A 144,179-nucleotide genomic window follows, 5' to 3' on the forward strand; every position below is an offset into this window, starting at 1 on the left:
GTATACATTTACAAACACACGTGTGTCCAGGCACTCGAACGCATAATCATGTATATTCATAATTACATACAGAAAATTCGGTCATCCTGTCAATATGCACAACTATCCTCTCATTTACGCAGACTCTCGCTCGTCCATAAACGCCGTGGAGTCACGCTGCCCATGCACACACACACACACACACACACAAACGCGTGAGTATAAGCATACACATAGAGACATAATCACACTTGTACATGCGCACATAAAGACATAAATATATATACATATAGCTATATATATATATATACGCATATATATATATGAGGGGGGGCACACAGGCAAACATAAAATCACACGCGCTCACTTCAACACGCACACATACATATAGTACATGTGAGCCCTCACTCATATACGCTCACATATGCATATATATAAACACACTTTTAAACCTCTCTAAAAGGCAGAGATATAACCTTAAAATTTCCAACATAGAGTTCAACAGAAATTTAAGGATCTTTCATCTGAACAGGATTTGCACTCTTTCAGCCAAATAGTCTACATTTATTCAGTACATTCACATAAGGCTGTGATGTCTCAGTTACATTCTATTTTATCACATGCGCTATTTCGTTAATTTTCATTGTCGAAGCGTTGCTGACAAACTTCGTAGCTTCACATTTAGCCGTATGTCGTAAGGGGACAAATTGATTGACAGAGCGATATTTATATTCACTATCACATAATCCAATATAGGCCTTCGTATCAGTCGTATTTCTTGTTAGGAATGCAGTAACGTTTGCCTTATATTTGATAGATTTAGTCATACATCGTTGGTCAATGAAGATGGTCCTGGGGCGCGATATTTGGAACTGGATTTAAGCTCATGCAATTGACCACGCGTAATTATACTCTCTATATAGTGGCACACTATTATCAATTAGATTAACACTAAGAAGAAATCTACAACTAAGCAAAACCTAACACAAATTGCCCAAAATGGTAAAACGAACTTCAGTAAAAGATTATTGGCTCTCTTAGACAAACACGTTCAATCATCTCCAAGTGCGAGGAAAATATTTAAGACGATTCAGTTGCATTAACGGAAAATTTGGAAATTCGGAACTATATTTGACATTGCTATACAAACATTATAATTTTGTATGTGAATATGTTCACGCGTAGAAACTTGTTTCTTACTATGTATATTCACACTTCTGGTTATATATATAATATATATATATATATATATATATATATATATATATATATACATATATATATGTATATATATATATATATATATATATATATATATATATATATATATTTATATATATATGTGCATACGGTACACAATTATACATACATGTATACACACATAAGCACGTACAAGCACACACGCACACATACACTAAGTAAAGCACAGTTCTTCGCAACACACCCAAACTCTATGCATACACACATGAACACACACACACTACAAACAAAACGCACACACGATACATATACATACACGCACACACATACACATACTTCAAAGTTACAGTACTGACCTGTGGTAGGGACAAAAAGACACCACTCCATATTCTACTAGCCCTACAAACTTGCCCACTAGCCCTTTGTTTACAGCCACAGCCTCACACACATACACACATACACACACACACACACACACACATGTGTCATCATTGCACACATACACACACACGCACACGCAGACCTCCGCGCACGCACATATCCACACTTACACACACATTCCCCTCTACCATTCTGCTGTCTTTGACAATAATACTCTCCTGTCTTTGAAAACATCTTTCTTCACCCTTTTCCTTCCGGTCTTTCAAAATATGACCTCGTGTGTACCGTTGACAATTCTTTTTCCTCTGTCTTCCCTTCTCTGGATCTTTCCTACTCCTATGTTCCCGACGAAGAGCTCCGCTCGAAACGTTAAGTCCTCCTTCTTCCCTTCTTTCCTGAGCGTCCAATAATATTATACTTGTTCCACGTCCTCGCGTTGTTGTGTTTTTTTATGCTTTCTTTTTTGGACTATCTCTCTCTCTCTTTCTATAAATATATATATATATATATATATATATATATATATATATATATATATATATATATATATATATATATATATATATATATATATATATATATATATATATATATATATATATGAGACGGACCTCCTTCAGCTACCGTCTGCCAAATTCACAAACAAGGCATTCGTCGGCCAGAGTCCATAGATTTGACATGCACATGCTTAAACTGAACTTGTGTTAGAAGCGCTTTAATAAAGGCATTGTAGTACTTCAGATAAAGCGAACTTTATGTTACACATAGGTCCCATTTATACGTGGGAACCTCTTTGTACAAGCATTCAGTTGCAATAACTGACAACCCAAACTTCATCAATATATCAAAGAACAATGAAAGATGATTCTACCACAATACTTCGCCAAACATAAATTCAAACTGCAAGCATGCAGGAGATTCAATGCAAGGTGAGACGTCATCCACGAAGACGAAGCGAACATCCATGTACCAAATTCCCCCACCCCCAACTGATGGCGATAACACTATCGTAATTATTGCATGGGATGTGTAGCTAAAGCATGTTTAGTAATACATCTTACCCGTTAATTATTAGAAAAATGATAAAAAGAAGCAAAATTGTTATGAATTCCTTCGTTAGATATTTGTTACAAGGAATCGGAAAAAAAACTGCTACTTTAGCTGACAATATTAGCCATTAGAATTCTGGAATAGAAATAACATCTATGGTCACCAAGCTTTATACATTTAAGAAAAGGTGAGCCCCATGAAACTTCCCGATTTCCAATACCTCAAATTGTATGCAAGCGAAGAAAGCGAGAAAAATATGCATGCATAAACTTAGGATAATCTGCGCCAAACGCCCAGAAATTGTGTTCTATAGGAAACCCGAAAATCATCTTCCCGTCATTTGCCTGAAGCTCTCATCTTGAAATTTCACGTCTACATCCTGTCACAGACATGGAAATCATAGTAAATTATTCTAAGATTCTTATAGTGCCGCCTGCTGTGGCGAGGACAGCAGATCAATTTCCCTTCAACATTAAATGTCCTGAAGAAACGGTATCTATAGCGTAATTTGTCACAAACATAAAATAAATACTTGTAAATTACTTGAAAGGAAGTAACGTCTTGATTATGTCTTCTTGTCGTGCATTGGATTGATTTATCACGAAATTAATGCCATCTGGGCAGCACCTTTTTTTAAAATCTCATACATATGATAGCAGAGAGGCTCATAAAAATGTTTCTTCTTAAACTCATAAATTCTAAATAACTGACGTGCAAACACAATATCTCATCATGAACAATAAACCTTTAAAGAGTTTATAGTCATAAATATACGGAGTGTAACGTATTTTAATTCATATTCATATATAAAAAAGACATCTTGAAGACAGCTTTATCATAAAAAACCGGTGGTGAATAAGTGAAATTATGATGAAAATTGCAGCTTTTATTTTTGTTCTCTTAATTAGTAAGTATTTTTATTACTATCATGCTAATTGATCTGACAATAATTACCAGTATATCTCTGAGTTTCAATCATTGTAATAATAAAAAAATAGAGCAGTAAATATTTATCATAATTCCTCTTTGTAAATATATTTCTGTATCGACTTAAACAATTACACTGTACGATAGAAAAAAAACGGTTTCCTTTCTATTTAATAATTTTCAGCTGATTTAGGTTAATTTTGGGTTGCCGAATCAGAATCTGACATCAGTTGTCAGAGAGCATGTGCAGTTGTTTAGTTATTCACAGCATATTCCAAGTGATTGATCATATTAAAACTTTATTAGACTATTTGACATATATATATATATATATATATATATATATATATAATATATATATATATTATAATATAATAAAAAAAAATACCTTCTGCTCTTAGACCGACAGTTTAAATTAAAGATGAATGTAATTTCATGCATTAAAACTTCTCTTTCAAATGCTAGGTCAATCAACTTCCAGGTGTCCATATTTCCCGCGCGATTATTGGTGCAACAATTACCATGGTGGCGCAGTCTCTGTCCACCGGTAGGTAAGAAAAAAATAGCCGCTTGTATTAATATTCAGAATGAAACTTTGCAAAACGTAAGAAATTACCTGTATTTTTGTTTGTGTCACCGTCTATTTTCAAATCGTGTTATATTGAAATTTCATATCCGACAAAATATATGTTTATACATATATTTTATATATACACTGTGTTTCTATATATATTATTATATACACTGTGTTTATATATAAATTTTATATATTCACTGTGATTATATATAAATTTTATATATACACTGTGTTTATATATATATTTTTGTATATACATTAATGGAGAAAATTAGAGGAGGGAATATAATTTATAGACAGTTGTATTTCTATCTCATTATTTTACGAATGGTATTTTGACTGTTTATTCTATAAACTGTGTTCATTATTTACAATATCGTTCGTAGGTTGTGATTAATTTGAAAAATTCATCATGTACAAAATTACAGAGAGTTTGAAGTAAAACTTTTAACGTAATACCTTACAACACTTTGACCTTGGTAAACTGATTTGACCTAACAATACAAAGATTAATATTGTTTAGAAGTGAATATGTAATCATGAAAATACAACAAAATTTTGAAAGACTGAGGATGCGATTAGTTACATAGGAAAAAAAAGAAGGATTGGAATTGTCTGCTATTATTAGTAACATTAAAGTATCACGCTTGTTCTCCCATACTCAAGCATCTAAATATGAGAAACCGAAATTCGAGGTTAATCGTTGCCAATGAGCACGTATTTGGACGGATGACAATCTTTATGAAGAAGCATGCTTGATTGTGTCCTTAGAAAAACGGGAAAAACCACGGAAAACATGTTTTGCCAGACGGTGTGAAAGAGTTTTAAAACTACTCCAGGAAGATATGTGGTTCACGGCTACAGGGAAGTCGGTTTTAATGCTTGTCCCACCGTCACTCAGGCTTCACATTAGTATGAAGAATGGAAAACCAAGTTTAAGCTTTGCCATTGTGCTAATAATTTGGACGCATGATAATTGATTCTTTTTTATTTCTGCCATGACAAATGCAATTTTCGTGTGTTTGCCTCCGGTCATAGGTAGGACGTGAGATGTCTGATAATTGCAGGATTGCTACCTTCATGCCTGAAGAAGGGAGTGAAACTTCGATTTAGGCATTTAATTGTATAGTGAATGGCTCCTTCGCCAATTTAGGTATATCTACTTTCCAGCATTCATCATCAGGTGTTCTGGTGGAATTTCGAACCGTTCTAATTACCTAGGTAATAATATTATTATTTCTGTTGTCCCTTTTTTAGTCGCGTGCGCTTTAATCTACTGCGCTATATGTTTTAAATATCATACCCGACATGTGGACCAGCCTTATTGTGATGGAGGAATAACTCTCGTCAAGGAACCAAACATCGTCTATTTTCTTCCAACGCTGAATTAAGCCGAACGAGTTTCTTGAAGTAGATCTCTTTTGTTATCGTTAGGTTTGGGTTTAAATCTTCATGTGGGCACAAGCCTTGCAAACAGTGGGTGAAGTCCTATTTTAACGTCTGTTGTTTCTGTTCCTCCTTTACTTGTCCACCCTCTTCGGCGCATGACATTTCCAATGTTAACACATTGTTAGACACTAGTCACTATTTGGTCCACAAACCGTTGATTCGTGAGACATGGCAGCAAATAAGAGAGCACACACACTCTCTGCACGCGATTTGATATGGACATTGTGTCAGTAACCCATCGACCTAATTTACTCACTTTTACAATGGCACGCTGTTGTCAATGAATGGTTGAACGACGAAGTCTAATCTTCTCTCCTTGTTCCTCAACATTTATGATGGGATTTCGTCCCACCAGATTTTGTGACACGTGGTGGTTGAACTCTACAGAACTTTTAAATCGAGGCTTGTCTACTGGTCTGTAGTTTCCGTCTCGCAATTTCTTGAACCGTCGTTGACACTGGTTTACGCTAATTGTCGATCCCAAAATACTACATTTATGTTCCACAAACATTCCATTGCCTTCTTGCCTTTATTGAAATTATAAAACAAAATACGCCGGATATGTTCTTTCATCACTTCCATTACAGCTGTGAAAATAACTGTTAAAATCTAAGTGCACTCTTCAAATAGCTTCCTAGAATGAGTACAAACTAAAATTACTGCCTACTTTTATAGCAAGTTGTTACAGGCAGTTTACCGGGTTACTCTCCGAATTTAGTTCATGCAATTGAAACATCTTCATTATTTATGGGATAGCCCAATGTAAAATCACAATTCTGAAGTAAGCCGTAATTGTTTTAGCGTCGTCTCAAACTGGTTAGCCGATATTTCTGCTGGATAATAAATGCTAAAATATGACAGTGCTAACATAGATATGAAGGTGATTGAAGTTGGAAATAATTTAGTAATGCTTTGGACGACACTGTTCTTCAGTCCACTGAATATTTATGGAGGGTATTTGGTGAAAGATCAAACAGTACCGACCTGCGAATGTCATGATATTGTGGGAAATACATGAGGAAGAATGAAATACAATTACCTCAAAACAATATGAAAATTTAACCAAATACTCTGGTTGGAAATGTGTTGACACCCTTAAAGATAAAGGAATATAGATATCTTATTAATATAGTGATGCGGATTGGAAAAATATCTGGCATATTTGTTTTTGTTTAAATTTGTATTAGACGTGCTATAATTTGGACCGGCTTGTATTTTCCAAATAAATATGTTTCGTTTCATAAATTATTTAGTTATTAATCAGTTCCTACAAATTTTATTATAATTAATAAACATACTTTTATGTTAGGATCCCTTATTAGGTTCATAATATAGAATTTGCAATAAGGAATTAACCAGTTATTTTTAAGTTGTGGAATCTATTTCACATGTCGCCCACAGACATTGTGAAGAGAAATTATGAGTGAAAAAATGGCTTTATTTATAGCGGTTTTTACCTGTCATTTCTAAACATTTCAGGGTTTTGAATCTCCCTTAGTCATAATGGTGACTCGTTCATAATTATAAAGATTCTTCGTCTTTGTATTTTATAATAACATGTTTGGCCATTCATATAAATATATATATATATATATATATATATATATATATATATATATATATATATATATATATATATATATATATATATATATATATATATATATGTATATATATATATACATATATATATAATACATTTTTTACATTAACTTTTTTAATTATCAAACTTTCCCAACTCATGTCCGTTGAATTTGGGGTGTCTTAAATTCACGGGTCTTTTCTCATAAACGCTGTGTATGGCATTTGAACACAAAACTTGAATGTGTAGGTAAAGGTTGAAAAATTTCTGGTGCCGGTCGGGATAAATGTTAGCCCTAATGTAATACCTTATTTTCATTTCTATCCATCGGAATACTTCATTGACGAGACGAATGGGTCTCTTAATAGTATCCCTAACTACAGAATTGCAAAAGCCAATGGGCCAGTTATTTTTAAGTTGCTGATTCTATTTTTATTATCTCCTGCCTACAGTTCCTATCGGAAAAGAAATAATATGTATGATTAAAATAGCTTTTTATTATAAAGGTTTTGACTGTTAGTTCTAAATTTTATTAAGTATAATTGTGACTTTTACACACACACACATGTTACGCAGACACACATACACACATACAGACATATATATATATATATATATATATATATACACATATAAATACATATATATATATACACGGTGTATATTTTCAAATATATATGTACGTATGCATATATGGTATATATGTATATATATATATATATATATATATATATATATATATATATATATATATATATATATATATATATATATATATATATATATATATATATATATATATACATACACTTGCGTCGGAAATTAATTAGCACTTCTCAAATTTCTACATTTTGTAACAATTTCTTAATTTAATTAACTTATCAGAAACGAACTCGTTTTTAATCAAAAATGTATTAAAACATATCCCAGCACACCACATAATTCTTATTAATCGTGAAATTTAGTCAAAATCTTGTTGCTCCTCCTTTGGCAGCAATGACAGCTGCTACGCGGGTCGGCATGCTGTCTATGAGTGCCTGCAGGTACTTTGCAGGGATGGCCCCTCATGCAGCAAGAAGTGCCCCAAACAGCTCGTGTTGGTTCCTGTATTGCTGCACATTCAAATCCCTACCCAATCGACTCCAGCGGTTCTCAATAGGGTTCAGGTCAGCTGACTGGCCAGCACGTACTCCTCGCCACCAAAGCGGTATCCCGTACTATCTCAACGTACTTTGCTGCGTTGATGTTGCCTTCGACGGCATAGAGCCGCCCAACACCACTGTAGCTGAACGCCCCTCACACCATGAGACCACACCCACCATGCTTCATGGTGAGCAAATCAAGGGTGCTAATTAATTTCTGACGGGAGTGTATATACCATATATACCATGTATATTTTCAAATATATATGTACGTATGCATATATGGTACATATGTATATATATATATATATATATATATATATATATATATATATATATATATATATATATATATATATATATATATATATATATATATATATACATGTATATATTTATATATACATCTATACCATATATGCATACGTACATATATATATATGAAAATATACAGCGTGTGAAGGGTAAATTGTCACTTGATATGTCTAATTTTGCATGTATGCATTATTTGTTGTTTTCGTCGCCTCGTTGACTATGCATCATAGAATCATCGGTTGGTCTCCATCTTTGAGAGTTACATCACCATGATGCAATTTATCCTGACAGAAATGGAGAAACTACATGCCGTACTGCTTGGCATTCGCCGTCGAATCTCCAATGCACAAAATGCAATGTATGGTGTGTGGATCTGAGGCCAGCGCAGGTATTCAATGTGACAAAATCAAACGTCATCCTGTTTGAAGTAATCACTAATAATTGTAGCGTTATGCTTACTTTGCCCTTCTCACTCGGTCTTGGACTCAAATAGAACGCCTGTATCACGTGCCTGGCGGGATTAGTGCAAACGTGGGACAACAGGGTGGGTACTGACTCCACACCCAGACACATAATCCGGAGAAACCATCCTCACTGCGATAACATCAACCCCAACATCAGCCTACGCAACTCTCCAGATTGCAGCCCACCTGATTATCACGTGTCCTGACCATTTCATTGACAGACCAAAAGATAGAAATCCTTATAAAACCAAAGATTGGCTCAATGAAGGGATTATGGCAGCATTCAACAAATTAAACAAGGATTCCGAGGTCGCCAACGGCGATTATTATATGCGGAAAACGTACACTTTGGCTTTTGAAGATATTTTTGTATAAATTTGGGAAATATATCTCCTAAAATGAGGCATCAGACTTAATTCCATTTGGGGATAATTTAGAGGCCATTTATTCACCACACAATGTATATATACGTAAATACCAAATGCCTGAAATAAGTAGACACCCCATCATATATCGTTTTATTCTTATTTTCTTCTTTTTCTGTTTTCTAAGATTATTTGCCTACGCTACATTAATAGCAATTCTAAAGAGACAAAATATTTTAGGATAAAGTCCTATACGAGAAGACTATTAGGATGGAACCTTGCAAATAATATCTTCTGTGGCTTCAAGAATGAAAAAGAGGTAATAATATGAGGAAGGCGAAATATGAATGTACTAGAAAAAGATACATAATATTATTTGAACTCAAATGAAACGGTATAACGACACGACTATATTTGGATAAATCTCTTTTTAAAATATTAAACAGTAATGTAATATGAATTTTTTTTTGCAAATTACTATAAATATTTCTTATTCTCTTTAATTTATACTTAACAAAACAGCTACATATTAAACCTCTATTAAACTAATAAAAATAACACTCATTAAAAAAAATGTTATCATTTACAATTTTCTTTTATAAACATTGTATAAATATATATATATTTATTAGTTTTATATATACTGCTATTTATCCTCTATAAGTTTTGGATGGATACAATTTCTAACATTCAACAAAACATTCAGAAACTATCTATAATAGAAAGGGAATTTTTCAATCATAAAGATAAATATATTTAAGTATAATATTAGTAGTGTTATATACAATACAAGTGATTAGTCTAAAAATAAATTGCGGGAGCAGTATTATAGCGTAGTCATAAGTATTGAACCTGGATAAGTACAGAAAAGTATTTAATCCTGGAAACCAACAAGATAAATGTACAGATCTATTTAAGTACATTATTTACATTATTCATATTTGAAGTTTATTTGTTCTCATGTTGTGTGTTGTTAACACAACTTTTCGAAAGAAATACACTCCAGCCTTCATTAGGAAACTTAGGGAAACGTCGAGGCTTGTTTATCACACCTAAGGAATTTTTATGCTATTATTATTATTATTATTACTTTTTTTTTCTTCTTTCAAATTTTCTTCCATTTCTTGCCGAGTGTCTTCCCGACACCTAGGGCAAAGAAACTCATAGTGTATATTGGTAGGCCATTAAACCAAACTCAGTAGTTCGTTCATTTAAAAAAAATTTTTTTTAAAGTTAAATTAAAATACATGAGCAGCAACAGTTCTCACATCGACAATGCTCTTCTCAATACGTGTGATGTACCAGTTAAGACAATCTTTTGCATTTCTTGCAGGGATGGTAAGCCAGGAATCATTCTCATATAATTTTCGGTTCCCTTCTTGATCATTCCTAGTGCTCCTACGATCACTGGTATTGTAACCGCCTTGAGATGCCACATTTTCTCAATTTCAATGAGTAGGTCTTTATATTTTCTGAGCTTGTCAAACTCTTTCGCTGAGATATTATGATCACAGGGGATGCTCATGTCGATCAATAAGCAAACTTTATTGTTTTGGTCTTTCACAACAATATCTGGTTTATTGGCCTTGATGGTTCGGTCTGTATGTACTGGAAAGTCCCACAGAATGGTTACATTTTCTCCTTCAGTTACAGCCTCAGGGTGGTGATTATACCACTTGTCGGCAGTTTTGATATTGTAATGCCGACTTATTAGCCAGTGGAGATATTGGCCAACTCTGTCATGTCTTAATTTATACTCCACTGGTGCTAAGACTTTGCATCCAGAGATTAGGTGGTCCACTGTTTCAATCATGTCGTTGCAGAATCGGCATTTTGGGTCTGCTCCATTTTTCATCACATTGGCCTGGTAGTTCCGGGTTGATAGGCTTTGGTCTTGAGCAGCCAGGATGAAACCTTCGCTCTCTGCTTTTAGCCCTGAGCTCCGCAGCCACTGATGGCTTGGCTTCTGGTCAACATCAGCTTGTTTGCTGCGGGTCACATATTTGCCGTGCAGAGGTTTCTCCTCCCACCTATCAGCCAATTGCTCGTGCAATTTTTTCATTACCATCATTTTCACCTTCTTTGCAACAATAGTTGCCGAACTTCCCTCGGGTTGTTCAGTTTGGGTATCCTGCACGAGATCAATAGCAAATTTTTTGCTTTCCTTGATGATAGAATGAAGCTTCTTTTGTCTCTCGTGATTTTCCATGAGCTTTAGCATCCAGTCATTCGATATTTCGAGATATTTGGCCAGTCCAATTGTGGTTGTTTTGTAAGCTAGTTCAAATTGGATCAGGCCTCGACCTCCTTGGGCTCTGGGAAGGTAAAGGCGATCTACGTCTGCCTTTGGGTGGTGCATCCTATTACAACTCAGCAGCTTGCGTATTTTTCTATCTATATTCTTTACTTCACTCATATTCCAGTTCAACACATTGTAGCTATAAGTAACAACTGGAACTGCTAGGGAATTTATAGCTAACACCTTGTTACGTGCATTTAGTTCAGATTTCAGGACTGCACGAACTCTCCTATAACATTCCTTCCTGATTTTCTCTTTCATGCTTGCATGCTGAATACCAGAGCCTTCATTTATCCCTAAATATTTGTACGTTTGTTCTTGCTCAAGCTCTCTTATGACTGTGTCAACATCTAACACGACTGAATTTGTGGTCTTCACTTTCCCTTTCTGGAAAGTGGCCTTGGCACACTTCCCAAGTCCAAACTCCATCCCGATGTCATCGCTGAATGATTTCACGGTGCGCAATAGGCCTTCAAGTTCATTATTGTCTTTACCATAAAGTTTTAAGTCATCCATATAAAATAGATGGCTTATTTTTTTATTGGCAATTTTATACCCATACCCTGTTCTGTTTAATTCACTTGTAAGGGGTATTAGGGCTATGCAGAATATTAAAGGTGAAAGTGAGTCACCTTGAAAAATTCCACAGTTGATGTTTATATTTTCTGAGGCAAGTACTCCATTAGAGTGGTATAATTGGAGATTCGTATTCCACAACGACATATTGTGCTTCAGGAAGTTTGAAATCACAGGAGAAATTTTGAAGATGTCCAGCGATCTCAAGATCCATGGATGCGGTATACTGTCGAAGGCCTTTTTATAGTCGATCCATGTGGTGCTGAGATTTCTGCGCTTGTTGTGACAGTTCTCAAGGATCATACGATTGATTAGCAGTTGATCTTTGCATTCGTAAGAGCCTCGGCGGCACCCTTTTTGTTCAATGGGGAAAATATCGTTCTTCTCCATGAATGCATATGTTTTCTCCGCCAGGATAGATGTTAGGACTTTATACGTGGTGGATAGACAGGTTATAGGCCGATAGTTTTTTGGAAGGTTGGTTTCGTTATTCTTTGGGAGTAGGTAAGTAATGCCACTTGCTAACCATTCAGGTGTTTTCTTTGGGTCTCTCATAATTCCATTGAGCAACTGAACTAGCTTACCGTGTGCGCATGGGAGCGATGCGAGCCAGAAATTCGGCACCCTATCTTTACCGGGGGATTTCCAATTATGGGCCTTCGTGAGTGCCTTTCTTAGGTCTGCTATTGTGATGTCCTCCCATGCTTGTTGTTGTAAATTTTCGTAGGATCCTTCAGTTTGTATAATCCAGTCTGCATTTATGTTGTACGTCTTCTTGTCACTCCAAATCCTTTTCCAAAAGTTTTGAACTTCTTCCATGGGAGGGGGGTCTTTAACGGTTACTTTCTCCTTCCCTATTTCTCTGTAGAATTTTTTGGCATTGGATGTGAACAGCTTATTTTGCTTGTAAAACTTGTTTCTCTTCTCAAATCTTCGTATTCTTTGGGCTTTTGCTTGGACTTTTTGTTTCAGCGTTTCTTTTATTGATATCAGTTCTTCTCTTGGTGAGGATCCAAATTTTCTCTTCATCTTTCTTCCTGTTCTGGATCTTACATCATTTCCACATATTAGTTCATTTAATATTGATATTTCCCCTCTCATAAATTCAATCTCTTTTTCAATTTTACTTCTCCAGGTTTGATTTCTTCCCATGTTTTGTTTTCTTTGTTTTTTCGGGGGCATACAGCTGGTTTCAATTGCCCTAGCAGAAGCGTAAATAATTTCATTTAACTCAGTAAAATCAGGTTTTAATTCTCGTATTATTTCATTTGTTACATAGTTGCCAATTTTGATTTGTTTTTTATTTTGGTTTGTATTTGAGAGTTTATGAAGTGGTTCTCTATCATTCATACTTGTATGTCTTACAACTTCAAGCGTATTCAGGATTTTCTGCCTCATTTCTGCTATAGACTCTCTGTGTTCTTCAGCAAATGCGAGATCTTCAGTTACTGTTGTTTTTTTCGTTTTCCTGGCCATCTTTAACAGGTACAATAGAATTTCTTGTATCTTCAGGCCTTTGCGTACTTTGGTTAGATGGCAGTCTTTCAATTAAGCCTCGTGGCGGGCTGTACTGTTCATCTGATTCTTCATTTCCTTTGTGTCTTATATTTATGTCATTTTCCGTTGCGTGCTTGATCGCGCTTATTTCACTGTCTGTGAGTCTGTTATTTCTAAAGATATCCCTCCTCACATTTGCTAATTTGTTCTCGTCCAAATAGGGCCTACTGTCTTGATTCCGTGTTCTCCATATACTGTAAGAGTTTGCGGTGTGTCTCTCTTGAGATGGCCTACCTAATGCATAGTAATAAGCGTATATTACTTCTTTATACTCTTCTCGGGTCCATTTGTTCCGCTTACAGTTTTCTTTCTGTGGTGGTTGTGGTGGTGAACTTGGAGGGCTCGAGTTGGGGGATTTCCCGTTCAAGTGACCATCCATGTCCCTATTCGGAGAAGAGTTTGTGCCAGTTGATGACTTTTCGATCCCAGGCTGGCTCTTCCCTGGGGGACGCGCTTCCAGATTAACCATAGGACAAGCGATTAGGTATACTGATTTAGTTTTCCTTTTAGTTTCCAAAAACATTTTGGTGCTACGATAATGTTATCATTTTTTAGCTTTGATTGGCTCGTGGGGAGACGGCCATCATTGCCGTTACAATTATAATCGTACCATTATAGCAGCCGTAGTCGGCTTATTATTGTTATTATTATCACCATTACCATCACTATCATCATTATCACCACCATTACCATCATCATTATCATCATCACCATCACCATCACCACCATCATCATCAATTATATTGTTTTATGTGTAGTCATAGCAGTATCTTGTTATTGTTATTTTTGTTTTTTTATCATTATCAGTAGTGTCTGTCTGTCTCGTTGGCTGGCTTGGTGGTTGGCTGGCTGACTGTCTTTTTTTTTTTTATCTAGGTGCGGTCCTATCGGTCAAAAAAAAGTTCAGATGTTTACTACTATTAGGCTTAAGAAAAATTTAGGAAGGGCTGTTCTGTATTGTTTGTGAATAGAGAAGCTGTGATCGACCAGAGAGAATCTTAGCATCATTATTTTTTCCATGTGCGTTTGTGTTATTGCAATAAAAAGTGTTTGCATATTTTGTGCAAGGTAATATTGTGGAGGTTGAAGTTGACCCCTCTAGAGATGTTTGTATGTCCAGTTAGAGGAACAGGTGTGTTTTTGCAATAAAGAGTATATGTTTACATTTATATTTGAATATTCTGGGAGGAAGCAAAGAAAAGTCAGATTTTCATAGAAAGTTTTAGGGTTTTGTAAGTCCACAAAAAGAAAAAAAAGAAAAGCGTGATGTTTGTAGAGAGAAGAAAAAAAAGTATGTTTACAGAGGCAATTGTGGGTATCAAAATTTTTAAAGCTGGTCGAATGTATGATTGAAAACTGTAGATATGTAAATTTGTAAATTTTCTTAACTTATTTTGAAGGGCTATTCTGTATTATTTGTGAATAGAGAAGCTTATTATTATTATTATTATTATTATTATTATTATTATTATTATTATTATTATTATTATTATTATTATTATTATTATTATTATTATTATTAGTAGGTTTATTTTTAGAGCGCGCTTTCACTTCACTACCGAGCGCAGCTCTGTGTGCTTTGGGTATGTGCTGTGATTTGTTGTGATGCTCTGATGGATATTGTATGGAAAGTGTTCTGCGTAGGATGTGTGCAGTGCCTAGTAGTGCAATTTTCTGTATGTTATATGTGTTTGTAAGTCCTGGTGTTTTTGTAATGTATTTGTCTGAATATTTCTTTATCATGCCTAATGCACCTACTATGATAAGAATTGTTTCTGTTTTTAGATTCCGCATTCTGGTTACCTCTATTTCCAGGTCTTTGTATTTTGAGAGTTTCTCCATTTCTTTTAGAGACACGTTGTCATCTGCCGGTATTGATACATCAATTAGAAAGCATTTTTTTTCTTCATGATCTCTGACAACTATATCTGGTCTGTTGGCCTTAATTTCTCTATCTGTGTGTATCGGCATATCCCAGAGTATGGTTGCTTTCTCGTTTTCTGTGATCTTTTCTGGTGTGTACCTCTACTATCTTTTTTCTGTTGTTATTCCATAATGTTGGCATAGATTCCAATGTATGTAGGTTCCAACACTGTCATGTCTGTGAATATATTCCTTCTTAGCCAGGACTGGGCAGCTAGAGATAATATGATTTATTGTTTCTTGTCCATCTCCACATATTCTGCAGTTACTTGTTATATTTCTTTTCATTACATGTTTTTGGTAATTTCTGGCGGGGTGGCTTTGGTCTTGTGCTGCAATTAAAAATCCCTCTGTTTCTGCTTTGAGTCCTGAGCTTCTCAACCATTGCTGGGATTGTTTTGTCTATTTCTTTTGCGTTTAGTTTAGTGCAGTATTTACCATGAAGGGGCTTTTCTTGCCATCGTTTTATCATGGTTCGTTGCTGTTCTATTTTTAGTTTGGATTTCATTTGTTTTATAGCTTTTGTTGTTTCTTTTTGTTCTTCTTGTTCTTCTTGTTCTTCTTGTTCTTCTTGTTCTTCATCTTCTTCTTCTTCTTCTTCTTCTTCTTCTTCTTCTTCTTCTTCTTCTTCTTCTTCTTCTTCTTCTTCTTCTTTATATTTGTTAGGTGGTATGATTTCTTGTTTGTATTTGTCAGCTTCCTTAAATACTGAGAACGGTTTTTTGTTTTGCTCGTGTTTTGCTGCTATCTGGATCAGTTTTCCTTCCTTTTGAAGTAGGTATTTTTGTAGTCCTATGGTGGTTATTTTATAGTGGTTTTCCAGCTGTATAAGGCCTCTACCACCTTCTATACGTTGTATATATAGTCTTTCTATGTCAGATTTTGGGTGATGCATCCTAGATCCTGTCATTATTTTTCTTGTTTTCCTGTCTATTTTGGTCAGTTCATTTCGTGTCCAGTTAAGGATACTGTAGCTGTAACTTATAACTGGGACAGCTAAAGTGTTGATACCTATTATCTTGTTTTTAGCATTGCGCTCTGTGTTTAGTATTGATCTAACTCGTCTATAATATTCTTTTTTTAATTTTCTCTTTCATTTGTTTGTGTCTTAACTAGTTCATGGATTCCTAAGTATTTGTAAGTTTGGCTTGGGTCTAATTCTTTTATTTTATTGGTTTTATCTAGTGTGATGTTGCTATTCGTAACTAGTTTTCCTCTTTTCAGGGTTACTTTGGCGCATTTTTCTAATCCAAATTCATATCTATTTCTTTGGTAAATCCATGAACTGTCTTTAATAGTGTTTCCAGCTGTTTGTCATTTGCAGCGTATAGTTGTAAGTCATCCATATATAAAAGGTGGCTGATCGTTTTGCCGTAACATTTAAATCCGCATCCAGTACTATTTAGCATATCAGATAGAGGTGACAGTGCGAAGCAGAAAAGGAGTGGAGAGAGCGTGTCTCCCTGGAATATATATCTTCATATGGGGATGGCTTTGGTTTTCATGAGTCCCTCTTTTATTTGGAGCTGTAGCACTGTTTGCCATTTATTCATAGAATGTCGTATGAATTTTATAATTTTTCGTGCTACTTTGTTAATGGCTAGTGTTTCGAGGATCCATGTGTGGGGGAAGCTATCAAACGCCTTTTTGTAGTCGATCCAGGCCATACTGAGGCCTTTCTTCTTTCTGTGGCTGTCTTCAGTTATGGCTTTTTTGATCACTAGTTGATCTTTACAGCGATATAAGCATTTGCGGCATGATCTTTGCTCTTTTGGAAACAGGTTGTTTTCGTCCAAGTGCTAGTTCAACCTTTGCGATATCACTGCAGTAAATGCCTTGTACCTCGTAGAGAGACATGTTATTGTTCTGTAGTCTTCTGGTTTTACTGCCTCATTTGATTTGCAAATTAAGATAGTTTTCCCCTTCGTGAGCCATTCAGGCATTGTCTCTGGCTCTGCTAGTATGTTGTTACAATTTTCAGCCAGCTTTTTGCGCATTCCTCTTAGATATTTCAACCAGAAGTTGGGGATCTTGTCATGCCCAGGGGCCTTCAAGTTGCTTCGTCTTTGCAGTGCCTGGGTGAACTCTACAGTTGTTTTGGAGGTCCAAAATTTTTACATTCGCCGACAATATTTCTCTCCCGAATTCTTCCACTTCTTCTGCCGTTGGTGCTGCAGTGATTTCTATTTTATTTTTGCCAAGTTCTTGGTAGAAATTTTTGGGGTTGGATTTGAACTTTTTGTTTTGTTCAAAGAAACGCTGGCGTTTCTCGTACCGGCGGATCCTTTGTGCTTTGGCAAGGATATCTTGCTTTAGCTTTTCTTTTATCTCAGGTAAATCTCTTTCTGTGATGTTGTATTTGCGTTTGAGTATTTTTGTTTTCTTTTTGTTGCTTAGTAGCGTTGATTGTGTACTGATTTCGTTAAGAATCGACAGATCTTTTCTTATTTTTTGTATTTTGTTTTGGATGTTATTTATCCACAGGGTTTGTTTGGGTGGTGGTACTCCTGTTTGGATGGGTTTGAGTGACTATCCAGCTTCTTTTGTGGCTGCAGTGGCTGCTGCGTTTACTAAGTCATTTAGCTCAGTGATATCGCTTTTTGTTCCAATGGCTATTAGTTCAGTGACGGCTAGGTTTATGCTGTTTATAATTGGTGTTGTTGTTTCGTCTATTTTGATTTTTGGGAGGTATGGTCGGTGGTCCATTTTGAGCTCTGTTGTTTTCAGTTCTTTGATTATTCTACTTTTTATATTATCATATTTATTAGGCTCCCCTTCATTGTTTCCAGGTTTTAGATTTGTGTCGTTTTCTTTATTATTTGTATGTTTGTTTGTCGAGTTTGGAGTGTTACATTCGTCTTCGTATTTTACTGTTTCAGTTTTTATAACATTGGGCATTGTTGTGTGGCTTCTATCTACATTTTCCTTATGTATCTTTTCTTTTAGACGTTGTAATTCTATTTCTGATATTTGTTTGCGTTGACAATGTATCTTCGTACGTTAGCTAATTTATTAGGTTTCATTGCTGTATCCAAGTCTATATCTCTATTATTTTCCTCCCATATTTTATATGTATGTTTTGTTGTATTTTCATTTTTTGGGTAGAGTACTGCTGTAAAATATGCATATAGGATAGAAATGTATTCCTCGCGTGTCCATTTATGCCTTTTGGGATTTATTTGCGGGACATGAGGAGCAATATCCGGCCCATTATTTTGACGGTCGTCATTTTCGTAGGGTAGCGAATGTAGTACTTCCCGATTGCTATTCTTGGGTTGAATAATATCGGTGTTATTTAATTTCTTCGCAGTTTTTTTTACATTGTGTTTGGGGTCAGAGATGATCTGGTGTTGATGGGTCGTAATGGACCGCGCATGTTTACATGTGTTGTGTTCGAGGTGGAGATGATATCGAGTTAAAATACATCATTTCGATGCGAAGATATTAATAAATTTCAATGGGTATTACTTACTCAGATATAGTTCAATCCTTTGTCAGTAAAGTTTTGGCTCCATACGATGTCTTTGTATTCGATGTTTGTGGATAGATTTCGGAGCGCTGTTTTATCGTTCTCACATGTTTAACGTCCCCGGTGTTATTATATTATTATTATTATTATTATTATTATTATTATTATTATTATTATTATTATTATTATTATTATTATATTATTAATATTATTATTATTATTATTCAGTAGTTTTATTTTTATTTTTATAGCGTGCTTTCACTTCACTACCGAGCGCAGCTCTGTGTGCCTTGGGTATGTGCTGTGATTTGTTGTGATACTCTGATGGTTATTGTATGGAAAGTGTTCTGCGTAGTATGTGTGCAGTGCCTAGTAGTGCAATTTTCTGTATGTTATATGTGTTTGTAAGTCCTGGTGTTTTTGTTATGTATTTGTCTGAATATTTTTTATCATGCCTAATTATTATTATTATTATTATTATTATTATTATTATTATTATTATTATTATTGTTATTATTATTATTATTATTGTTATTATTATTATTAATATTATTATTATTATTGTTATCATTATTATTATTATTATTATTATTATTATTTAATATTATTATTATTGTTATCATTATTATTATTATTATTATTATTATTATTATTATTATTATTATTATCATTATTATTTTTATTATTATTATTGTTATTTTTATTAACTGCACAACCTGTAATCGAACTCGGAAACTTGGGCATATGTGCGTAGTGGTTTAAAACGAGGGACACCAACCCCGAAATTCCGAGTTCGATACCAGGCAATGACCTTAATAATAGTAATAATAACAACATCGAAAGTAACAGTAATGAGAACCCAGGTTACAAATTACTCAAATAAACCCGATGACGCTTGGAGGGTATATCAGCCGAAAAGTTGTGCTATCAACAAACAAGATAAGGACAAAAATTCGTCAAATATAAATAATGTAAAAGCATCCTGCTGAAATTAAAGTTTGTGCAATGAATATTTCTAAATATATATTTTCCTTTGTATTGCAAATTTTAAAAAAATTGATTCGGATAACATATTTAATATAAACATGTCTTTGTATTGGGCTGAAATTTTCTGGTTTTCAAAGAGTCGAAAATAATTCGCCAGAATACATTTAAATGTTGAACTGAATCGAACTGTTTTTGATTGTGTTTTTTAAAGGGTTTAGAAATACATCCGACGTTGCAATTGTTTTTGTTTTGAGAACATGATCTCAGGTCACCATACGTTTTGGTTTAGATTTAGTATTAAATAAATATTTGTTATAATTATAATTTAATGTTTTGAGATACCACATTCTATCGATTTCAATCCACAAACTTTTGCTTTTTATAAGCTTCCCTAATTCCTTGCCAGGAATATTACGTTCACAATATACGCTCAACTCAATCAATAAAGACATATTATTTTGGGTTTCACTACAATATACGGTTTTAAAGCGTTGATAGTCCGCTCTCTATGAACAGAAATGTCACAATGTATCGTTACATTTTCTCTCTCAGTTACAGACTCTAGATGATGCTTGTAACATTTGTCAGCAATTTCATTTTATAATAGTGACATATCGTTGCATTATTATCACTTTGATTCTTCTTCATTTCTAATACATTGGCCTGGCATTTCCCTGTTAATCATCTCTGAATTTGATCAACCTAGATAAAGCCTTCACTTTCTACCTTTAGCCCCGATCTCGGGAGCTACTGATGGTTGTATTTCTTCTGTACATCATTGTATTTGCTACGGGCCACATTTTTTCCATGCCTATATTTTTGCTCCCACCTATCACTCATATGCACTAACTCTTTTTTGCTTACCATTGATTTAAACTTCTTTGCATCAATTGTGGTTGCACTCCCATCATGCTCTAAGGTCTGGATTTTATGCATAAACTCAGTGAAGGTTTTGCTCACTCTTCGATGGCAGAGTGAAACTTCTTACGTCTGAAGTGGATTTTAAGAATTCTATCATCACGCTGTTAATATTTCCAAGATATTATTCAGTCCAATTGTTGGGCTTTTGTAAGAGATTTCAAACTGGATCAATCCTAGACTTGCTTGGGCTCTCAGAAAGTAAAAACGATGTTCGTCTGCCTTTGATAGTTGCATCTTATTGCAAGTCAGCAGATTACAGATTTCCCTATGAATCTTCCTTCTTTCGCGGGTATATTTTGAGGTTATATCAGCCGAAAGGTTTTTTTAACAATAAAAAAGTTGCGGGCAAATATCCGTCTAATGTGAATAATGTAAATGATGTAATAAAATCTCATATTACGAATTTTGTTTAGAAATTTATATGCATGTAATAGATGAGCTGATATGTACACTCAATTAGACTTTGGGAAGATACAATTAGCAAGGTTGAGCAAAAACAATTGTAAAATATATAGATATATTGAAGGTGTTTTTATTCAATTTTCTAATTAAAAAGGTAAATATAGTTAATTATAATAATAGGAGTTTTGCATGGGAAAAATAGACTGGAATGAAAGATGCGGGTTCTGTATCGTAGTATATTCTTAAGTATTCAACCTGGATAATTAGAAACCAGCATTTAACCCTGGAAAATTAAACCAAAAGAAGAAAGTAAACTGATGATATTTCTGCTGTATTTAGATTTGCGAAACAAATTCCTGAAATTGTTCTGTGAATACTATGTGTATTGTGGAGGGTGTTACTGTTCCAGTCGTGTTCTCTATTGAGGCTCGCCTCTCTACAGATAAGTGTATAGCCTCTATAATCTGCCGAGGTGTCGTGTCTGTTCTGTGCGTCGAAAGTACTTAAACCACATTTTCTTTCGGGACTTTGGACAGCCGCAGCGCCATAGGCTGAGAGGATGCGAATGAGTGGAATGTCCACAGTGCTGTTAAAATTTAGAACACGTACACAATCAGACACTGATGTACACACACAAGCACAGACACACACACACACACACAGAAGAAAACACAATTGCAGATGAACATAAGTATACACCTCTAAGAAGAACACAATAGTATAATAGGAGAAAGAAGACACACCTAAGTGAAAAGTGGCGACAGATGTGTGACGAAAACCAAGCGGTCACACATGTATGAGGAAAAATACCAGGACAGTAGAGAGGAGTTAAAATTAAAAGAATAATAACAGCAAGAAACGAGTGATGAAACATATATATAGTAAGTGTTTTTTATTTGGGAAAAGAATATAATAGCAGAACAATCGTTTCGGCTTCGGACTGTGTGTGTGGTATGATGTTATAACAGCAGATGCAACTCAAAGTGCTGTAGGCCTTATTCAGGCTATATAACATGCGTTAAAGTTTTATATTTCAGTTTCTCTGCCAGCAATACACACACATATATATATATATATATATATATATAGCAGTGCAGATCCATTTGTTACTGTAAGAAAAATTAGGGTCAGGGACAAAATTTAAAAAAATAAATATACAAACTATCAAGCATGCATCAGGGTGTGGCTGTTTAAATTTGTAATGAAGAACCATTTGATAGTTAAATAAAAAGTAAATATTTCTAAGTATAGGGTGTATATGGAGGGACAAGAGAATGAAAGGCTACAGCGCGTGTAAGCTTTTGAAATATGACTGGGGCTATCAAAGAGAACACTGTGGTTAGAGTCATGTAATTAGAAGTTGTGGAGTCGTAGATTTACGCCCATACACAGACAGACACACAAAGACATTCATATGTATATGTGAACGCGAGGCATCACTCTTATACGCTCATATATAGACACATATAAACACACTTTTACACACTTCTAATAGGCAAACAAACAACCTTAGAATTTCCAACTTAGATTTCAAAAGAAATTTTGGGATATTACATCTGAACTGGATTTGCACTCTTTCAGCCAAAAAGTCTAATTTATTCAGTACGTTCACATAAGTTTTGGAATTCTCAGTTATTTTCTATTTTATCACATGCGCTATTTCGTTAATTTTCATTGTGGAAGCGTTGCTGACAAACTTCGTAGCTTTACATTTAGCCGTATGCCGTAAGGGGGCAAATTGATTGACAGAGCGATATTTATACTCACTATCACATAATCCAATATAGGCCTTCGTATCAGTCGTAATATTTGTTAGGAATGCAGTAACGTTTGCCTCATATATGATAGATTTAGTCATGCATCGTTGGTCAATAAAGACGGTCCTGGGCTGCGACATTTGCAACTAGATGTAAGCTATTGCAATTGACAACGTTTAACTATACTCTCTATATTGGGGCACTCTATTATAAATGTTATTATTACTAAGAAGAATCTTAAATATCGGCAAAATCAATTTATTTGGTTCACCACACATAATGCTGTCTTAGACAAACACTTTCCAGCAACTCCCAGTGAGAGAAAATATTCAATTGGTGTTCGGTAACATTATCTGCTGCCACAATATGAAGTCTATCATTACAGGTGGTCAATACCAAGAGCCTGCATCCAGTAGTAATTGTCGCCACGAATAATCCGGTTCACTTAAACAACAATGTATGATGAAATCTATCGTTTAAGTGGCAGAGGTTAGTGCAACCGTAAATAATAATAATAAAATTGATAAAAATGCGAAATAAGTATAACGCGTTAATTCAATTCGAAACTGAGGCGACATATTTATCAAATAAATCCTGAAGATGTTTCTGTCATGCTGTTTATTAACTGTTATTACATATAATGTATGTCGAAATGTTCAAGAAGGGGAATAAAGGATTAATAAAAAAGAAAATACAGGATGAGACATTATGTACAATAAGATGAATAAGTTGGAATAACCGAAAGTTTGGAAATTGGAAAATGCAGTGAACATTGCTATAGAAAAGGCCCCGCACTTAATTTGCATATATAACTGCGTGTATATGTGCACGTGTAGAAACGTGTTTCTATCTATGTATATTCACACTTGGGCAAGTGTCTTCTACTATAGCCCCGGGCCGACCAATGCCTTGTGAGTGGATTTGGTAGACGGAAACTGAAAGAAGCCTGTCGTATATATGTATATATATATATGTATGTATGTATGTGTGTGTTTGTGTGTCTGCTGTGTTTGTCCCCCTAGCATTGCTTGACAACCGATGCTGGTGTGTTTACGTCCCCGTAACTTAGCGGTTCGGCAAAAGAGACCGATATATTAAGTACTGGGCTTACAAAGAATAAGTCCCGGGGTCGAGTTGCTCGACTAAAGGCGGTACTCCAGCATGGCCGCAGTCAAAATGACTGAAACAAGTAAAAGAAAGAAAGAAATATATATATATATATATATATATATATATATATATATATATATATATATATATATATATATATCTTTTATTCGTTTACTTGCTTCAGTCATATTGCTCCAGCCATGCTAGAGGACGGTCATAATGTTTTTAAGGCGCAGAAATAGACCCAGCCCTTATTTTTTTTTAAACTAGTACTTACTCTTTTACTTACTTTTTCGCAAGCCGGCCAATTAACGTGACATAACCAAATCAGAATCGGTTGACAAGCGATGGTGGAATGACAAAGACAGGCACACACACACACACACACACACACACACACACACACACAGCGAAATATATATATATATATATATATATATATATATATATATATATATATATATATAGATAATAGAAATATTATCTATATATATATAGATAATAGAAATATTAAAATTACTAAGTCTCTATGTTCCCGGAAAATAATAGTTATCGCCATACTAATATGGCATTCTTATAAAAATAAGAATAAAGCTGTCCGCTTATTAGAATGGAGTTAACAAGCGGACAGCTTTATTCTTATTTTTATAAGAATGCCATATTAGTATGGCGATAACTATTATATATAGATATATATATGTATATACATATATACATACATACATAATCACAAAAACATATATATATATATATATATATATATATATATATATATATAGATATATATATGTATATACATATATACATACATACATACTTAATCACAAAAACATATATATATATATATATATATATATATATATATATAGTCCTACTTATATATATAAGCATCCGTCTGCCAAATACCCTCACAAGGCATTCGCCGGCCAGAGACCATAGTTGTCACTTGCACATGGTGAGACTAAACTTCTGTTAGTAGCGCTTTAATAAAGGCGTTGTACTGATTCAGGTAAAGCGAACTTTGTATTGCACGGAGGATTATCTTGCGGTCAAAGTTATACAATTGTAATAACTGACAACCTGAATTTCAAAAATATATCGAAGAACAAGTAAAGCTGATGGTGCTTCAATACGTCGCCAGACAGAAATTACGAGTTCAAGCGTGCGGGAGATTCAATCACAGGTGAGACGTCACTAACGCAGAACCAGGGAACATCGAGGTACCGAAGTTCCCCACTCCAAACTGATGGCGATTAACTATGGCAAATATTGTACGGGATGTGGACGTAAAATATTTCTAGTACTGCATATTTTCCCGTTAATAATTAGCAAGATGATAAAAAGAACCAAAACATTTATGTATTATTTTCGTTAGATATTTGTTGCAAGGAATCAGGTAAACATGCTGCTTTAGTGTACAACTTTAGACTTTAGATTTCTGGAGAAATAATACCATCGAAGAATGAAAATTCTATGCAAGCCAAGACAGAGGGAAAGTATATATGCATAAACTTACAATAATCTGCCCCAAACGCTCAGAAATTGTGTTCTATAGGAAACCCGAAAATCATCTTCCCGTCAGATCCCTGAAACTCTCATTGTGAAATTTCACGTCCACATGCTGTCACAGACTAACCGTTTCTGTCAGATTTTCATAAAAAAATATATATTGAGTATATTTAAGGGAGTTTAAAAAAACCTCACAATATCTATTTCCTATGATTTTATGAACATGGAAATCATAGTAAATTATTCTAAGATTCTTATAGTGCCGCCTGCTGTGGCGAGGACAGCAGATCAATTTCCCTTCAACATTAAATGTTCTGAAAAAACGGTATCTATAGCGTAATTTGTCACAAACATAAAATAAATACTTGTAAATTATTTGAAAGGAAGTAACGTCTTGATTATGTCTTCTTGTCGTGCATTGGATTGATTTATCACGAAATTAATGCCATCTGGGCAGCACATTTTTTTAAAATCTCATACATATGATAGCAGAGAGGCTCATAAAAATGTTTCTTCTTAAACTCATAAATTCTAAATAACTGACGTGCAAACACAATATTTCATCATGAACAATAAACATTTAAAGAGTTTATAGTCATAAATATACGGAGTGTAACGTATTTTAATTCATATTCATATATAAAAAAGCTATCTTGAAGACAGCTTTATAAAAAAAAACCGGTGGTGAATAAGTGAAATTATGATGAAAATTGCAGCTTTTATTTTTGTTCTCTTAATTAGTAAGTATTTTTATTACTATCTTGCTAATTGATCTGACAATAATTATCAGTATATCTCTGAGTTTCAATCAGTGTAATTAAAAAAGAAAAAAAATAGAGCAGTAAATATTTATCATAATTCCTCTTTGTAAATATATTTCTGTATCGACTTAAACAATTACACTGTACGATAGAAAAAAAACGGTTTCCTTGCTATTTAATAATTTTCAGCTGATTTAAGTTAATTTTGGGTTGCCGAATCAGAATCTGACATCAGTTGACAGAGAGCATGTGTAGTTGTTTAGTTATTCACAGCATATTCCACGCGGTTGATCATATTGACAATATATTAGACTATTTGATTTCGATTTACACTCATAAACTCATCACGGAAACAAAAAACAAGTGCTGATAGAAGAGAATATAGGCTGCGTGTTAAATTGCCACACAAGATGAGAATTCATTTTTCATTGACATCGCTGTGGTTGTAGTATTGAATGCGCGCCGAGTGATACAATGGATCACTGTGAATGACCAGGATCTTTAAAAAAGATTTCTCATTTATTAATTCAACCTGAGTGGAATGATTTAGTTAGACACTCGGATTTATCAAAACAAAAACGATCCAAAATACTGGAAACCAATTTGAAACAATGTTTTTTCCGCACAATGGCAATGAATATCATTCTATACCACAAGTACTAGCTGTAGGACTAAAGGATACTTATGAATCAATGGATAGAATTTCGCTCTTGATTATATATTGTGAACACAAGTGTAATATATGCGGGGTCTTGAAAGTTATTGGTTTGTTTCTTGGGTTGCAAATGGGCTATAAAAATCACCCGTGCATTAAGTGCCTTTGGAAAAGCCGAGATGACAATCATCACTTTGTTCAAAAAAATTGGCCAACGTGAAGTGATTTCAATCAGGGAGATACAACGTTAAATAAATCCCTTTAGTTGACCCTCATAAAATTTGCCTTCCTCCCTTACACATTTAAGTTGGCTTGTTTAAGAATTTTGTTAAAGCTTTGAATGAAGATCGTCACGTGATTAGAACCACAAGCTTTAATATGAAAAATGCCGCTAAGATTACTTATACTCCATTCTCCGTTTCGCACGTTATTACAGGAGGCACTTTGTTATTCAGTAGAGAGTCCCATTTGTAAGGTATATTGCAATCACCACACAATGTCGGGAAAAAGAGGGTAAGTAATGATGTAGAAAAATCTACTAGATAGGTAAAATCGGTGTCTCCTTTAAGAAATACCGATGATGTTGAAGAAGCATTTTGGAAACACCAGTCCAAGGGGAATATATATATATATATATTGGGAATATGCAATAAGAACAAAAGACGTAGACGAGTGACAAAACGAGAAACAAATGTATCATTTTAAGGCACCGGAATTGAGAGTATTTAAAGGAACAAAGAAAAAAAAAGGGAGAGAAAATATAAAAGGTTTAATAGCTAGGGATTTATGATAGCGAATGCCGAACAAAGGGGCACGCCCTCCGTCTTCCCTTTCTCTTGGCCTTTCCACTGTTCTCTGATTCAGAAGAACAGTTTTGCTCGAATGTAGTGCTATCTTCCTTTCCTTCACTGAGTGTCTGCTAATGCGTTTCATGTACCACGTCGTTGCCTTTTGTTTTTTCTTCGTTTTTTAGGGTGGAACTAATTATGTGTTTTTACATTAATATATATATATATATACATGTATGTATATGTATATGTATGTATGTTTATATGTATATATATATATATATACATTTCCTCATCCAGGGAGCAAGAACGGCTGAGTGTGCTGCCCAGTTAGACAAACTTGTCTAGTACCTTCAGAATCGTTCCTTCAACCAATATAGCTGGTTCTATATATGGATTTCCTGGTGCAAGCTGGAACATTACAACAGTCTTGTCCAGGCTAATGCTGAGTCCAAATGCCCTGCAAGAAGCAGAAATGCATGTCTCGTGTCTGGTCCCAACATGGCATCGCAAGGAGAACAAAGGTTGCTGTGTACCGTACTTGTGTACTGACATCGCTTCTCTACTTTTGTGAGACATGGACTCTGTACAAACGTCAGCTCAAGATCCGTGAACGTTTTCATCAGAGATTCCTCAGGCACATTCTCAATGTTGGCTGGACCTCAAAAATTCCAGACACACAGATTCTGACGACAGCAGATATCTTGAGTATTGAGGCGATGTCACAAAGGCACCGGTTGCGTTGGACTGGACACATTAGAATGAAGGATAGAAGGATTCCTAAGCAGATGCTCTATGGAGAACTTGTGAATGGAAGGAGACTCCGGCAGAAACCAAGGCTGTGATATAAGGACTGTGTCAAGTCCTCGTTAAAGGCCTTTGATATGCAGGACGCTGACTGGGAGAACAATGCCAGTCATCGCCACAGATGGAGGAAGCAGGTTAAGGAGAGGATCGACACTTTTGAGAGAGCACGTATCCAGCATGAAGAACTTAAGCAAGCGGTGCAAAAGCGCACGGCTCGTATAGTGAATGGGAAAAGCTTGGTCTGCAATGTTTGCAGTCGTGTACGCTTGTAAAGAGCAGGGCTCATTAGCCAGCAACGGAGCCGCAAATGCAAAATATAAGATAGTCCTAGAGCGCACAATTTTCCTGAACGTCGACATTGGTCTTGCTCGGTCACGAGTGGACGGTCATCATGTATATATATATATACATATATGTATATGTATGTGTATATGTACTATATATATATACACATATATATTACATATATATAATGTCTATCTATCTATTTATATATACAAGTTGTGACCGCGTGCGCATATATAAATATAAAAATATTTATATATGTGTATATATATATATATATATATATATATATATGTATGTATATAAATATATATGTATGTATGTGTATATATGTATAATAAGAGATTTTCTGCTCTTCTTTCTGCTACCGATTTAAGTTAGTTCGACAGTTTAAATCAAAGATGAATGTAACTTCATGATTAAAAATTTTCCTTCAAATCCTAGGTGTATCAACGTCTTTCTTTATTCCCATGTGTACTGGTTACTCGGACATTCGTTGTGCCTACACCTATAGAAACAATGCAGCCGCACGCCCTGTCCATCGGTAGGTATGAATAAAATAACAGATTACATTATTAATCTGAATGAAAGTTTGCAAACATAAAATACTTAAAATGTTGTTGTTCTTATGTCACCTTTTATCGTCAAATTGTGTCTATGTAAAATTCATATTTGACAAAATATAATTTATATATATTTTTGTTATATATAATCTATTGGAGAATATTAGAGAAGGAAATATAATTTATGGACATTTGTATTTCTAACTCATTTTTTCCGAATATAATTTTTACTGTTCATTCTAAAATCTGTGTTCATTAATTAAAACATTGTTTGTACGATGTGATTAATAACTAAATATTTTATAATGGAGAAAATATCAATTTGAAAAATTCATCATGTACAAAATTACAGAGAGTTTGAAGTAAAATTCATAATGTAATATCTGACAACACTCCGACCTTGGTAAACTGATTGACCTAACAATACAAAGATTAATATGGTTTAGAAGTGAATATGTAATCATGAAAATACAAGGTAATTTTGAAAGTCTGAGGATGCGATTGGTTACATAGGAAAACAAAGAAGGATTGGCATTTTTCTGATATTAGTATTAACATTAAAGGACCATGCCTGTTTCCCCATCATCATGCATGTTAGTATGAGGAACCGAATATCGAGCTTAATCTTTGCCAATGAACCCGTACTTGGACGGATGACAAACTTTATGAAGAAACATGCTTGATTGTTTCATTAGAAAAACGGCAGAAACCACGGAAAACAGGTTTTTGCAAGACGATATGAAACAGAGGCTGCCATTAAGAGACAGTTTTAGAACTGCTACAGGATGTTGTGTGGTTCAACGTTTGAAAACAGTCGGTTGTCATGATTGTTCCCCCGTCACTCATTAGTATGACGGACGAAAAAGCGAGGTTAAGCTTTGCTAAAATTATCGTAGTTTGGATGGATGACAATTGATTCTGTCTGTTCTTCAATGACAAATGCAAGTTCAGTTTGGTTGCCTTCGGTAATAGGCAGGACATGAGACGTCTGAAAATTGCAGGATTGCTACCTTAATGCCTGAAGATATGATGGAAACTTTGAGCTAGGCGTGTAATGGTATAGTGAAGGGCTTCTTCAATAATTTAGGCAGAATTACTTTCAGGTATTCATCAAGTGTTCTGGTGGAATTTCGAACCGTATTAATTCCGAAGGTATTATTGTTTCCGTTCTCACATTTTTAGTAGCTTGCGCTCTTATCCACTGCGCTATATGTCCATAGGCATTTATAAAGCGAGTTGTGGGGCTTACAGGCCTAAACATTTTTGGTTTTCTTGATACCGTTTTCCATATTACACTCAAATCAGTATTAGGTCTGCTTAACAGTTTACAGCGTCCTGACGCAATTGCCGCCAGTTTTAATTTTCCTATTTTCTAATGGTTTTCTCTGCCTATTAATTTAACTTCATCCCAGAGCGAAAGGTGGCCTCCGCTTTTCCATACAGGAACGGCTATGACCGCTTGTCAGAGCCTACCCCATTGATCAAATTCTGGATCAGGTAGGAAATTCCACCATGAAACCTGATAAAAGCTGTAGAGTAAATCAGCCGAAACGTTGACAACAAACACTATGCAGACAAATAATGTGTGAGAATCAAAGTTCTTTGTTTGTCTAAAATATAACATCCTCCATTTTCTACACTGCTCTTCCACCCCTCTGGTAGACTTGTACGTCCCCTTTTTCAAACTTTAATTCACCCTGAAGAAATACACATTTCCAGTCTTTTTGTGGCCACGTCTACAGTATTCATTTTTTTCTGTCCAAATGATTTTGAACATTGCGGAATAATTAATGATGGAATGGGGCAATGTCGGCGAATATGTTCGGGGGGGCATCGTGTCGCATTAAAACACGGCCAACATCCGAACCAGCCTTATTATTATCGTCATGGAACCAATGATCGTCGATTTACTTCCAACGCTAACGTAAGACGCGCAAGTTGCTTGTAAATCTTCACAGTGGACACAAGCTTTTCAAACAGTGGGTAAAGTCCTTGTTTAATGTCTGTGGTTGGTGTTTCACCTTTCCCTACACACTCACTTCGACGCTTGATATTTCCAATGTGAACCCATTTTTAGACACCAGTCAGTATTTGGTCCAAAAATGGTTCATTCGTGAGACATGTCAGCAAAGAAGAAGGCACACACACTCTCTGCGCGCGATTTGATATGGACATTGTGTCAGTAACCCATCGACCTAATTTACTCACTTTTACAATGGTACGCTGTTGTCAATGAATGGTTGAACGACGAAGTCTAATTTTCTCTCCTTGTTCCTCAACATTTACGATCGGATATCGTTCCACCAGCTTTTGCGGCACGTGGTGATTGATCGAACTTTTAGATCGAGGCTTGTCTACTAGTCTGTAGTTTCCGTCTCGCAATTTCTTGAACCGTCGTTGACACTGGTTTAAGCTAATTGTCGATGCCAAAATACTACATTTATATTCCACAAACATTCCGTTGCCTTGTTGCTTTGTCACTTTCTTTATACCTTTGAAAATAACTGTTAAAATATTCACTCTTCAAATGTCTTACTGAGAAGTACAAACTAAAATTACTATAAATTACTTTTATAGCAAGTTGTTACAGGCGGTTTACCGGGTTACTCTCCGAATTTAGTTCATGCAATTGAAACATCTTCATTATTTATGGGATAGCCAAATGTAAAATCAATATTCTGAAGTAAGCCGTAATTGTTTTAGCGTCGTCTCAAACTGGTCAGCCGATATTTCTGCTGGATAATAAGTGCTAAAATATGACAGTGCTAACATAGATATGAAGGTGATTGAAGTTGGAAATAATTTAGTAATGCTTTGGACGACACTGTTCTTCAGTCCACTGAATATTTATGGAGGGTATTTGGTGAAAGATCAAACAGTACCGACCTGCGAATGTCATGATATTGTGGGAAATACATGAGGAAGAATGAAATACAATTACCTCAAAACAATATGAAAATTTAACCAAATACTCTGGCTGGAAATGTGTTGACACCCTTAAAGATAAAGGAATATAGATATCTTATTAATATAGTGATGCGGATTGGAAAAATATCTGGCATATTTGTTTTTGTTTAAATTTGTATTAGACGTGCTATAATTTGGACCGGCTTGTATTTTCCAAATAAATATGTTTCGTTTCATAAATTATTTAGTTATTAATCAGTTCCTACAAATTTTATTATAATTAATAAACATACTTTTATGTTAGGATCCCTTATTAGGTTCATAATATAGAATTTGCAATAAGGAATTAACCAGTTATTTTTAAGTTGTGGAATCTATTTCACATGTCGTCCACAGACACCTGCCATTGTGAAGAGAAATTATGAGTGAAAAAATGGCTTTATTTATAGCGGCTGTTACCTGTCATTTCTAAACATTTCAGGGTTTTGAATCTCCCTTAGTCATAATGGTGACTCGTTCATAATTATAAAGATTCTTCGTCTCTGTATTTTATAGTAACATGTTTGGCCATTCATGTTTATATATATATACATATATATATATATATATATATATATATATATATATATATATATATATATATATATATATAATATGAATGTATTATATATATATATATATATATATATATATATATATATATATATATATATATATATATATATAATAATAATAATAAATATTAGGGAATAAATCCAAATTTACAGGGAAAAAAATCAGATATAGGATTAAATCCAATTTTATAGTAAAATATTATATAATATTAATTAGAGACAAAACCACTATTTTGCAAACAAACAAGGAAAGACTTAATCAATACATAAAATTTTAATAAAAAGTAAAAAAAAAGTAAAAAAATTTATGTATTGATTAAGTCTTTCCTTGTTTGTTTTGCAAAATAGTGGTTTTGTCTCTAATTAATATTATATATATATATATATATATATATATATATAATACATTTTTTACATTACGTTTCTAATTATCTAACTTTCACTACTCATTTTCGGTGATTTTGTTGTGGCTCAAATTCACTGCTCTCTTCTCATAAACGCTGTGCATGGCATTTGAATGCAAAACTTGAATGTGTAGGAAGTGTTGATACATTTCTCGTTATAATCGAGTCACCATTATTAGTAAGAGAAATTCAAAACCCTGACATGTTTAGAAATGACTGGTAAAAACCGCTATACATAAGGCCATTTTGATCACTCATTATTTCTCTTTGCAATAGAAGTTGTCTGTATGCGACATGTGAAATAGAATCCACAACTTAAAGATAACTGTTTAATTCCTTATTGCAAATTCGATATATATATATATATATATATATATATATATATATATATATATATATATATATATATATATATATATATATATATATATATATATATATATATATATATATAATTGAAAATATACAGCTTGCGATGGGTAAATTGTCACTATTTGATATTTCTAATTTTGCGTATATGCATTATTTGTTTTGCTTTCGTCGACTCGTCCTCTATTCACCAAAGAATCATCGGTTAGGCTCCATTTTTGAGAATTACATCACGATATTGCAATTCACTATGACAAGAAGTGGAACATATGTTGTACTGGAATGGACAAGGCACAGAATTCTGTATATGGGGGTGTGTATCTGAGGACAGCGCGTGTAATCAGTGTGACGAAATCAACCGTCATCGTGTTTGAAGTAATCACTAATAGTTGCAGCGTTGTGCCTGCTTTCCCCTTCCCACTCGGCCTCAAACTGAACTCGAAAGCCTGTATCACATGTCTGACGGAGGTAGTGAACAGTGGGAGAAAAGGGTGTCTACTGGAAGGCTGTATGTCTAGAGACAGGACTCCACACCCTGCCACATAAGCAGGAGAAAACAATCATGGCTGCCTGAAAATTTCTATGAGAACATCAACCCAACATCAGCCCACGAACCTCCCCAGATTGCAGCCCATATGATTATCACGTGTCTGGAGCTCTTCATCGACAGAGCAAAAGATAGAAATCCTTATAACACAAAAGATGGACTGAATGAAGGGATTATGGCAGCATTGAACAACTTAACCAAGGACACATTCTAGAAAAGTTGTACGTGATTCCAAGGTCGCCAATGGCAATTATTATATTCAAGGAATGTACCCTTTGGCTTTTCAAGATATTTTCGTGTCAAGTTGGGAAATATATCTTCTAAAATGAGGGATCAGAATTAATTCCCGTTGGGTATGATTTAGATGTCCATTTATTCACCCCGCATTGTATATATACCTAGATACAGAACTGACTGCAGTCAATAGACATCCCATAATATATCGTTTTATTTTTTATTTTCTTCTTTTCGTCTTTTCTCAGGTTATTTGGCTACGCTATATTAACAACTATTCTACAGACACAAATTATTTTAGAATGAAGTGCTATATGAGAAGAATATTATGATGAAATCATGCCGATAAAAACTTGCTGTGGCTTGGAGAAATGAAAAAGAGGCAATTATTTGAAGAAGGTGAAATATTATTTTACTAGAAAAAGAAAACTAATATTATTTGAACTCAAATGAATCGGCAAAACGACACGAATATTTTCGGAGAAACATTCGTCGAAAAATATTGAACAGAAATGTATTATGATTTTTGTTTGCAGATTCCTATGAATTTTTATTATTCTCTTTGTAATTATCAAACTATGTACATATTATTACTGTATTAAATTAATATGTACATATAAAATCTGTATTAAACTAATAAAAATATTACGCATTAAAAAAATTATTATTAATTATTTAATAAGATATATTAGCATTTTCTATACTAAAAATGATATAAAAATAATTATGTTTATGGTATATATACTGGTAGTTATCTTCTATCAATCTTTTGATGGATACAATTTCTATGATTCAAATAAACATTCGAAAATATATATAAAATAATGGATTTTTCTTCAGTTGTATAGATAAATACTTTTAATTATAATATTACATTATAATATTACGTTATAATATTACGTTAGATGCATTAAAAATGACTTGTCTAAAAATAAATTACGGGAGCAGTATCATAGCATAGTCTTAAGTATTGAAACTGGATAAGTAGATTTAATCCTGGAAAAGAGCTAGATGAAAGTACAGTTCTATATTTAAGAAATGGGGAAATATGTACGTTATTTTCATTATTTATATTTGACGAATATTTTTCCTCACGGTGTGTGTTGTTGACACAACTTTTCAGCTGATATACTCTCCAGCTTTCATCATGGGAAAACTTCGAGCCTGGGTTTTCATTCCTAAGATATGTTTTTGTTATTATTATTATTATTATTATTATTATTATTATTATTCCCGATTCCTAGCAAAGAAACTCATTGTATACATTGGTAGGCAATTAAACTAAACTCACTTGTTCGTTCATTTTTATTTCATAGAAATAAAGTTAAATTAAAATACATGGGTAGTAATAGATCTCACAACGACAATGCTCTTCTCAATACGTGTGATGTACCAGTTAAGACAATCTTTTGCAGGGATCATTCTCATATAATTTCCGGTTCCCTTCTTGATCCTTCCTAGTGCTCCTACAATCACTGGTATTGTAAACGCCTTGAGATGCCACATTTTCTCAATTTCAATGAGAAGGTTTTTATATTTTCTGAGCTTGTCAAGAACTTTCGCCGAGATATTATGATCACATGGGATGCTCATGTCGATCGATATGCAAATTATACTGTTTAGGTCTTTCAAAACAATATCCGGTTTCTTGGCTTTGATGGGTCGGTCTGTATGTACTGGAGAGTCCAACAGAATCGTTACATTTTCTCCTTCAGTTACAGCTTCAGGGTGGTGATTATACCACTTGTCGGCAGTTTTGATTTTGTAATGTCGACCTATTAGCCAGTGTAGATATTGGCCAACTCTGTCACGTCTTAATTTATACTCCACTGGTGCTAAGACTTTACATCCAGAGATTAGGTGGTCTACTGATTCAATCATGTCATTGTAGAATCGGCATTTTGGGTCTGCTCCATTTTTCAACACATTAGCCTGGTAGTTCCGGGTTAATATGCTTTGATCTTGAGCAGCCAGGATGAAACCTTCACTCTCTGCTTTTAGCCCTGAGCTCCGTAGCCACTAATGGGTTTGCTTCTGGTCAACATCAGCTTGTTTGCTACGGGCCACATAATTGCCGTGCAGAGGTTTCTCCTCCCACCTATCAGTCAATTGCTCGTGTGTTTTTTCGTTGCCATTATTTTCACCTTTTTGCAACAATAGTTGCCGTACTTCCATCGGGTTGTTCAGTTTGGGTATCCTGCACGAGATCAATAGCAAGATTTTTGCTTTCCTCTATGATAGAAAGGAGCTTCTTTCGTCTCTCGTGATTTTCCACGAGCTTTAGCATCCAGTCATTCGTTATTTCAAGATATTTGGCCAGTCCAATTGTGGTTGTTTTGTAAGTTGGTTCAAATTGGATCAGACCTACACCTCCCTGGGCTCTGGGGAGGTAAAGGCGATCTACGTCTGCCTTTGGGTGGTGCATCCTATTACAACTCAGCAGCTTGCGTAATTTCAAGATCCATGAATGCGGTATACTGTCGAAGGCGTTTTTATAGTTAATCCATGCGGAGCTAAGTTTTCTGCGCTTGTTGTGCCAGTTCTCAAGGATCATACGATTAATTAGCAGTTGATCTTTGCCTCCACATGAGCCTCGGCGGCACCCTTTTTCTTCAGTGGGGAAAATATCGTTCTTCTCTATGAATGCATGTTTTCTCCGCCAGGATAGATGTAAGGATTTTATACGTGGTGGATAAACAGGTTATATGGCGATAGATTTTTGGAAGCTTAGTTTCGTTATTCTTTGGGAGTAGGTAAGTAATGCCACTTGCTAACCATTCAGGTGTTTTCTTTGGGTCTCTCGTAATTCCATTGAGCAGCTGAACTAGCTTACCGTGTGCTCATGAGTGCGAGAAATTCGGCACCCTATATTCAACGGGGAATTTCCAATTATGGGCCTTCGCGAGTGCCTTTCTTGGGTCTGCTATTGTGATGTCTTCCCATGCTTGTTGTTGTAAATTTTGGTACGATCCTTCTGTTTGTATAATCCAGTGTACATTTATGTTGTACGTCTTCTTGTCACTCCTAATCCTTTTCCAAATGTTTTGAACTTCTTCCATTGGAGGGGGGTCTTTAACGGTTACTTTCTCCTTCCCTATTTCTTAGTAGAATGTTTTGGCATTGGATGTGAACAGCGTATTTTGCTTGTAAAAGTTGTTTCTCTTCTCAAATCTTCGTATTCTTTGTGCTTTTGTTTGGACTTTTTGTTTCAGCGTTTCTTTTATGGATATCGTATTATTGTTATTATTATATTTATTATTATTATTATTATTTTTATTATTATTATATTTATTATTATTATTATTATTATTTTTATTATTATTATTATTATTATTATTATTATTATTATTATTATTATTATTATTATTATTATTATTATTATTGAGTGAGAGAGCAGTTCATGCCATCAAAGTGACACTGGGGTAAAATATACGAAGCCCAATATACCCATCATGACTACCCGTCTGATAAGGGTACACCAGGCACATGCATCACAACCATATGTGCGCGACATGGTGATCTCATATCAAGATAAACAGCACATGACCTTGCAGGTGGGGCCCAGTTAGAATTTTCTTCAGGTTGAGTAGCCCATCCCGCTCAAAAGGTCCCTGAATAAGGGTTGTTTAAGGATGTTGAAAGAACCACCCATGTTTCCAGAGGTGAATTATTCAAACCCCAAAGAATCCCTCTCAACACATGGCTATGATGCTCCCCCACTTATTGTTATTATTATTATTATTATTATTATTATTATTATTATTATTATTATTATTATTATTATTATTATTATTATTATTATTATTATTATTATTATTATTATTATTATTATTATTATTATTATTATTATTCAATGTTTGACTTTTGCTTTATATTTTTACAAGTTTGCTCCATGTCTCACCCAAAGATTTCAAGAGACAACAGGTTGGAAGTTCACGTCGTTGTTATGCCTAGTGCGCCATATATTTGAGGGTTATTTTGGTGTTGTACTAGTGAATGTCTAAAAAATAAATTAAAAAAAAATAATTAAAAATCTGTTTGTTTTAAACCTTGAGATTACATAGAAAGAATTTTGCGTAGGATACGAGCTGTTACCATGAGCACTAACTTTTGAATTTTTGCCATTTTGGGGTTTCCTGGTATCTGAGTTAGGTGGCAATCAGCCCCTTTTGCTATCATTCCCAGGGCACCTATGACAACAGGTGTTTTTCTAGTCTTCAGGTTCCACATTTTGGTGATTTCTATTTCATGATCTTTATATTTGCTCAGTTTTTGGTAGGTCTTGACAGATACGTTTATATCGATTGGGACAGTTTTATCAATGAGGAGGCATGTTCTTTGTCTGAAGTATTTCAATATGATGACTGGCCTATTTGCATCTATCTTTCTGTCAGTTTGAATGGTGAAGTTCCGGAGGAGTGAGATGTGGTCATTTTCAAGCACTGGAGGTGGATTGTGTTCTCACCAGTTTTTTTCATGTGGCAAATGTAGGTTTTTGCATATTATCCAGTGAATATATTGTGCATCTCTATCATGCCTGTTGAGATAATTTGTAGGCGCATGAAGACTGCACTTGGAGACAACATGATCAATGGTTTCATTTTGATGTTGACGTTCACGACATGTTGAGCTACTGCCGCTCTTTAATATGTTGGCCTGGTGGTTTCTTGTTGGTAGGCATTGATCTTGAACTGCTATGATAAACCCCTCTGTTTCAGATTTTAAGTCAGAGGCCATTAGCCATTGATGGGTCAGGGATTTCTCAATATGTGCATTATTCGCTCTCTTTGGGTATTTGCCATAGAGAGGTTTTTCTTGCCATTTATTATTCAGAATATCAAAGGCCGCAGTTTTAGCACGGGTTTTCATGCGCCTAGCTTTTTATGTGCTTGCTTCTTGTATGTCTATCTCTAATTCCGAGATTTGTTGTATTCGGAATTCACTTAGATATTCCTTTGCCTGTTTTGTTACTGAGTATGATGCTTTCTTGTTTTCATGTTTTGAGACAAGTTTTAACATCCAGTCCTCAGACTTTTTCAGGTAGGTGTCTAGGCCAATTGTAGCAATCTTCATTGTTATTGCCAGTTGTAAAAGACCACGGCCTCCCTCTTTTCTTGGCAGATAAATTCGTTCTGTATCTGCCTTAGGGTGGTGCATTCTATGCATTGTCAACAGTTTTCGTATTTTTCTGCGAAGATTACATATTTCAGTAATCGACCAGTTAACGATATTGAAACTGTAAGTCACGACTGGTATGGCTAATACATTGATCGCTTCGATCCTGTTTCTTGCATTCAGCTCTGTCTTGAGTATTGCTCTCACTCTTCGATAACATTCTCTCCTGATCCTTTCCTTCATCTCTGAAAGCCTTATTCCGTTCCCTTCAATTACCACTGGGTACTTGTAGCTCTCCGCTTGATCTAGTTCTTTTATTACATTCTGCTGGTCAAGGTTAACGTTAGATGTTTCTGTCATTTTTCCTTTGATAAAGGTAGCTTTTGCACATTCATCGAGGCTAAATTGCATTCTGATGTCGTTACTGAATTGTTTGACAATCGCTAGTAAGCCCTTGAGTTGTTGATCATTTTTTGCAAAGAGCTTTAAATCATCCATGTAATTGAAATGATTTATATTTTTATCAAACATTTTATATCCGTACTGAGCGTCATTGAGCAGTTTTGAGAGAGGTATTAAGGCTAAACAAAAGAGGAGTTGTGATAGTGAGTCACCCTGGAAAATGCCACATGAAATTTTTACATCACCAGCATTTAGAGATTCATTGTCGCTGTTCACAGTTAGTGTGGTTCTCCATGATCTCAAATTTATAGTCAAAACGTTTCGCAGAGTAGGTGCTATCTTATACATATCCAGGCATTTCTTAACCCAGCTATGTGGTAGGCGAGCAAAAGCCTTTTTATAGTCTATCCAAGCTATTTATAAGTTTTTGTGACGTTTGTGACAATTTTCTAAGATTATTATCATTATTATTATCATTATTATATTATCATTATTATCATTATTATCATTATTACTATTATTATTATTATCATTATTATTATTATTATTATTATTATTATTATTATTATTATTATTATTATTATTATTATTATTATTATTATTATTATTATCATTATTATTATTATTATTCAGTAGTTTTATTTTTATTTTTATAGTGTGCTTTCACTTCACTACCGAGCGTAGATCTGTGTGCCTTGGGTATGTGCTGTGATTTGTTGTGATGCTCTGATGGTTATTGTATGGAAAGTGTTCTGCGTAGGATGTGTGCAGTGCCTAGTAGTGCAATTTTCTGTATGTTATATGTGTTTGTAAGTCCTGGTGTTTTTGTTATGTATTTGTCTGAATATTTTTTTATCATGCCTAATGCACCTACTATGATAGGAATTGTTTCTGTTTTCAGATTCCGCATTCTAGTTACCTCTATTTCCAGGTCTTTGTATTTTGAGAGTTTCTCCATTTCTTTTAGAGACACGTTGTCATCTGCCGGTACTGATACATCAATTAGAAAGCATTGTTTTTCTTCATGGTCTCTGACAACTATATCTGGTATGTTGGCCTTAATTTCTCTATCTGTGTGTATCGGCATATCCCAGAGTATGGTTGCTTTCTCGTTTTCTGTGACCTTTTCTGGTGTGTGCCTATACCATCTTTTTTCTGTTGTTATTCCATAATGTTGGCATAGCTTCCAATGTATGTAAGTTCCAACTCTGTCGTGTCTGTGAATATATTCCTTCTTAGCCAGGACTGGGCAGCTAGAGATAATATGATTTATTGTTTCTTGTCCATCTCCACATATTCTGCAGTTACTTGTAATATTTCTTTTCATTACATGTTTTTGGTAATTTCTGGTGGGGAGGCTTTGGTCTTGTGCTGCAATTAAAAATCCCTCTGTTTCTGCTTTGAGTCCTGAGCTTCTCAACCATTGCTGGGATTTTTCTTTGTCTATTTCTTTTGCGTTTAGTGTAGTCCAGTATTTAGCATGAAGGGGCTTTTCTTGCCATCGTTTTATCATGGTTCGTTGCTGTTCTATTTTTAGTTTGGATTTCATTTTTTTTATAGCTTTTGTTGTTTCTTCATCTTCTTCTTCTTCTTCTTCATGTTTATTAGGTGGTATGATTTCTTGTTTGTATTTGTCAGCTTCCTTAAATACTGAGAACAGTTTTTTGTTTTGCTCGTGTTTTGCCGCTATCTGGATCAGTTTTCCTTCCTTCTGAAGTAGATATTTTTGCAGTCCTATGATGGTTATTTTATAGTAGTTTTCCAGCTGTATAAGGCCTCTACCACCTTCTATACGTTGTATATATAGTCTTTCTATTATTATTATTATCATTATTATTATTATTATTATTATTATTATTATTATTATTAATATTATTATTATTATTATTATTATTATTTTTTTTTTTTTATTTTTTAATTCACTGTCTTTAATCTAACTCGGAGACTAGGTGTTTGTAGCTCGTGCTCTATGGGCATATGGCTTAGTGATTAATAGCGGGTGGTACCAACGATGAAATTCCGCGTTCGATTCCAGACAGTGACCTTAATAATAATAATAATGATAATAATAATAATAATAATATTGATAATAATAATAATAGTAAAAATAATAATAATAACAATAATAATAATAATAATGATAATAATATTAATAATAATAATAGTAATAATAATAATAATAATAATATTAAGTATAATAATAATAATAATAATCACACGTATTGAGAAGAGCATTGTCGATGTGAGAACTGTTGCTGCTCATGTATTTTAATTTAACTTTAAAAAATAAAAAAAATTAACGAACTACTGAGTTTGGTTTAATGACCTACCAATATACACTATGAGTTTCTTTGCCCTAGGAGTCGGGAAGACACTCGGCAAGAAATGGAAGAAAATTTGAAAGAAGAAAAAAAAGTAATAAAAATAATAATAATAATAATAATAATATCGAACATTAACTTATTAATAAGAACCCAGGTTCCAAATTACCCCCAAGATATCCGATGAAGTCTGTAGGGTATATCAACTGAAACGTTGTCTTAACAACAAGCAAGATGAGACCAAATGTCCGTCAAATACAAATAATGTAAACATAATTTATGCTTAAAAACTTTCTGTTGAAGTTAAAAGTTGTGAATTAACAGTCTAAATTTAATTTTTTAGTGAGTGCGATGAGTTCTAAGCATATTTGTTGTTTTGTTTTGCAAATTTAAAAAAAGGTTCGGATAAAATATTCGATATAAACGTGTATCTGTATTGAGCTGAAAGATTTCTGGTTTTGTCAAGCAACGTGGATTGAGGACATACGTCAATGTAATGTTCGAATTTGAAAATATTGGATTGGGAAGAATGTAATTTTGTTGGGTTTTTTTTAGTGTGAAATAAAAGTCAATTTATTCATAGAAAGTTTGAACTGAAATAAATTCTATATTTTCCATTTTGTTCAATGACCTTTTGCCATATTTGGGGCATCGGTTTCAGGGCATCATCGATATTCAAAGTTTTATCATTTCAAAAATTTGCAATCTTCGAAATAAATGGTCACATGATGATGAAGGTTATGTGGGGAACGGAAGAGAACTTCCAATCCTAGCCCCAATAAAGTTTCTTGTATGAGCAAAGATGTGTGTTGTCTAGTGTTGTCAAGGAAGAACGCGATTCCTTTAAGATACGCCAATTCTGAAATTTTTGTTTGATTCCTGCATCCAGCCTCATTAGTAGTTGAGAGTAAACAGCTGAATTGGTCGTTTGGTTCCTGGGAAGCAGATCAAAGTACACAATACTCTTGCGAACCCACCAAACTGACAGCATGACCAATTTTGGATGCAAATCAGCTCCCGATGTTGCTAGTGCTGGTTCATTACGCTTGACCCATGATCCATTTAGATTGTTCTTTTTGCAGACTATCCTTGTTTCATCAGCAGAGATGATGTTTCAAAACAAATTTCAATTCATTGCGTTCGAGAAGCATATTGAAAACACTGATTCCTTTTGTAAAATGAACCGCTTAATTAATTTTGAATTCCTGTGTTTCATACATTGAACCTCTCTCCATATCACTCGCACAATTATATGACAATCAGATTCAAATATTGCTTTGAATCTGTCATCATCATCGTTAGTAGGTTAACCAAAGCGTTGTTCAACTTTCAGTGAAAAATCTCCAGAACGGACATTTTAAATACATTTTGCGCATGTGCCAATTCTATTAAGCAAACAACACCATATAATCTTCACATATACCTTTGTGGACCTAGGCAACAGTCTTGCCTTTACAGAAATAAAAATGCAAAATAAGACGAAAACGCCATATGTCCTAACGCTTGTTGCCACCTCCGCCCGATTTTGTTAGAGCTGTGCAAAGATGTAAAGGGATTATTATTAGAAGTAGAAGTAGTAGTAAACCTATGCTGATAATTATTATGATTTCTGTTATTAGTATTAATTTTATTTTCTTTCAATTAGTTTCCATGCCTTGAAGAGTGTCTTCTAAACACCTAGACACTCACATTCGTAGACAAAGTCACTCACATTCGTAGGCCATTGGAATAAGCACAACAAACTTTTCAGTTACAAAGCCATGCGATAAAATAAAATAAAATAAAATGACAGAGGGGAGACGTTAAAAAGGAAAGATGACTACAGAAAGCAAATACGGGAGAAAAGGAAAGAAACATTGACAGCAGGAATGCTCTCGTCCGTACGTATGACGTTCCATAAGAAAAGGTTTTGCAGCATTTATGGCAAACCAGGTGTCGTCTTCAAATAATTCCGTGTTGTCTGCTTCATCATTCAAAGTGCTCCTACAATTACGTGAAATGTACCCGTTTTGAGATACCACATTCTATAGATTATAATCAGTAAACTTTTGTATTTTCTAAGCTTCTCTAATTCCTTGCTTGGGATATTACGTTCACAATATACGCTCAACGCAATCAATAAAGATATTATATTATTTTGGGTTTCACTACAATATACGGTTTTAAAGCGTTGATAGTCCGCTCTGTATGTACAGGAATGTCACAATGTATCGTTACATTTTCTCTTTCAGTAACATACTCTAGATGATGCTTGTAACATTTGTCAGCATTTTCATTTCATAATAGTGACACATCATCCAATGTATAAATGGCCAAACCTATCGTGCCAAATCTATCATTGCATATATAGTTTTGTGTTAGTGTGTGTGTGAATATGTTTACGTGTAGAAACCTGTTTCTGTCCACGTATATTCACACTTCTGGTTTTCTCTCTCTTTATATATCTCTCTCTCTCTCACTCTCTCTCTCTCTCTCTCTCTCTCTATATATATATATATATATATATATATATATATATATATATATATATAAACGGACATATGTATATATATATACGTTGTACTAGTTTAGATAAAGCGAACTTTATCTTGCACGTAGGACTATCTAGCTGTCCCAGTTATACATGGGAAGCCCATTTGTACAGGCATTCAGTTGTAATAACTAACAACCTGAACTACAAAAATATATCGAAGAACAACGAATGATGAAGCTACCGCAATACTTCGCCAAACATAATTTCAAACTGCAAGCATGCTTGAGATTCAATGACAGGTGAGACGTCACCAAAGCAGAAGAAGGGAACATTCAGGTGCTGAATTCCCCCTCACCTTATTGATACATTATCGCAATTATTGTAGGGGATGTTGTGGTAAAGCAAGTGTAGTAATGAATCTTTCCCCGTGACATAATAGCAAGATGGTAAAAATTAAAAACAAGAAGAATGATTATGCATTGTTTTCGTTAGATATTTGTTACGAAGAAGCAGGTAAATATGGTGCTTTATTGTACAAAATTAGGCTTTTGATTTCTGGAGAAATACTACCATTTATCGTCACCAAGCTTTATACAATTAAGAAAAGGTGAGCCCCATGAAACTTCCTGATTTCCAATACCTCAAGTTGGATAGGTAAATATTCGAAATATTAAAATTGTATGCAAGCGAAGAAAGCGAGAAAAATATGCATGCATAAACTTAGAATAATCTGCCCCAAACGCCCAGAAATTGTGTTCTTTAGGAAACCCGAAAATCAGCTCCCCTCCAGTTGCCTGAAACTCTCATCTTGAAATTTCACGTCCACATCCTGTCACAAACTAACCGTTTCTGTCAGATTCTTATCAAAAAATATATATTGAGTGTATTTAAGGGCGGTAAAAAATAAACCACAATATCTATTTCCTATGATTTTACGAACATGGAAATCATAGTAAATTATTCTAAGATTCTTATAGTGCCGCCTGCAGTGGCGAGGACAGCAGATCAATTTCCCTTCAACATGAAATGTCCTGAAGAAACGGTATCTATAGCGTAATTTGTCACAAACCTAAAATAAGTACTTGTAAATTATTTGAAAGGAAGTAAGTTTAAACGTCTTGATTATGTCGGCTTCTCTTTCATTGGAGTGATTTATCACGAAATTAATGCCATCTGGGCAGCACCGTGTATTTTAATCCCATATATATGATAGCAGAAAAGCTCAATAAAAAATGTTGCTTCTTAAACTCATAAATTCTAAATAACTGATGTGCAAACACAATATTTCATCATGAACAATAAACATTTAAAGAGTTTATAGTTATAGATATACGTAGTGTAACGTATTTTAATTCATATTCATATATAAAAAAGCCATCTTGAAGACAGCTTTATAAAAAAAAACCGGTGGTGAATAAGTGAAATTATGATGAAGATTGCAGCTTTTATTTTTGTTCTCTTAATTAGTAAGTATTTTTGTTACTATCTTGCTAATTGATCTGACAATAATTATCAGTATATTTCTGTGTTTCAATCAGTGTAAATAACAAAAATCTAAAGCAGCGTCTATTTATCATAATTCCTCTTTGTAAATATATTTCTCTATCGACTTAAACAATTACACTGTGCGATAAAAAAAGGTTTTCTTGCTATTTAATCATTTTCAAAAGATTTGGGGTAATGTTTGTGTGCCGACTTCGAATCTGGCATCTGTTATCAGACAACATGTGCAGTTGTTTAGTTATTCACAGCATATTCGATGCGATTGACAATATTCACAAAGTATTAGACTATTTGCTTTCGATTTACATCCATATGCTCATCGCTGGAACAAAAAATAAGTTCTGATAGAAGAAAATATAGGCTGCGTGTTAAATTGCCCCAGAAGATGAGATTTAATTCATTTTTCTTCGTCATCGATGTCATTATAGTATTGAATGCGTGCCGAGTGATACAACAGATTGCTGTGATGAACCAGGATATTCAAAAAAGGTTTCTCATTTATTAATTCAAATTGAGTTGAAAAGTTTAGTTAGAGACTTGGGTGTAGCAAAAGAAAAACTGTCAAAAATACTGGAATCAAGTTTGAAACAATCAAACCTGTTACAGGATCGTATATAATGCTAGGCTTTTAGAAATTGACACACCTAATTGCATAATTGTTTTTTTTACGGAGAAAGACGATACTTGCTTTTGTTGTGATAAAGATATTTATGTGAGATTGGTTATAGCTATTATCCTGAAGAATGGTGACGCTCCATAGATTCTAGCAAAGTAAGCCTACGGCCCGTTTTCCTGAATAATGGCAATCAAAATCATTCAATACCACTAGTACTTGCTGAAGGACTATAAGATACTTATGAATCAATGGATAGAATTTCGCACTTGATTGTGCACACTTGAATGTGCACCTAAGTGTAATAAATGCAGGTTCTTGAAAGTTATTGGTTTGCTACTTTGGTTCTTCAGCAGGGAGTCCCACCTGTAAGGTATATTGCAATCACCACACAATTTTGCAAAACAGATGGTAAGGAATGATGTCGAAAAATCTATTAGTTAGATAAAATCGGAGCCTCCTTTAAGAACTACCGATGTTTTGGAAGAAGAATTTTGGAAACACCAGTCCCAGAGTAACTCTGCAGGAGGTAGCATAGAAACGTGGCTTTGATCACTCAATTATTCATAGACAACTGCGTATCATCGGAGAAAATTTTTTTAAATTGTGTCAATGGGTTCCTCACATAATTTCCCTGTAGAATCGCACGCAGATTGTGAATGTGTCCTCTTCTCTGCTGTCAAGAATAAAGAGTATTTTGGACCGAATAACGACTTGTGACTACAAATGGGTTCTCTATAAAAAATGTGAAGCGACGAGGTTAATTGGTAGTAAAGAGTGACACATCGGATCCGGCGAACAGATCGACGGCGAACAGTATCAGTGGCTTAAGTCAGCGATAGTCGAACAGCAACCAACATTGTTGGTCGATTAAATGAACCTCAGTACGCACCTGGTACTTCATTTATCGATCCCGAATGGATGAAAGACAAAGTCCACCTCAGCATAAAATTATACTTCTATTATTGCTGGGCGTATAGTTAACGGTGCTGATTTACATTACTATTGTTTTATTTTAATTATTCTTATGAAGCATGCATTTATTTTTGTGCAGGAAACAAAATCTCCCATCTCTCTTACTTATGATCAATTTATCCTTGGATGGAATGATCTGGCAAATTTCCTCCTCCTATAGATCACACCTCTTATATCAATGCTATAAGACTTTCCTCTACTAATTACTTCCAAGATTTGCTTATAGTTTCTAAAGGTAGTGTTAGCTATTTTTCCCGTTGTCTCTAAATGAGTTTTCCTTGTTGTTGCTGCTTCATTTTTTTATTTTGATTTCGGTGACGTCTCAGTATTCCTCTTCATATTATATCACCCTCATATGTAAAATCGCTTTCTTTACGAAAATTTCCTAAAGTTCATCACAATATCCGTTAGGTATTTTGCAATCACATTTTTTAAATTTTCAATATCTTGTGCTGTTTCCTTATTAACGATTCTTTCCCTATAACGAACACTCCACCTATTAACGTGTAAAGGAATATACCGATTCTAGACAGCTTTCAGACAAGAATTTGATTTTACTGCAATGAAAATCTCAAAATTCTTTATATTATACAGCTAAGATTACTTTAGAATATATAGAATCAGATGAAAACACCTGTACGGAATACTGAAACTGTCTAATGTGTATATTATTCGCGCCTAAGAAACACTAATATTAACACAGAGAAACAAAATCCTAGTAATTTCACCGTTATATATTTTAATCGCTCGACGCTTGGGTATAAGATATCCCTAGAAGGTGTAATGTCTTTCTTTGCAAAACCTAATCAACACTCTTTATAAACGTAGATTAAATAAAAGCTCTTACCTGTAAGATGAGGTAAATTGAAAATAGAAATATCAACGAAAGCCATTCCGATACCATCCAAAAACGAAGGGCCTAATTGAAAAGACAACAGAGTTCGTTCATTATGTTAGGTGGAGAGCATATTGTTATGATAGGGAAAGAGAAGCATCAGTGAATACCGCCAAGGATTGGGCAAAATTATTACAGAGGAACTATATTTCTAGGAAATAACCGCAACGAAGTAATAATTGACAGCTTTCGGAGAAGAATCATGGACCATTAATATCCCCATGAAGGAGGGCATGAACAATTGAAAAATAGGAGAAAAACTAAAATATATTACTAGTAACTTTACGGCAGGAGAAGGAATTATTGCGCATGCGGTTAAGTCTGGTGTCATTTACAATCTTAGTAACCACCACTATCACAAATTACTTCGAGAAGAAATTTAAAAAATCTACAACATAACGTATAACAATACTTTAAGAATAATTGATGAACAGACCAAGGAAATAATGGCTGATTATAAAATAGATGAAAAGAACAGAAGCTTTTGTACCGCGAAACCAGAAATAGGCTAAAAAGAGCCCACACTGAATTTCAACATTAACCCAAGCATTAGATTAATGTGTTCAAGTTGAGAGTTCGGAAAAATAAGCAAACAAATAATTGAATGATGTATCGCAACGCTCAGTAAACAGCTAAGGTTATAAGTAAGGTTTAACTCAGAACAAGTAAGATGCTGGTTAAATAAATATGACAACAAGAAAAGCGGATACAAATTCATATATAACCAAATACTTCATCAAATACACCATTACTTCAAAATGATTTCCTACTGATTGCGTGAAAGAGTACTAAACTACACATTAGGAAATCGATAAAATATTAGCGGATACGAAAGCACTTAAAATCAGTATATTCAACACAGATCACTGATTTTGGGAGATCGCACATAGTATTGAAATTGGGTAGGGAATTTCAAGACTTTGGAGGTGGTCTTTACATGGATGACGCGCATTTTTAACTTGATAACCCATCTAATAGGAGTTTAGCAATATATATAATAAAACAATTTATAAATTCTTCAAGAACACATGAATATGAATATCTTTCGAAAACGAACACAGTTCCGTGAACAAATTTGACTTTATCCATAAACTAGAAACAGGTAAACATATGTCGTACTCTGAGCAGAATTCTAACCTCAGATGCATCTCTATGGAACGTAACCATCGAAATAGCATCACACATAGTTTAGTAGAAAATATATAATTTTTGCTATATCTAATGTCTGATCCATACACAAAACGCTAAAACCGGCCAAATTATGCACAGCAAGATCGTTAAAGAAGCAACTGAATATATTGAAAATAGAATTTGGGATTGCATAATTAATAACCGGAGTCCATAAAGAAATTTTAAAGAAAAAGTGTAGATTAATGGTGTGAAATAATATTTATTATCGTATCGGCGCCTTTGAAATTATATAAGAAGAATATTAGGCAACCATGCAACACATTTAGAAATCAGAAGAAAAGAGCTAACACTAAGCCTTAGTAGAGGGATAAACAATACAAAGAAGGACTATAAGGATTAAAATGGAAAGTAATTAGCAGAGAAAAATCTTGGAGAGTTTCTCATCTAAGAGTAAATTAAGAAAAAACGATAATATTTGAGACAAAAAATAAATCAAATGTTTGAAGATATTTTCATAGTCTTTGAAGGGCGATGATATTTGGGTACCACATGTGTTGAGTGAGAAGAACCTTTTGGATCTCATTTGAACCTGTGAATCGTTTTATAAACGGTTTGAAAACGCGCCATTTAAAAAAAAACTGTATGAGGTGATGAGATATGGATTATCTATCGCAATGTTCAGAGAAAGCGTTCCTGGATTAAGCGGCTTTAGCCCCACCCCCTAGCAAAACCAGAAGAGGGTCGTCACTCTAAAAATGTCTTGCTTTATGTCTGGTGGGATTCGAAATGAATTCTGTACGATGAGCTTCTCCCAAGTAAGCGGCCAATTAATTCTGAGAAATACTGCACATTCCTGGACGAGTTAAAAGCAGCATTCGAAGAGAAATATCCAGAATTGATCAACACGAAGGGTGTTGTGTTCCTACATGATAATGCAAGACTGTATGTTTCTTTAATAACCACACTAAAATTGCTCCAGCTAGCCTGGGATGTGTTACCCAACCTCCATATTCACCAGATATTGCCCCTTCGGATTTCAACTTATTCAGGACTCTGTAGAATAATCTTTAAATTAAAGACCGATGTAATGAAATGATTTTAAAATGTTCTTTCAAATGCTAGGTTTACCAACATGTTCGAACATGTGTGCAACACGCGCGGCCTACTATCATTGCAATAATGCAGATGTACGCGTTGCCCCAGGGTACGTATGAAAACATCGCTTACATTAATATGAAAGTTTGCAAAATGTAAAATATTTTCCAGCATTGTTGTTGTTGTGTCACCGCCTATCGTTAAATTGTGTTATATTATAATTTCATATTCGACAAAATATATGTTTACATATATATATATATATATTTTATATATAGCCTATGTTTATATATATATTTTTATAGATACGCTAATGGAGAAACTTAGAGAAGTAGATATAATTTATAGACATGTGTATTTCTACATCATTATTTTCCGAATGGCCTTTTTACTGTTTATTCTATAAACTGTGTTCATTAATTAAAACATTGTTTGTACCATGTGATTAATAACTAAATATTTTATAATGGAGAAAATATCAATTTGAGAAATTCATGATGTACAAAATTACAGAGTGTTTGAAGTAAAACTTTTAACGTAATACCTTACAACACTTTGACCTTGGTAAACTGATTGACCTAACAATACAAAGATTAATATGGTTTAGAAGTGAATATGTAATCATGAAAATACAACAAAATTTTGAAAGCCTGAGGATGCGATTGGTTACATAGGAAAAAAAAGAAAGATTGGAATTGTCTGCTATTATTAGTAACATTAAAGGATCACGCTTGTTCTCCCATACTCAAGCATCTAAATATGAGAAACCGAAAATCGACGTTAACCGTTGCCAATGAGCACTAATTTGGACGGATGACAATCTTTATGAAGAATCATGCTTGATTGGGTCCTTAGAAAAACGGCAAAACCACGGAAAACATGTTTTGCAGGAAGGTATGAAACGGAGGCTGCCGTTAAGAGACCGTTTTAGAACTGCTGCAGGATGTTCTGTGGTTGTCCATTTGAAAGATGTCGGTTTTCATGCCTGTTCCCCGTCACTCATTAATATGAAGAACCGAAAAGTGAGGTTAAGCTTTGCCAAAGAGATCGTAATTTAGATGGATGACAATTGATTCTGTCTGTTCCTCAATGACAAATGCAAGATCAGTTTGTTTACCCCCGGTAATAGGGAGGACATGAGACGGCTGAAAAATGAAGGATTGCTCCCTAAATGCCTGAAGATATGAGTGAAACATTCAGTTAGGCTTATAATGATATGGTGAATGGGTTCTACGGCAGGTGCTGGGCAATTTACCAGGGTCCATACTAATGTGAATGAATCATATATTGAATCATCCAACAAATTACGATAACAAATACTATTCTATATTTTCGGCATAACGTGTTACGTACATTATGTACATTGAACGGATAGCTGTCCTCACCTCGTCTCTTCTTACTATAACGTCTTAGCAGATGTACTTCCCAATATTCATCAGGGTTCTGGTGGAATCTCGAACCGTACTAATTCCGAAGCTATTATTAAGTAGCGTGCGATCTTATCCACTGTGCTATGTCCATAGGCATTTATAGAGCGAGTTTGGGGGGTTATAAGCCTAAATGTTTGTTTGTTTTCTTGATACCGTTTTCCATATTACTCTCATATCAGCATTAGGTCTGCTTAAGAGTTTACAGCGTCCTATTTTTTAGTGGTTTCTCTGTCTATTATTTTAACTCCATCCCAGGTGGGAAAGGTGGTCTCCGTTTTTCCATACAAGAACGGCTATGACCGTGGGTCAGCGGCTACCCCATTGATCAAATGCTGGATCAGGTTGGAAATTCCACAATGACACCTGATGAAGGCTGGAGAGTAAATCAGCCGAAAAGTGACTACAAACACTATGCAGACAAATAATGTGTGAGAATCAAATTTCTTTTTTCATCTAAAATATAACATCCTGCATTTTCTCCATTGCTCTTCCATCCCTCTGGTAGATTTGTACGTCCCCTCTTTCAAAATGTACTTGTCCGTGAAGAAATATACATTTCCTGTCTTTTTGTGGCCACGTCTACAGTATTCCTTTTTTGTCTCAAAATTCTTTTGAATACTGCGGAATAATTCATGATCAGATGGGGTAATGTGCGGCGAATATGTTGGGTGGGGCTTCGTTTCCCATTCCAACGGGTCAAACATGTGGAATGTCATACTCGAAATGTGCACCAGCCTTATTCCGATGGAGGAATACCTCTCGTTACGCAACCAAAGATCGTCGGTTTTCTTCCAACTCTGACTTAAGCCGAACGAGTTGCTTTCAGTTGTTCTCATTTGTTATTAGGTTTGGTTTTAACACTTCAAAGTGGACAGAAACCTATCAAACAGTGGCTAAAGTCATTGTTTACTGTGAGTTGTTGTTTCTCCTTTGCCTACCTACTCTCTTCGGCGCTTGACATTTCCAATGTGAACCCATTTTTAGACTATTTGGTCCACAAATGGTTTATTCGCGAGATATAGCAGCAAAGAAGAGGGCACACACGCTCTCTGTGTGCGATTTGACACCGATCTTTTGTGAGGAACACATCGTCTAAATTTGTTGACTTATTCACTGTCGATGAATGGTTGAATGTTTCTCAAGATTTACGTTGGGATTTCGTTCCACCAGCTTTCGCTGGTTGAGTTCTACAGACGTTTTAGATCGAGACTCGTCTACTAGACTGTAGTTTCCGTCCCGCAATTTCTGGAACCGCCGTTGACACAGGCTTACGCCAATTGTCTGATCCCAATATACTACATTTTTATTCCACAAATATTATATTGAATTCTTGCATTTATTGAAGTTATATAGCAAAATATTCCGGATATGTTCCTTCATCACATCCATTATAGCTTCGAAAATAAACTGTTAAAATCTAATTGCATTCTTCAAATAGCTTACTGAGAAGTACAAACTAAAATTACTATAAATTACTTTTATAGCAAGTTGTTACAGGCGGTTTGTCGGGTCCCTCTCCGAATTTAGTTCATACAATAGAAACATCTTCACTATTTATGCGATAGCCAAATGCGAAATCACAATTCTGAAGTAAACCGTAATTGTTTTAGCGTCGTCTCAAACTGGTCAGCCAATATTTCTGATGGATAATAAGTAATATGACCGTGCTAAAATAGCTATGGAGATGTTTGAATCTGAAAATTATTTAGTAATGTGTTGCACAGCTTTGGGCCCTGTCTATAAACCCACTGAACATTTCTGGAAGCTACTTGGTGATAAGATCAAACAGCACTGACCTGTGAAGGTCATGATATTGTGGGAAATACATGAGGAAGAATGGAATACAATTACCTCAAAACAATATGAAAATTTAACCAAATTCTCTGGTTGGAAATGTGTTGACACCCTTAAAGATAAAGGAATATAGATATCTTATTAATATAGTGATGCGGATTGGAAAACTATCTGGCAAAATTTGTTTTCGCTGAATTTTAGATTATATGTACTATAAACTGGACCGTCTTGTATTTTCCAAATAAATGTTTCGTTTTATGAATTATTAATCAGTTCCTATTCATTTTTATAACAAGTAATAAACATACTGTAATGACAGGGTCCCTTATTAGGTTCACAACATCGAATTTGTTATAAGGAATTAACCAGTTATTTTTAAGTTGTGGAATCTATGTCGCATGTCGCCCACAGACACCTTCCATTGCAAAGAGAAATAATGAGTGATAAAAATGGCTTTATTTATAGCGGTTTTTACCTGGTATTTCGAAACATTTAAGGTTTTTGAAACTGTCTTAGTCATAATGGTGACTCGTTTATAATTAAATCGATTTTTCGTCTGTTTTTATAATAACATGTTAGGACATACATATATTCATAAATAATTTTTTACATTACTTTTGAATTATCTAACTCTCCCAACTCATTTCCGGTGGTTTTGCAGTGGCTCAAATTCGCCCGTCTTTTCTTGTAAACGCTGTGCACGGCATTTGAATGCAAAACTTGAATGTGTAGGTAGAGGACGATACAGTTCACTTGTCAGTCGGGATAAATGTTAGTCCCAATATAAGGTCTTGTTTTGATTTCCCTCTAGCGAAGTATTCAAGAGACGAATGCGTCCCGTAATAGGTTCCTAGCTACGAAATTGCAAACGCCAATCAAACAGCGATTTTAAAGTTTTTGATTCTATTTGTAATGTCTCCTGCCGACAGTTCCTATCGTGAAAAGAAATAATATGAATGATTAAAATGGCTTCAGTTATAACGGTTTTGACTGTTAGTTCTAAACATGTAAGTATTTTGATATTTTATTGATTATAATTATTCAATGTTCATTGTTATAAACATTCTTCTTACGTATATATATATATATATATATGTATGTATGTATGTGTGTGTGTGAGTGCGTATGTGTGTATTTATATATACATATGTACCATATATACATACGTACATATATATTTGAAAATATACAGCGTGCGATGCGTAAATATTTATTATTTCTAATTTTGCATGTATGCATTATTCACTGGTTTTCGTCGATTCGTTGACTATGCATCATAGAATCATCGGTTGGGCTCCATCTTTGAGAGTTACATCACCATGATGCAATTTATCCTGACAGAAATGGAGAAACTACATGCCGTACTGTTTGGCATTCGCCGTCGGATCTCCAATGCACAAAATGCAATGTATGGTGGTGTGGATCTGAGGCCAGCGCTTGTAATCAATGTGACAAAATCAAACGTCATCCTGTTTGAAGTAATCACTAATAATCGCAGCGTTATCCCTGCTTTTCGCTTTCCACTCGGCCTCAGACACAACTCGAAGGCCTGTATCACATGCCGTGTGGTGGTAGTGCGACCGTGGGATAACAGGGTGGCTACTGACCCCATCATATGTCACACAGGGCGAACAAAACAAAGCTCGCTGCGACAACATCAACCCCCAACATCAACCCACGGAACTCCCCAAATTGCAGCCCACCTGATTATCACGTGTCTGGAGTTCTCCAAAATATAGAAATCCTTATAACACCAAAGATGGACTGAAGGAAGGGATTATGGCAGCATTGAACATCTTAAACAAGGACGAGTTCTAGAAAAGCGGCAGGTGATTCCAAGGTCGCCAATGGCAATTATAATATTCAAGGAATGTACTTTTGGCTTTTCAAGATATCTTCGTGTCAATTTGGGAACAATATCTTCTAAAATGTGAGATGAGAATTTATTCCATTTGGTTATAATTTAGATGTCCATTTATTCACCCCACACTGTATATATACATAGATACAGAACTGACTGCAATCCATTTTTTTATTTTCTTCTTTTCTTCTTTTCTCAGGTTATTTGGCTACGCCATATTAACAACTATTCTACAGACACAAATTATTCTAAAATGAAGTGCTATATAAGAAGAATATTATGAACTAATATTAGTTCAAGTCAAATGAATCGGCATCACGAGACAAATATTTTTGGAGAAACATTTGTCGAAAAATATTAAACAGAGAAATATATTTTTTGCCAAATCATATTAATTTTCATTATACTCTTTAATTTGTACTTATCAAAACATGTACATAGTAAAACTAATAAACTAAAAAAAACATTAAAACATTATTAGTATTATTTAGCATTTTCTATAATAAACATGATATAACAAATATATATGTTTATGGTATATATATATATATATATATATTACTATTTAAATTCTATGAATGATTGGATGGATACAACTTCTAAGATTCAACAAAACATTCATAAAATATATATAATAACATAAAATATATAATAACAGTCATATATATAAATACATCTAATTATAATATTAGTAGTGTTACATGGAATAAAAATGACTTGCCTAAAAACAAATTGATGGAGCAGTATCATAGCATAGTCCTAAGTATTCAACCTGGATAAGTACAGAATAGTACTTAATCCTGGAAAAGAGCAAGATGAAATATAGTTCTATATTTAAGTAATAGGGGATTATGTACATTATTTATATTTTGACGGATATTTGTCCTAATCTTCTTTGTTGTTAACACAAAGCTTCGGCTGGTATACCCTCCAGCCTACATCAGGTGTCTATATATAAATATATATATATATATATATATATAGAGAGAGAGAGAGAGAGATATAGATAGATAGATAGATAGATAGATAGATAGATAGATAGATAGATAGATAGATAGATAGATAGATAGATAGATAGATAGATAGATAGATAGATGCAGGCATACATATATTTATGTGTATGAGAATTTGTGTCTGTTTGTTCTCGAACCATCACTTGACAACCGCTGTTGCTTAGTTTATGCCGTCGTAACTTAATGGTCGGCAAAAGAAACGGGTATACAATGTACTATGCTTATAAAGAGTATGTCCTATGATCGATTTTGAGACTAAATTTACGCTATGTGTGTGTTTATATGTGAGTGTGTGTATCTGTGTGTGTGTACAAATTAGGAAAGAAATGCAGATAGTGTTTGTCTTTTCTCTCAATTTTCATATTTACTAACTGACAGAAGGGCACCACACTTCTGGACCCATGGGATATTTTAACCCTGAAATCAAAGTTCAGCTGCAGTTCGAATCTGAACTTTAGTCGCATACGTACCTGAGCACTCACAGCGAATACGTATCAGTCTGAGGCACCATAACGAAACATCCAGATGTCTCTTACATACATATAACACATCTTATATATATATATAAATATGTATATATATATATATATATATATATATATAAATATACCAACACACACATATATATATGTATACACACTAACACACACACATACATATATCCATATATTTATATATATATATATATTTATATATATATATATATATATATATATATATATATAAATATATATATATATATATAAATATATGGATATATGTTTGTGTGTGTTAGTGTGTATACATATATATATGTGTGTGTTGGTATATTTATATATATATATATATATATATACATATTTATATATATATATAAGATGTGTTATATGTATGTAAGAGACATCTGGATGTTTCGTTATGGTGACTCAGACTGATACGTATTCGCTGTGAGTGCTCAGGTACGTATGCGACTAAAGTTCAGATTTTAACTGCAGCTGAACTATGATTTCGGGGTTAAAATATCCCATGGGTCCAGAAGTGTGGTGCCCTTCTGTCAGTTAGTAAATATATATATATATATATATATATATATATATATATATATATATATATATATATATATATATATATATATATATATATATGTATATATATATATATAATATATATATAATATATATATATATATATATATATATATATATATATATATATATAACGTGTCTTTGAACTACGTTTCAAAATGTTTGTGTTTAAATGCTTTCAGTAAATATCGGAATTTGCTTGATATATCGGTTAACAATATGTAGCGCTGAACAGCTTGCTAATTAGAGCTATAATTTAGATGATGTTAGCTGACACCATAAAAATTAGGCATCTTATTTTTACGAATGCACCTATTAAGAATTTTTTTACATATGAGAGACATATGTTACATTGTATTAAAAATAAGCAATCTAGAATTGTTCTTTATGAAGAGACCACTGTTGTTAAGAGACAAACATGATGAAGATCTTTTGGTGCCTTTTAGTTTTTGTATCTGGTAAGTATCTGAAATTTTCCTTTCTAATAAAATAGGCAATGATGTTTAAATAGTACAACAATCAGTCTAAATGCTAGCGATGTGGTTTTAGTTACAATCTTTCATTGTATAACGAAATAATCGTCTAACTATAAAGAGATAATGGTATATATATATATATATATATATATATATATATATAAGTTTTCTATTTATGAATCTATGTCTGCTTTCACTTTCTTTTCCAATCACACACGTAAACAAATTATATATGTGTATACATATATATATATATATATATATATATATATATATATATATATATATATATATATATATATATATATATATATATATATGTATATGTATATATATATATATATATATATATATATATATGTATATGTATATGTATATGTATATCAACAATGATATGCAGCATAGACTTTTGTCAGTGAACACGTCACCGTCTCAAAGCATCGAAAATGATATTTAAATGTTGAAATGAATCTAATTAAGCTTTAGTAGATTAAAGCGGGGGGAAAACAATAAAAAACAAGGACTATAAGGATTGAAATGGAGAGAAATTACCAGTGCAAAATATTGGAGAGTTTTTCATCTAAGAGAAAATTAAGAAAAATCGATAAAATTGGAGACAAAACATTGAGTGAAATGCTTTGAAGTTATTTCATAATCTTTGAATGGATAAATCTTGGGGTGTCCAGAAAGTTCGTGCTGATTTGTAGTAGCTTACATTTCGACTTAATTTAGAACAAAGCTGAGTCCATGAAATAGGATTTGACTACACGTCCAGTTAGAACGCAGTTTAAGGTATCTTTTCTTGGAAGAATGTCTATATTCCTATAACCTGTGGTAATTCTGTAGGCCTTTAAAATGGAAGTTAAGAAAGTTCATTTTCTGCACTTAACGCTTTTCTTTTTCCGAAAAAAATATTATGTCAGGCGATGAGAAATGGATTATCTACCGAAATGTTTAGAGAAAGCGATCCTGGATTAAGCGACATAAGCCACCCTCAGCCACCCCAAAAGCGGATCTTTACCCTAAAAAAGTATTGCTTTGTGTCTGGTGGGATTCGGAAGGAATTCTTTAGTATGAGATTCTCCTAAATAACCAGACAATTCTGAGAAATTCTGCACACGACTTGATGAGTAAAAAGTATCAATTGAAGAGAAACATCCAGAATAGTCAACAAGAAGGGTGTTGTATTCCAACATGATAATGCAAGTCCGCGCGTTTGTTTGGGAACCACACACTCGGCTGTGATGCATTACCCCACCCTCCATATTCACCAGATATTGCTCCTTCGGATTTCCACTTATTCAGGACTCTACAGAATACTCTTAATGGTAAAAAGTCCAATTTCTGGTATGACGTAAAAAGATACCATGATGAATTCTTTACCATGAAACCATCTCAATTCTGGGAAGAAGGTATTTGCAAGTTAAAGTAAAGATGGAGACACATTGTCCAACAAAATTTGGTTCATATTTTGTTGATTAAAAATTTAATGCCATGTATTTATTGATCTTTTTCTTTCCTTTGAAAATTTGCACGAACTTTCCGGTCAATCTAATATTTCAATAGATTTCAGGCAGTCTCTCTCTCTCTCTCTGCCTTTCTCTGATCCTTTGTGAATGTCTGGTAGATAGGTGGGTAGGTAGGTAGGTAGGTAGGTAGGTAGGTAGGTAGGTAGGTTGGTAGGTAGGTAGTTAGGTAGGTAGGTAGGTAGATATGTAGGTAGGTAGGTAGGTTTATTGGCAGTAAATTTGAAAAAAACTTTGAGTTAAGATATTTGATCGTTTAAGCATGAACAGACTACTTTAAAGGGATTGGAACGTTGCTCCAAATTATCTGGGATGACAACTAGCCACTGTACAATTGCGCTCAAACTTTAAGTGTCGGCTGTTTTTAGAACTGAATTCCAAAAATAAATATACTAACATAAATATAAAAGAGACACGTTGGGCTATTCCGCTTCAGTACTCACACAGCCTCACCACACATATTAAGGTATTCTGTTATGGTAATCGATAATGTACATTCATTCTATTAGATTATAAAGAAATATGTCGATTTTAGCCCGGAGGAGAATTTTTAAATTCATAATATAATTATAAATTGTTAAATGATTGATAGAAGCTATTGAATGGATCGTAGCCCATAACTAATCGGCAATTGTGTTTTTGCAGTATTTAAATTTTCCTTTTTCGTTATATACAACGTAACAGTAGATAAATAGTTATTGTTTGAACAACACGTATATACGTGTACAGGTGTGTGTTCATTCATAAGAATTTCAACTAATAAGAAAGGCAAAAATTAAGACTTCCCAACCCAGATATGAATATGTAATTGTTTATTTCTAAATACGGCAGGATCCTGTGTAGCTTCGTTTTACTGACATCGAAGATGTGTCCGGGGAACCAAGTCTTATGCGTCCGGCTTGATGATTCGCGAGAATCCTTAGCTTCAAAAAGCAACACAGATATTTATAGCATAGTGTGTGTATTTATGTATTTGATCAGTAAGATCCTGTATTGTGACTCAGTGAGAAAATATAGAAGAATGCCAGGAAGATGGAGATTGTCCAGTCTATAATTAGTTATTAGGTGAAATTGTTTGACATTATCGGTGAGTTCATAATCTCAGAGAAATAGCATATGCAAACATATATGCGTTAAGAGTCATGTGTATGTATGTATGTATGTATGTATGTATGTATGTATGTATGTATGTATGTATGTATGCATGTATGTATGTATGTATGTATATGTGTATGTATATACAGACATGCAGGAAGTAAATAGACAACCTTTTCTTCAAAATGTTTTATTCAATACGCAAAGTGATCAATTGAAATATAATCGATAAGTTGGAAACCATAATAATGTATTTAGTTGACATTCCGTCTGCAGTTTCCAATTCAGAAACTCTTTTTGGCATTGAACTAATGAGCTTTGTGATATCCTCTTGTCCATTCAATAATCGACACAATTCATCTTTAGATTTCGGTTTCTGTATGCTCTAAAGACTTTTAATCTGGCTCATGTCAGGAGATTGGCTCGGTCAAGGAAGCGTTTTGATCCCATTTCCTGTAAGCCATTTATGAGTGCTTTTCGCTGTGCGGCATGGAACCCCATCTTCCATGAACAAAACTCGTTATGTTATCGTGTAAATACATCTGAAGCAGTATTGCTTAAGTATTTCGATGTATTTTTCAGAAATTATGGTTCCAAAACATTCGACCATCTCAGAACGACCATTGCTTGTGACAGTTCCCCATACACTTACAGAGATACCGCTATGTTTAACAGTTATTTAGAGACTTTTCACATCAAATTCTTAATTGGGAAGACTTCAGACCCAAACACGTCCACTGTCTGAAAATAATTCAAATCTGGATTCATCTGAGAACATCACTCTCTCCCAAATTGATCTGGATTTTTTTGACATCTACTTAGTTAATTTCTGTCTTTTCATGATATTAATTGATTGAAGGAGCGGTTTCCTTCTCGCTGCTCGTCCGTAATACCAAAGCTTATGCACATATGTAACACAAGCTCTTGGACTAACTTCTAACTGTTTTGCAATGTCAAATGCCTTCAAACAGGGTTCGTTTCTACAATTCTCTTAAAACAGCGTATCTTCGTTATCGAGTGCCCAGGTCAGCCGTGACGAGAATCTGTTGACTCTTGGCTTTTGAATTGCATTATGATTCTATTAACAGTATCAAGAGGAATTTGAAGATTGTCGGCAATTTCTCGCTGGGTAAAACCAGATAAAGTTTGCCCAACAATTCGACGTCTTTAAAAATCTGTGAGTTCTGCACAATATTGGGTGCGTGACATGGTTACTCTTTGCAAATGCTTAATATAATGGCCCCTTGAATGAAAAAGAATAATTATATTTTAAATTCCAGAACGCTGAAGACATATTAAGACGCTCAGAATATATGCATGTCTCTGTGTGCACGCACACACACACACACACACACACATACATATATATATATGTGCTGAGTATATGCTAATTGACAAAAAGACGTAGATGGGTGTCTAAGCAAGAAAAAATGTAAGGCTCGGGAATTGAGAGTCTTTTACAGTTCAAGCTTACGTTCTTCGACGGAAAGGAACGAAGAAACAAACAGGGGGAGAAAATATATAAGGTTTAATAGCGAACGATTTATCATAGCGAATGCCGGACAAAGGGTACACTCTCTCCGTCTTCCCTTTCTCTTGGACTTTCTTCTGTCCTCTGTTTCACACGAAGAGCTTTGCTTGAACGTAAAGCTATCTTTTTTCCCTTCCCTGAGCCTCTGCTAATGCGTTGCGCGTAACACGTCCTTGCGTTGTTGTGTCTTGTCTTCTTGTTTTGGGGTGGAATTAATTATGTCTGTTTACATACACATATTTATATATATATGTGCGTCCCTTTTTGTGTCTCTAGCACTACGCTTCCTTACTTGGAAGCCTTTTATTATATTTCTCTCTCTCTATATATATATATATATATTTAAATATATATATACTCCATAAACACCAGTCGCGTTTTTCCCCCTCTATTCGCCCACATCGGGATCTTTCTTTCTTCTTTCTTCCTTCTCTTAAGCTTCCGACGAAGAGCTCCGCTCGAAACGTCATACCATCCTTCCTCCATTTTCCTGAGCGCCTAATAATAATAATACTGTAATTGTTCCACGTGTTGTTGTTTTTTCTGTTTTCCCGTTTGGATTAACCTATATATATATATATATATATATATATATATATCTATCTATCACTCAACACGCAATATGTTGCCGCGTGCGTATACATATATATATGTATATATATATATATATATATATATATATATATATATATATATATATATATATATATATAACAGTTAAAATAAAAACGAAAATAAATAAATAGCCTTCTATTCTAGGGTTAACCTTGATTCTCTTACTGTATCTTTTTCTACCGATAACTTAAGACCCTCTTATAGTTTTCCTTAGATCTTCCTTTTCTCCTAACACCCATTATAAATTCTAGTTGCTTTCATTTGAAAGCAAGGTGTGGTCAACGTTACAGTCTCTTAAGAATTTAATGTTTCTTCCACACTGACCTAGATTTTTGTCACCATAGAAATAGACTGACCTTTCTTTTTAGTGTCAATCCGTCTTTGTACCTTTTACACCCCCAAAATCTTTTTCTCCTTCCGTTCTTTTCTCCAGCTAATCAGCTTCCTTGACCTACCCTAATACCATTCCTATCACTAAAGAAATTTTTTCTTGCAACAGTTACATGCGAACTTAATCGTGGTCTGACTGGCATCTTTCTTCATGTTTCCTGAAATTCATATCCACTACTTTATCGGTATATTTACCTTCTCTGGGAGGTCACTAATTAATTTGAGAACTTTATATTGTTGGAAAGCATATATGAATTCAATCTTGATTTGCTTGGCATCTTGCTTCAAGTTCCTCAAACTCACATCTACAACTTTATCGGTATATTTACACTCTCTAAGATGTTAGTAATTGATTTGAGAACTCTACATTATTGGAAAACCTATATGAAATTAGCTGAAGATTACTTGACATATTATATTTGCTGTAATATTTGCAGCTTTAATAAATTGTTATAGTATGAAACAATTGTACTAAATTGCCGGATCCATTCTTGTTGCTTATTATTTTGGTATATATATATATATATATATATATGCTAATGTAAAACATGAGGGCTTCTGCAATTCTTTTTGCTACCGACGTAAGTTAGACAGACAGTTTAAATTAAAGATCAACATAGTTTCATGATTTAAAAATCTTCTTTCATATCCAAGGTGTATCAAGTATATGCACGATGGACTTGTGTAAAAATGCCGGCGGATATTATTGGTGCAACACTTGTAAAGACAATGCAGCCGTGCGCCCTGTCCACGGGTAGGTATGGACAAATTAACTACTTCACACGTTTAATATTCTGAATAAAAATCCCTACACAATTACAGAACGTTTGCAGTAAAATTTTTAACGTAATATTTGACAACACTCCGACCTTTGTAAACTGATTTTACCCAATGTTACAAAGATTAATATGGTTTAGAAGTGAAGATGTAATCATGAAAATACAACGTAATTTTCAATGACTGAGGATGCGATTGGTTACATAGGAAAAAAAAGAAGGATTGGAATTGTCTGCTATTATTAGTAACATTAAAGGATCACGCTTGTTCTCCAATATTCAAGCATCTAAATATGAGAAACCGAAACTCGAATTTAATCGTTGCCAATGAGCACGTATTTGGACGGATGACAATCTTTATGAAGAAGCATGATTGATTGTGTCCTTAGAAAAACGGCAAAACCACGGAAATAGGTGTTTTGCATAAAGGTATGAAACCGGATCTGCCGTTAAGAGACCGTTTTAGAACTGCTACAGAATGTTTTGTGGTTGTCCATTTGAAAGATGTCGGTTTTCATGCTTGTTCCCCCTTCACTGATTAATATGAAGAACCGAAAAGCGAGGTTAAGCTTTGCCAAAGAGATCGTAATTTAGAAGGATGACAATTGATTCTGTCTGTTCCTCAATGACAAATGCAAGATCAGTTTGTTTAGCTCCGGTAATAGGCAGGACATGAAACGGCTGATAAATGAAGGATTGCTCCCTAAATGCCTGAAGATATGAGTGAAACTTTCAGTTAGGCGTATAATGGTATGGTGAATGGGTTCTACGGCAGGTGCTGGGCAATTTATCAGGGTCCATACTAATGTGAATGAATCATATATTGAATCATCCAACAAATTACGATAACAAATACTATTCTATATTTTCGACATAACGTGTTACGTACATTATGTGCATTGAACGGATAGCTGTTCTCACCTCGTTTCTTGTTACTACAACGTCTTGATAGATGTACTTCCCAATATTCATCAGGGTTCTGGTGGAATTTAGAACCCTACTAATTCCGAAGCTATTATTGTTTCTGTTGTTCCTTTTCTTAGTAGTGTGCGATCTTATCCACTTCGCTATATGCTCATCGGCATTTATGAAGCGAGTTTGTGGCTTATAGGCCTAAACACTTTTTGTTTTCTTGATATCAGTATTAGGTCTGCTTAAATGTTTACAGCGTCCTGACGTAAGTTCTGCCACTTTTAATATTCGTATTTTCTAATGGTTTTCTCTGCCTATTAATTTTACCTCATCCCAGAGGGGAAAGGTGGTGTCCGCTTAACCATACATGAACGGCTATGACTACGGTTCAGAGGCTACCCCATTGATCAAATGCTGGATCATGTTCAAAATTCCACAATGACACCTGATGAAGACTGGAGAGTAAATCGGCCGAAAAGTGACTACAAACACTATGCAGACAAATAATGTGTGTGAATCAAATTTCTTTGTCTGAAATATAACAACCTCCATTTTCTACATTGCTCATCCATCCCTCTGGTAGATTAGTAAGTCTCCTCTTTTAAAATGTACTTGTCCGTGAAGAAATATACATTTCCAGTCTTTTTGTGGCCACGTCTACAGTATTCACTTTTTCTGTCCAAGTGACTTTGAATACTGCTGAATAATTAATGATGAAATGGGGCAATGTCGGCGATAATGCTCGGTGCGGCATCGTCTCCCATCCCAACAGGTCCAACATTTGAACCAGCCTTATTCTGATGGAAGAATACATCTCGTCATGGAACCAAAGATCGTCGATTTTCTTCCAACGCTGACTTAAGCCCCTCGATTGCTTGCGATAGATGTCTTTTGTTATCGTAATGTTTGGGCTTGAATCTTCACAATGGAAATAAGTCCTTCAAACAATAGGTAAAGTCCTTGTTTTTGTCGACAATGCATCATAGAAACATCAATTGGGCTCCGGTTTTGAACATAAATGCATCATGACGCAATTCACCTTCACAGGCATTGGGAATCTTTAGACCGTATTGTTTGGCATTCGTAGCGTAAGGTCCAATGCACAACATTCAGTGTATGCGGGTGTGGTTCTGAGGACAGCGCATGTAATCAGTGTGACAAAATCAAACGTCATCGCGTTTGAAGTAATCACTAATCGTTGCAGCGTTATGCCCGCTTTCCCCTTCCCATTCGGCGTCAAACTCAACTCCAAGGCCTGTATCACGTGCCTGGTGGAGGTAGTGTAGCAGTGGGACAATAGGGTGTCTGCTGGAAGCAAGTATTCTACCAACAGGACTCCATACCCTGCCATACAAGCAGGAGAAAACAATCATGGCAGCCTTAAAATTTCTCCGACAATATCTACTCCAACTTCAGGCCACACAACGCCTCAGCATGTAGCCTATATGATTATCATGTGTTTTGAGCTGTTGAGCGACAGACAAAAAGACAGAACTCCTTATAACACCCAATGAAGGGATTATGGCAGCATTGAACAACTTAACCAAGGACACATTCTACAAAAGCGGCATGTGATTCCAAGGTCACCAATGGCAATTATTATATTCAAGAAATGTACCCTTTGGCTTTTCAAGATATTTTTGTGTCAATTTGGGAAATATATCTTCTAAAATGAGGGATCAGAATTAATTCCAGTTGTGTATAATTTAGACGTCAATTTATTCACCCACACTGTATATATACATAGATACAGAACTGACTGCAATCAATGGACACATCATAATATGCCGTTTTATTTTTTATTCTTTTCTTTTCATGTTTCTAAGGTTATTTGGCTACGCTACATTAACAGCTATTCTACAGACACAAATTATTTTAACGGAAACTGTTATATGAGAAGAATATTATGATGAAACCGAGCCAATAAAAACTTTCTGGCGCTTAAAGAATGAAAAAGAGGCAATTATTTGAAGGATGTGAAATATTATTGTACTAAAAAAAGAAAACTAATATTAGTTCAACTCATATGAATCGGCATCACGAGACAAATATTTTTGGAGAAACATTCGTCGAAAATATTAAACAGAGAAATATGATATTTTTTGCCAATTCAACTTAATTTTTATTATACTCTTTAATTTGTACTTATCAAAACATGTACATATTAAAACTATTAAACTAATAAAACATTAAAAACATTATTAGTATTATTTAGCATTTCTTATACTAAACATGATATAAAGAATATATACGTTTATGGCATATATATATTACTATTTAACCTCTATGAATTCTTGGATGGATAAACTTCTAAGATTCAGCAAAACATTCAAAAATTATATATAATAGAACGAATTTTTTTTATTCATATAGTTAAATATATTTAATTATAATATTAGTAGTGTTCCATGCATTAAAACTGATTTGTCTAAAACAAATTACGGGAGCAATATATTTCCATAGTCTTAAGTATTGAACCTGGATAAGTACAGAATAGCATTTAAGTCTGGAAACGAGCAAGATGAAAGTATAGTTCTATATTTAAGTGTTAGGGAATTGTGTATTATTTACATTATTTATAATCGACGTTTATTTGTCCTTATCTTCTTTTTGTTGTGTATTGTTAACACAACGTTTCGGCTGATATACACTCCAACCTCCATTAGGTGTCTTGGGGGTAACTTCGAGTGTGGTTTCTCACCCCTAAGGTATTTTTATGCTATTATTATTAATATTATTATTATTATTATTATTATTATTATTATTATTATTATTATTATTATTATTATTATTATTATTATTATTATTGTTATTATTATGTTTTCCTTCGTTCTTGAAATTTTCTTCTGTTTTACGTCGAGTGTTTTCCATACACAGAGAAGGTCACTGTATGCATTTCCAGATTACACGCGTAAATTCACAGACAAAATATGTATGTAAAAATTAATAAATAAATAAATTTATGGATGGATGTTATTTTCACAGTGATAGTGCTCTTCTCGGTACATGAGCCTCTCCAGTTAATACGATTTTTTACACTTCCTGTAGGGATGGTAAGCCTGGAATCATTTTCAAATAGGTTTCAGTATCTTTTTTTTACCATTCTTAGAGATCCTACAATCACTGGTACTGTAGTCGTCTTGAGATGCCACATTTCTTCAATTTCTATTAGCAGGTCTTTATATTTACTAATCTTGTCAAATTCTTTCGCCGCTATATTGTGTTCACAGGGAATACTCATGTCAATTAATAAACACATCCTTTTTGTCTAATCTTTTATAATAATATCCGGTTTATTAGATGTTATAGTCCTGTCGGTCTGCACGTGGAAGTCCCATAGAATCGACACATATACTTCCTCAGTCACAGCTTCAGGATGGTGTTTATACCATTTGTCAGTGGTTTTGATTTCATAATGCCGACGTAATGTCCATTGTAATACTGGCCGACTCTGTCACGTCTAGCTTTATATTCTGCATGTCCTAAGACTCTACACCCTGAGATTAGGTGGTCTATTGTTTCAATCTTCAATATTATTATAATAATTAATTTTTTTATTATTATCATTATTTGTAATATTATTATAATTATTATTATTATTATTATTATTATTATTATTATTATTATTAATATTATTATTATTATTATTCAGTAGTTTTATTTTTATAGCGTGCTTTCACTTCACTACCGAGCGCAGCTCTGTGTGCCCTGGGTATGTGCTGTGATTTGTTGTGATGCTCTGATGGTTATTGTATGGAAAGTGTTTTGCGTAGGATGTGTGTAGTGCCTAGTAGTGCAATTTTGTGTATGTTATATGTGTTTGTAAGTCCTGGTGTTTTTGTTATGTATTTGTCTGAATATTTTTTATCATGCCTAATGCACCTACTATGATAGGAATTGTCTCTGTTTTCAGATTCCACATTCTAGTTACCTCTATTTCCAGGTCTTTGTATTTTGAGAGTTTCTCCATTTCTTTTAGAGACACGTTGTCATCTGCCGGTTTTGATACATCAATTACAAAGCATTTTTTTTCTTCGTGATCTCTGACAACTATATCTGGTCGGTTGGCCTTAATTTCTCTATCTGTGTGTATCGGCATATCCCAGAGTATGGTTGCTTTCTCGTTTTCTGTGACCTTTTCTGGTGTGTGCCTATACCATCTTTTTTCTGTTGTTATTCCATAATTTTGGCATAGCTTCCAATGTATGTAGGTTCCAACTCTGTCATGTCTGTGACTATATTCCTTCTTAGCCAGGACTGGGCAGCTAGAGATAATATGATTTATTGTTTCTTGTCCATCTCCACATATTCTGCAGTTACTTGTAATATTTCTTTTCATTATATGTTTTTGTTAATTTCTGGTGGGGAGGCTTTGGTCTTGTGCTACAATTAAAAATCCCTCCATTTCTGCTTTGAGTCCTGAGCTTCTCAACCACTGCTGGGATTTTCTTTGTCTATTTCTTTTGCGTTTAGTGTAGTCCAGTATTTACCATGATGGGGCTTTTCTTGCCATCGTTTTATCATGGTTCGTTGCTGTTCTATTTTTAGTTTGGATTTCATTTCTTTTATAGCTTTTGTTGTTTCTTCATCTTCTTCTTCTTCTTCTTCATGTTTATTATTATTATTATTATTATTATTATTATTATTATTATTATTATTATTATTAATAATTTTATTATTATTATTATTATTATTATTATTAATATTATTATTATTATTATTATTATTATTATTTTTTAATATTACTAGTATTATTATTATTATTAATATCATTATTATTATTATTATTATTGATTTATATATTATTATTATTATTACATCCACTAAGTTCACAGTTCGATTCGAGGCAGTGACCCTAATAATAGTAATAATGATGATAATAATAATAATAATAATAATAATGATAATAATAATAATAATAATAATAATAATAATAATAATAATAATAATAATAATAATAAAAAATAATATTAATAATAATAATAATATTTAATAATAAAAATAATAACAACAACAACATAAAAAATACCCCAAGAATGAGAACCCAGGTTGAAAATTACCCTCAGACACCTGATGAAATCTTGATAGTATATTCATTTGAAACGTTGTGTTATCAACAAACAAGATGAGGACAAATATTTGTGAAATATAAATAATTCTAATAACATAAATAATATAAGAAGAACATTAGCTGACAATTTTACTGCTAAAGTTAAAATTTGTTAAGTAAATTTCTAAAATTATTATTTTTCGTGAGTGCAATGAATTGTTCTAAATATATTTTTTGATTTCAATAGCAAATTTTAAAAATTGTTACGGATAATATATTTGATATAAATACGTATTTGTATTGAGCTTAAAATATTTTGCGAAATTAAATTTAAATGTTGAAGTGAATCGAATTGTTTTTGCGTGTCTTTTAAATGGTTTAGAAACACTTTCCACCTTGCAATTGTATTTGTTTCAGCACATGATCTCATATCGAGTCACTTGCTATGCAAATACATTTCCATCAGTTTTGGTTTAGTTTTACTATTATATAAATATTTGTTTTAATTATAATTCAATTTCGAAATTCGTTATCAATTAATTTGAAATCCAGAATGCTGTGTTATTAAAAATGATATTTTCTATTTGCAGTTACAAGAATATTAAACACATTAAAGATAATAACGATTTTGTATGCAAAACGTAGAAAAACGTTAGTGTTTTAAAAAGAGGAATTTAGGGAATACAAGATTCAGTCAGGTTTAAATTTCGGTGATGGTATTCTTCAAACGTTCACGTCGGTGATGTCAAATGTTTAATGTGTAATCTTCAATGCAATTATACATTTTACTCCAAATATAAATAGATACATAAGTATTTTAATTGAGATTTATTCGTAACAATAAGAATACCTGTATAAGCTTAAGGAAATATTTAATATATTGAGGTGAATAATTGTAATTATGGAAACTACTAAGTGTGAATCTGAGGAGTCTAGAAGGGAAGAAATATCAGATACGATACCGAAAATGATAGTACAGCCATCGTAAACAGCAGCGAAAACATATGTGTGTGGAATGCGTGGTAATACATTTTCTGAATATTGTCATTGAACTAACCACAAATGTATTCGTGCAGCAAAGAAGGTACATCACTGTGGAGTCTTTTGCATTTCATTTCAGCGACATGATCAGTTAATTACTCACGTACCTATTCACAAGATTTTCGTAAACATATCAAAGTGATATCTGTAGTAAATCATTCGCTGGAAAATATGTCTTAACTAAATACGAACTGGAGAAAGACATTATCAATGAGATATTCCGTGGCAAGTCTAGCTCTCTGGAATTAAACGATCTACTCATAGAGGATTTCATACCGCACGACAAACCATAGCCCTGTGTATCTACGGTAAGTTGTTCTCATTAGGAAATACCTTAATGCTCACAATGGTATTCATACAGGAGACAAACCATATTCACGTGACATCTGTGGTACATCATGCACTGAAAAATATCTCTTACGAAGTCTCAAACGTATACTTGCGATATCTGTGTGTAAACTGTGTTGAATCAACCACTAGAAGAGTATTCTTATAACAAACTTAGTTTGTGAAGTCTACTTTCCCCATGCTTAAATATTGTTTCTTCTTTACTTTTCCAGTTTTAACACAAGAATTGTATAGCATTGTGCACTGTTTACTTCATTTGTAGTTATATTTATATAAATCTGAGTGTAGTGTATATATGTATGTATGCGGGGCTCATTATTTGTTATGCATATGTATTGCTGGTGAGTGTGTGCATGCATCTCTTTAGTGTGTGAAACAGTGTTTCTACAAAATTTATATTTATTCATTTGTGATATATGTTAAATCCATTACATGAATTATTTCTTATTTAAACGTGTTAATTATATCACTTTTATCATAAGAAGTTCTTTTATTTCTCATATATCTACAAGTGTGAGTCAATGAATTACCATATTAAACCTGAAATAAATGAAATATAGCAGCACCTATATTATTGTAATAACAACACATGCTACAATCAGTATAACTTTACTTATGACAATAATTTACAATTTCTCCTTATTTTCAATTTGAGGAAAGCCAATATTATCAGTATAGTTATATGTTCGTTGATAACAACTTGATAACCGATGAGAAAAAACACTCGTGAAGTTAAAACGAAATTCTGAGCTTGGTAACATTATACAGAAATTCTGCCAAGAATATCCCGAGTAAATGGCTGGAAGCTTACAAGAAACAATGAAAAATATTTGTTCTTCATTGTTATTGTATCAACCCTTTAAAAATACGAAGTTAATTAATTGGAAAAATTAAAAGCGTACAAAGACATTATCCCGAATGTCATAAATGTTCAAATATGAGCAAAAACATAAAACGAAAAGGTTTCTCCAGAGAAACTGAAAATTTAACACAGAGATAAACGAAGAAGACCATATATATAACACTCGATATATAGAATGATTAGCACAATGTAAATGACGTGATGCATAAGAACACAGGAATACCATTGTGAAGGATGTCACGTAGAGCCACAAATATGTCAAACAACGTGGATTAAGTACATACGTCAATGCAACGTTCGAATTTGAAAATATTGGATTGGGAAGAATGTAATTTTGTTGGGGTTTTTTTAGTGTGAAATAAAAGTCAATTTATTCATAGAAAGTTTGAACTGAAATAAATTCCATATTTTCCATTTTGTTCAATGAACTTTTGCCATCTTTCTGGCATCGGTTTCAGGGCATCATCGATATTGAAAGTTTTATCAGTTCAAAAATTTGCAATCTTCGAAATAAATGGTCACATGATGATGAAGGTTATGTGGGGAACGGAAGAGAATTCCAATCCTAGCTCCAATAAAGTTTCTTGTATGAGAAAAGATGTGTGTTGTCTAGTGTTGTCAAGGAGGAACGCGATTCCTTTAAGATACGCCAATTCTGAAATTTTTGTTTGATTCCTGCATCCAGCCTCATTAGTAGTTGAGAGTAAACAGCTGAATTGGTCGTTTGGTTCCTAGGAAGCAGATCAAAGTACGCAATACTCTTGCGAACCCACCAAACTGACAGCATGACCAATTTTGGATGCAAATCAACTTCCGATTTTGCTAGTGCTGGTTCATTACGCTTGGCCCATGATCCATTTAGATTGTTCTTTTTGCAGACTATCCTTGTTTCATCAGCAGAGATGATGTTTCAAAACAAATTTCAATTTATTGCGTTCGAGAAGCATATTGAAAACACTGATTCCTTTTGTAAAATGAACCGCTTAATTAATTTTGAATTCCTGTGTTTCATACATTGAACCTCTCTCCATATCACTCGCAAACTTATATGACAATCAGATTCAAATATGGCCTTCAATCTGTCATCATCATCGTTAGTAGGTTAACCAAATTGTTGTTCAACTTTCAGTGAAAAATCTCCAGAACGGACATTTTAAATACATTTTGCGCATGTGCCAATTCTATTAAGCAAACAACACCATATAATCTTCAAATATCCCTTTGTGGACCTAGGCAACAGTCTTACCTTTACAGAAATAAAAATGCAAAATATGACAAAAACTCCATATGTCCTAACGCTTGTTGCCACCTCCCCCCAATTTTGTTAGAGCTGTGCAAAGATGTAAGGGGATTATTATTAGAAGTAGAAGTAGTAGTAAACCTATGCTGATAATTATTATGATTTCTGTTATTAGTATTAATTTTCTTTTCTTTCAATTAGTTTCCATGCCTTGAAGAGTGTCTTCTAAACACCTAGACACTCACATTCGTAGACAAAGTCACTCACATTCGTAGGCCATTGGAATAAGCACAACAGACTTTTCATTTACAAAGTCATGCGATAAAATAAAATAAAATAAAATGACAGAGGGGAGACGTTAAAAGGAAAGATGACTACAGAAAGCAAATACGGGAGAAAAGGAAAGAAACATTGACAGCAAGAATGCTCTCGTCCGTACGTATGACGTACTATAAGAAAAGGTTTTTGCAGCATTTATGGCAAACCAGGTGTCATCTTCAAATAATTCCGTGTTGTCTGCTTCATCATTCAAAGTGCTCCTACAATTACGTGAAATGTACCCCTTTTGAGATACCACATTCTATAGATTACAATCAGTAAACTTTTGTATTTTCTAAGCTTCTCTAATTCCTTGCTTGGGATATTACGTTCACAATATACGCTCAACGCAATCAGTAAAGATATTATATTATTTTGGGTTTCACTACAATATACGGTTTTAAAGCGTTGATAGTCCGCTCTGTATGTACAGGAATGTCACAATGTATCGTTACATTTTCTCTCTCAGTTACAGACTCTAGATGATGCTTGTAACATTTGTCAGCAATTTCATTTTATAATAGTGACATATCGTTGCATTTTTATCACTTTGATTCTTCTTCATTTCTAATATTTTGGCCTGGCATTTCCCTGTTAATCATCTTTGAATTTGATCAGCTTAGATAAAGCCTTCACTTTCTACCTTTAGCCATGATCTCGGGAGCTACTGATGGTTGTATTTCTTGTGTACATCATTGTGTTTGCTACGGGCCACATATTTTCCATGCCTATATTTTTGCTCCCACCTATCACTCATATGCCCTAACGCTTTTTTGCTTACCATTAATTTAAACTTCTTTGCAGCAATTGTGGTTGCACTTCCATCATGCTTTTAGGTCTGGATTTTATGCATAAACTCAGTGAAGGTTTTGCTCACTCTTCTATGGCAGAGTGAAACTTCTTACATCTGAAGTGGATTTTAAGAATTCTATCATCACGCTGTTAATATTTCCAAGATATTATTTAGTCCAATTGTTGGGCTTTGTAAGAGATTTCAAACTGGATCAATCCTAGACTTGCTTGGGCTCTAAGAAAGTTACAACTATGCTCGTCTGCCTTTGGAAGTTGCATCTTATTGCAAGTCATCACATTAGAGGTTTCCCTATCTATCTACCATATTTCGCTGATATTCCATTTGAAACATTGGAAACTGTAAATAGCAACTGGAAATGTGATTACATTTATGCCTAGCCACTTGTACGTGGACTTAACTCGGATTAAGCTTATATCCGCTGGAGGGTATATCAGCCGAAACATTGTGTTAACAACAAAAAAGATGAGGACACATATCCGTCCAATATGGATAACGTAAATGGTGTAATAAAGTCTCATATTACGAATATTATTTATGAATATTACGAATATAAAATATATATTTATGTAATAGATGAGCTGATATTCATACTGAATTAGTTTTTCGCTGGAAACAATTAGCAAGGTTGAACAAAAACAACTTTAAATTACATAGATAGAATGGTAGGTTTTTTTTCTAATTAAAAAGGTAAATATAACGCATGATAACAATAGGAGTTTTGCATGGGAAAAATAGACTGGAACGAAAAATGCGGGTTCTGTATCGGAGGATATTCTTAAGCATTCGACCTTGATAATTACAAGATTATATAATTATATAACCCTGTGAAATTACGCCAAAAGAAGAAAGTAAACTAAAGATATTTCAGCTGTATTTAGATTTGCGAAAGAAATTCCTGAAATTATTGTGTGAATACTATGTGCAATGTGGTGGGTGTTACTGTTCTAGTCGTGTACTCTATTGAGGCTCGGTCTGTCCGCAGATATGTGTATAGCCTCTGTAATCTGTCGAGGTGTCGAGTCTGTTCTATGCGTTGAAAGTACTTTAACCACATTTCCGTTCGAGTCATCGGACAGCAGCAAAGCCATGGAGTGATGGGACTTGGATGAGGGTAAATTAACACTGCTGTTAAAATTAATGACACGCACTCAATCATACACACACGTACACACAAACACACACACACACAAGACACAAACGCAGGTGAACATAAGGATACACATCTTAGAAGAACACAATAGTATAAGAGGAGAAAGAAGACGCACGAAAACGAAAAGTGGCCACAGATGTGTGACGAAAACCAAGCGGTCACACATGTGTAACGAAAGATATCAGGACAATAGACAGGAGTTAAAATAATAAAATAAGAACAGTGAGAAACATGTGGAGAAATATCTGTATAGTGAGTGTTTTATTTGGGAAAAGAAATGACCATCTCGAAATAGAACAATGTGTATGTTTGAGAGATTGTAAGTAAAAATATCAGTACTGAAGACGAACTGTACCAAGCAGAATAAAATAGCAGTACAATCGTTTCGGCTTCGGACTGTGGGTGTGGTATGATGTAATAACACCAGATGCAACTCACAGTTCTGTAGGCCCTATTCAGGCGATATAACATGCGTTTAAGTTTTACCTTTCGGTTTTGTTTCCAGCACACACACACACACACACATATATATATATATATATATATATATATATATATATATATATATATATATATATATATATATATATATATATATATATATATATATATATATATATATATATATAGCAGTACAGATCCATTTGTTACAGCGAGGAAGATTTGATTATTAGGAAACTAAAAAGATAAATACACAAACTATCAAGCATGAATCAGGGTGGGGATGTTTAAATTTGTAATGAAGAACCATTTGATAGTTAAATAAAACGTAAATATTTCTAAGTATATGGTGTATATGGAGGGACAAGAGAATGAAAACCTCCAGCGCGTGTAAGCTTTTGAAATATGACTGGGGCAATCAAGGAGAACACCATGGTTAGATTAAGGCAATTAGAATTTGTAGAGCCGTACCTTTACGCTCATGCACAGACACACACACACGGGTATACTCGCACGCACATACATATGCGCAAACATATATATGCATTTAAGCACACACATAGAGACACACTCACACGTGTACATGCACACATAAAGACACACAAAAGTATATATAGAAATATGTCTCTGTACACACAGACAAACGTGAAAGCTCACGCTCCCACTTCTACACAAATATACACATGGATACAGCCCCGTGCTTGCGAGCTCTCACTCATATACGCTCACATATTCACATATAAGAAAATATTTTTACACCCATCCCGTTGGCAGATATACAAACTTAAAATTTCCATCTTAGAGTACAGCAGAAATTTAGGGATCTTACATCTGAACATGATATGCAATATTTCAGCCAAAATGTCTACATTTAGCCGTATTCTTTAAGGGGGCAAATCGATAGATATAGCGATATTTATATTCACTATCACATAAGCCAATATAGGCCTTCGTATAATACGTATTATTTGTTAGGAAGGCAGTAACGTTTGCCTCATATATGATAGATTTAGTCATGCATCATTGGTCAATTAGACGTGGTCCTGTAGTGCGAAATTTGCAACTAGATTTTAGCTATTGCAATTGAGCACATGTAAATATATTCTCTATATTGGGGCACTCTATTATCAGTTAGATTATCACTAAGAAGTATCCTAGACATAGGCAAAGGAGAATTATTTGATTCACCACCCATATTGCCCGAAATGGAAAACGAACTTAGGTAAAGGATTGTTGTCATTCTTAGACAAACACATTCCAGCAACTCCCAGTGAGAGAAAATATTTAATTGGTGTCGGGTAACACTATCTGCTGCCACAATATGAAGACTATCATTACAGGTGGTCAATACCAAGAGCCTGAATCCAGTAGTAATTGTCGCCACGAATAATCCGGTTCACTTAAACAACAATGTATGATGAAATCTATCGTTTAAGTGGCAGAGGTTAGTGCAACCGTAAATAATAATAATAAAATTGAGAAAAATGCGAATTAAAAGTAACACTTTAACTCTAGTCGAAACAGATGCGTCGTATTTTCCAAATAAATCCTGAAGATGTTTCTGATTTGGTGCTTATAATATTTTATTACATATAATGTATGACGCAATGTCCAAGAAGGGGAATAAAGGAATAATAATAATAAAAAACAGGATAAAACATTATGTAGAAAAAGAAGAAAGAGTTGAATTAACGGAAAGTTTGGAAATTCGGAAATAATTTTGAACATTGCCATAGAAAAAAATTGAACTTAAATTGTATATATAATTTTGTGTCAGTGTGTGTGAATGAGTTCACGTGTAGAAACTTGTTTCTGTCTATGTATATTCACACTTCTGGTTATAAATATACATATATATATATATATATATATATATATATATATATATATATATATATATATATATATATATATATATATATATATATATGTATTTATATATATATATATATATATATATATATATATATATATATATATATATATATATATATATATATATATATATATATATATATATATATATATAGGACGGTGTTCCGTTAGCTACCGTCTGCAAAACACCCTCAAAAGGCATTGGTCGGACAGAGTCTATAGATGTAATTTGCACAAGCTGAGACTGAACTTCTGTCAGTAGCGCTTTACTAAATGCGTTGTACTAATTCAGATACGGCGAACTTCATCTTGCACGTAGGACTATCTTGCGGAACCACTTACACTTACACATGGGAAGCCCCTTTGTACAAGCATTCAGTTGTAATAACTAGCAACCAGAACTACAAAAGTATATCGAAGAACAACGAAAGCTGATGCTATCGCAATAGTTCGCCAGCCATAAATTCAAACTGCAAGCATACAGGAGATTCAATGCCAGGTGACACGTCACCCACGCAGAAGATGCGAACATCCAGGTACCGAAGTCCCCCACCCCCAACCGAAGGCAATTACACCATCACAATTATTATACGGATGGTGGTGCTAAAGCATGTGTACTAATCTATCTTTCCCCGTTACATATTGGAAAACTGATAAAAAGAAGCAAAATTGTTATGCATTGTTTTCGTTAGTTATTTGTTACAAGGAATCAGTTAAAAGTGATGTTTTAGTGTACAAAATTAGACTTTAGATTTCTGGAGAAATAATACCTTGTATGGTCACCAAGCTTCATACAATTAAAAAAAGATGATCCCCATGAATCTTCACGATTTCCAATACATCAAATTGGATAGATAAAAATCTGCCCAAACGCTCAGAAATTGTGTTCTATAGAAAACCCAAAAATGATCTCCAGTCAGTTGCCTGAAAGTCTCAAGGTCCAGGTCAAATTTCAGGTCCCTATGCTGTCACAGCCTAATCGTATCTGTCAGATTCATATCAAATATATATATATATATATTGAGTATATTTAAGAGCAATAAAGAAGAAACAACAATATCAATTTCCTATGATTTGACAAATATGAAATCACAGTAAATTATTCTAAGTAAGATTCTGATCGTGCCGCATGCAGCGGCGAGGACAGCAGAACAATTGTCTTAAATATACGGAGTGTAACATATGTTATTTTATATTTACATATATATATATATATATATATATACATATATATATATATGTATATTATATTATATATATATATATATACATAACCCATCTTGAAGACAGCTTTTTCATTAAATCCGGTGGTGAAGCAGTAAAATTATGATGAAAATTGTCGCTTTTATTTTTGTTCTCTTAATTTGTAAGTATTTTTTAATTACTATCTCCCTAATTGATCTGACAATAATTTTCAATATATCTCTGTGTTTCAATCAGTGTAAATAACAAAACTCTAGAGCAGCGTCTATTTATCATAATTCCTCTTTGTAAATATATTTCTCTATCGACTTAAACAAATACACTGTGCGATGAAAAAAAGGTTTTCTTGCTATTTAATCATTTTCAAAAGATTTGGGGCAATGTTAGGGTGCCGGAGTCGTATCTTGCATCAGTTTTCAGACAACATGCGCAGTTGTTTAGTTATTCAAAGCATATTCGATGCGATCGACAATATTCACAAAGTATTAGACTATTTGCTTTCGATTTACATTCATATTCTCATCGCTGGAACAAAAAATAAATTCTGGTAGGAGTAAATATAGGCTGCGTGTTAAATTGCCACCCAAGATGAGAATTAATTCATTTTTCTTCGTCATCGCTGTCATTATAGTATTGAAGGCGTTCCGAGCGATACAACAGATCGCTGTGATGAACCAGGATCTTCAAAAAAGTTTTTTCTTTTATTGATTCAACCTAAGTTGAATGATTTAGTCAGACACTCGGGGTAACAAAAAAATGTCAAAAATACTGGAATCCAGTTTGAAACAATCAAACCTTTTACAGGATCGTATATAATGCTAGGCGTTTGGAAATCGACACACAGAATTGCATTTTTTTTTACGAAGAAAGACGAAATTTGCTTTTGTTGTGATGTTGGAGGACTATTATTTGAGACGGGTTCTGGCTATAATCCTGAAGAATGGTGACACTTAATACATTTTAGCAAAGTAAGCCTAAGACCTGTTTTTCTGAATAATGGCAATTAAAATCATTCAATACCACTAGTACATGCTGTAAGATTAAATGATACTTATGAATCAATGGTTAAAATTTCGCTCTTGATTATATATTGTGAACACAAGTGTAATATATGCGGGGTCTTGAAAGTTATTGGTTTGCTTCTTGGGTTGCAAATGGGGTATAAAATTCACCCGTGCATTATGTGCCTTTGGAAAAGCGAGAGGAAAATCATCACTTTGTTCCAAAAAATTGGCCAACGTGAAGTGATTTCAATCAGGGAGATACAACGTTAAATAAATCCCTTTAGTTGACCCTCATAAAATTTGCCTTCCTCCCTTACACATTTAAGTTGGCTTGTTTAAGAATTTTGCTAAATCTATGAATGAAGATCGTCCACGATTCAATGCAAGTCTCACGCGATTAGAACCAAAAGCTTTAATATGAAAAATATCGCTAAGATTAATTATACACTATTCTCTGTTTCGCACGTTATTACAGGCCGCGCTTTGTTCTTCAGCAGAGATTCCCATTTGTAAGGTATATTGCAATCACCACACAATGTCGGGAAAAAGCGTGTCAGTAATGAAGGAGAAAAACAACTAGTTAGATTAAATCGGTGTCTCCTCTAAGAAATACTGATGTTTTGGAAGAACTTTGGAAACGCCAGTCCAAGGGGAATATATATATATATAAATATACTGAAAATATGCAAAAAGAACAAAAGACGTAATGGGTGTATAAAAATATAAAAATGTATCATTCTAAGGTTCCGGAAGTGAGAATCTTTTACATTTCGATCTTACGCACTTCGACGGAAAGGAACAAATAAATAAACAGGGAGAGAAAATATATTAGGTTCCATGGCAAGCGATTTATCATCGTTAATGCCGGACAAAGGAATTACTCCGACTTCCCTTTCCCTTGGCCTTTCCTTTGTCCTCTAATTCAGAAGAGCTCTGCTCAAACGTAATGCTATCTTTCTTTCCTTCCCTGAGCCTCTGCTAGAACGTTGCATGTACCTCGCCCTGGGGTTGTTTAGTTTTTTCTTCCTGTTTTGGGGTGGAATTAATTATGTGTGTTTACACACCCACAAACACACACACACTTACACACACACATATATATATATATATATATATATATATAACATAATCTATCGGTCTGTATATACGTGACAGCGTGCCTATATATGTATGTGTGTGTGCAGATATGTATGTGTATATATGTATGTATATATATATATATATATATATATATATATATATATATATATATATATATATATATATATATATATATATATATATATATATATATATATATATATATATATATTTATATATATGTATATACTAATGTTAAATATGAGACCTTCTGTTCTACTTTCTGCTGGCAATTTAAGTTAGACTGACAGTTTAAATTAAAGATCAATGTAAATTTACGATTTAAAACTTTTCTTTGAAATCCTAGGTGTATCAAGTTCCTGCATTATCGGCATGTGTACAGGTTACTCTGGCTTTCGTTGTGGCACCTCCTATAGCGAAAATGCAGGCGTACGTCCTGCCCAGCGGTAGGTATGAAAAAGTAAGAAGGTTACCAGCATTGTTGTCGTTGTGTCACCGTCTATCGTCAAATTGTGTTCTATTATAATTTAATATTAGACAATATATATATATATAAACATAGGGTATATAATATATATATATATATATTATATACCCTATGTTTATATATATATATTTTTTTATATATACACTAGTGGAAAAATGGAAAAAATTAGAGAAGGAGATATAATTTATAGACATTTGTATTTCTAACTCATTATTTTGCGAATGGTATTTTGACTGTTTATTCTATAAACTGTGTTCATTATTTAAAACATTGTTTGTACGATGTGATTAATAACTAAATATTTTATAATAGAGAAAATATCAATTTTAGAAATTCATCGTGTACAAAATTACAGACAGTTTGCAGTAAAATTCATAATGTAATATCTGACAACACTCGGACCTTGGTAAACTGATTGACCTAATAATACAAATATTAATATGGTTTAGAAGTGAATATGTAATCATGAAAATACAACAAAATTTTGAAAGCCTGAGGATGCGATTTGTTACATAGGAAAAAAAAGAAAGATTGGAATTGTCTGCTATTATTAGTAACATTAAAGGATCACGCTTGTTCTCCCATACTCAAGCATCTAAATATGGGAAACCGAAAATCGAGGTTAATCGTTGCCAATGAGCACTAATTTGGACGGATGACAATCTTTATGAAGAAGCATGCTTGATTGTGCCCTTAGAAAAACAGCAAAAACCACGGAAAACAGGTGTTTTGCAGGAAGGTATGAAACGGAGGCTGCCGTTAAGAGACCTTTTTAGAACTGCTGCAGGATGTTCTGTGATTGTCCATTTGAAAGATGTCGGTGCTCATGCCTGTTCCCCCGTCACTCATTAATATGATGAACCGAAAAGCGAGGTTAAGCTTTGCCAAAGAGATCGTAATTTAGATGGATGACAATTGATTCTGTCTGTTCCTCAATGACAAATGCAAGATCAGTTTGTTTGTCTCCGGTAATAGGCAGGACATGAGACGGCTGAAAAATGAAGGATTGCTCCCTAAATGCCTGTAGATATGAGTGAAACATTCAGTTAATCTTATAATGATATGGTGAATGGGTTCTACGGCAGGTGCTGGGCAATTTACCAGGGTCCATACTAATGTGAATGAATCATATATTGAAACATCCAACAAATTACGATAACAAATACTATTCTATATTTTCGGCATAACGTGTTACGTACATTATATGCATTGAACGGATAGCTGTCCTCACCTCGTCTCTTCTTACTACAACATCTTGGCAGATGTACTTCCTAGTATTCATCAGGGTTCTGGTGGAATCTCGAACCGTACTAATTCCGAAGCTATTATTGTTTCTGTTGTTCCTTTTTTTAATAGCGTGAAATCTTATCCACTGCGCCATATGCCTATCGGCATTTATAGAGCGAGTTTTGTTACTTACAAACATAACGTTTGTATAAATTTGGGAAATATATCTCCTAAAATGAGACATGAGAATTAAGTCCATTTCGGGATTATTTAGACGCCATTTATTCAACCGATAATGTATATATATATAGATACAGAACTGACAGATATCAATAGACACGCCATAATACATTGTTTAATATTTATTTTCTTATTTTCATGCTTCTAAGGTCATTTTGCTACGCTATATTAACAGCTATTCTACAGACACAAATTATTTTAGAATAAAGTGCTATATGAGAAGAATATTATGATGAAAACATGCCAATAAAAACTTGCTGTGGCTTGGAGAATGAAAAAGAGGTAGAAAAAGAAATATAATATTATTTGAACTCAAATTAAACGGTATAACGAGACGAATATTTTTGGAGAAACCTCTGTCTAAAAATATTAAACAAAGACATATTATGATTTTTTTTACATTCCTATTAATGTTTATTATTCTCTTTAATTCGTATTTATCAAACTATGTACATATTAATACTGTATTAAACTAATAAAATGGGCACTCAGTAAAAATATTAATTATTAAATATTTAATACGATAAAAACATTTAATAAAAACATTTAATAAAAATGATATAAAAATATATATTTTTTGTGGTCTATATGCTGCTATCTACCCTCTATGAATTTTCGGATAGATACAATTTCTAACATTGAAGAAAACATCAAAACATATATAATAGATTGGAACTTTTTCGGTTATATAGATAATTACATTTAATTATATTATTAGTAGTGTTACATGCATTAAATATGACTTGTCTAAAAAAAATTGCGGGAGCAATATCATAGCATAGTCTTATTTATTGAACCTGGATAAGTACATAATAGCATTTCATCCTGGAAAAGAGCAAGATCAAAGTGCAGCTCTATATCTAAGTGATGGGAATTATGTGTATTATTTACATTATTTATATTTGACGGTTATTTGTCCTCATGTTGTGTGCTGTTAACACAACGTTTCGGCTGATATACCCCCAGCCTTCATCAGGTATCTTAGGGAAACTTCGGGCCCGGGTTCTCATACCTATGGTATCTTTTATGTTATCATAATAATAATAATAATAATAATAATAATAATAATAATAATAATATTAATAATAACCATCAGAGCATCACAACAAATCACAGCACATACCCAAGGCACACAGAGCTGCGCTCGGTAGTGAAGTGAAAGGACGCTATAAAAATAAAAATAAAACTACTGAATAATAATAATAACAATAATATTAATAATAATAATGATAATAATAATAATAATAATAATAATAATAATAATAATAATAATAATAATAATAATAATAATGATAATAATAATATCACGCTTTTCTTTTTGTGGACTTGCAAAACCCTAAAACTTTCTATGAAAATCTGACTTTTCTTTGCTTCCTCCCAGAATATTCAAATATAAATGTAAACATATACTCTTTATTGCAAAAACACACCTGTTCCTCTAACTGGACATACAAACATCTCTAGAGGGGTCAACTTCAACCTCCACAATATTACCTTGCACAAAATATGCAAACACTTTTTATTGCAATAACACAAACGCACATGGAAAAAATAATGATGCTAAGATTCTCTCTGGTCGATCACAGCTTCTCTATTCACAAACAATACAGAACAGCCCTTCCTAAATTTTTCTTAAGCCTAATAGTAGTAAATATCTGAACTTTTTTTTGACCGATAGGACCGCACCTAGATAAAAAAAAAAAAAGACAGTCAGCCAGCCAACCACCAAGCCAGCCAACGAGACAGACAGACACTACTGATAATGATAAAAAAACAAAAATAACAATAACAAGATACTGCTATGACTACACATAAAACAATATAATTGATGATGATGGTGGTGATGGTGATGGTGATGATGATAATGATGATGGTAATGGTGGCGATAATGATGATAGTGATGGTAATGGTGATGATAATAACAATAATAAGCCGACTACGGCTGCTATAATGGTACGATTATAATTGTAACGGCAATGATGGCCGTCTCCCCACGAGCCAATCAAAGCTAAAAAATGATAACATTATCGTAGCACCAAAATGTTTTTGGAAACTAAAAGGAAAACTAAATCAGTATACCAAATCGCTTGTCCTATGGTTAATCTGGAAACGCGTCCCCCAGCGAAGAGCCAGCCTGGGATCGAAAAGTCATCAACTGGCACAAACTCTTCTCCGAATACGGACATGGATGGTCACTTGAACGGGAAATCCCCCAACTCGAGCCCTCCAAGTTCACCACCACAACCACCACAGAAAGAAAAATGTAAGCGGAACAAATGGACCCGAGAAGAGTATAAAGAAGTAATATACGCTTATTACTATGCATTAGGTAGGCCATCTCAAGAGAGACACACTGCAAACTCTTACAGTATATGGAGAACACGGAATCAAGACAGTAGACCCTATTTGGACGAGAACAAATTAGCAAATGTGAGGAGGGATATCTTTAGAAATAACAGACTCACAGACAGTGAAATAAGCGCGATCAAGCACGCAACCGAAAATGACATAAATATAAGACACAAAGGAAATGAAGAATCAGATGAACAGTATAGCCCGCCACGAGGCTTAATTGAAAGACTGCCATCTGACCAAAGTACGCAAAGGCCTGAAGATACAAGAAATTCTATTGTACCTGTTAAAGAGAGCCAGGAAACCGAAAGAACAACAGTAACTGAAGATCTCGCATTTGCTGAAGAACACAAAGAGTCTATGGCAGAAATGAGGCAGAAAATCCTGAATACGCTTGAAGTTGTAAGACATAGAAGTATGAATGATAGAGAACCGCTTCATAAACTCTCAAATACAAACCAAAATAAAAAAACAAATCCAAATTGGCAACTATGTAACAAATGAAATAATACGAGAATTAAAACCTGATTTTACTGAGTTAAATGAAATTATTTACGCTTCTGCTAGGGCAATTGAAACCAGCTGTATGCCCCCGAAAAAAAAAAGAAAAGAAAACATGGGAAGAAATCAAACCTGGAGAAGTAAAATTGAAAAAGAGATTGAATTTATGAGAGGGGAAATATCAATATTAAATGAACTAATATGTGGAAATGATGTAAGATCCAGAACAGGAAGAAAGATGAAGAGAAAATTTGGATCCTCACCAAGAGAAGAACTGATATCAATAAAAGAAACGCTGAAACAAAAAGTCCAAGCAAAAGCCCAAAGAATACGAAGATTTGAGAAGAGAAACAGGTTTTACAAGCAAAATAAGCTGTTCACATCCAATGCCAAAAAATTCTACAGAGAAATAGGGAAGGAGAAAGTAACCGTTAAAGTCCACCCTCCTATGGAAGAAGTTCAAAACTTTTGGAAAAGGATTTGGAGTGACAAGAAGACGTACAACATAAATGCAGACTGGATTATACAAACTGAAGGATCCTACCAACATTTACAACAACAAGCATGGGAAGACATCACAATAGCAGACCTAAGAAAGGCACTCACAAAGGCCCATAATTGGAAATCCCCCGGTAAAGATAGGGTGCCGAATTTCTGTCTCGCATCGCTCCCGTGCGCACACGGTAAGCTAGTTCAGCTGCTCAATGGAATTATGAGAGACCCAAAGAAAACACCTGAATGGTTAGCAAGTGGCATTACTTACCTACTCCCAAAGAATAACGAAACCAACCTTCCAAAAAACTATCGGCCTATAACCTGTCTATCCACCACGTATAAAGTCCTAACATCTATCCTGGCGGAGAAAACATATGCATTCATGGAGAAGAACGATATTTTCCCCATTGAACAAAAAGGGTGCCGCCGAAGCTCTTACGGATGCAAAGATCAACTGCTAATCAATCGTATGATCCTTGAGAACTGTCACAACAAGCGCAGAAATCTCAGCACCGCATGGATTGTCTATAAAAAGTCCTTCGACTGTATACCGCATCCATCGATCTTGAGATCGCTGGACATCTTCAAAATTTCCCCTGTGATTTCAAACTTCCTGAAGCACAATATGTCGTTGTGGAATACGAATCTCCAATTATACCACTCTAATGGAGTACTTGCCTCAGAAAATATAAACATCAACTGTGGAATTTTTCAAGGTGACTCACTTTCACCTTTAATATTCTGCATAGCCCTAATACCCCTTACAAGTGAATTAAACAGAACAGGGTATGGGTATAAAATTGCCAATAAAAAAATAAGCCATCTATTTTATATGGATGAATTAAAACTTTATGGTAAAGACAATAATGGACTTGAAGGCCTATTGCGCACCGTGAAATCATTCAGCGATGACATCGGGATGGAGTTTGGACTTGAGAAGTGTGCCAAGGACACTTTCCAGAAAGGGAAAGTGAAGACCACAAATTCAGTCGTGTTAGATGTTGACACAGTCATAAGAGAGCTTGAACAAGAACAAACATACAAATATTTAGGGATAAATGAATGCTCTGGTATTTAGCATGCAAGCATGAAAGAGAAAATCAGGAAGGAATGTTATAGGAGAGTTCGTGCAGTCCTGAAATCTGAACTAAATGCACGTAACAAGGTGTTAGCTATAAATTCCCTAGCAGTTCCAGTTGTTACTTATAGCTACAATGTGTTGAACTGGAATATGAGTGAAGTAAAGAATATAGATAGAAAAATACGCAAGCTGCTGAGTTGTAATAGGATGCACCACCCAAAGGCAGACGTAGATCGCCTTTACCTTCCCAGAGCCCAAGGAGGTCGAGGCCTGATCCAATTTGAACTAGCTTACAAAACAACCACAATTGGACTGGCCAAATATCTCGAAATATCGAATGACTGGATGCTAAAGCTCGTGGAAAATCACGAGAGACGAAAGAAGCTTCATTCTATCATCAAGGAAAGCAAAAAATTGCTATTGATCTCGTGCAGGATACCCAAACTGAACAACCCGAGGGAAGTACGGCAACTATTGCTGCAAAGAAGGTGAAAATGATGGCAATGGAAAAAGCGCACGAGCAATTGGCTGATAGGTGGGAGGAGAAACCTCTGCACGGCAAATATGTGACCCGCAGCAAACAAGCTGATGTTGACCAGAAGCAAACCCATCAGTGGTTGCGGAGCTCAGGGCTAAAAGCAGAGAGCGAAGGTTTCATCCTGGCTGCTCAAGACCATAGCCTCTCAACCCGGAACTACCAGGCCAATGTGATGAAAAATGGAGCAGACATGATTGAAACAGTGGACGATATGATTGAAACAGTGGACCACCTAATCTCTGGATTATAAAGTCTTAGCACCAGTTGAGTATAAATTAAGACATGACAGAGTTGGGCAATATCTCCACTGGCTAATAAGTCGGCATTACAATATCAAAACTGCCGACAAGTGGTATAATCACCACCCTGAGGCTGTAACTGAAGGAGAAAATGTAACCATTCTGTGGGACTTTCCAGTACATACAGACCGAACCATCAAGGCTAATAAACCAGATATTGTTGTGAAAGACCAAAACAATAAAGTTTGCTTATTGATCGACATGAGCATCCCCTGTGATCATAATATCTCAGTTAAAGAGTTTGACAAGCTCAGAAAATATAAAGACCTACTCATTGAAATTGAGAAAATGTGGCAGCTCAAGGCGGTTACAATACCAGTGATCGTAGGAGCACTAGGAATGATCAAGAAGGGAACCGAAAATTATATGAGAATGATCCCTGGCTTACCATCCCTGCAAGAAGTGCAAAATATTGTCTTAACTGGTACACCACACGTATTGAGAAGAGCATTGTCGTTGTGAGAACTGTTGTTGCTCATGCATTTTAATTTAACTTTAAAAAAAAAAAAAAAAAAATTAACGAACTACTGAGTTTGGTTTAATGGCCTACCAATATACACTATGAGTTTCTTTGCCTTAGGAGTCGGGAAGACACTCGGTAAGAAATGGAAGAAAATTTGAAAGAAGAAAAGAAAAAGTAATAATAATAATAATAATACTTATTATTATTATTATTATTATTATTATTATTATTATTATTATTATCATAATTATTATTATTACTATCATAATTATTATTTTTTATAATTTTTATATTCATTGCCTGTAATCTAACTGGGAATCATGGTGTTTGTAGCTCGCGCTCTCTGGGCATATGGCGTAGTGTTTAAATGCGCGGGTTACCAACCCCGAAATTCCAAGTTCGATTCAAGGCAGTGACCTTAATAATAAGAATAATTACAACATCGAAAAATAACTCAGGAAGAAGAACCCAGGTCCAAAATTACTCGCAAGACACCCGATGAATGCTGGAGGGTATATCAGCCGAAACCTTGTCGTATCCACAAACAAAATGAGGACAAAAATCCGTCAAATATGAATAACGTAAATAACTTAAACAATATAAGTAGAATTTAGGCTGAAAAACTTTCCGCTTACGTTAAAATTTGTGAAATAGATTTCTAAATGTATTTTTTTTAGTGAGAGCAATGAATTTTTCTAAATATATCTTTTGTTTTGTATTGCAAATTTTAAAAATTCTTTCGGATAACATATTTGATATAAACATGTCTTTGTATTGAGCTAAGAGCTTTCTGGTTTTCAAAAAGTCGAAAATATTTTGCCAGATTAAATTTAAATGATGAAGAGAATCGGACGGTTTTTCTGTTTTGTAAATGGTTTACAAGCACCTTCCACGCTGCAATTGGATTTGTTTCAGCACACGATCTACGATCGAGTCACTTGTTATGCAAATACGTTTTGGTTTAGATTTATTGACATATTTATGGTACTACGTGACATTCAAGAAGGTTTATCCTTCACAGTGTTATGTCTGTGTGGTTTTGCATCTTGTCTTTTACAGTGGCTAATATTCGGAAGTAACGGTAGTTGATGGCATTTGCATATCTGCTAATCGTTCTATACATCGAGTGTTATATATGAGTTATCCTTCATTTATTTCAGTGTCACATTTCAGTTTCTCTTGAGAAATCTTTTCGTCTTATGTTTTTGCTCAATTTTTAACATTTGTGGCATTCGGGATAATAACTTTGTACTCTGTAAATTCTCCAATCAATTAACTTGATATTTTTAATGAGTTGATACGATAAAAATGAAGAACAAATATTTTTCCTTGTTTCTTCTAAGCTTCCAGTCATTTACTCGGGATATTCTTGGCAGGATTTCTGTATAATGTTACCAGGCTCAGAATTTCGTTTTAACTTCACGAGTGTTTTTTCTCAGCGGTTATCAAGTTGTTTTCAACGAACACATACGAGGAATGTTCAATAAGTAATGCCCCTGACCCACTTGCAGTTGTTTGATCTAGCTGAAACTTTGCATGTGCAAATATTCATATCTCTATAGATTAAGTGGCAAATTACAGCTCTGAACTAATTGTGGTTTCTGATTCACAGGTGTTTGAACTGAGTCAGGTCTGAAATGGAGCCTATTAGGTGTCGAGCAGTGATCCGGTTTTTGTATTTGAAAGGACGCACACCATGGGAGACTTTTGATGAAATGAAAGTAACTTATGGTGATGATGCCCCATCATATGACCTTGTAAAACGCTGGCATCGTGAATTCAAACATGATCGGAACTCTTTGGGAACAGCTCCCAGATCTGGTCGCCCCCCTTCTGCCATTGATGAGGCATCTGTCCGTTAAGTTGAGGCTGCCATTTTGGAAGATCGACGCATAACTTTTCGCCAAATAGCCCATGAGGTCAAGATTGGTACCGGGTCTCTGGAAACTATCATTCATGACCATTTGCATATGCAAAACGTGTCTGCCAGATGGATTCCCAGGTTGCTCAAACCTTTCCAGAAGCAAGAACGCGTCGAGTGCTCGAGGATGAATTTGGAGATGTGCCAAGAAGACGAGTCAACATTTTTCAAAAGGCTGATTACACAGGATGAAACCTGGCTCCATCACGATGACCCAGAGAACAAATCCCAGTCAATGCAGTGGAAGCACCGTGACTCACCTCCTCCCAAAGAAGGCAAGGGTGCAGCCCTCGCTGGCAAGGTCATGCTCACAGTCTTCTGGAACCAAAACGGAGTAGTGATGACAGGTTTCCTGGCAAAGGGTACCACAATTACAGGGGCCTATTATGCTTCACTTTTGAGGAAATTAAGAGAAGCTATCAAAATCAAGAGGTGGGGCAAGATCAGCAAAGACATCCTCCTCCTGCAGGACAACGCTCTGGTCCACAACTCGCTTGTCGCCAGATCAGAAGCGCAGGCGTGCGGATATGAACTCCTTCCCCGACTCTCCTGACCTTGCACCCTCTGATTTTCACCTCTTCCCAGCCATGAAGTTGTTTTTGAAAGGAAAGCGTTTCCCAGATGATGCAGCCTTGATTTCTGAAGTCACGTCGTGGTTGGAGGACCAAGCTGGGGTCTTCTACAAAAGCGGTCTCTAGAGCTGCATCAAATGATTGGAGAATTGCGTAACTCTGGGTGGTTCCTATGTAGGAAAAGACTAATAACTGTGCCAAATTTCGTTGCTCTACTTCTATGGGAAGTGGGTTAGGGGCATTACTTATTGAACGCCCCTCGTAACTATACTGATAATATTGGCTTTCCTCAAATTGAAAATAAGGTAAAATTGTAAATTATTGTCATAAGTAAAGTTATGGACATTCTCCTAATGAAATTGAAACTCTTATTAACAAAATAGTCATGTGATACAACGTAAAGACTTAAAAAAATTACGAAGCAATAAAGAAATAGATTTCAGCGTTTACTTCTCAGTTATTCTTACAGCAACTCTCAAATATATATATTGTAGAATCAATAAAATTACAAATAATGTCAATCGTTATTGCACCATTCTCTTCATTTAGATTTGCATTATTACATTAACGGCAATTACAGTAAGGAGCAGTGTTTGCATGGACTTCTGAAATGAGAATAGGTAACGTTATATCGATAACAATCTGTATTCCTAAATATGGAAATTGATTGGATATGAAGTTTGTGTCTATCGCAAATTTAACGTGCGTTTTCTGAAACAAATATCGATATTTCGGTCGAATATTTCATTCGGTTAAAGTATTGGTTATGGTAGTAGGACACTAATGCATGATTAGTAACATGATATCGATTCTCTCATAATAAGGTAATCGTCAGTATGTGTATCGTACAAACTGTCCATTAGAGATGGTTACAAGGTGTAGTCCAGCATTTACGACGACGATGAACACAGCTGATACGATCAACGGAACAGCTTGCTCCTGACATTAACGTGCAACTGGCTGAGTAATCCACAGACACTTGTACCCTGAACGTAGTTCTCATGGAGAATCAGCGTGACGCAGAATATGACATGGGTGGCTCTTTAAAATACAGGTACTACTTTGTTTTTGCCAGCTGAGTCGACCTAAGCAAAGTTAAATAAAGTGTCTTGCTCAAGGCCACAACGCGTTGCCGTGAACGGAACTCACCACCTTATGACCGTTAGCCGGTTGCCCAAACCACTAAGCTACTCGCTTTCACTGGTGATGGTTATATTTCCCATGAATAATATTTCTATTGCCATTCTAATGGCCCAGGAATTGACAAATAGCGAAGGTTGTCTGAGTCCAACATATGAAAACTATGACGATGCAATCAATACTACTCTTAGTATAATGCGAGCGCGAAATATGCAGATCTTTTTACCCTTTTTTTCAAAATATTTACAGGGTTTCCCGAATTCTAAGCAGCCGATGACTCGGGCTTTAATCATTACCAATAAATATGGTAAGATATATATCATTACAAAACTATATATCATTACAAAACTATATATCATTACAAAAGCTTCCGGTGTCATCATTTAATTTCAGACTGCATATATACAGATTTACAAACTTGATAATGGCTGGAGATAAAAATACAATTATAACCCTCCAAAGAGTCGGCGAATGTAATTCAGCGATTCCAAATAAAGATTAAAATCAAATTAACAACACTCCCGAAATTTGCCAAAGAATTTTCAAGAGGCTAGTTCCACCTGGGTTCAAACTGGACCTGGTCAAATATGAATTGTGCGGACCCCGCAGACTAACAAATGTACCAGGGCAAAGATACTGCGAAATCATCATGATTCCTTCAAACATTTGGCTGCCAAGTGAAATATAAGCAGAACATCGATATATCGAGTGCTGAGGATCGGCTGAGATGCAATCCCTACAAGATGATCCGACTGCCATAGCTCATGAAAATATATAAGGGCATACGACAGCAATGAAGTCGTCTTATCTTGCACGCTGCCTAACATTTTCAATGATGAAAAGAAATTTGACATCGAATAGGCAGTAAGATACCAGAATGACTGTCGTAAACGATATCTAGTTCTGGCAAGACTAAACTCATAAATGGCGGTCAAACTACAGAGACATTTATGCTTTGAGCAGATGTGAGAACCAGTAGAATGGCGCCCCTCGTTTCTGTGCTCTCGACTGTTCGAATTAACGAGAGATTTCCAACACTCTAGTAGCTGAAATCCATCCATGGGCAGATGAATACTTCTAAGGTGCACCTTCCAACAAGACAGGGCACCATTCCATTTCTCCACACCGACAAAACCCTGGATTCACAAAAACAATTCCGTCGTTCATAGCCAAGGATGTATGACCATTATGAAGATCGGAAATCAACCCGTTATATTTTTCTGTTTGGTCCATTTCTGAGACGAATTTCACTAGCAAACCTCATGTTTTGCTCGACGCTCTGAAGGCGGATCTGCACCAAGAATTCTTTTCCGTATCAAGAACTGCGTCCTGCGTGTGAAGCATTCGCACATAGACTTAAGCCCGTTATTCGAGACAGATGCAGTCATATCTGAATGATGTGTCATAATTGTGTTGCATTCACCACTGCATTGCAATGCAAGTAGCGGGAATATAATAATTTTTCGCTTGGGCATTCCGTCGAGGTCGTATTTGCCGTTTTTCCCTTGGGGAATCGATAAATTAATTACCACTTACATAATGGGGTAGATCTAATTAACTGGCCCCTTCCCCCAAAATTCGAGTCTCCTGCCTAGAGTCGAAAAGAATATTTTGCTATACCAAATAAAAAATAATATTGGTTGAATTAAATTTAGAACACCCTGTATATATTCTAGCTGGTAGTATAACTATTGCAATAAAATATATTTTCCTGAAGCATTAGCTACAAAGACATCACCTACCTTTTCAGCGTTAGATGTTCTGTGCTTCTGAAAAATTCAAAATGTTTTCAATGCTAAAATATATGAAGCAATTTATGTGCACGCATACGCGGTATTGAGGGCCTTAATTCTATCATACAAGGAATGTTATATAATTATGATGAATATACATTTTAGTCAACAATTGATTAATAATTGAAAACTTTAGCTGTATGAACGTGTCTTATTATAGAAATCTTATTTCAGGTATCGAACAATAGAGTTGATGAAATATAGAGAAAATTCTGCCGTAACGGTTTGGTTGCATTTGGACAGAATTCGGATACATTCAATATCGAAATAAAACGTAACTTACTTGACACATCTTCAATGTTTTATACATAATTCGACAACCGCGATGCATGTCTGGAAGATAACACTCGTCGAAGGCTTCGGCAGCACTGTTAATGGAATTTCACTTGGAATTTACTCATCGGCTGTTGCTGTATATATGCACTTTTGCTTATAAATATATATATATACAAATAATAAGAGAGAGTCCACCATGTGTTCACTATAACGCTAGAAATAGATCCACAAAGGGAATCTGCCACTAAAAGATTGTTCTCAAGAATTAATTCAACACGCCAAAAATGTAAGCTAGCAGGACAAAGGGAAAATGACGAAAGAATAGATTAACTCCATACAATTGTTTCATCGTTAATAGATTATGTAGTTTTACTTACATGAGTATTTTCGAATCATCAGTGAAGTATATCTTTGTTGGACTTCGTTAGATTTTGGAGTTCGGTTCAGCAAATTATATTTTCGATATACTTCACTGATGATTCGAAAATACTGATGTAAGTAAAACTACATAATCTATTAACGATGAAAGAATTGTATGGAGTTAATCTATTCTTTCTTTATTTTTCATTTGTCCTGCTCGCTTACATTTTTGGCGTGTTGAATTAATTCTTGAGAACAATCTTTTAGTGGCAGATTCCCTTTGCGGATCTATTTCTAGCGTTAGAGTGACCACAGGGTGGGCTCCCTCTTATTATTTGTATTAACAATTTTTACTGTATCCCAAATTTTTTATACGCTTGGTGTTTTTAAATTGAAGTTATTAATTAATATTGAATTTTTTTCACCGTTATAATGATTTTAATTATATATATATATATATATATATATATATATATATATATATATATACATAGCTAGATAGATAGATTGACAGATATATATATATATATATTTATATACATAGATAGACACATACATACATACATGCATTTATGCATACATAGATATAGTTATAGATATACACACATGCACACACACACACACACACACAAAATATGGGAATGTGTAGGTGCCGTAGCGGATTACCAAGGCTCAAATCTCATAGCTGAGAAAGGAGTTATGGAAAGATTGTAGATTACCGATATTACGGATGTTCACTTGCTAAAATCTAAGCCAAGTGAAGCATTACAAGATGTTTGTATTGGTTTAGCGTTTGTTGTGTGCCTGTGTGTGTGTTTGGGTCTGTGCGTGTATGTGTATAGAAAAGAATAACAAATATGTACAGATGTCAATTCCTTTTATCCCATTGATGCGACACATTTAATTTATTAATTAAGATATTACATGATTTGAAAGAAGTCGTTCTCGTCAGATGGTTGCACAGACTTCAAGATGCAAAAGGTAGAATCGCTGCTTTTACATATTCACATCAATATTTGAATTCAAATTACATTGTTTATTCTCTGATTCTAAATTCCAACACCAAACTTTATATTACTTATCACTTTGGTGTGTTTTTTATTATACCCATCTCTAATATGATAATCAAAGTAAGTATTGGCAATTATCATCCATTCTTCTTCCACTTATAATCACTTCCCCTCAGGCATTCCCTTATTAGCACCACACGCCTTACCTCTTTGCGTAGATAAATCTGGATATATGGTTCCAGTAGACTGAGTGTATAGTAGAATGCCTGAAGTGATTTATTATCATTAACTAGAATACGGTTGACAATTCCCTATGGATTTGATTCTAAACGGTTGAAGAGTATACTCTGCATAATGTCTTCGAAGTGTAAGTAACTAGGTTATTTCAATTTTTATCCGAAACCTCCACTATTTCCTCTGCTACTCTCTAAGATATTGTAAACTTGACAAAGTGTACATTACTTCCTAAATTCTGCCAGAGACATGACAACAACAAAAGAGAAACAATGTAAATGTCTTGAGTTGCATTATTGACGTGAATATGTTAAAACAGTAGTATCATATTTTTTGTTTGAAGTCTGTGCGGTCATTTGACGATATCAGTTCTTTCAAATGATGTAAGGTTTTCCTTAATCATGTGTAGGAGTCTCTTGGAACGGACCTAATGAATTGACACTTGTACATCGCCGTTACTCATTTATATTTTATTCACCTACCTTAGAAATAGCCATTCGGATATACAATAGGAATTACCTTTATGCAAAGTGTATGTATGAACTACCAAGAGCAGATGCCTTTACTCAGAGAGACTTGCTATTCAATATTCAATTAATATTATTTTGGAATTAGGATTATACCAACTTAACAAGACGTCTCAATTATATACTTAATTCAACGGAAGCTTAATTATATATATATATATATATATGTATATATATATATATATATATATATATATATATATATATATATATATATACACCCCTAAACGCTGAAGAGGACTATTCATCACCACTTTTGATACAATTCAGAGTCAAAAAACCCATAGTCACAATAAGCGACATCTTATTGACTGCAAAAGGAGGCAAGTTCCCTAAGCAGACGGCATAGCCAGATTATTAATGGTTTTGAAGTTACATTTTAGCTCGCCAGTGCCTCTACCTGATGCCTTGGGTTAAATTAAACACAACTTTTCTTCTTCAGAGGCCAACGTAGAAGTCATAAGCTGGTTTTATCATTAATGAAAGAGTACATAATTTATATTATCTACATTCGACGGATATTTGCCCTAATCTTGTTTGTTGTTATACACTCCAGCCTTCATCGGGTGACCTGGAGATATTTCGAACCTGCTAGATTTAACAATGGCCGGTTACAGGTACCCGCTGATCCTTGTAGGACGCCCCCCACACGTGTCATCTGTGTCTGGAATTGGGCCACATAAAGAAAAACTGTCACCGGGACCAAGCAAATGTCCTGGATCAGTTAATAGACGAAGTCTCCTGCTCCCCCATTGGAGAGATACGAGAAATTCGAGGGGGTGGCTTAACAAACCCGTATTTTCTGTGATCTCCCCCGATTCTCTAACGAACTTGTTTCTTCATAAATATTGAGTATTCTTGAAACAACGCAGGGATCTCTTAATTTCAGTAGTGATAGCAGAATGTGCCAACCCATGATTTTTAATTTGACCGCTCATCCCCTGAATCTTTTATCATCGTTATGCTGGCCTTCCAGTATTCTCACTTCACTGGTCTACCCTGTTCTCCCAACAAAGTATACAACGTTCAGACTGTGGCGAGACACTACATTTTGAAATTTACACCGCAGGTTCTATAATTGCGTACATGTATTTTTGAAATACACATCTTTCTATTATAAATTATTTAGTAATTAATTACTACAAACTTTATAGTAAACAACGAACATGCCTGCAAGAATTTACGTGAAAATTACCAGAAATTTGAAGAAATTATGTACAAATGCAAATGTCTTTGGATTTTATTTCCGTTCTCCTATTTTCTCCATAACCGTATCGATGCACATATATTTTGGTTCCATGTCGAATCTCAAATTACAACTGAATGCAATTTCAATAAAGACGGTGACACAGCAGTAACATTGCGGGTAACAATCTTATATTTAAAACATTTAATTTAGTATATTAATCCAAGAATTTATAAATTTCATACCTACCGGCAGTCCGGGTTTGAGTGCATATGAGCTAGATAAATCTCGGGACAACCAAATTCTATTAATTTTTCACAATAGCCTTTCAAGAGGGAAGTTGTTACAGCTAGGATTTGAAAAATACGTTTTTCAATCATACAGTTACGTAGATCTTTATTGTAAATTAGCGATTTAAATTGAATCAGTTTCAGACATTCTGTTCAATATACATTTATATACGTGTGTGGGTGTTTGTGGGTGTTTGTGGGTGCATGTGAGGATCACTGTGTGTGCGTATGTAAATGTTTGTGTGTGTGTGCATGTGTGAGTATGTGTTTGTATACATACATATATATATGTATATATATATATATAGAAAGGGAGTTACTATACATAAATGCCATACGCTACGTGGGACACTAAAAGTCAAGAATCCCTCATAGCGTGCGGTATTTATGTATAGAAATGCCCAATTCTTTTCTCTTATAAGAATTCTTATAAAGGCTTTATCATATTTAATAATATATATATATATATATATATATATATATATATATATATATATATATATATATATATATATATATATATATATATTCATATATTAAAATAAATAATAGGATATCTTGTAGTACGGCAGTACGACCGTTTGGAATAACTCCGTGTAATTGAACAATGTAATCGTAATCGTTGCATCAATGTAAATGCATTGCTATCTTGAGTTACACAAAATATTGAATTTTTTAACAAGCTGGACACATTAAATGGAGCTACTTGAAACGGCCGTACTGCATTACTACTTGATATCCTGTTGTTATTTTGAATTTTTTCACCTCCATTCTAGCTGTGCGGATAATACCGGACTGACTCGGTGCTTCAACTACCCATGTGCTTCTGAAAACCTAACATATATATTAACTTGCTCATAATTACGAAAACACTATATCGGTCGAACTGAAAACGTTTGGCGCCAGTGGATTGCGGCACATAGACCCCAAATTAAAATACGAGATTACGGTTAATAGAGTTAACCGGGCACATCGATCTTTGCTCCATTAACAAGCCAAATTCAGCCTCTATAAATCGAGGTCAAAGCAAACTATAATCAGCACATAGTAAAGAAGAATATTTTATCCGAAAATATAATCCGCTTCTCATTTCTTCCAACATAGATGAAACTAATACAAGAATTTAGAACAATTTCAACCTCTATTGCCATGACAACATCAGGTCACATTTAGATCATGTGACCTTTAATGAAAATTCAATGAAAATATTTCACACCACTCGCTTTTTTTTCTTTTCTTTATCCTTTATTCCCTTTTTCCTACTCGCCATCATTGTTTCATCTTCTTTTCCTTATCATACTTATTCTCCTTCTTTTTCTTCTCCTTTTTCTTCCTTTTACTTGTTCTTCATGTTGTTCTTCTTGTCGTCTTCTTTCCCTCGTCCACTTTCTTCTACTTCTTCTTCATCTTCCTCTCCATTCTCTCCTCCCTCGGCTGCTCCTGCTTAAACCATCAATTCCCTATACTCATAAAATTATTCCTACAGATTTACAAACACCTGCCTACCAAGCATTCACAGCGAAAGAGAGAAAGAAAGCGAGATACAGAGAATGCATTTGGAGACTATGGGAATAGCTACATATTTGAAGACTATGCAAATATTTACGAAACATTTCACCAGACAAGGATAACAACTTCATCTCATAATTTCCTCTGGATGTACCTGGGAAGAAAAATGACTCGGTGTTGACTACATCACAAGCTGCTGAGACATTTACACCTATGTATTTATAAGCGATCCCGCTATTCGCTACCTATACATGCAGTGGCCACCGCGGCTTTTCTTACAGCCGAAGCCTTTTAGCAAGTTTCATCGATGCAATAACACACGCCTACAGTTGACGCCCTACGATTCGACCTTATATAAATGCACAAACATCGTTTGCCCTAAATATATATAGTGTCATTTCCAAAATACTTGTTTCAAAATGACAGAATCTTTTAGAGGAGACACTGATTTTATGTTGCTAGTAGCTATTGTTTTTCTCCAATACTTCCCACTGTATGTAATATCCAATTTCCAAAGCAAAATTTCAGGAGTCGCAGGAAGATATTATTTTTAATTCCGGAGAAAGACGCTGAAATGACATTGCGCGGTGAGTGCAGGTTGTGATTGTAAAATATATATATATATATATATATATATATATAATCAAAATAAACAACAAGAATAACTTAGTTAATTTTGTAGGATCGTTTCGCGCTTCAGCATTTTATTAAATATTGTAAGTATTACAACAGTTTTAAAATGTTAAGCAATCATAAGTCATTTATAAAGGTTTTCCATTAATACACAATTTTCGTACCAACTTACCGAAGTTATTCTTGTTGCTTTTTTTTATTATAATCACCCCATGGATTTATATGGATAACACCATACAAAATGCTGGTGCATCTAACATAAGTACCTTATTCATTTGAATCTAAATTTTGCTGAACTATATATTTATATATATATATATTTATATATATATATATATATGTGTGTGTGTGTGTTTCTGTGTCTGTGCATGTGTGTATATGTATGTGCATATACACACATGCAGGTATATATTTAGATACATACATATATACACAGATATATATAGGTACACACACACACACACACACACATATATATATATATATATATTTATACATATATTTATACACACATTCATAAATACATATATACATATATATATATATATATATATATATATATATATATATATATATATATATATATATATATATATATATATATATATAAGGGGATAATTGATATGTCTCTAGATTTGTATTTTTGCGGATGTATATTGAAAGTTATTTTCATACCAACAAGTAAGGGAATAACTGTGATACTTACCAATTAAGAGAACGAAAATAAACGCAGAAATTTTCATTGTTTTTCTGTCTCTTCACAACCGGTTATTTTTGATAACGCTGTCATCATGTCTGTTTATTTTATATGAAATATAATGCAACATATGTCGTGCTCCGGATATTTATTACTGTTTTCCTGAAGCTGAATTATTGTTTCTGCACGTCAGCAGTTTAGAATGTATAAAGATAAATAGAAACGCCTTTATTGAGATTCTTTTCTAAAATATGTGTCATTAAATAATATGTTAATGCCCAACTTTAAATAAATCCCCCCCAGTGCAATCGCAGACACGGAGACACACTCACACCGTATATTCTTTCTCCATTCCATTCTATTAGATGATCTTTTTTCAATTTTGTGAATTTGCACCAATTATGTAAATGGTACTGTTTCTTGTGTACATACATATATGTATTACAATCTGAAATTGTTTTGCAGTTGTATCATAATAAGCTTGCCTTTAGTAATGTTTATATTGAGATAGTAATATCCACGAAATTGACAAATAAACAACAATCTCAGCATTCAACATATGAACACTATGTCAATGCAACCACTGCTACTCTACTTTTAGCATAATTTCAGGTCAAGCTATGCAGATTATATTAAACTTATGTTCAAAATATTTACAGGGTCTCCCGCAATCGATACTACCTATGTTTCTGGCTTTAATAACTGTGAATAAATAAAATAGGTTATAAAAACTATTTACCATGTGTGTTGCTTTTGCGTCCAACTGGATATAGACAGATTTACAAGTTAGAGGCTTATCTATAAACAAAAATACAATAATAAGCACCATAAAGTAGGCTAAAGTAACACAGCTATGGCAAAGAAGCTTAACATTAATGTAGCAACACTTGGAAAATTGTCAAGGAATTTCAAGGGAATGGCTCCAGGTTGCATCGACCCGAAGATAGGCAAAAGCAATTGTGGCCAAAACTTAGTTTATCAAAAGTACCAGTACAAAGGTGCTGCGCGATCTTCGTGATTTCATATACAAACTAACTGCCAAGACACAAATGACATATAAGACCCAGTCCTATAATATAAACTGTCATCATAGCACGTTCAGTTTTATAAAGGCATTAAACTGCAGAGGAGCCGTCTAATCATGCAACAGATAGCTCAAAGCACGCTGCCCAAACTGGTGTCGACTGACGACAATGATTGGATATAGAACAGATAGTAAACAACCCGAATGAAAGACCTTTGTGTACATCCGCTCCGGTGGGGTTACTTCATTAATTGACGTCAAAATCCATTGTGAGTTGTGTTTCGGGCTGCCTGCTGTGAGGGCCACAGAATGTTCTCCCTTTCATTTCTGTGTTCCCGAGCTTTGCAATAAACACCCAATGAAATATCTGCGATATTCCGGAAGCAGAAAAAATCTTCTATGGGTGCGTGAATAATTTCAAGATGCATCTTGGGTCCTCCAACACGACTCAGCACCACTCCACAGCACTATACGAACAAGACACTAGATTTAGAAAAAACTTCCCGACGTTCTTGTTAAGAAGCCCCAATCTGAACCCATTGGATTATTTGGGGGGGGGGGGCATTTTCGAAGTTGGGGTCCCGAGCACTCCTCAGCTCCTCAGCTTCGTCCGACGCTCTGAATCTTCCCATACAACAACTACTTACAGTATGTGAGGTATTCGCACCCTGACTTAACGCTGTGGTTAGAAACTAAATGTTGGAGAGATTAGAAAATAAATATGGTAGTGTCATAATTGTGTTTCATTGGCGTATGCATTGCAAGGCACGGACACGAAATATAACAACATTTCGTTAAACAAAAAATCAAATTAATTGTTCGAATTAAATTTTAGAACACCCGGCATATATGTTCTGTGGAAAAATGTTGGAGCGAGTATCGTGAGTAATGCAGTAACATATATATATATATATATACTTGAAGCATTAGGTACAACAAAACCACCTACCTCAAATACGTCAGCAGAGGGTTCCTGAAAAATAAAAACATTTTCAAATGTGAATGTAACACATTTATAGGCTTTGTATGTACACATATACATGGTAATGAGCGGGCCATTAATTCTGTCATGCAAGGTATGTTATGAAGATATAATTAATATATTTTAGTGAGTTAATTATTCCAGTGAAAGCATTAGCTGTAATCATATCGAAGCTATCTCATCTCAGGTTTCGATCAATGGAGTTATAAAATATATATAATTTCTGGTATAAGGTTTAAGTTACATTTGTTCAAATAAAAGGCACTCGACACAGAGAAATGGAAGGTAACTTCCGAAACATCTCTTAAACTGGGCGTACAATTTGTGACACTCACTATGCATAAGTTTAGGAAAACAAGCGGTGAAACTTCTGGCAAAACTGCAGATTGAAGTTAACACGGAAGTTACTAATCTGCTATTGAAGCAAACACACACACACACACACATACAAACATACACACACACACAATTATATATATATATATATATATATATATATATATATTTACTGATATATATATGCATAAATATAAATATATATATTTATATATATATATATACAAATAAATATTTATAAATATATATATATATATATATATATATATATATATATATATATATATATATATCCACATGGAAATGATGCAGGATTATACCTAACGACTCATTCTCTGGTTTCTATAATTTCGGAACATTGTATCCTCTTCCTTTCCATCTCTTTATTCTTTTGCTCCCTTCCTCTATGCTGCCATCTTTTTAATATATACGATTCTCATTTTCCATATTTGTCTGTGATGACGGAACATACCATACTCTAGTATGTCCGAAAAACTGATGTAAGCTTTTGAATTTCTTCCTATAATAATATTCTATATGGCTTGAGTTGTTTGCCTTGCCTTAATTTTTGCTGCATATACAGATTGATAGATAGATAAACAAACCGACAGTCAGATACACAGACAGATAGATAGATATATAGATAGATAGATAGATAGATAGATAGATAGAGATAGATATATAGATATATAGATAGATAGATAGATAGATAGATAGATAGATAGATAGATGGATAGATAGATAGATAGATAGATAGATAGATAGATAGATAGATAGATAGATATGTTTCTTTATTAGCCACACAGGGCTGCACACAGATAGAACAAATTACAAGGTAGAGCTTTTCTTTTGGGTGTAAAAAAAGGGAGTGGTGGTTTTCGATCAAAAGGGATCTTAAAAGGAAAGAAAGAGGACAAAAAAAAGGGAGGAGTTAATAAAAAAATAGGTGGGGGGAGAGCAAAATAATTGATCAATAGGGATCGTTATCACAGAAATGTCAATATGAAGTGTAAAGGGGGAGAACAGTTGAGGTTTACCCATGGAAAGAAAAGCCTACGGAAAAGACCACAGTAACATCGGTCAATGAAGACACATGTTATATTTCTTTTTTTGTTTGCAAATAAGCAACTCTCTGTATTAATTTTTACGTTTCATAGAATCATAGTCAAGGTGGCTTCGTCATTCATATGTGCCATCCTTGCTACATTCACCCATCTTTTTTTAAAACAGATAGATAGATAGATAGATAGATAGATAGATAGATAGATATATAGATAGATAGATGGATAGATAGATGGATGGATAGATAGATAGATAGATAGATAGATAGATAGATAGATAGATAGATAGATAGATAGATAGATAGATAGATAGATAGATAGATATGGATGTCTCTAAATGGACTGTGATTATTGAGGTTAACGTCATTGCTGGAAATGTGAATCAAAACACTTGACCACATTAAGCACTACCTTATTGACAGAAAAGGGAGCCAAATTCCCTAAGCACGGGGAATAACTAGAACACAAGTGATGTCACGTGTACATTAATGCTAGAGGACCTCACCGGGAACATGGGTTTAATTCAAGTCTCCTTGTCAGCTTATGAGATAACCAAAAAAATCTTATGTTGATTTCCTTAAAAGTCAATGTGAAAGTAATAAGAGATGCGTGTTATGAATTTTTTTAAATATTTCAATAGATTTCAGGCAGTCTCTCTCTCTCTCTCTCTCTGTCTTTCTCTGATCCTTTGTGAATGTCTGGTAGATAGGTGGGTAGGTAGGTAGGCAGGTACGTAGGTAGGTACGTAGGTAGGTATGTAGGTAGGAAGGTTGGTAGGTAGGTAGGTAGGTAGGTAGGTAGGTAGGTAGGTAGATTTATTGGCAGTAAGTTTGAAGAAAACTTGAGGTTAAGATATTTGATCGTTTAAGCATGAACAGCCTCCTTTAACGGGATTGGAACGTTGCTCCAAATTATCTGGGATGACAACTAGCCACTGTACAATTGCGCTCAAACTTTAAGTGTCGGCTGTTAGATAGATAGATAGATAGATAGATAGATAGATAGATAGATAGATAGATAGATAGATAGATAGATGCAGGCATACATATATTTATGTGTATGAGAATTTGTGTCTGTTTGTTCTCGAACCATCACTTGACAACCGTTGTTGCTTAGTTTATGCCGTCGTAACTTAATGGTCGGCAAAAGAAACGGGTATACAATGTACTATGCTTATAAAGAGTATGTCCTATGATCGATTTTGAGACTAAATTTACGCTATGTGTGTGTTATATGTGAGTGTGTGTATCTGTGTGTGTGTACAAATTAGGAAAGAAATGCAGATAGTGTTTGTCTTTTCTCTCAATTTTCATATTTACTAACTGACAGAAGGGCACCACACTTCTGGACCCATGGGATATTTTAACCCTGAAATCAAAGTTCAGCTGCAGTTCGAATCTGAACTTTAGTCGCATACGTACCTGAGCACTCACAGCGAATACGTATCAGTCTGAGGCACCATAACGAAACATCCAGATGTCTCTTACATACATATAACACATCTTATATATATATATAAATATGTATATATATATATGTATATATATATATAAATATACCAACACACACTATATATATGTATACACACTAACACACACACATACATATATCCATATATTTATATATATATATATTTATATATATATATATATATATATATATAAATATATATATATATATATAAATATATGGATATATGTTTGTGTGTGTTAGTGTGTATACATATATATATGTGTGTGTTGGTATATTTATATATATATATATACATATTTATATATATATATAAGATGTGTTATATGTATGTAAGAGACATCTGGATGTTTCGTTATGGTGACTCAGACTGATACGTATTCGCTGTGAGTGCTCAGGTACGTATGCGACTAAAGTTCAGATTTTAACTGCAGCTGAACTATGATTTCGGGGTTAAAATATCCCATGGGTCCAGAAGTGTGGTGCCCTTCTGTCAGTTAGTAAATATATATATATATATATATATATATATATATATATATATATATATATATATATATATATATATATATATATATATATATATATATAGATATATATATAAATATATATATATATATATATATATATATATATATATATATATATATATATATATATATATATATATATATATATATATATATATAACGTGTCTTTGAGCTACGTTTCAAAATGTTTGTGTTTAAATGCTTTCAGTAAATATCGGAATTTGCTTGATATATCGGTTAACAATATGTAGCGCTGAACAGCTTGCTAATTAGAGCTATAATTTAGATGATGTTAGCTGACACCATAAAAATTAGGCATCTTATTTTTACGAATGCACCTATTAAGAATTTTTTTACATATGAGAGACATATGTTACATTGTATTAAAAATAAGCAATCTAGAATTGTTCTTTATGAAGAGACCACTGTTGTTAAGAGACAAACATGATGAAGATCGTTTGGTGCCTTTTAGTTTTTGTATCTGGTAAGTATCTGAAATTTTCCTTTCTAATAAAATAGGCAATGATGTTTAAATAGTGCAACAATCAGTCTAAATGCTAGCGATGTGGTTTTAGTTACAATCTTTTCATTGTATAACTAAATAATCGTCTAACTATAAAGAGATAATGGTATATATATATATATATATATATATATATATATAAGTTTTCTATTTATGAATCTATGTCTGCTTCACTTTCTTTTCCAATCACACACGTAAACAAATTATATATGTGTATACATATATATATATATATATATATATATATATATATATATATATATATATATATATATATATATATATATATGTATATGTATATATATATATATATATATATATATATATATATATATATATATATATATATGTATATGTATATGTATATGTATATCAACAATGATATGCAGCATAGACTTTTGTCAGTGAACACGTCACCGTCTCAAAGCATCGAAAATGATATTTAAATGTTGAAATGAATCTAATTAAGCTTTAGTAGATTAAAGCGGGGGGAAAACAATAAAAAACAAGGACTATAAGGATTGAAATGGAGAGAAATTACCAGTGCAAAATATTGGAGAGTTTTTCATCTAAGAGAAAATTAAGAAAAATCGATAAAATTGGAGACAAAACATTGAGTGAAATGCTTTGAAGTTATTTTCATAATCTTTGAATGCATAAATCTTGGGGTGTCCAGAAAGTTCGTGCTGATTTGTAGTAGCTTACATTTCGACTTAATTTAGAACAAAGCTGAGTCCATGAAATAGGATTTGACTACACGTCCAGTTAGAACGCAGTTTAAGGTATCTTTTCTTGGAAGAATGTCTATATTCCTATAACCTGTGGTAATTCTGTAGGCCTTTAAAATGGAAGTTAAGAAAGTTCATTTTCTGCACTTAACGCTTTTCTTTTTCCGAAAAAAATATTATGTCAGGCGATGAGAAATGGATTATCTACCGAAATGTTTAGAGAAAGCGATCCTGGATTAAGCGACATAAGCCACCCTCAGCCACCCCAAAAGCGGATCTTTACCCTAAAAAAGTATTGCTTTGTGTCTGGTGGGATTCGGAAGGAATTCTTTAGTATGAGATTCTCCTAAATAACCAGACAATTCTGAGAAATTCTGCACACGACTTGATGAGTAAAAAGTATCAATTGAAGAGAAACATCCAGAATAGTCAACAAGAAGGGTGTTGTATTCCAACATGATAATGCAAGTCCGCGCGTTTGTTTGGGAACCACACACTCGGCTGTGATGCATTACCCCACCCTCCATATTCACCAGATATTGCTCCTTCGGATTTCCACTTATTCAGGACTCTACAGAATACTCTTAATGGTAAAAAGTCCAATTTCTGGTATGACGTAAAAAGATACCATGATGAATTCTTTACCATGAAACCATCTCAATTCTGGGAAGAAGGTATTTGCAAGTTAAAGTAAAGATGGAGACACATTGTCCAACAAAATTTGGTTCATATTTTGTTGATTAAAAATTTAATGCCATGTATTTATTGATCTTTTTCTTTCCTTTGAAAATTTGCACGAACTTTCCGGTCAATCTAATATTTCAATAGATTTCAGGCAGTCTCTCTCTCTCTCTCTGCCTTTCTCTGATCCTTTGTGAATGTCTGGTAGATAGGTGGGTAGGTAGGTAGGTAGGTAGGTAGGTAGGTACGTAGGTAGGTAGGTAGGTAGGTTGGTAGGTAGGTAGGTAGGTAGGTAGGTAGGTAGATATGTAGGTAGGTAGGTAGGTTTATTGGCAGTAAATTTGAAAAAAACTTTGAGTTAAGATATTTGATCGTTTAAGCATGAACAGACTACTTTAAAGGGATTGGAACGTTGCTCCAAATTATCTGGGATGACAACTAGCCACTGTACAATTGCGCTCAAACTTTAAGTGTCGGCTGTTTTTAGAACTGAATTCCAAAAATAAATATACTAACATAAATATAAAAGAGACACGTTGGGCTATTCCGCTTCAGTACTCACACAGCCTCACCACACATATTAAGGTATTCTGTTATGGTAATCGATAATGTACATTCATTCTATTAGATTATAAAGAAATATGTCGATTTTAGCCCGGAGGAGAATTTTTAAATTCATAATATAATTATAAATTGTTAAATGATTGATAGAAGCTATTGAATGGATCGTAGCCCATAACTAATCGGCAATTGTGTTTTTGCAGTATTTAAATTTTCCTTTTTCGTTATATACAACGTAACAGTAGATAAATAGTTATTGTTTGAACAACACGTATATACGTGTACAGGTGTGTGTTCATTCATAAGAATTTCAACTAATAAGAAAGGCAAAAATTAAGACTTCCCACCCCAGATATGAATATGTAATTGTTTATTTCTAAATACGGCAGGATCCTGTGTAGCTTCGTTTTACTGACATCGAAGATGTGTCTGGGGAACCAAGTCTTATGCGTCCGGCTTGATGATTCGCGAGAATCCTTAGCTTCAAAAAGCAACACAGATATTTATAGCATAGTGTGTGTATTTATGTATTTGATCAGTAAGATCCTGTATTGTGACTCAGTGAGAAAATATAGAAGAATGCCAGGAAGATGGTGATTGTCCAGTCTATAATTAGTTATTAGGTGAAATTGTTTGACATTATCGGTGAGTTCATAATCTCAGAGAAATAGCATATGCAAACATATATGCGTTAAGAGTCATGTGTATGTATGTATGTATGTATGTATGTATGTATGTATGTATGTATGTATGTATGTATGTATGCATGTATGTATGTATGTATATGTGTATGTATATACAGACATGCAGGAAGTAAATAGACAACCTTTTCTTCAAAATGTTTTATTCAATACGCAAAGTGATCAATTGAAATATAATCGATAAGTAGGAAACCATAATAATGTATTTAGTTGACATTCCGTCTGCAGTTTCCAATTCAGAAACTCTTTTTGGCATTGTACTGATGAGCTTTGTGATATCCTTTTGTCCATTCAATAATCGACACAATTCATCTTTAGATTTCGGTTTCTGTATGCTCTAAAGACTTTTAATCTGGCTCATGTCAGGAGATTGGCTCGGTCAAGGAAGCGTTTTGATCCCATTTCCTGTAAGCCATTAATGAGTGCTTTTCGCTGTGCGGCATGGATCCCCATCTTCCATGAACAAAACTCGTTATGTTATCGTGTAAATACATCTGAAGCAGTCTTGCTTAAGTATTTCGATGTATTTTTCAGAATTTATGGTTCCAAAACATTCAACCATCTCAGAACGACCATTGCTTGTGACAGTTCCCCATACACTTACAGAGATACCGCTATGTTTAACAGTTATTTAGAGACGTTTCACATCAAATTCTTAATTGGGAAGACTTCAGACCCAAACACGTCCACTGTCTGAAAATAATTCAAATCTGGATTCATCTGAGAACATCACTCTCTCCCAAATTGATCTGGATTTTTTTGACATCTACTTAGTTAATTTCTGTCTTTTCCTGATATTAATTGGTTGAAGGAGCGGTTTCCTTCTCGCTGCTCGTCCGTAATACCAAAGCTTATGCACATATGTAACACAAGCTCTTGGACTAACTTCTAACTGTTTTGCAATGTCAAATGCCTTCAAACAGGGTTCGTTTCTACAATTCTCTTAAAACAGCGTATCTTCGTTATCGAGTGCCCAGGTCAGCCGGGACGAGAATCTGTTGATTCTTGGCTTTTGAATTGCATTATGATTCTATTAACAGTATCAAGAGGAATTTGAAGATTGTCGGCAATTTCTCGCTGGGTAAAACCAGATAAAGTTTGCCCAACAATACGACGTCTTTAAAAATCTGTGTGTTCTGCACAATATTGGGTGCGTGACATATTTACTCTTTGCAAATGCTTAATATAATGGCCCCTTGAATGAAAAAGAATAATTATATTTTAAATTCCAGAACGCTGAAGACATATTAAGACGCTGAGAATATATGCATGTCTCTGTGTGCACGCACACACACACACACACACATACATATATATATATGTGCTGAGTATATGCTAATTGACAAAAAGACGTAGATGGGTGTCTAAGCAAGAAAAAATGTAAGGCTCCGGAATTGAGAGTCTTTTACAGTTCAAGCTTACGTTCTTCGACGGAAAGGAACGAAGAAACAAACAGGGGGAGAAAATATATAAGGTTTAATAGCGAACGATTTATCATAGCGAATGCCGGACAAAGGGTACACTCTCTCCGTCTTCCCTTTCTCTTGGACTTTCTTCTGTCCTCTGTTTCACACGAAGAGCTTTGCTTGAACGTAAAGCTATCTTTTTTCCCTTCCCTGAGATTCTGCTAATGCGTTGCATGTAACACGTCCTTGCGTTGTTGTGTGTTGTCTTCTTGTTTTGGGGTGGAATTAATTATGTCTGTTTACATACACATATTTATATATATATGTGTGTCCCTTTTTGTGTCTCTAGCACTACGCTTCCTTACTTGGAAGCCTTTTATTATATTTCTCTTTCTCTCTATATATATATATTCAAATATATATATATATATATCTATCTATATATATATATATATATATATATATATATATATATATATATATATATAACAGTTAAATTAAAAACGAAAATAAATAAATAGCCTTTTATTCTAGGGTTAACCTTGATTCTCTTACTGTATCTTTTTCTACCGATAACTTAAGACCCTCTCATAGTTTTCCTTAGATCTTCCTTTTCTCCTAACACCCACTATAAATTCTGGTGGCTTTCATTTGAAAGCAAGGTGTGGTCAACCTTACAGTCTCTTAAGAATTTAATGTTTCTTCCACACTGACCTAGATTTTTGTCACCATAGAAATAGACTGACCTTTCTTTTTAGTGTCAATCTGTCTTTGTTCCTTTTACACCCCCAAAATCTTTTTCCCCTTCCGTTCTTTTCTCCAGCTAATCAGCTTCCTTGACCTACCCTAATACCATTCCTATCACTAAAGAAATTTTTTCTTGCAACAGTTACATGCGAACTTAATCGTGGTCTGACTGGCATCTTTCTTCATGTTTCCTGAAATTCATATCCACTACTTTATCGGTATATTTACCTTCTCTGGGAGGTCACTAATTAATTTGAGAACTTTACATTATTGGAAAGCATATATGAATTCAATCTTCATTTGCTTGGCATCTTGCTTCAAGTTCCTCAAACTCACATCTACAACTTTATCGGTATATTTACACTCTCTAAGATGTTAGTAATTGATTTGAGAACTCTACATTATTGGAAAACCTATATGAAATTAGCTGAAGATTACTTGACATATTATATTTCCTGTAATATTTGCAGCTTTAATAAATTGTTATAGTATGAAACAATTGTACTAAATTGCCGGATCCATTCTTGTTGCTAATTTTTTGGGTATATATATATATATATATATATATATATATATGCTAATGTAAAATATGAGGGCTTCTGCAATTATTTCTGCTACCGATTTAAGTTAGACAGACATTTTAAATTAAAGATCAAAATAGAGTCATGATTTAAAAATCTACTTTCTTATCCAAGGTGTATCAAGTATATGCACGCTGGACTTGTGTAAAAATGCCGCCGGCTATTATTGGTGCAACACTTATAACGGCAATGCAGCCGTGCGCCCTGTCCACGGGTAGGTATGAAAAAATTAACTACTTCACACGTTTTATATTCTGAATAAAAATCCATACACAATTACAGACCGTTTGCAGTAAAATTTTTAACGTAATATCTGACAACACTCGGACCTTGGTATATTGATTTTACCTAACGTTAAAAAGATTAATATGGTTTAGAAGTGAACATGTAATCATAAAAATACAACGTAATTTTGAAAGACTGAGGATGCGATTGGTTACATAGGAAAAAAAAGAAGGATTGGAATTGTCTGCTATTATTAGTAACATTTAAGGATCACGCTTGTTCTCCAATATTCAAGCATCTAAATATGAGAAACCGAAACTTAATCGTTGCCAATGAGCACGTATTTGGACGGATGACAATCTTTATGAAGAAGCATGCTTGATTGGGCCCTTAGAAAAACGGCAAAACCACGGAAAATAGGTGTTTTGCATTAAGGTATGAAGCCGAATATGCCGTTAAGAGACCGTTTTAGAACTGCTACAGGATGTTTTGTGGTTGTTCATTTGAAAGATGTCGGTTTTCATTCTTGTTCCCCCGTCACTCATTAATATGAAGAACCGAAAAGCGAGGTTAATCTTTGACAAAGAGATCGTAATTTAGATGGATGGCAATTGATTCTGTCTGTTCCTCAATGACAAATGCAAGATCAGTTTGTTTGCCTCCGGTAATAGGCAGACATGAGACGGCTGATAAATGAAGGATTGCTCCCTAAATGCCTGAATATATGAGTGAAACTTTCAGTTAGGCGTATAATGGTATGGTGAATGGGTTCTACGGCAGGTGCTGGGCAATTTATCAGGGTTCATACTAATGTGAATGAATCATATATTGAATCATCCAACAAATTACGATAACAAATACTATTCTATATTTTCGGCATAACGTGTTACGTAAATTATGTGCATTGAACGGATAGCTGTTCTCACATCGTTTCTTGTTACTACAACGTCTTGATAGATGTACTTCCCAATATTCATCAGGGTTCTGGTGGAATTTAGAACCCTACTAATTCCGAAGCTATTATTGTTTCTGTTCCTTTTCTTAGTAGCGTGCGATCTTATCCACTTCGCTATATGCTCATCGGCATTTATGTAGCGAGTTGTGGGGCTTATAGGCCTAAACATTTTTTGTTTTCTTGATATCAGTATTAGGTCTGCTTAAATGTTTACAGCGTCCTGACGTAAGTTCTGCAAACATTTGAACCAGCCTTATTCTGATGGAAGAATACATCTCGTCATGGAACCAAAGATCGCTGACTTAAGCCCCTCGATTGCTAGCGATAGATGTCTTGTTATCGTAAGGTTTGGGCTTGAATCCTCACAATGGAAATAAGCCCTTCAAACAGTAGGTAAAGTCCTTGTTTTTGTCGACTATGCTTCATAGAATCATCAATTCGGCTCCGGTTTTGAACATAAATGCATCATGACGCAATTCACCTTCACAGGCATTGGGAATCTTTAGACCGTATTGTTTGGCATTCGTAGCGTAAGGTCCAATGCACAACATTCAGTGTATGCGGGTGTGGTTCTGAGGACAGCGCATGTAATCAGTGTGACAAAATCAAACGTCATCGCGTTTGAAGTAATCACTAATCGTTGCAGCGTTATGCCCGCTTTCCCCTTCCCATTCGGCGTCAAACTCAACTCCAAGGCCTGTATCACGTGCCTGGTGGAGGTAGTGTAGCAGTGGGACAATAGGGTGTCTGCTGGAAGCAAGTATTCTACCAACAGGACTCCATACCCTGCCATACAAGCAGGAGAAAACAATCATGGCAGCCTTAAAATTTCTCCGACAATATCTACTCCAACTTCAGGCCACACAACGCCCCAGCATGTAGCCTATATGATTATCATGTGTTTTGAGCTCATGAGCGTCAGACGAAAAGACAGAACTCCTTATAACACCCAATGAAGGGATTACGGCAGCATTGAACAACTTAACCAAGGACACATTCTACAAAAGCGGCACGTGATTCCAAGGTCACCAATGGCAATTATTATATTCAAGAAATGTACCCTTTGGCTTTTCAAGATATTTTTGTGTCAATTTGGGAAATATATCTTCTAAAATGAGGGATCAGAATTAATTCCAGTTGTGTATAATTTAGACGTCCCTTTATTCACTCACACTGTATATATACATAGATACAGAACTGACTGCAATCAATGGACACATCATAATATGCCGTTTTATTTTTTATTCTTTTCTTTTCATGTTTCTAAGCTTATTTGGCTACACTACATTAACAGCTATTCTACAGACACAAATTATTTTAACGGAAACTGTTATATGAGAAGAATATTATGATGAAACCGAGCCAATAAAAACTTTCTGGAGCTTAAAGAATGAAAAAGAGGCAATTATGTGAAGGAGGTGAAATATTATTGTACTAAAAAAAGAAAACTAATATTAGTTCAACTCATATGAATCGGCATCACGAGACAAATATTTTTGGAGAAACATTCGTCGAAAATATTAAACAGAGAAATATGATATTTTTTGCCAATTCAAATTAATTTTTATTATACTCTTTAATTTGTACTTATCAAAACATGTACATATTAAAACTATTTAACTAATTAAACATTAAAAACATTATTAGTATTATTTAGCATTTTCTATAATAAACATGATATAAAGAATATATACGTTTATGGTATATATATATTACTATTTAACCTCTATGAATTTTTGGATGGATAAACTTCTAAGATTCAGCAAAACATTCAAAAACTATATATAATAGAAGGAATATTTTTCATTCATATAGTTAAATATATTTAATTATAATATTAGTAGTGTTCCATGCATTAAAACTTATTTGTCTAAAACAATTTACGGGAGCAATATATTTCCATAGTCTTAAGTATTGAACCTGGATATGTACAGAATAGCATTTAAGTCTGGAAACGAGCAAGATGAAAGTATAGTTCTATATTTAAGTGTTAGGGAATTGTGTATTATTTACATTATTTATAATCGACGTTTATTTGTCCTTATCTTCTTTTTGTTGTGTATTGTTAACACAACGTTTCGGCTGATATACACTCTAACCTTCATTAGGTGTCTTGGGGGGTAACTTCGAGTCTGGTTTCTCACACCTAAGGTATTCTTATGCTATCATTATTAATATTATTATTATGCTATTATTACTATTATTATTATTATTATTATTATTATTATTATTATTATTATTATTATTATTATTATTATTATTGTTGTTGTTGTTGTTGTTGTTATGTTTTCCTTCTTTCTTCAAATTTTCTTCCGTTTCACGTTGAGTGTCATCCGTACACCTAAGGCAGAGTAGGGCATTGTATGCATTCCCAGATTACACACGCAAATTCACAGATAAAATATGTATGTAAAAATTAATAAATAAATCAATTTATGGATGGATGTTATTTTCACAGTGATAGTGCTCTTCTCAGTACATGAGCCTCTCCAGTTAATACTATTTTTACACTTCCTGTAGGGATGGTAAGCCTGGAATCATTTTCAAATAGGTTTCAGTATCTTTTTTTTACCATTCTTAGAGATCCTACAATCACTGGTACTGTAGTCGTCTTGAGATGCCACATTTCTTCAATTTCTATTAGCAGGTCTTTATATTTACTAATCTTGTCAAATTCTTTCGCCGCTATATTATGTTCACAGGGAATACTCATGTCAATTAATAAACACATCCTTTTTGTCTGATCTTTTATAATAATATCCGGTTTATTAACTTTTATAGCCCTGTCGGTCTGCACGGGGAAGTCCCATAGAATCGACACATATACTTCCTCAGTCACAGCTTCAGGATGGTGTTTATACCATTTGTCAGTAGTTTTGATTTTATAATGCCGACATATTGTCCATTGTAATACTGGCCGACTCTGTCACGTCTTGCTTTATATTCTGCAGGTCCTAAGACTCTACACCCTGAGATTAGGTGGTCTATTGTTTCAATCTTCAATATTATTATAATAATTAATTTTTTTATTATTATCATTATTAGTAATATTATTATTATTATTATTATTATTATTATTATTATTATTATTATTATTATTATTTTATTATTATTATTATTATTATTATTAATATTATTATTATTATTATTATTATTATTATTATTATTATTATTATTATTATTATTATTATTCAGTAGTTTTATTTTTATAGCGTGCATTCACTTCACTACCGAGCGTAGATCTGTGTGCCCTGGGTATGTGCTGTGATTTGTTGTGATGCTCTGATGGTTATTGTCTGGAAAGTGTTTTGCGTAAGATGTGTGCAGTGCCTAGTAGTGCAATTTTGTGTATATTTTATGTGTTTGTAAGTCCTGGTGATTTTGTTATGTATTTGCCTGAATATTTTTTACCATGCCTAATGCACCTACTATGATAGGAATTGTCTCTGTTTTCAGATTCCACATTCTAGTTACCTTTGTTTCCAGGTCTTTGTATTTTGAGAGTTTCTCCATTTCTTTTAGAGACACGTTGTCATCTGCCGGTTTTGATACATCAATTAGAAAGCATTTTTTTTCTTCGTGATCGCTGACATCTATATCTGGTCGGTTGGCCTTACTTTCTCTATCTGTGTGTATCGGCATATCCCAAAGTATGGTTGCTTTCTCGTTTTCTGTGACCTTTTCTTGTGTGTGCCTATACCATCTTTTTTCTGTTGTTATTCCATAATGTTGGCATAGCTTCCAATGTATGTAGGTTCCAACTCTGTCATGTCTGTGAATATATTCCTTCTTAGCCAGGACTGGGCAGCTAGAGATAATATGATTTATTGTTTCTTGTCCATCTCCACATATCCTGCAGTTACTTGTAATATTTCTTTTCATTACATGTTTTTGGTAATTTCTGGTCGGGAGACTTTGGTCTTGTGCTACAATTAAAAATCCCTGTTTCTGCTTTGAGTCCTGAGTTTCTCAACCATTGCTGGGATTTTTCTTTGCGTAATTCTTTTGCGTTTAGTGTAGTCCAGTATTTACCATGAAGGGGCTTTTCTTGCCATCGTTTTATCATGGTTCGTTGATGTTCTATTTTTAGTTTGGATTTCATTTGTTTTATAGCTTTTGTTGTTTCTTCATCTTCTTCTTCTTCATGTTTATTATTATTATTATTATTATTATTAATATTATTATTATTATTATTACTATTATTATTATTATTATTATTATTATTATTATTATTATTATTATTATTATATCCACTAAGTTCACTGTTTGATTCGGGGCAGTGACCCTAATAATAATAATAATGATGATAATAATAATAATAATAATAATAATAATAATAATAATAATAATAATAATAATAATAATATTTAATAATAACAATAATAATTACAACAACAACAACAATAGCATAAAAAAATACCCCAAGAATGAAAACCCAGGTTGAAAATTACCCTCAGACACCTGATGAAATCTGGATAGTATATTCATTTGAAACGTTGTGTTATCAACAAACAAGATGAGGACAAATATTTGTGAAATATAAATAATACTAATAACGTAAATAATATAAGAAGAACATTAGCTGACAATTTTACTGCTAAAGTTAAAATTTATCAAGTAAATTTCTTAACTTAATATTTTTCTTGAGTGCAATGAATTGTTCTAAATATATCATTTGATTTCAATTGCAAATTTTAAAAATTGTTACGGATAATATATTTGATATAAATACGTATTTGTATTGAGCTTAAACTATTTTGCGAAATTAAATTTAACTGTTGAAGTGAATCGAATTGTTTTTGTGTGTTTTTTAAATGGTTTAGAAACACTTTCCACCTTGCAGTTGTATTTGTTTCCGCACACGATCTCATATCGAGTCACTTGCTGTGCAAATACATTTCTATGATTTTTGGTTTAGTTTTACTATTATATAAATATTTGTTTTAATTATAATTCAATTTCGAAATTCGTTATCAATTAATTTGAAATCCATTATGCTGTGTTATTAAAAATGATATTTTCTATTTGCAGTTACAAGAATATTAAACACATTAAAGATAATAACGAATTTGTATGCAAAACGTAGAAAAACGTTAGTGTTTTAAAAAGAGGAATTTAGGGAATACAAGATTCAGTCAGGTTTAAATTGCTGTGATGGTATTCTTCAATCGTTTATGTCCGTGATGTCAAATGTTTAATGTGTAATCTTCTAGGTAATGAGACATTTTACTCCAAATATAAATAGATACATAAGTATTTTAATTGAGATTTATTCGTAAAAATAAGAATACCTGTATAAGCATAAGGAAATATTTAATGTATTGAGGTGAATAATTGTAATTATGGAAACTACTAAGTGTGAATCTGAGGAGTCTAGAAGGGAAGAAATATCAGATACGATACCGAAAATGATAGTACAGCCATCGTAAACAGCAGCGAAAACATATGTGTGTGGAATGCGTGGTAATACATTTTCTGAATATTGTCATTGAACTAACCACAAATGTATTCGTGCAGCAAAGAAGGTACATCACTGTGGAGTCTTTTGCATTTCATTTCAGCGACATGATCAGTTAATTACTCACGTACCTATTCACAAGATTTTCGTAAACATATCAAAGTGATATCTGTAGTAAATCATTCGCTGGAAAATATGTCTTAACTAAATACGAACTGGAGAAAGACATTATCAATGATATATTCCGTGGCAAGTCTAGCTCTCTGGAATTAAACGATCTACTCATAGAGGATTTCATACCGCACGACAAACCATAGCCCTGTGTATCTACGGTAAGTTGTTCTCATTAGGAAATACCTTAATGCTCACAATGGTATTCATACAGGAGACAAACCATATTCACGTGACATCTGTGGTACATCATGCACTGAAAAATATCTCTTACGAAGTCTCAAATGTATACTTGCGATATCTGTGTGTCGACTTTGTTGAATCAACCACTAGAAGAGTATTCTTATAACAAACTTAGTTTGTGAAGTCTACTTTCCCCATGCTTAAATATTGTTTCTTCTTTACTTTTCCAGTTTTAACACAAGAATTGTATAGCATTGTGCACTGTTTACTTCATTTGTAGTTATATTTATATAAATCTGAGTGTAGTGTATATATGTATGTATGCGGGGCTCATTATTTGTTATGCATATGTATTGCTGGTGAGTGTGTGCATGCATCTCTTTAGTGTGTGAAACAGTGTTTCTACAAAATTTATATTTATTCATTTGTGATATATGTTAAATCCATTACATGAATTATTTCTTATTTAATCGTGTTAATTATATCACTTTTATCATAAGAAGTTCTTTTATTTCTCATATATCTACAAGTGTGAGTCAATGAATTACCATATTAAACCTGAAATAAATGAAATATAGCAGCACCTATGTTATTGTAATAACAACACATATTACAATCAGTATAATTTTACTTATGACAATAATTTACAATTTCTCCTTATTTTCAATTTGAGGAAAGCCAATATTATCAGTATAGTTATATGTTCGTTGATAACAACTTGATAACCGATGAGAAAAAACACCCGTGAAGTTAAAACGAAATTCTGAGCTTGGTAACATTATACAGAAATTCTGCCAAGAATATCCCGAGTTAATGGCTGGAAGCTTACAAGAAACAATGAAAAATATTTGTTCTTCATTGTTATTGTATCAACACTTTAAAAATACGAAGTTAATTAATTGGAAAAATTAAAAGCGTACAAAGACATTATCCCGAATGTCATAGATATTTAAATATGAGCAAAAACATAAAACGAAAAGGTTTCTCCAGAGAAACTGAAAATTTAACACAGAGATAAACGAAGAAGACCATATTAAGTACATACGTCAATGCAACGTTCGAATTTGAAAATTATTTGATTGGGAAGAATGTAATTTTGTTGGGTTTTTTTTAGTGGGAAATAAAAGTCAATTTATTCATAGAAAGTTTGAACTGAAATAAATTCCATATTTTCCATTTTGTTCAATGACCTTTTGCCATCTTTCTGGCATCGATTTCAGGGCATCATCGATATTGAAAGTTTTATCATTTCAAAAATTTGCAATCTTCGAAATAAATGGTCACATGATGATGAAGGTTATGTGGGGAACGGAAGAGAATTCCAATTCTAGCTCCAATAAAGTTTCTTGTATGAGCAAAGATGTGTGTTGTCTAGTGTTGTCAAGGAGGAACGCGATTCCCTTAAGATACGCCAATTCTGAAATTTTTGTTTGATTGCTGCATCCAGCCTCATTAGTTGTTGAGAGTAAACAGCTGAATTGGTCGTTTGGTTCCTAGGAAGCAGATCAAAGTACACAATACTCTTGCGAACCCACCAAACTGACAGCATGACCAATTTTGGATGCAAATCAGCTTCCGATGTTGCAAGTGCTGGTTCATTACGCTTGGCCCATGATCCATTTAGATTGTTCTTTTTGCAGACTATCCTTGTTTCATCAGCAGAGATGATGTTTCAAAACAAATTGCAATTCATTGCGTTCGAGAAGCATATTGAAAACACTGATTCCTTTTGTAAAATGAACCGCTTAATTAATTTTGAATTCCTGTGTTTCATACATTGAACCTCTCTCCATATCACTCGCACACTTATATGAAAATCAGATTCAAATATGGCCTTCAATCTGTCATCATCATCGTTAGTAGGTTAACCAAATCGTTGTTCAACTTTCAGTGAAAAATCTCCAGAACGGACATTTTAAATACATTTTGCGCATGTGCCAATTCTATTAAGCAAACAACACCATATAATCTTCACATATCCCTTTGTGGACCTAGGCAACAGTCTTGCCTTTACAGAAATAAAAATGCAAAATATGACAAAAACTCCATATGTCCTAACGCTTGTTGCCACCTCCCCCCAATTTTGTTAGAGCTGTGCAAAGATGTAAGGGGATTATTATTAGAAGTAGAAGTAGTAGTAAACCTATGCTGATAATTATTATGATTTCTGTTATTAGTATTAATTTTCTTTTCTTTCAATTAGTTTCCATTCCTTGAAGAGTGTCTTCTAAACACCTAGACACTCACATTCGTAGACAAAGTCACTCACATTCGTAGGCCATTGGAATAAGCACAACAGACTTTTCATTTACAAAGTCATGCGATAAAATAAAATAAAATAAAATGACAGAGGGGAGACGTTAAAAGGAAAGATGACTACAGAAAGCAAATACGGGAGAAAAGGAAAGAAACATTGACAGCAAGAATGCTCTCGTCCGTACGTATGACGTACCATAAGAAAAGGTTTTGCAGCATTTATGGCAAACCAGGTGTCGTCTTCAAATAATTCCGTGTTGTCTGCTTCATCATTCAAAGTGCTCCTACAATTACGTGAAATGTACCCGTTTTGAGATACAACATTCTATAGATTACAATCAGTAAACTTTTGTATTTTCTAAGCTTCTCTAATTCCTTGCTTGGGATATTACGTTCACAATATACGCTCAACGCAATCAATAAAGATATTATATTATTTTGGGTTTCACTACAATATACGGTTTTAAAGCGTTGATAGTCCGCTCTCTATGAACAGGAATGTCACAATGTATCGTTACATTTTCTCTCTCAGTTACAGACTCTAGATGATGCTTGTAACATTTGTCAGCAATTTCATTTTATAATAGTGACATATCGTTGCATTTTTATCACTTTGATTCTTCTTCATTTCTAATATTTTCGCCTGGCATTTCCCTGTTAATCATCTTTGAATTTGATCAGCTTAGATAAAGCCTTCACTTTCTACCTTTAGCCCTGATCTCGGGAGCTACTGATGGTTGTATTTCTTGTGTACATCATTGTGTTTGCTACGGGCCACATATTTTCCATGCCTATATTTTTGCTCCCACCTATCACTCATATGCCCTAACGCTTTTTTGCTTACCATTAATTTAAACTTCTTTGCAGCAATTGTGGTTGCACTTCCATCATGCTTTTAGGTCTGGATTTTATGCATAAACTCAGTGAAGGTTTTGCTCTCTCTTCCATGGCAGAGTGAAACTTCTTACGTCTGAAGTGGATTTTAAGAATTCTATCATCACGCTGTTAATATTTCCAAGATATTATTCAGTCCAATTGTTGGGTTTTTGTAAGAGATTTCAAACTGGATCAATCCTAGACTTGCTTGGGCTCTAAGAAAATTACAACTATGCCCGTCTGCCTTTGGAAGTTGCATCTTATTGCAAGTCATCACATTAGAGGTTTCCCTATCTATCTACCATATTTCGCTGATATTCCATTTGAAACATTGGAAACTGTAAATAGCAACTGGAAATGTGATTACATTTATGCCTAGCCACTTGTACGTGGACTTAACTCGGATTAAGCTTATATCCGCTGGAGGGTATATCAGCCGAAACATTGTGTTAACAACAAACAAGATGAGGACACATATCCGTCCAATGTGAATAACGTAAATGATGTAATAAAGTCTCATATTACGAATATTATTTATGAATATTACGAATATAAAATATATATTTATGTAATAGATGAGCTGATATTCATACTGAATTAGTTTTTCGCTGGAAACAATTAGCAAGGTTGAACAAAAACAACTTTAAATTACATAGATAGAATGGTAGGTTTTTTTTCTAATTAAAAAGGTAAATATAACGCATGATAACAATAGGAGTTTTGCATGGGAAAAATAGACTGGAACGAAAAATGCGGGTTCTGTATCGGAGGATATTCTTAAGCATTCGACCTTGATAATTACAAGATTATATAATTATATAACCCTGTGAAATTACGCCAAAAGAAGAAAGTAAACTAAAGATATTTCAGCTGTATTTTGATTTGCGAAAGAAATTCCTGAAATTATTGTGTGAATACTATGTGCAATGTGGTGGGTGTTACTGTTCTAGTCGTGTTCTCTATTGAGGCTCGGTCTGTCCGCAGATATGTGTATAGCCTCTGTAATCTGTCGAGGTGTCGAGTCTTTTCTATGCGTTGAAAGTACTTTAACCACATTTCCGTTCGAGTCATCGGACAGCAGCAAAGCCATGGAGTGATGGGACTTGGATGAGGGTAAATTAACACTGCTGTTAAAATTAATGACACGCACTCAATCATACACACACGTACACACAAACACACACACACACAAGGCACAAACGCAGGTGAACATAAGGATACACATCTTAGAAGAACACAATAGTATAAGAGGAGAAAGAAGACGCACGAAAACGAAAAGTGGCCACAGATGTGTGACGAAAACCAAGCGGTCACACATGTGTAACGAAAGATATCAGGACAATAGACAGGAGTTAAAATAATAAAATAAGAACAGTGAGAATCATGTGGAGAAATATCTATATAGTGAGTGTTTTATTTGGGAAAAGAAATGACCATCTCGAAATAGAACAATGTGTATGTTTCAGAGATTGTAAGTAAAAATATCAGTACTGAAGACGAACTGTACCAAGCAGAATAAAATAGCAGTACAATCGTTTCGGCTTCGGACTGTGGGTGTGGTATGATGTAATAACACCAGATGCAACTCACAGTTCTGTAGGCCCTATTCAGGCGATATAACATGCGTTTAAGTTTTACCTTTCGGTTTTGTTTCCAGCAATACACACACACACACACACACACACACATATATATATATATATATATATATATATATATATATATATGTATATATATATATATATATATATATATATATATATATATATATATATATATATATATATATATATATATATATATATATATATAGCAGTACAGATCCATTTGTTACAGCGAGGAAGATTTGATTATTAGGAAACTAAAAAGATAAATACACAAACTATCAAGCATGAATCAGGGTGGGGCTGTTTAAATTTGTAATGAAGAACCATTTGATAGTTAAATAAAACGTAAATATTTCTAAGTATATGGTGTATATGGAGGGACAAGAGAATGAAAACCTCCAGCGCGTGTAAGCTTTTGAAATATGACTGGGGCAATCAAGGAGAACACCATGGTTAGATTAAGGCAATTAGAATTTGTAGAGCCGTACCTTTACGCTCATGCACAGACACACACACACAGGTATACTCGCACGCACATACATATGCGCAAACATATATATGCATTTAAGCACACACATAGAGACACACTCACACGTGTACATGCACACATAAAGACACACAAAAGTATATATATATATATGTCTCTGTACACACAGACAAACGTGAAAGCTCACGCTCCCACTTCTACACAAATATACACATGGATACAGCCCCGTGCTTTCGAGCTCTCACTCATATACGCTCACATATTCACATATAAGAAAATATTTTTACACCCATCCCGTTGGCAGATATACAAACTTAAAATTTCCATCTTAGTGAACAGCAGAAATTTAGGGATCTTACATCTGAACATGATATGCAATATTTCAGCCAAAATGTCTACATTTAGCCGTATTCTTTAAGGGGGCAAATCGATAGATATAGCGATATTTATATTCACTATCACATAAGCCAATATAGGCCTTCGTATAATACGTATTATTTGTTAGGAAGGCAGTAACGTTTGCCTCATATATGATAGATTTAGTCATGCATCATTGGTCAATTAGACGTGGTCCTGTAGTGCGACATTTGCAACTAGATTTTAGCTATTGCAATTGAGCACATGTAAATATATTCTCTATATTGGGGCACTCTATTATCAGTTAGATTATCACTAAGAAGTATCCTAGACATAGGCAAAGGAAATTTATTTGATTCACCACCCATATTGCCCGAAATGGAAAACGAACTTAGGTAAAGGATTGTTGTCATTCTTAGACAAACACATTCCAGCAACTCCCAGTGAGAGAAAATATTTAATTGGTGTCGGGTAACACTATCTGCTGCCACAATATGAAGTCTATCATTACAGGTGGTCAATACCAAGAGCCTGAATCCAGTAGTAATTGTCGCCACGAATAATCCGGTTCACTTAAACAACAATGTATGATGAAATCTATCGTTTAAGTGGCAGAGGTTAGTGCAACCGTAAATAATAATAATAAAATTGATAAAAATGCGAAATAAAAGTAACACTTTAACTCTAGTCGAAACAGATGCGTCGTATTTTCCAAATAAATCCTGAAGATGTTTCTGATTTGGTGCTTATAATATTTTATTACATATAATGTATGACACAATGTCCAAGAAGGGGAATAAAGGAATAATAATAAAAATAAACAGGTTCAGGATAAAACATTATGTAGAAAAAGAAGAAAGAGTTGAGTTAACGGAAAGTTTGGAAATTCGGAAATAATTTTGAACATTGCCATCGAAAAAAAATTGAACTTAAATTGTATATATATAATTTTGTGTCAGTGTGTGTGAATGAGTTCACGTGTAGAAACTTGTTTCTGTCTATGTATATTCACACTTCTGGTTATAAATATATATATATATATATATATATATATATATATATATATATATATATATATATATATATAAACATACATATATATATGTACAAATATAAGCAGAAACACGCATACTTACACACATACATAAATACATACGTATATATATATATATATATATATATATATATATATAGGACGGGGTTCCGTTAGCTACCGTCTGCAAAACACCCTCAAAAGGCATTGGTCGGACAGAGTCTATAGATGTAATTTGCACAAGCTGAGACTGAACTTCTGTCAGTAGCGCTTTACTAAATGCGTCGTACTAATTCAGATACGGCGAAATTCATCTTGCACGTAGGACTATCTTGCGGAACCACTTACACTTACACATGGGTAGCCCCTTTGTACAAGCATTCAGTTGTAATAACTAGCAACCAGAACTACAATAGTATATCAAAGAACAACGAAAGCTGATGCTATCGCAATAGTTCGCTAGCCATAAATTCAAACTGCAAGCATACAGGAGATTCAATGCCAGGTGACACGTCACCCACGCAGAAGATGCGAACATCCAGGTACCGAAGTCCCCCACCCCCAACCGAAGGCAATTACACCATCACAATTATTATACGGATGGTGGTGCTAAAGCATGTGTACTAATCTATCTTTCCCCGTTACATATTGGAAAACTGATAAAAAGAAGCAAAATTGTTATGCATTGTTTTCGTTAGTTATTTGTTACAAGGAATCAGTTAAAAATGATGTTTTAGTGTAGAAAATTAGACTTTAGATTTCTGGAGTAATAATACCTTGTATGGTCACCAAGCTTCATACAATTAAAAAAAGATGATCCCCATGAATCTTCACGATATCCAATGCATCAAATTAGATAGGTAAAAATTCGAAGTATTAAAATTGTATGCAAGCGAAGAAAACGGGGAAAATATGCATGCATAACCTAAGAATAATCTGCACAAACGCTCAGAAATTGTGTTTTATAGAAAACCCGAAAATGATCTGCAGTCAGTTGCCTGAAAGTCTCAAGGTCCAGGTCAAATTTCAGGTCCCTATGCTGTCACAGCCTAATCGTATCTGTCAGATTCATATCAAATATATATATATATATATATTGAGTATATTTAAGAGCCATAAAGAAGAAACAACAACATCAATTTCCTTTGATTTGACAAATATTAAATTCACAGTAACTTATTCTAAGTAAGATTCTGATCGTGCCGCATGCAGCGGCGAGGACAGCAGAACAATTGCCTTAAATATACGGAGTGTAACATATGTTATTTTATATTTACATATATATATGTATATATATATATATATATATATATATATATATATATATATATATATATATATATATATATATATTATATTATATATATATATATATATACATAACCAATCTTGAAGACAGCTTTTACATTAAAACCGGTGGTGAAGCAGTAAAATTATGATGAAAATTGTCGCTTTTATTTTTGTTCTCTTAATTTGTAAGTATTTTTTAATTACTATCTCCCTAATTGATCTGACAATAATTTCCAATATATCTCTGTGTTTCAATCAGTGTAAATAACAAAAATCTAGAGCAGCGTGTATTTATCATAATTCCTCTTTGTAAATATATTTCTCTATCGACTTAAACAATTACACTGTGCGATGAAAAAAAGGTTCTCTTGCTATTTAATCATTTTCAAAAGGTTTGGGGCAATGTTAGGGTGACGGAGTCGTATCTGGCATCAGTTTTCAGACAACATGTGCAGTTGTTTAGTTATTCAAAGCGTATTCGATGCGATTGACAATATTCACAAAGTATTAGACTATTTGCTTTCGATTTACATTCATATTCTCATCGCTGGAACAAAAAATAAATTCTGATAGAAGAAAATATAGGCTGCGTGTTAAATTGCCACCCAAGATGAGAATTAATTCATTTTTCTTCGTCATCGCTGTCATTATAGTATTGAAGGCGTTCCGAGTGATACAACAGATCGCTGTGATGAACCAGGATCTTCAAAAAAGTTTTCTCATTTATTAATTCAACCTAAGTTGAATGATTAATCATGATTTACACTCAGGGGTAACCAAAAATGTCAAAAATACTGGAATCCAGTTTGAAACAATCAAACCTTTTACAGGATCGTATATAAAGCTAGGCGTTTGGAAATCGACACACAAAATTGCATTTTTTTTTACGAAGAAAGACGAAATTTGCTTTTGTTGTGATGTTGGAGGACTATTATTTGAGACGGGTTCTGGCTATAATCCCGAAGAATGGTGACACTTAATACATTTTAGCAAAGTAAGCCTAAGACCTGTTTTTCTGAATAATGGCAATTAAAATCATTCAATACCACTAGTACATGCTGTAAGATTAAATGATACTTATGAATCAATGGTTAAAATTTCGCTCTTGATTATATATTGTGAACACAAGTGTAATATATGCGGGGTCTTGAAAGTTATTGGTTTGCTTCTTGGGTTGCAAATGGGGTATAAAATTCACCCGTGCATTATGTGCCTTTGGAAAAGCGAGAGGAAAATCATCACTTTGTTCCAAAAAATTGGCCAACGTGAAGTGATTTCAATCAGGGAGATACAACGTTAAATAAATCCCTTTAGTTGACCCTCATAAAATTTGCCTTCCTCCCTTACACATTTAAGTTGGCTTGTTTAAGAATTTTGCTAAATCTATGAATGAAGATCGTCCACGATTCAATGCAAGTCTCACGCGATTAGAACCAAAAGCTTTAATATGAAAAATATCGCTAAGATTAATTATACACTATTCTCTGTTTCGCACGTTATTACAGGCCGCGCTTTGTTCTTCAGCAGAGATTCCCATTTGTAAGGTATATTGCAATCACCACACAATGTCGGGAAAAAGCGTGTCAGTAATGAAGGAGAAAAACAACTAGTTAGATTAAATCGGTGTCTCCTCTAAGAAATACTGATGTTTTGGAAGAACTTTGGGAACGCCAGTCCAAGGGGAATATATATATATATATAAATATACTGAAAATATGCAAAAAGAACAAAAGACGTAATGGGTGTATAAAAATATAAAAATGTATCATTCTAAGGTTCCGGAAGTGAGAATCATTTACATTTCGAGCTTACGCACTTCGACGGAAAGGAACAAATAAATAAACAGGGAGAGAAAATATAATAGGTTCCATGGCTAGCGATTTATCATCGATAATGCCGGACAAAGGAATCACTCCCTCCGTCTTCCCATTCTCTTGGCCTTTCCTCTGTCCTCTGATTCAGAAGAGCTTTGCTCAAACGTAATGCTATCTTTCTTTCCCTCCCTGAGCCTCTGCTAAAACGTTGCATGTACCTCGCCCTTGGGTTGTTTAGTTTTTTCTTCCTGTTTTGGGGTGGAATTAATTATGTGTGTTTACACACCCACAAACGCACACACACACGCACACACACACACACGCACACACACACAAACACATATATATATATATATATATATATATATATATAACATAATCTATCGGTCTGTATATACGTGACAGCCTGCCTATATATGTATGTGTGTGTGCAGATATGTATGTGTATATATGTATATATATATATATATATATATATATATATATATATATATACTAAGCAATAAGGGTTTAGCAACGAGTTGCCTTACCACATACCGAATTTAGAAATAGCAGTCAAAGGGTTATAGCTATTTCTTAGTAGAAGAAATAGCTATAACCCTTTGACTGCTATTTCTAAATTCGGTATGTGGTAAGGCAACTCGTTGCTAAACCCTTATTGCTTAGTATTACTTAAATTTTCCTCGAATGAGGCTTTTACATGCCGAAGACTACTTGGTGTAATTGATAATTTTTCCAAATTAATTAATTTCACCTTCATTATTACGGATATATATATATATATATATATATATATATATATATATATATATATATATATATATATATTATATATATATATATATATATGTATATACTAATGTTAAATATGAGACCTTCTGTTCTACTTTCTGCTGGCGATTTAAGTTAGACTGACAGTTTAAATTAAAGATCAATGTAAATTTACGATTTAAAACTTTTCTTTGAAATCCTATGTGTATCAAGTTCCTGCATTATCGGCATGTGTACAGGTTACTCTGGCTTTCGTTGTGGCACCTCCTATAGCGAAAATGCAGGCGTACGTCCTGCCCAGCGGTAGGTATGAAAAAAGTAAGAAGGTTACCAGCATTGTTGTTGTTGTGTCACCGTCTATCGTCAAATTGTGTTCTATTATAATTTAATATTAGACAATATATATATATATAAACATAGGGTATATAATATATATATATATATATATATAATATATATATATATATATATATATATATATTATATACCCTATGTATATATATTTTTTTATATATACACTAGTGGAAAAATGGAAAAAATTAGAGGAGATATAATTTATAGACATTTGTATTTCTAACTCATTTTTACCCAATAGAATTTTTACTGTTCATTCTAAAAACTCTGTTCATTATTAACAATATCGTTCGTAGGATGTGATTACTAACTAAATAATTTATAATAAAGAAAATATCAATTTGAGAAATTCATCGTGTACAAAATTAAAGACAGTTTGCAGTAAAATTTATAATGTAATATCTGACAACACTCGGACCTTGGTAAACTGATTGACCTAACAATGCAAAGATTAATATGGTTTAGAAGTGAATATGTAATCATGAAAATACAACAAAATTTTGAAAGCCTGAGGATGCGATTGGTTACATAGGAAAAAAAAGAAAGATTGGAATTGTCTGCTATTATTAGTAACATTAAAGTATCACGCTTGTTCTCCCATACTCAAGCATCTAAATATGAGAAACCGAAATTCGAGGTTAATCGTTGCCAATGAGCACTAATTTGGACGGATGACAATCTTTATGAAGAAGCATGCTTGATTGTGTCCTTAGAAAAACGGCAAAACCACGGAAAACAGGTGTTTTGCAGGAAGGTATGAAACGGAGGCTGCCGTTAAGAGACCGTTTTAGAACTGCTTCAGGATGTTTTGTGGTTGTCCATTTGAAAGATGTCGGTTTTCATGCCTGTTCCCCTGTCACTCATTAATATGAAGAACCGAAAAGCGAGGTTAAGCTTTGCCAAAGAGATTGTAATTTAGATGGATGACAATTGATTCTGTCTGTTCCTCAATGACAATTGCAAGATCAGTTTGTTTGTCTCCGGTAATAGGCAGGACATGAGACGGCTGAAAAATGAAGGATTGCTCCCTAAATGCCTGAAGATATGAGTGAAACATTCAGTTAGGCTTATAATGATATGGTGAATGGGTTCTACGGCAGGTGCTGGGCAATTTACCAGGGTCCATACTAATGTGAATGAATCATATATTGAATCATCCAACAAATTACGAGACATGAGAATTAAGTCCATTTCGGGATTATTTAGACGCCATTTATTCAACCGATAATGTATATATATATAGATACAGAACTGACAGAAATCAATAGACACGCCATAATACATTGTTTAATATTTATTTTCTTATTTTCATGTTTCTAAGGTCATTTTGCTACGCTATATTAACAGCTATTCTACAGACACAAATTATTTTAGAATAAAGTGCTATATGAGAAGTATATTATGATGAAAACATGCCAATAAAAACTTGCTGTGGCTTGGAGAATGAAAAAGAGGTAGAAAAAGAAAGAATATATTATTTGAACTCAAATTAAACGGTATAACGAGACGAATATTTTTGGAGAAACCTCTGTCTAAAAATATTAAACAAAGACGTATTATGATTTTTTTTACATTCCTATTAATGTTTATTATTCTCTTTAATTCGTATTTATCAAACTATGTACATATTAATACTGTATTAAACTAATAAAATGGGCACTCAGTAAAAATATTAATTATTAAATATTTAATACGATAAAAACATTTAATAAAAATGATATAAAAATATATATTTTTTGTGGTCTATATGCTGCTATCTACCCTCTATGAATTTTCGGATAGATACAATTTCTAACATTGAAGAAAACATCAAAACATATATAATAGATGGGATCTTTTTCGGTTATATAGATAAATACATTTAATTATATTGTTAGTAGTGTTACATGCATTAAATATGACTTGTCTAAAAAAAAATTCTCATACCTATGGTATCTGTTATGTTATCATTATAATAATAATAATAATAATAATAATAATAATAATAATAATAATGGTATTTTTTATGTTATCATTATAATAATAATAATAGTAATAATAATAATAATAATAATGATAATAATAATAATAATAATAATAATAATAATAATAATAATAATAATAATAATAATAATAATAATAATAATAATACTTATTATTATTATTATTATTTAGTAGTTTTATTTTTATAGCGTGCTTTCACTTCACTACCGAGCGCAGCTCTGTGTGCCTTGGGTATGTGCTGTGATTTGTTGTGATGCTCTGATGGTTATTGTATGGAAAGTGTTCTGCGTAGGATGTGTGCAGTGCCTAGTAGTGCAATTTTCTGTATGTTATACTGTTATACTGTATGTTATTATTATTATTATTATTATTATTATTATTATTATTATTATTATTATTATTATTATTATTATTATTATTATTATTACCATTATTATTATTACTATCATTATTATTATTTTTTATAATTTTTATATTCATTGCCTGTAATCTAACTGGGAATGATGGTGTTTGTAGCTCGCGCGCTCTGGGCATATGGCGTAGTGTTTAAATGCGCGGGTTACCAACCCCGAAATTCCAAGTTCGATTCAAGGCAGTGACCTTAATAATATGAATAATTACAACATCGAAAAATAACTCAGGAAGAAGAACCAGGTCCAAAATTACTCGCAAGACACCCGATGAATGCTGGAGGGTATATCAGCCGAAACCTTCGTATCCACAAACAAAATGAGGACAAAATCCGTCAAATATGAATAACGTAAATAACTTAAACAATATAAGTAGAATTTAGACTGAAAAACATTCCGCTTACGTTAAAATTTGTGAAATAGATTTCTAATGTATTTTTTTAGTGAGAGGCAATGAATTTTCTAAATATATCTTTTGTTTTGTATTGCAAATTTAAAAATAATTTAATTTCGATAACATATTGATATAACATGTCTTTGTATTGAGCTAAAGCTTTCTGGTTTTCAAAAAGTCGAAAATATTTTGCCAGATTAAATTTAAATGATGAAGAGAATCGGACGGTTTTTGTGTTTTGTAAATGGTTTACAAGCACCTTCCTCGCTGCAATTGGATTTGTTTCAGCACACGATCTCCGATCGAGTCACTGCTAATCGTTCTAAACATCGAGTGTTATATATGAGTTATCCTTCATTTATTTCAGTGTCACATTTCAGTTTCTCTGGAGAAATCATTTCGTCTTATGTTTTTGCTCATTTTTTAATATTTGTGGCATTCGGGATAATAACTTTGTACTCTGTAAGTTTCTCCAATCAATTAACTTGATATTTTTAATGAGTTGATACGATAAAAACGAAGAACAAATATTTTTCATTGTTTCTTGTAAGCTTCCAGCCATTTACTGGGGATATTCTTGGCAGGATTTCTGTATAATGTTACCAGGCTCAGAATTTCGTTTTAACTTCACGAGTGTTTTTTCTCATCGGTTATCAAGTTGTTATCAACGAACACATACGAGGAACGTTCAATAAGTAATGCCCCTGACCCACTTGCAGTTGTTTGATCTAGCTGAAACATGTGCAATTATTCATATCTCTATAGATTAAGTGGCAAATTACAGCTCTGAACTAATGTGGTTTCTGATTCACAGGTGTTTGAACTGAGTCAGGTGTGAAATGGAGCCTATTAGGTGTCGATGCAGTGATCCGGTTTTTGTATTGAAAGGACGCACAACCACGGAGACCTTTGATGAAATGAAAGTAACTTATGGGATGATGCCCCATCATATGACCTTGTAAAACGCTGGCATCGTGAATTCAAACATGATTGGAAAACTTTTTGGAAACAGCCCCAGATTGGTCGCCCCCCTTCTGCCATTGATGAGGCATCTGTCCGTCAATTTGAGGCTGCCATTTTGGAAGATCGACGCACAACTATTCGCCAAATAGCCCATGAGGTCAGGATTGGTACCGGGTCTCTGGAAACTATCATTCATGACCATTTGCATATGCAAAACGTGTCTGCCAGATGGATTCCCAGGTTGCTCAAACCTTTCCAGAAGCAAGAACGCGTCGAGTGCTCGAGGATGAACTTGGAGATGTGCCAAGAAGACGAGTCAAAATTTTTGAAAAGGCTGATTACACAGGATGAAACCTGTGTCCATCACGATGATCCAGAGAACAAAGCCCAGCCAATGCAGTGGAAGCACCGTGACTCACCTCCTCCCAAAGAAAGCAAGGGTGCAGCCCTCCGCTTGCAAGGTCATGCTCACAGTCTTCTTGAACCAAAACGGAGTAGTGATGACAGGTTTCCTGGCAAAGGGTACCACAATTACAGGGGCCTATTATGCTTCCCTTTTGAGTAAATTAAGAGAAGCTATCAAAATCAAGAGGTGGGGCAAGATCAGCAAAGGCATCCTCCTCCTGCAGGACTACGCTCTGGTCCACAACTCGCTTGTCGCCAGATCAGAAGCACAGGCGTGCGGATATGAACTCCTCTCCCAACTCTCCTGACCTTGCACCCTCTGATTTTCACCTCTTCCCAGCCATGAAGTTGTTTTTGAAAGAGTTTCCCAGATGATGCAGCCTTGATTTCTGAAGTCACGTCGTGGTTGGAGGACCAAGCTGGGGTCTTCTACAAAAGCGGTCTCTAGAGCTGCATCAAACGATGGGAGAATTGCGTAACTCTGGGTGGTTCCTATGTAGGAAAAGACTAATAACTGTGCCAAATTTCGTTGCTCTACTTCTATGGGAAGTGGGTTAGGGGCATTACTTATTGAATTCCCCTCGTAACTATGCTGATAATATTGGCTTTTCCTCAAATTGAAAATAAGGTACAATTGTAAAATTATGTGTCATAAGTAAAGTTAGGGACATTCTCCTAATGAAATTGAAACTCTTATTAACAAAATAGTCATGTGATACGATTTAAAGACTTAAAAAATTACGAAGCAATAAAGAAATAGATTTCAGCGTTTACTTCTCCGTTTTTACAGCAACTCTCAAATATATATATTGTAGAATCAATAAAAATTACAAATAATATCAATCGTTATTGCACCATTCTCTTCATTTAGATTTGCATTATTACATTAACGGCAATTACAGTAAGGAGCAGTGTTGCATGGACCTCTGAAATGAGAATAGTAAACGTTATATCGATAACAATCTGTATTCCTAAATATGGAAATTGATTGGATATGAAGTTTGTGTCTATCGCAAATTTAACGTGCGTTTTCTGAAACAAATTCGATATTTCGTTCGAATATTTCATTCGGTTAAAGTATGGGTAGGGTAGTAGGACACTAATGCATGAATTAAACATGATATCGATTCTCTCATAATAAGGTAATCGTCAGTACTGTATCGTACAAACTGTCCATTAGAGATGGTTACAAGGTGTAGTCCAGCATTACGACGACGATGATCACAGTGATACGATCAACGGAACAGCTTGCTCCTGACATTAACGTGCAAGTGGCTGAGTAATCCACAGACACTTGTACTCTGAACGTAGTTCTCATGGAGAATCAGCGTAACACAGAATATGACATGGGTGGCTCTTTAAAATGCAGGTACTACTTTGTTTTTGCCAGCTGAGTCGACATAAGCAAAGTTAAATAAAGTGTCTTGCTCAAGGACACAAACGCGTTGCCGTGAACGGAACTCCACACCTTATGACCGTGAGCCGATTGCCCAAACCACTAAGCTACTCGCTTTCACTGGTGATGGTTATATTTCCCATGAATAATAGTTCTATTGCCATTCTAATGGCCCAGGAATTGACAAATAGCGAAGGTTGTCTGAGATCAACATATGAAAACTATGACGATGCAATCAATAATATTCTCAGTATAATGCGAGCGCGAAATATGCGGATTTTATTACCCTTTTTTTCAAAATATTTACAGGGTTTCCCGAATTCTAAGCAGCCGATGACTCGGGCTTTAATCATTACCAATAAATATGGTAAGATATAAAAACTATATATCATTACAAAAGCTTCCGGTGTCATCATTTAATTTCAGACTGCATATATACAGATTTACAAACTTGATAATGGCTGGAGATAAAAATACAATTAAACCCTCCAAAGAGTCGCGAATGTAATTCAGCGATTGCAAATAAAGATTAAAATCAAATTAACAACACTCCCAAAATTTGCCAAAGAATTTCAAGAGGCTAGTTCCACTGGGTTCAAACTGGACCTGGTCAAAATGAATTGTGCGAACCCTCAGACTAACAAATGTACCAGAGCAAAGATACTGCGAAATAATCATGCTTCCTTCAAACATTTGGCTGCCAAGTGAAATATAAGCAGAACATCGATATATCGAGTGCTGAGGATGGCTGAGATGCAATCCCTACAAGATGATCCGACTGCCATAGCTCTGAAAATATATAAGGGCATTACGACAGCAATGAAGTCGTCTTATCGTGCACGCTGCTAACTTTTTCACTGATGAAAAGAAATTTGACATCGAATAGGTATAGTAAGGTACCATGAATGACTGTCGTAAACGATATCTAGTTCTGGCAAGACTAAACTCATTAATGGCGGTCAACTACAGAGACATTTATGCTTTGAGCAGATGTGAGAACAGTAGAATGGGCCCCTCGTTTCTGTGCTCTCGACTGGTTCGAATTAACGAGAGATTTCCAACACTCTAGTAGCTGAAATCCATCCATGGGAGATGAATACTTCTAAGGTGCACCTTCCAACAAGACAGGGACCATTCCATTTCTCCACACCGACAAAACCCTGGATTCACAAAAACAATCCGTCGTTCTAGCCAAGGATGTATGACCATTATGAAGATCGGAAATCAACCCGTTATATTTGGGCAGATGAATACTTCTAAGGTGCACCTTCCAACAAGACAGGGCACCATTCCATTTCTCCACACCGACAAAACCCTGGATTCACAAAAACAATTCCGTCGTTCATAGCCAAGGATGTATGACCATTATGAAGATCGGAAATCAACCCGTTATATTTTTCTGTTTGGTCCATTTCTGAGACGAATTTCACTAGCAAACCTCATGTTTTGCTCGACACTCTGAAGGCGGATCTGCACCAAGAATTCTTTTCCGTATCAAGAACTGCGTCCTGCGTGTGAAGCATTCGCACATAGACTTAAGCCCGTTATTCGAGACAGATGCAGTCATATCTGAATGCTGTGTCATAATTGTGTTGCATTCACCACTGCATTGCAATGCAAGTAGCGGGAATATAATAATTTTTCGCTTGGGCATTCCGTCGAGGTCGTATTTGCCGTTTTTCCCTTGGGGAATCGATAAATTAATTACCACTTACATAATGGGGTAGATCTAATTAACTGGCCCCTTCCCCCAAAATTCGAGTCTCCTGCCTAGAGTCGAAAAGAATATTTTGCTATACCAAATAAAAAATAATTGGTTGAATTAAATTTAGAACACCCTGTATATATTCTAGCTGGTAGTATAACTATTGCAATAAATATATTTTCCTGAAGCATTGCTACAAAGACATCACCTACCTTTTCAGCGTTAGATGTTCTGTGCTTCTGAAAAATTCAAAATGTTTTCAATGCTAAAATATATGAAGCAATTTATGTGCACGCATACGCGGTATTGAGGGCCTTAATTCTATCATACAAGGAATGTTATATAATTATGATGAATATACATTTTAGTCAACAATGATTAATAATTGAAAACTTTAGCTGTATGAACGTGTCTTATTATAGAAATCTTATTTCAGGTATCGAACAATAGAGTTGATGAAATATAGAGAAAATTCTGCCGTAACGGTTTGGTTGCATTTGGACAGAATTCGGATACATTCAATATCGAAATAAAACGTAACTTACATGACACATCTTCAATGTTTTATACATATCTCGACAATCGCGATGCATGTCTGGAAGATAACACTCGTCGAAGGCTTCGGCAGCACTGTTAATGGAATTTCACTTGGAATTTACTCATCGGCTGTTGCTGTATATATGCACTTTTGCTTATAAATATATATATATATACAAATAATAAGAGAGAGTCCACCATCTGGTCACTATAATGCTAGAAATAGATCCGCAAAGGGACTCCGCCACTAAATAATTGTTCTCAAGAATTAATTCAACACGCCAAAAATGTAAGCGAGCAGGACAAATGAAAAATGACGACAGAATAGATTAACTCCATACAATTGTTTCATCGTTAATAGATTACGTAGTTTTACTTACATAATTATTTTCGAATCATCAGTGAAGTATATCTTTGTTGGACTTCGTTAGATTTTGGAGTTCGGTTCAGCAAATTATATTTTCGATATACTTCACTGATGATTCGAAAATACTGATGTAAGTAAAACTACATAATCTATTAACGATGAAAGAATTGTATGGAGTTAATCTATTCTTTCTTTATTTTTCCTTTGTCCTGCTCGCTTACATTTTTGGCGTGTTGAATTAATTCTTGAGAACAATCTTTTAGTGGCAGATTCCCTTTGCGGATCTATTTCTAGCGTTAGAGTGACCACAGGGTGGGCTCTCTCTTATTATTTGTATTAACAATTTTTACTGTATCCCAATTTTTTTATACGCTTGGTGTTTTTAAATTGATGTTATTAATTAATATTCAATTTTTTTCACCGTTATAATGATTTTAATTATATATATATATATATATATAATATATATATATATAATATATATATATATATATATATAATTTATATATATATAGATATATATATATATTATATAATTTATATATTATATATATATATATATATATATATACATAGATAGATAGTATAGATTGACAGATATATATAATATACATATATTTATATAAGATAGACACATACTACATACATACATACATTTATGCATACATAGATATAGTTAGAGATATACCCACATGCACACACCCACACAACACACAAAATATGGGAATGTGTAGGTGCCGTAGCGGATTACCAGGCTCAAATCTCATAGCTGAGAAAGGAGTTATGGAAAGATTGTAGATTACCGATATTACGGATGTCACTTGCTAAAATCTAAGCCAAGTGAAGCATTACAAGATGTTTGTATTGGTTTAGCGTTTGTTGTGTGCTTGTGTGTGTTTGTGGGTCTGGCGTGTATGTGTATAGAAAAGAATAACAAATATGTACAGATGTCAATTCCTTTTATCCCATTGATCGACACATTTAATTTATTAATTAAGATATTACATGATTTGAAAGAAGTCGTTCTCGTCAGATGGTTGCACAGACTTCAAGATACAAAAGTAGAATCGCTGCTTTTACATATTCACATCAATATTTGAATTCAAATTACATTGTTTATTCTCTGATTCTAAATTCCAACACCAAACTTTATATTACTTATCACTTTGGTGTGTTTTTTTATTATACCCATCTCTAATATGATAATCAAAGTAAGTATTGGCAATTATCATCCATTCTTCTTCCACTTATAATCACTTCCCCTTCAGGCATTCCCTTATTAGCACCACACGCCTTACCTCTTTGCGTAGATAAATCTGGATATAGGGTTCCAGTAGACTGAGTGTATAGTAGAATGCCTGAAGTGATTTATTATCATTAACTAGAATACGGTTGACAATTCCCTATGGATTTGATTCTAAACGGTTGAAGAGTATACTCTGCATATTGTCTTCGAAGTGTAAGTAAATAGGTTATTTCAATATTTATCCTAACCTCCACTATTTCCTCTGCTACTCTCTAAGATATTGTAAACTTGACGAAGTGTACATTACTTCCTAAATTCTGCCAGAGACATGACAACAACAAAAAAAAAACAATGTAAATGTCTTGAGTTGCATTATTGACGTGAATATGTTAAAACAGTGGTATCATATTTTTTGTTTGAAGTCTGTGCGGTCATTTGACGATATCGGTTCTTTCAAATGATGTAAGGTTTTCATTAATCATGTGTAGGAGTCTCTTGGAACGGACCTAATGAATTGACACTTGTACATCGTCGTTACTCATTTATATTTTATTCACCTACCTTAGAAATAGCCATTCGGATATACAATAGGAATTACCTTTATGCAAAGTGTATGTATGAACTACCAAGAGCAGATGCCTTTACTCAGAGAGACTTGCTATTCAATATTCAATTAATATTATTTTGGAATTAGGATTATACCAACTTAACAAGACGTCTCAATTATATACTTAATTCAAAGGAAGCTTAATTATATATATATATATGTATGTATATATAATATATATATATTATATATATATTAATATATATATATATATATATATATATATATATATATATTTAGGTTGTATATCTCATTTTATATAAGCCTTTACTCATATGTAATGGTGTATTAAAGTATTGATTGGGTATAATCGGATAGTTGATGTTTTATTGATTTAATATGTGTTTCTCCCTTCTCTAATGTTGTAGTATATATATATATATATATATATATACATATATATATAATATATATATAACATATATATATATATAATATATATATATATATATATATATATAACACCTTTAAACGACGGAGAGGACTATTCATCACCGCTTTTTATACAATTCAGAGTCAAAAAACCCATAGTCGCAATAAGCGACATCATATTGACAGCAAAAGGAGGCAAGTTCCCTAAGCAGACGGCATAGCCAGATCATTAATGGTTTTGAAGTTACATTTTAGCTCGGGAGTGCCTCTACCTGATGCCTTGGGTTAAATTAAACACAACTTTTCTTCTTCAGAGGCCAACGTAGAAGTCATAAGCTGGTTTTATCATTAATGAAAGAGTACATTATTTATATCATCTACATTCGACGGATATTTGCCCTAATCTTGTTTGTTGTTATACACTCCAGCCTTCATCAGGTGACCTGGAGATATTTCAAACCTGCTAGATTTATCAATGGCCGGTTACAGGTACACGCTGATCCTTGTAGGACGCCCCCCACACGTGTCATCTGTGTCTGGAATTGGGCCACATAAAGAAAAACTGTCACCCGGACCAAGCAAAGGTCCTGGATCAGTTAATAGACGAAGTCTCCTGCTCCCCCATTGGAGAGAGAGGAGAAATTCGAGGGGGTGATTAACAAACCCGTATTTTCTGTGATCTCCCCCGTTTCTCTAAAGAACTTGTTCCTTCATAAATATAAAGTATACTTGAAACAACGCAGGGATCTCTTAATTTCAGTAGTGATAGCAGAATGTGCCAACCCATGATTTGTAATGTGACCACTCGTCCCCTGATTCTTTTATCATCGTTATGCTGGCCTTCCAGTATTCTCACTTCACTAGTCTACCCTGTTCTCCCAACAAAGTATACAACGTTCAGACTGTGGCGAGACACTACATTTTCAAATTTACACCGCAGGTTCTATAATTGCGTACACGTTGTATTTTTCAAATACACATCTTTCTATTATAAATACACATCTTTCTATTATAAATTATTTAGTAATTAATTACTACAAAATGTATTGTAAACAACGAACATGCCTGCAAGAATTTACGTGAAAATTCCCAGAAATTCGAAGAAATTATGTACAAATGCAAATGTCTTTGAATTTTATTTCCGTTCTCCAATTTTCTCCATAATCGTATCTATGCACATATATTTTGGTTCTATGTCGAATTTCAAATTACAATTAAATGCAATTTTAATAAAGACGGTGACACAGCAGTAACATTGCTGGTAACAATCTTATATTTAAAACATTTAATTTAGTATCTTAATCCAAGAAGTTATAAATTTCATACCTACCGGCAGACCGGGTCCGAATGCATATGAGCTAGATAAATCTCGGGACAACCAAATTTTACTAATTTTTCACAATAGTCTTTCAAGAGGGATGTTGTTACAGCTAGGATTTGAAAAATACTTTTTTCAATCATACAGTTACGTAGATATTTTTTGTAAATTAGCGATTTAAATTGAATCGGTTTCAGACATTCTGTTCAATTTACATTTATATACGTGTGTGGGTGTTTGTGGGTGCATGTCAGGATCACTGTGTGTGCGTATGTAAATGTTTGTGTGTGTGTGCATGTGTGAGTATGTGTTTGTATACATAAATATATATATGTATATATATATATATATACACAATAGAAAGGGAGTTACTATACATAAATGCCATACGCTACGAGGGACATTAAAAGTCAAGAATCCCTCATAGCGTGCGGTATCTATGTATAGTATGCCCTATTATTTTCTCTTATAAGAATTCTAATAAGGCTTTCATATTTAATCATATAATATATATATATATATATATATATTATATATATATATATATATATTATATATATATATATATCTTCATATATTAAAATAAAGGTAGGATATCTTGTATACGGCAGTACGACCGTTTTGATTAACTCCGTGTAATTGAAAAATGTAATCGCTGCATCAATTTAAATGCATTGCTATCTTGAGTTACAGAAAATGTTGAATTTTTTGACAAGCTGGACACATTAAATGGAGCCACTTGAAACGGCCGTACTGCATTACTACTTGATATTCTTTTGCTTATTTTGAGTTTTTCCACCTTTATTCGAGCTGTGTGGATAATACCAGACTGACTCGGTGCTTCAACTACCCATGTGCTTTTGAAAACCTAATATATGTATTAACTTGCTCATAATGTCGAAAACACTATATCGGTCGAACTGAAAACGTTTTGCGGCAGCTGATTACGGCACATAGACCCCAAATTAAAATACGAGATTACGGTTAATAGGGTTTAACCGGGCACATCGATCTTTGCTCCATTACAAGCCATTCAGCCAAATTCAGCCTTATAAATCGGGGACAAAGCAAACTAATAAAGCAGCACATAGTAAAGAAGAATATTTTATCCGAAAATATATCCCGCTCCTCATTTCTTCCAACATAGAT

This window comes from Octopus sinensis, linkage group LG15 (genome assembly GCF_006345805.1).
Source record: "Octopus sinensis linkage group LG15, ASM634580v1, whole genome shotgun sequence".
Taxonomy (NCBI): domain Eukaryota; kingdom Metazoa; phylum Mollusca; class Cephalopoda; order Octopoda; family Octopodidae; genus Octopus; species Octopus sinensis.